Source organism: Trachurus trachurus (genome assembly GCF_905171665.1).
Source record: "Trachurus trachurus genome assembly, chromosome: 17".
Taxonomy (NCBI): domain Eukaryota; kingdom Metazoa; phylum Chordata; class Actinopteri; order Carangiformes; family Carangidae; genus Trachurus; species Trachurus trachurus.
Window position 1 is genome coordinate 10,248,041 of NC_139900.1, and position 109,179 is coordinate 10,357,219.

General features: G+C 41.3%; 8 protein-coding genes and 1 pseudogene across 9 annotated transcripts in view; 4 read left to right on the top strand and 5 right to left on the bottom strand.

Moving 5' to 3' along the window:
- Positions 1-4,107, bottom strand: part of nfatc4 (nuclear factor of activated T cells 4) — a gene marked incomplete at both ends in the record, with an annotated part of 25,951 nt that extends 21,844 nt beyond the window's left edge. Inside the window, one exon of the mRNA XM_083992162.1 lies at positions 3,861-4,107. Coding sequence (XP_083848288.1) covers positions 3,861-4,107 — 247 coding nt within the window. The remainder of the gene's footprint in view (positions 1-3,860) is intronic.
- Positions 4,108-13,769: 9,662 nt separating this feature from the next.
- Positions 13,770-16,492, top strand: LOC311000025 (leukotriene B4 receptor 1-like; annotated as a pseudogene). The gene is made up of 4 exons: positions 13,770-14,367; positions 15,343-15,544; positions 15,662-15,705; positions 16,255-16,492. The product of its transcript is annotated as a leukotriene B4 receptor 1-like (transcript).
- Positions 16,493-27,606: 11,114 nt separating this feature from the next.
- On the top strand, positions 27,607-33,514 carry LOC311000026 (leukotriene B4 receptor 1-like; the record flags this gene model as incomplete). Its single annotated transcript, XM_083990663.1, has 5 exons — positions 27,607-27,698; positions 29,929-30,526; positions 32,558-32,758; positions 32,877-32,920; positions 33,259-33,514. Exons 2-5 carry the CDS (start codon positions 29,930-29,932, stop codon positions 33,512-33,514), a joined length of 1,098 nt encoding a protein of 365 aa, XP_083846789.1. The 5' UTR covers positions 27,607-27,698; position 29,929.
- Positions 33,515-36,915: 3,401 nt separating this feature from the next.
- On the top strand, positions 36,916-40,884 carry sdr39u1 (short chain dehydrogenase/reductase family 39U, member 1). Its single transcript, XM_083992164.1, has 6 exons — positions 36,916-37,035; positions 37,908-38,014; positions 38,141-38,223; positions 38,672-38,793; positions 38,907-39,059; positions 40,293-40,884. Exons 1-6 carry the CDS (start codon positions 37,020-37,022, stop codon positions 40,730-40,732), a joined length of 921 nt encoding a protein of 306 aa, XP_083848290.1. The 5' UTR covers positions 36,916-37,019; the 3' UTR covers positions 40,733-40,884.
- A 477-nt stretch (positions 40,885-41,361) lies between these two features.
- mettl17 (methyltransferase like 17) lies at positions 41,362-49,092 on the bottom strand. Its single transcript, XM_083991161.1, has 14 exons — positions 48,928-49,092; positions 48,342-48,483; positions 48,081-48,230; positions 47,882-47,969; positions 46,890-46,971; positions 46,664-46,737; positions 45,771-45,865; positions 45,586-45,656; positions 45,149-45,256; positions 44,992-45,060; positions 44,828-44,878; positions 44,630-44,722; positions 43,266-43,462; positions 41,362-42,217 (listed from the first exon to the last, which is right to left on the bottom strand). The coding sequence occupies exons 1-14, from the start codon at positions 48,994-48,996 to the stop codon at positions 42,109-42,111; spliced, it is 1,398 nt and encodes a 465-aa protein (XP_083847287.1). The 5' UTR covers positions 48,997-49,092; the 3' UTR covers positions 41,362-42,108.
- Positions 49,093-49,486: 394 nt separating this feature from the next.
- parp2 (poly (ADP-ribose) polymerase 2) lies at positions 49,487-61,666 on the top strand (the record flags this gene model as incomplete). Its single annotated transcript, XM_083992163.1, has 17 exons — positions 49,487-49,680; positions 50,511-50,720; positions 53,670-53,843; positions 54,138-54,208; positions 54,640-54,690; positions 55,504-55,600; positions 55,703-55,778; positions 55,862-55,964; positions 56,057-56,210; positions 57,304-57,445; positions 57,565-57,628; positions 58,350-58,484; positions 58,632-58,759; positions 58,940-59,039; positions 59,301-59,399; positions 59,970-60,088; positions 61,507-61,666. The coding sequence occupies exons 1-17, from the start codon at positions 49,608-49,610 to the stop codon at positions 61,664-61,666; spliced, it is 1,956 nt and encodes a 651-aa protein (XP_083848289.1). The 5' UTR covers positions 49,487-49,607.
- Positions 61,667-62,462: 796 nt separating this feature from the next.
- On the bottom strand, positions 62,463-74,692 carry LOC311000455 (protein lifeguard 1-like). Its single transcript, XM_083991176.1, has 7 exons — positions 74,558-74,692; positions 69,795-69,851; positions 69,056-69,339; positions 67,441-67,641; positions 65,880-66,008; positions 65,056-65,199; positions 62,463-64,551 (listed from the first exon to the last, which is right to left on the bottom strand). Exons 2-7 carry the CDS (start codon positions 69,838-69,840, stop codon positions 64,402-64,404), a joined length of 954 nt encoding a protein of 317 aa, XP_083847302.1. The 5' UTR covers positions 69,841-69,851; positions 74,558-74,692; the 3' UTR covers positions 62,463-64,401.
- A 1,278-nt stretch (positions 74,693-75,970) lies between these two features.
- LOC311000132 (protein lifeguard 1-like) lies at positions 75,971-81,204 on the bottom strand (the record flags this gene model as incomplete). The annotated part of the gene is made up of 5 exons (XM_083990766.1): positions 75,971-76,151; positions 77,636-77,779; positions 78,549-78,677; positions 79,211-79,411; positions 80,887-81,204. The coding sequence occupies 5 exons, from the start codon at positions 81,202-81,204 to the stop codon at positions 76,029-76,031; spliced, it is 915 nt and encodes a 304-aa protein (XP_083846892.1). The 3' UTR covers positions 75,971-76,028.
- A 4,062-nt stretch (positions 81,205-85,266) lies between these two features.
- On the bottom strand, positions 85,267-93,417 carry LOC311000257 (uncharacterized protein). The gene is made up of 5 exons (XM_083990921.1): positions 92,646-93,417; positions 90,890-90,985; positions 90,658-90,763; positions 88,630-88,731; positions 85,267-87,756 (listed from the first exon to the last, which is right to left on the bottom strand). The coding sequence occupies exons 1-4, from the start codon at positions 93,190-93,192 to the stop codon at positions 88,674-88,676; spliced, it is 807 nt and encodes a 268-aa protein (XP_083847047.1). The 5' UTR covers positions 93,193-93,417; the 3' UTR covers positions 85,267-87,756; positions 88,630-88,673.
- Positions 93,418-109,179: the final 15,762 nt, after the last annotated feature.

The following is a 109,179-nucleotide window of genomic DNA, read 5'->3' on the forward strand; positions in this document are numbered from 1 at the left end:
TCTCAGAAAACATGCTCAACAGAACCTCTTGGACTAAAACAACCATCCTCATGAGGACACGACCCCCAAAACCACGGCCCTCGCCACAACATTTCCCCAGCGTGGTGCGGTCGGCCTCCACACGGAGCCAAACGGTAGTTACTCTGTAATTAGCGAGGGCTCCAATTGATCATTGGTGCACTGCAGTGGCGGGCGGCGGGCCATACCGGCAATTTTTGGGCAATGGGGACGCACAACAGCAACTGCCAACAAATTAAGACTCGGGGTGAAAAATCTCCTCAAATGTTTCCTGGCAACAAAAATATTTCCAAGTGATTAAAGCTGCAGTGCTGAGGCAAGTCTTCTGCTGGAGGGGTTGGGTTTTTTTTTCACATGAAATAAAGATTTAGATGTTTGTGTATGGACCAGCAGAGGAGGTTTTTTACGAGCCAAGAAAACTTACCCAACACTTATTGAACACAATAAAGCTAATCTAAATCTAACAGCTCAAGTATATGGTCATATTTTATTATGTGTCCTGAGCTGAACCTCAAAAAACGTGATCATGGGCAGAATCGGATCATATGCTCCCTTGCCAAACCAGTATAATGAAATTAAGGAGTGTATATACATTTTCCCAACACTGGTGGTGGCTGAGGGCTGCTGAGTATTAAGTCTGACTAACTCACCAGTTTCATCTAAAGAAGAGCTTTAAAGGGATAGTTCAACATTTTGGCAAAATCAGCCGGTGTTCTGCCAACATCTTTGTCGGTGCAAGCTACTTTTAGAACGGCGGAGCAGAGCCGTGTGCTGCTCAGAGCTACACTAATGGGAATCCTTGGTTTCCCTCATCAAACTCATCAAATACACAATCCAACAACTCCACAACGCTCTGGTGGACAAGTTGTGACCTGCACATTCACCACGCTATGAGATAATAACACAACGTTACCAGACAGAGTTGTTTTAGAGGTAAATTCATGCAAAACCGCTGATGCGCATTCCCGTCGGGGGCAGTTTTTCAGCAGCAGTCTCTGCATTTACCTCTAAAACAACTCTGTGTGGTAACGTTCAGTTATTATCTCATAGCGTGGTGAATGTGCAGGTCACAACTTGTCCACCAGAGCGTTTTGGAGTTGTCGGATTGTGTATTTGATGAGGGAAACCAAGAAATCCCATGAGCCTCCGTAGTATAGCTCTGAGAAACTCGTGGCTCTGCTCCGCCGTTCTAAAAATATCTTGCACCGACAACTAAAGGTAACAAACCTACTGCTATGACTATAGGGATTTGCCAAAAATGTTGAACTATCCCTTTAAAAGGTAAACACAACTTGTGTGCACAACCAGTTGGGAAAGCCTAACCTAAGCTAAGCTGTTTTGAATCAATGTTTATACTTCATCCCCAAATATTAGATCTTATCAAAGACAAACAGGTTAGGAAATCAGGATCTACGGACTCCTGCTACACAAAATGTTGCTTATTTTTCAGACTAATTATGTTTTTCTTATGAATTCTTAAATAAGTGTACCTCTTCATCTCGTCTTAAATCTTTCCTATTATAACAGTTACTGAAATGTTGGTTTAAACCATCGAGTGCAGACCGGCAGGAGTCGGCGACGGTTTCTGAAAACACAGCACATCACTTCCTCTGAGGTTATTTCTTTGTAATTACTGTTGTTGTGAAATGAGTTTGCCACCAGAAAACATGAAGCCTTTTACCAAACACTTGAAAAATATCTCTTTAAAGGTGGATTTTGAACCGATTTTTAAAAAAAAACTGCAATTAATCGTGATTAAATATTGGAACAAACTGATATTCCTAATATTTTTTGTTTCTCTAGTTTTCATATTCTGTGTTTCTACTATAAATTACATTCATTAAGTGGTTGCACACAAACACCTCAGGCCTCATGTTGAGAATTATGACTACGATGTCCATGCAGGAGTTGTTGTACAAAGTTTAGTTTAGGGAAGGTTTGGCTCATTGCTTTGTATTGGCAAATACTCTGATTTCAGATTGCAGTATTAAGAAATAAAAAAGTAGGAGTGGTACAATACAAACAGCACTAACATCCACCGCTACCTCATCTAAAAGTTATTCAAATATGCAACAATTAAATCACAGTTTAGTTTAACAGCTCGCAACTGGTAGACAAGACACATGATGCAGCCAGTGGTTGCTTTGTTTCATGTGTCACCACCACCACCAGCCACAAATTTCGTGTCCCACCAGTTTGTGTATCTGTATCACTAGTGGGAACGCACAATCTGAACTGAACATCAGGAGAGGAAGGGAAGGGAAGGAGGGAGGGGTGACAGGAGGGTTAAAAAAAGGCATGAAGTAACTTCTGCGAAGGTTTATACTCTGAAAAATAAAAACGTAATCACCTAAGAGTGAAGAATTGCCCTCTTGTTTCTCCTGCAGTTCACTTTCATGCCTTGGGTGTGGTAATACAACTGTATGCCAGTGTGGGCGGGAAACAAACGAGAGAGTGGATGTGAGGATATGAGGTGTGTGTGTGTGTGTGTGTGTGTGTGTGTGTGTGTGTGTGTGTGTGTGTGTGTGTGTGTGTGTGTGTGTGTGTGTAGTGAAGAATGGGGGGGAGAAGGAGGGAGGTGTGTATGTGGTGCACGTTCAGTACATAGAGATTGAGGTTCCTTCCCAGATGGCAGCTGTTAACTCTACTCACACGCACAGCTGATTAGAAACACATTGAGTCTGGGGCTGCTGCACGCACACAAACACACAAATACACACACACAATTGCACTAAGCAGGAATACAGAATATGCACACACACAAACACACACTCTACTCAGATGCATACCGCACACAAAAAAACAAACACACAATAAAAATATACCCGCGCTCGCATGCATGCTTACAGGAGCAGGCACGCACACATCACACGCAACAAGCTCAAAACACACACACAACACACACAACACAGGCTGCAGATGAAGGCCCAAGTTACAACACATGCAACTGTAACAGGGTTAGAAATAACCTCCATTATGAATTCCTGCAAAATTGATGTGGTCTGTGTTGCTGTGTTATCTTTATATCAGGTGGGCTCCATTAAATGTTAAGTTTTATACTATATTGTTTGAATGTGAAAGAAAATAGCTCTCATACAAGTGTTATATAGATAATTGTTTCTACTAACTATACGATCAACTATACTACATGTTGTCTTTGTTTTGTATTGAAATGTAAAAAAAAAAAGAAAGAAACTTCTGAGCTGGAGACCTGAATGCTTGCAGTTGCACTTTGATGACATCTCTGTGTTGCTGTGTTATCTTTATACCAGAATAAAAGAAAAAGGAAGCCATTGGGAGCCATTCTTCCTGCACCATAGACACACACATCCACATCCACAGACAGACACGATCGGTCACACAACACACACACACACACATACAGAAGTTCCCATGCATTGGCAGCCTGTCTATCCAGTGTGCCACCTTTTTTTTAACCCTCCTGTTGTCCTTCTGGGTCAAATTGACCCAATATGTTCCCTACCTTCATCCTTCCTTTTTCCTTCCCGTCGCCCTTACTTCTTCTTCCTTCCTCTTTTGATCCAATTGACCCAATTTGTTCCCTCCCTCCATCTTTCTTTCCTTCCTTCCCTTTTCCCTTCCTTCTTTCCTTCTTGTTCCTTCCTTGAATGAATCTGTTCCCTCCTTCCATCGTTCTTTCCTTCCTTCTTTCCACAATGCTATTTTCCTCCCTTCCTTCGTCCTTACTTTTTGACCCAATTGACCCAATCTGTTCCCTCCCTCCATCTATCTTTCCTTCCTTCATTGACCCAGGAGGACAGGAGGGTTAATTTAATAAAATAAACGTTTACACCATCAACTATCCAATAAATGACTCTGACCCTGGTTGTTGTTGTTGTTGTTGCTGCTGCTGCTGTTGTTGTTATTGTTGTTGTTGGTAGTGTAAGTGGTGGTGTTGCAGGGCTCCAGGTGCAGCAGCGTGCCCTCGCCGCTCTCCTCCCCGGGGCCGGAGCTCTCCTCCCCGGGGCCGGCTGCAGAGCGCGGCGCCGGGGCCGCTGGTTCCTCCTCAAACACCAACTTGAACTCGAACTCGCCCTCCTCCCAGCCCGAGCCCGGCGCGGCCCCCATCGCCCTGCGGCAGCAAGGACACGACAGGACAGGATACGAGGATACGAGATACAGTGATACAGTCTTATCCCCCCCTCCTCCTCCTCCTCACCACCACCTCCTCCTCCTCCCAACTCCCAGTGCGTCAAGTCCTACAGCGACTTTCACGTCTTTGGTGCGCCTCTTTAAAATAAATAAATAAAAAGAGCAGAAAAGAAAAAGGATATTCCCAAAAAGTTTCCTCTATGTCATTGCGTGGATGGACCCAAAAAAGTTTTTCATTTCATGGGACTGGAGCAACTTTTCCTTTTCCACGCCGGTTCTTCTTCTTCTTGAGCTCGGTTCGCCGCTGCAGCTCCAAACTCACAATCTGATCCGGAACATGTTTCCTCCTCCAGATAGTGAAGTCGGACTCGACTCTTTCATTCTTTGCTCCATTAGTTTTATCGCCATCCATCCAGCTTCTCCACGCTTCTTCTTTCCCCAGTTCAAGACAGAGAGAGAGAGAGAGAAAGAAGAAGAAGGAGAAGAGGAGGAGGTTGGATGAGGGAAGAGGAGGGGGAGAAAAGTTTATCAAATATTTTTGTCGTCCTTTACCCTTAATTGCCTTTGGGTGGGTTTCCCAGCTCCAGTTGGTCCGTTACTCATTCCCCATAGGATCTCATGCCTGTCAGTCATGAATCCCCCTCTCTGCTCTGCTCTGCTCTGCTCAACCTCCTCCCTCCTCCTTCCCTCCTTCTCCTCCTCTCTCCCCCTCCTCACTCACTCACTCACTCACTCTGGAGGTTTCTCTTTTAGTCAAACTCACTTAACATTTACACCACTTGTCCTGCAAACACAGCTCTTACAACTAAACCGTCTCTACATCTACATCCAAACACCATTTAAGATGCAGGTTTGTCTTCACTTTATTAACTGTGTCACACTTTTTTCTTTTTCTTTTTTAACTCCCATATGATGATTATTATTCCACTCATGAGCAAAGCAGCTCACTTGTCCCCCAAAAAAAAAGAAAAAAGAAAGAAACTTTGGAGCTGCCATTGTGGTCCGGCTGCTCGGCCACCGGGGCTGTGATGTTAACTGTCAGTTACTCCACATAACAGGGCCTGTTTCCTGTGGCGCTGAACACGACCGCCCCCCTCCCCACTCTCTGGCTGTCACTCGTCCCTCTCCTCCCCTTTTGCTTCTTCTTCTTTCTTTTTTTTCTTCTTTTTTCCTTTGCCCCACTCCTTGTTCCTCTCTTTTCCCCCACACCAACTCCTCCTTGTCCCTCCTTCTCTTGCGTCTCCCCTCCCTCCCTTTCTCTCCCTCCTTCCTCTCCACCACCACAGATCTGTTTCTCATTATCCTCTGTAGTCTGCTCTCTGTCTGAGTCAGGAGACGAAAAACTTAAATAAACACACTCTCTCAGGCTCCCTCCGCCTCAGTCCAGCTCCTTATTCCTCCTCCTCCTCCTCCTCCTCCTCCTCCCCTCCTCTGTCCTCTTTCCTCGCCCTCCTCTGGTTCTCACAATCATCAGGCGCATGTTATACTGGAGTGTAACTGGGGGTTTGTTTCACTCTTCCCTGTCATCCTCTTGGGGTTGTGTGGGCAGGCCTTGGATCCTGGACTGATCTCAAGATGTTACAGTCTAGTTGGGGGAGAGAGAGAAGGGGGAGAGGGGGGAGAGGGGGGAACTGCTACCAGCAGCAGGGCTGACGCAAGACTTTCTTTCTGAGGCCCCTTAAACGAGACATGACAAACCCTTCACCGCCACCATCACCAAATCCCAAAATGGCACCGAGCCACTAGGACATAATCACGGAGTGTATGTTTGAATTATTAGTGGTATTAAAAAAAAATAAAAAAAGAGCTTTCAGTTTGTTTGATGGACGGGGGGGTGGAAAGGGACGGCCTCTCCTGATTGCTAATATTCCTTGGCAGCCTGTTATCAGCCATTATTGTTACCCTGGAAATCTACACTCGTCCAAACTTGAGCTAAAAGCAAAACTGTGAAATTCAACTGAAAAAACAATCCGACACCAGGTGTGGAGAGATAAGAACATGTGCAGGGTTTGACCTTCACAAACAACCTTTGGCAAGTTTGTTATGTTTTAAGGCATTAAAACGAGGTAGTGTATACGACCATGACACCTTACGATCCCTGGAAGTTTTTGCTTTTTAAAATTTTCAACTTGAAGGGAAACTATACAGGTGCAAAATTGACATAAACACTGACATCATGTAATCAATCAGCAATGTGTTCTTGAGTTACCTCACCGTGCTCCGCGGCAAAAGCTGAAAGAAGTTCATGCTTTTTTTTTTCCTGGAGCCTAAGTTGTCACCAAAACAAATGAGAAGCCTTTAACACGGCCTTTAAACAAACACTGTCTATGTGTAAAAAATGACTCTACAGTCTCCAGGTAAGTTTGTGGAGCAAAACAGTCAAACTCAAATCACATCATGAGAAAATGGCAAATTTTTATTGACTGGCAAACAACAAAAAAGTACATTTGTTTGTCCCCTTTTGCTCTTTATCACATTGGCTGAGTTCAATAACTATAAATTTTAGCAATAACCAAATAAATGTTTGGGGTTTTTTTATGCAAAAGTTGTATTATGCTATAGGTTAAAACGATTAAAACAATAAGTTGGCTTTTGGAGACCTCATGAGCAAACAGATGCTGTTGTTTTCATGTTTCCTCATTCACACTTGACTGTGGCTGGATGGGGATGGAAAGACAAAATGCATTTTCAGATTCATCTGGTTGATTTCACTTTGTTTGGCAAAAGCACAAAATGAATTGTATTGTTTGAAAGTTTTTAAATGGGACTGAACACCAAGACTTCCAGTGATTCCTCGTGTAGCTAGTTCAACATGAAGGACATGCTGGTGCTGTATGAACATCGTCAGCGGTTGTTCAGACGTAGAGCATTTTCAGGAATGGAAAGTTTTTGGTTGGGGTGAGGGCGGTGGGAGGTGGGGGGGGAACTTCAGCATTGAATGGCTAGTAAATTGTTTAAAGGACTGCTACAATGTGATGGATGAGTGCAACACATAGGAGGAACTGCTGAGTGTCAAGTTTATGAGAGGAGGAGAAGCGAAGGGTAATTGACTCATGGACGTGTTGCCCTCATGTGGTGAATGAGAGAAGAAGTTTTACTGTACAGTAACTTTCCTCTAAAGTTCAGTTCTGCTTTTACAGCCCGAGGACACAGATCACCGTTTTAAGTGAGAAATCTTTCGCAACTTGATGTCCTGACCGACTGATGATGACAGTCAGAGAGAAAGAAAGTGAAAAGTTTCCCTCTGTGGTAGATGTGGTGAAATGATACACATATATAACTTGTGCTGTTAAACATTACTTTAAGTGACAATTACATGTGACTGAATATGTGAATATTTTGGTTGTGTTGTTCTTTGTTTAAACATAAATTACACATAATATGATAAGTTAAAGGGATACGCCAAAAAAAAAATTTTTTAACGTGCCTCACTCCCGAGTCCATGACAAGCAGATAGACACCATCCTTTCGACTGTGCGTGCAGTAACGAGGGAGAGCCGGTATTGCACGTAATTAGCTTAGCTCAAACGCTGGAAGTGTATCGGTAGTGTTAGCCTGCCTCCACCTGAAGTCATCAGAGAAACTCTTCAGCAGCTCTAAATGGATCAATCTTCGTCTCAGAGCTGACAAAACTCTCCGGTAAGGCATCTTGAGCAGTCAAATGCCGGTGACGGGACAAGATCGGTCAAAACGGAGGGTTCAAGCAAAGACGCTTTATTTTGGTTCAAGCTAGCTACTGTACATCGAGGGTAGGTTAGCTTCCTATTTCAAAGTAAAAGCACAAATTCTATCGTCATGGTTTTCTCTATGTAAAGGGAAAAGGTGTTTTATTTTGTGAAAGTAACCGGAAGTGCGTTGGTCACAACGGCTAGCTTGAGTAGCGCCGAATTCGTCCGAATAAAATTGTAAACAGCTGGTATTTAGACAAATTAACGACACACTGCTGATCTAAACGGCTACTTTCTCGCCTAAAAATGTTTGAAATAGGGTTGCACGGTATACCGGTACTAGATTGGTACCGGGGTACTAACGCATTTAAAACGGTACCATACTGCGCTTAGATGGGACCGGTACTTTCATTCTGCGCCGCCAGCAGCGGTGACGTCGCCGCGTGAAGTCGCCGCATTGTAATTTGAGCCGCGAGGAGCGAGAGAGCGAGTCACAAACGAAGCAAGGTGCTTTTTATCATTACCGTTACAGCGCCACCTGTCCATGTGTCTGTGTTTGTGTGTGTGTGCGCAGCGCGCGAGAGAGAGACGGCCGCCACAGCCTCGTTAATAAGTTTTGTTTTTACCGCGGATCACCACTGGCTGCATGCTCTCTCTGTCTCTCTCTCTCTCTCTCTGTCTCTCTCTCTCTCTCTCTGTGAGTGAGTGAGCACGGCGAAGCAGCGCTACGCAGAGATGAATTAACGGAACGATATTGCGTTGATGGGGGTGGGGGGAACAGAATCAATTTGGTCTACATATGGGAAACAATAGGTGTATGTTTGAGTAACATGAACATTTGTGTTTCATTCTATAAACTACTGATAACAATTTCTCCCAAAAATTACAACTGGTCAAAATAACAAAAAAAGATGCAGTGTTTTCAGACCTCAAATAATGCAAAGAAAACAAGTTGATGTTCATTTTTAAACAGACATTTTTTAATTTAGGAAGAGTTCAGATTAATATAGATGGAATGTTAATCCTGCAGCAGCAGTAACTGTTTACTGATTTCCTGTTTTATGGTCCAAAATTTTTCTATTAAAATAAAGCCAATAATGACATTTTTTGTGTTCTCTTTTTATGTGGAAAAGTACCGAAAAGTATCGAAAAACATGTTGGTACCGATACCGGTACCAAAATGTTGGTATCGTGACAACACTAGTTTGAAATGTTGATAAAGTGATATATTTACAGAGTTTAGAGCGAAAATGAAATCAGTTTCTGACTGCTGATTTCAGCTCGGGTAGGAGGCAGGCTAACACTACCTATACACTTCCAGCGTTTGAGCTAAGCCAATTACGGGCGATACGGCTCTAACTCCCTTGTTACTGCACACAGTCGAAAGGATGGTGTGTATCTGTCATGGACTCGGGAGTGAGGCAAGACACGAAAAAAAAATATTGGCGTATCACTTTAAACAAAGTACTTAGTATAATGGACACATACAAAATTCATATTCAGTTGTACACCAAAACATAATGCATAATACAATGACAATAAAGACTCTATTTTATTCTTAGAAACATAGTAGTATCCGATCGAGTGATGCACATTTTCACATAGTAATACTTATATTTACATAATAAAGAGATTGTAATCTGTATAATCTGCATCTGTATTTGGAGATTATGTGTTCAGGTATTTCAACCTTGAGCCTAAAAACAAGTTGGTCAATTATATAAAGGGGAACACTTGAGTTTGTTCATTGTCTAAACCTGTACATACAGTATATATATACTATATAATTGGAGCCAGGTCTTGTCAGAGATCTTATCACAGCAGTAAAACATAAGGTGAGGATTTCTATAGAGCCATAAAGGCCAACGGGTCACAGCTGTCAGACATGATCATAGGAATGATGTTAGGAAAGTGGACCACACCTTTCCTAAGAGACCATGTGGCAATAAGTGATTCACAAATGCAACGATAAAGTATCTTAGAAAAGGAAAGAGTATTTTCTATAGGCTATTGCAAAAATAAGTTTTGAGCCTGAAAACAGGTTGTAAAAACAAGTTTTAGTTTAAGTTTTGAAGTAATGCAACAGAAGAAATACAAGAAATATCACCAGTTTTATTAATTCAATGCATTCTTCTTCTTTTTTTTTGGCAATATCTGGTACCTACACTACCCACAATGCAATGCTAGTGTAGCCTCAAGCTGTGAGCCTCAGGCAGAGATGAGGAGCAGTAAGCTCACTTTCTTTAAACTCCACGGCCACAGAGTTTTTATTTAAAGCAGAAGTAAGCGGAATATTTGTGTTAATATAAGTCTTAAATAGTTTTATCTTCCGACAGCAATCACTTATATAGAGTGTTTGGTCTGAAACACGGGTCTGTCAGTCACTCTGCTCTGAGCCGAGGAGAACACTTTCCTTGTATCCTACAACCTTTATCCAATGAGGAGAGAGAACGGCATAAAGGGGCGGTCCTCTCTGTGTGTGCAGCCAAGGGATGTGCGTGAATGTGGTGACGTAGGGACGAGGGCGGGGACTGCTAACTCCATCAGCTGACAGGAAGTTAGCCAAAACCACCGGATCGCTTACTACTGCTTTAATTTTCTAACTTGTCGTCTTCAGATCTTTTTATAAACAGTCTATGCTTCAGAGGCCGACTCGTATGGGGGCAACATATCATATCAGACTATTATCATGCAGACTTCGATGTTGGTGGCTTCTTCTCAACCCGTTACCGTCATCACATCAAATAAACTATGTATTTCATTGCATCAGGTGTGTTTGTTAGGCGTGTCGTGTGAAAACTTAATGTATTCTGGCTTCAGCTTCTCCTTTTCAACAGACAGTTTACAAATTATGATCAGCTAAACTTGTTTGTCCATTTTCAGGGTGTAAAAAAGCGAAGCTGCATCAAGAGGGATGATGATGATGACGTCCCTGAACAAGCGCGTGCATGTTTGACAGACTTCACTTGCAAATATGAAAGTGAAGCTTCTGCTTCACGGAAACAAACATTTCTCTCAGTGTCAGAGACTTGTATGAACTGGTAAGTGTGAGGTTTTGGTGTGCGCGCATGCCTTTTTGTGTATGTGTGTTTTGCATGCGTGACACAACTTTGAAATCACCTATCTGTTCACACATATTATGCAAGATTTATTGGCTCACAGAGAATATAACAACTGCCTCGGGATACAGAAATATGGATTTTGATATGGCACTGATAGGACACGTTTTTCAAGAAAGACGCTCATTTGTTTACAAAAAGCCCATCATGATGTGTATATAGTGTCATAGCACTGTAGGTACTTTAGATACATATGCCACAAGCAGTGTTGTGCTAGTTACTGAAAAATAGTAACTAGTTACAGTTACTAGTTACTTCATAAAAAAGTAACTCAGTTAGTAACTCAGTTACTTAAACCAAAAAGTAATGCGTTACTGAGAAAGTAACTTTTTCGTTACTTTAAAAGTTTTTTTTTTCCAATGCTCCCATTAAATAAAGGTTGATTGAATTCCCCTCTAACCTCATTTCAGTTCTGTAGCCTACTGATGCTGATGAAGAAACACGTGTTTTTATCTGTACAATTTTACCATCATCATCATGCTGCATGATGTCAGCAGCAGCTTGACCTAACTGCAAAAAAAAAATCTCGAGTTACGTTTAAGACTGTTTTCAGTGACGGAAGTAAATTCACTCCAGCGGTATTTTTTTTATCGATCGATCAGCTGTGTTTACCCAGAGCGATCAGCTGTGTTTACCGTTTCAGGTGTCATAATTCGAGTCCGTCTGTCGGACTCCAACCGCTGCTGCTCGGGTGGAGTGGGTGCTTGTGTGTGCGCGCTGTGACTCGAGCTGTGTCCCAGTTCAGGGGCTGCAGCCTGAACCGAGACACAGCTTCGGTCTCGGATGCTGTGTTAGCAAAGTTACCTTAGCTCGCCGTCATGCCGTGCCTAGAGAATCACTCTGACCTGTCCAGTCCTCTTCATGTAGCCAGCGTGTTTGATTACGTGTGGGACGCTAGAGGGCGGCCACCAACTAGTGCTTAGTGTCTGTGCTCTGTCTTTCTTTCAATTCAATGAAACTTTATTGATCGCTATAGGAATGTTGTGTGCCGCTGTAAAACCTCACCAAAAGGAACGGAAAGGAACGGGGTAACGCAGCGTTTGGTAACGGGAACGGAGTTACTGATTTAAAAAAAACAATGCGTTACGTTATTAGTTACTGAAAAAAGTAACGGCGTTACGTAACGGCGTTACTAATAACGCGTTACTACCCAACACTGGCCACAAGACAGTGGCGCCGCCAGCCGGAATCCTGTACGCACTGTGCGTACAATTTTTTTCATAGGTGAAATAAAAAGAAGCAATTTTGTTTATTTTGAGGGGGTGTGATAAAGACGCTTGTTGTTTGTAACAGGCTAAACGTGCTGAGTTCATTGATTGTTAAACCAATCACTGGAAGAAGCCAGTAAAAGCCAGTGATTGTCGTTTACGTCATGTCATCTGTCTCTTTTTGATTTCTGGCGCCTAATACACTACTGCTAGTGATGATTACGCACGGTATAGAAATGTCAAAAAGACAGTTGAGCCTTTTCCAGGCATTTGAAAAAAAAGAGAGATCCAAACCCACGATCACAAACACGCAGCAGAGCAGCGATAATGAAGGTCTCTCCTCTCTAGCTCCAAACTCACTCGTCTGCACCGCGATTATGGACTCATAGGCGCCGATTCCAGGTTGAGCACCCACTGGGGGCACGCCACCAGTTGCGCATTTCTCCGTGCCGCGCCTCGGCCCATCAGCTGTGTGTCTGTGGGTATTTGTAGCCCGTATGTGTGTGTAGCCTGTGTGAATGTTAATCTCTCACGCGCTCTGTTAAGATGAATAAACACAAACAGCTGCAGAGCGTGAGCCTGGCACAGAGGTGCGCGCTCTGGCGCATCTGGCACCGAAAGGAAACTTTCGCGGCTATTTCGCGTCCGACGTCAATGTTAAGCACACGTTGTTATTGATATTGTAGCGTCCGAGCCGACGTAACTACAACAACATAACACAAACTTATCTGACAGCCCTCACTTCTTCCTCTGCTCCTCCACACACACACACACACACACACACACACACACACACACACACACACACACACACACACACACACACACACACACACACACACACACACACACACACACACACACACAGGTCTTCCTCACACTCACCCCGGCCCCTCAGTTTCTCATCCAACCATATGCTACCTGCCCGTACACATTCATAGTCAGTCAGAAATCACACAACTTAAACATCATAACAACAACATTACTGCGGGATCGCAACAATATTTTAAATTTAGCCTATTTGCCGTTTCTGTGCGTACATTGAAATTGAGTCCTGGCGGCACCACTGCCACAAGATGCTCATATAAAATGTGCTTTATAAATAAATTGATTTGATTTGATTTGATATATAGCGAAGAATAGTGGGGATGCAGGGTTTTTAAGGAAGGACACACCTCTGTGCCTCCCTCTCTCTAAGCTCAGCATGTCGCAGCCTGTGGGGGAGGACGTGATTCAGTTTATAATGGGCTGAGACAAGAGGAGAGACGCTGGAGGAGCTGGACCGAGCAGAGAGCAGCAAGTGGGATATTTGAATCTGACACAACACAGAGGAAACGCCGTTCTAAAAACAGCTTGCACCGACAATTAAAGGTAACAAACCTTCTCCTAAAACTATAGGGATTATGGCAATAGGCCAATTTGCCAAAATGTTGAACTATCCCTTTAAATCCCATTCAAAAAACATTTGTTCTTGTTGAGTATCAAAATCCTAAAAGGATACTCCAACAACATGAGAATAGTTTAAAACCTTCTGAAAACTAAATTATCAAGATTATAAAAATCACTAGCTAATTGCTGAGTTTTACAGGTGCTGGTGGTTTTATTTATTTTGCAAACACACAACTTTGTCTCTCATCCTCAGGATGAAAACCACCCCCGCCACAATACTCCCCAGGCTTCTCAACCTGACTTCCTCTACCGTCGACCTGAACCTTGAGGATGACAGTGTGGTTAGCAACGACTTCTCCACGGGCATGGGCGCCCTCATTCTCGGCCTGGTCTTCCTCCTTGGCGTCCCTGGGAACTTTTTCATCGTATGGAGCATCGTGGCACGCATTCGACGACGCTCAGTCACCAGCATCCTCATCCTCAATCTGGCTCTAGCTGACGGCTTCCTCATGATCCTCACCATCTTCTTCATCATCTACCTGGCCAAGCAGACGTGGATCTTTGGTAACGCCATGTGTAAATGCATGTTCTACCTGTGCAACACCAACATGTACGCGTTCAATCTTTCTGATCACACTGATGAGTGTGCAGAGACTGGTGGCTGTGGTGTTTCCAAGGAAACTGCCCTACATAGCCAGCAAGAAGATCGTGAGGAGGGTGATTATAGGCATGTGGATACTGGTCGGGCTCTTTGCCATCCCGTCGCTCGTGTTTCGGGACGTAAGAGAGGACACCAATGAGAGGAACAGAACAAGATTTGTGTGTGCACCCAATCACACCCTTCCTCGACATGTAAGTACACAAGAGCAAGCAGTTAAAGGGTTTGCTGCCTTTTTTGAAAATGTTGTTTTACACAACTGTACCATAATAATAATATCATAAAGGGATATTGTAGTGGAAGATTGGGGTTTTTTTTAATCAAAAAAGCCTGTTCCCTTACATCTGCAGAATAGGATTTGTATGGCAGGGAATCTACCACAATGTTTTTCTAATCATAGGCACTATACTGCAATACATTTTAACCTACAGAAAATACATTTACATATGCAAGAGTTATTTTTTTTGTCTTTCTGACATTATGTCTTCAAAAAGTTTTCGGTCAAAAAAGAAAAAAAAAATCTATTAAACTGACTTGGTTCTGTAAGTTAAATGACCAGTTGGTGTTGCATTAACTTAGACTATAAACAAAAGTTTTGTTAGCTTGGCTACAACTTTGCCTCCACTCCCTCACCTTTCTACAAAGTGCTACAAAGACCAGAAAAAGTGGCAGCAAGACACAGAGCTAAGTAAAATACTTACAGTAGCTTACTGAAAAAAGTAGTGCCGTATTTTATAACGCCGTCATTCCCATCACTTCTAATGCATTAATGCTAAATTACGCTAATGCTAAACAGCGAGTCGGCTAACGCTCCCATGGCTACCGTGACCGCCAGACACTAAAAGCAAACGGAAAACCTTGATGTGGCCATCAAGTTACTTACGTTGAAGCAAAGATACGGTTGAAGAGAAGAAAGGTCAGCTCTGGGTTAAACTGGAGAGTTTTGCCAGCTTGTGGGGATCTCATCAATAAAGCCAGGCCGACGGATATTTTAACAGTTGACCAACCATCAGGTGCACGTCCTTTCTGGTCAGCCTGCGCGTGCTTGTTGAAAATTCGAACAGGTAACTTTCATCTTTGCCGCTGCTGGACGTCGTCCCTCTTTTGGCAGATCCATTCAAGTCTCCATATGATCATGACTGTGAGCACATCTGTTTTCCTGTGTGCAGGTACGTTTTCAGTACGCCTTTGAGACAGTGTCGGGCTTCATCCTTCCTTACGCAATCATCATAACCAGCTACATGCTCATCCAGAGACGCCTGAGGCAGACCCAGTTCCGGCGACAGGCGCACAGCGAGAAACTCATGCTGGCTATCGTGGTGATGTTTGGAGCTTTTTGGCTGCCGTACCCACGTTATCAACATGATACAGGTGTGTGAGGGCATGTCAAAGGTGTTTTGTTATCGCATTAAATCTTCTCACATTTCTGCTTTAGAGATCAACACCATGAACTCCTGAATACACAACTGTGTTTTTGTTTTGTTTTAGGTTGCAGCCGAGTGGTACCCAGATGATTCGCCCACAAGAGAAATGTGAGTAAAAGATTTTTACCATTTTAAGTCAGTAAAGGCTCATCTTGTTGTGTGGTTATGTATTTATTAAACTAAATACCCTTTGTAAGTGTTTAACTTAGGGAATTGCATGACTTTAATCAAACACAAGTTTAGTGGTCAAATTTAATCTCAGAGGCCAATTGCAACAGACTCTATTGTAATTTAGTGTAACAGAGGTGCACTCACTCACCCATAAAGGACGTGCTAACCCATTTGCCAAGCGGTTGTCGACCTCTTGGCGAAACAGTTAGTATCGTCGCCTGCCGTGCAGGAGACCAGGGTTCGAACCCCACCTAGGGCAGGCCGTGAGAAAACACAACGCAGAGGGCCAGATATGACATCGGCTACATTAGCATCTCTGTGATTTTCTGGGCCTTTCCCCAAATGAACCTGTTCAGTGATTAATCCATGGATATACAGTTTTAGACATAATTTATGTATAATTTGATATGTTTAAGTTTACTTATATAGTTTATTCGTTTTTACTTGTGGCTGTTGTCTGAAATGTCTGTATCTGTTTATCTGCAGTTTGGACCATATCTCTAAGTCCAGTCGTGCCGTGACTTCAGCTTTGGCCTTCATCAACAGCTGTGCCAAACCTATCCTCTACACCTTCGCTGGGAAGTCCTACATGAAGCAAAATGGCTTCGCCTTCATGGCCAAGCTCTTTGAGGGCATATCAGAACCATCAGGAACCAAAAAGAGTCAGGCCACTGTAGGGACTGTAGGAACCAGTGATTCCAGCACAGAGAATGGGAATGGCTAGTGGCTACGTCATCACATTCTAAAACATCACTTCCGTGTCCAATCGCAGGATATTCAGCATAGAAACAATAGGCAGAGCTGGGTCAAAAACTCCACGGGAGCTTTCATTTATGAATAAATAAACATATTCATGTATATGAATTCAATGCACAATATAGCTTTTTTTTTTTACCGTAAAAAAGAAGAAAAAGAGAGAGAGAGAGAGAGAGAGAGAGAGAGAGAGAGAGAGAGAGAGAGAGAAGATGAGTGTAACGTGGGACTAAAGTAACAAAGCGATTTTCTCTGAGCACATATGTCTAACTGTGTCAGCATGTACATCATGTATAACATAACAGACAGAAAAAAATCTTGAGGTTATGTCTGACTTTGAGTTACATTCAAGAACCAGCTGTTTTCAATGACTGAAAGTGAATTCACTCGGTGATTTACTTCGATCGATCAGCTGTGTTTACCGTTTCAGGTGTCATAGATGGTTAGACAGATTAATTAATTAATTAATTAATCCTCTAACACATCCTAAAGTTTGACTTGTCAGAGTTTTTCAGTATAGAAGCAGCTCAGGTTTAAGTGTCGGGAGTCACTGTGGGGACGAAGGAAACAGCTGTAAAGTTAACCTCGTCCCTCTCTTTTATACAGTCTATGGTCCCTCTGCACATTAGTGAGTCTGTCACCGTGCCGTACCGCGGTCACCATGATGTGTTAACGTTACAGGATTAATTAAAACACACAACATAAACAATGCGACCGTATAGGCTACATGTGTAATACTACCGGAGGAGGCCAGTGAACCAGTGGATCGCGGTATGTCGCGGTGGTCCAGTCACGGAGGTAAACGTTAGTTAGCTAGTAGCTAGCTCTAAACGTTAGCTCATATAACGTCTCTATGTAACTTATAAATGATTGTGTGTGTGTGTTTTTTGGGAGGGCAGCAAAGAAGAACATGCATTGCTGTATACGTTAGCAGCAGGAGTTGGACATGGAAGTGACTCGTGACGTCACACTAGCCATTCCCATAAATCTGTAGCGAATGGGATATGAGGTTTAAATGAAATGAGGTTTAAATGAAACATGTCAAACCACATGAGAGTGTGAAGATTCTGGTTTAAGCAACTTGTGAACATGACTTTGTCGTGCTTAAAAAATACAAACCCAAAGCACCAGCTTAAACCTGAATTTGTTGTTTTCCAGATAGTTTTAAGTCAGCGATCCAGCCATAATGGATGGATGGATACATTTTGTTTATACCTGAATTGTTTTCTACATTTGTATTTTATCCAGTTTTGTGGTAATCACAGAGAATAACACTTGAAAATGGAAACCATTTATAACTACAAAATATATACACGAACAGAACCTTGGAGTGATTGCAATAGGATAAATACACACTTTAAAGGTATACTTACTAGTGTAAGAATGCAATTAAAGGTATAATTGCATTTTAGGTATTCATGATATAGGCCCACAACTGTAATTTGCACTGAGATATTTCAATTGCAGTCTCTCTGATCCTGAGTTAGTTGACCACTGCATTCGGAAATGGTTATTTCTTCTTTCAACTGCATTGTATTTTACTGCTTGTATATTACATATTTTTACTCAGGCCAAAGAGATTAAACCACTATTGTCAATAAGTACTAGTAATTTATTTGTCATCGAAAAATCTACTATTTAAGCATCATAAATTAGATCTTGAGACACAAACCCTATGTAAATTGCATCAATTAGTAATTAATTAATCTCCTAAAAAGAGTTTAACCAGTCAGCGGTAAACCTCTAAAAACCTGTGGATAAAGTTACTTGGATGTAGGCTACGAGCATATGCCTATATATATATATATATATATATATATATATATATATATATATATATATATATATTAGGGCTGTCAGGCGATTAAAAAAAGTAATCTAATTAATTATAAAATTTGTAATTAATTAATCTAATTCATCGCATTTTAATCTTATATCTGCTAAAGGTACCCAAATAATGAAGTCAAATTCTAGGACGTTACAAAATTGTATTGCATGACTAATCAATTGGATACACTTAGAAGAGAAGATTTGAAATCCACATTTTTATTGGTGAAGTGCGTGTCATAAATGAAATTTAAAAGAAAATGGTCAAGCACATCCCAGCAAACCAATTAGGCCAGGTGAGGAACCAAAGCGCAGCGCCCTGGAGCGGAGGCAGTTTCAGATCGGCGCCCATGTTGACTGGTCTGCCTGGTCGCACATCTCGGGTTGCGGGGCGCCGCTGCAGCGCTTCAGTTCTACAGTATTTTTCACACGAGCGCCATTGTCAAGCTGGATAGACCAGAACGTACCAGACAGGAAGTCGGGCTCAGAAAAGACGAGATAATCCGGTCAATTTTCAAAATAAAATAATTAAATGATGATTAAATTGTTGCTTGTCCGTCTATTTGTCAGTTGCGTCTGCACGCGAGACACACACATCCATTCATACAGAGCTTGAGACAGACCTGTGTGTGTGGAAAACCGAATACAGACGGGTATAGATGCGAGTGGAGTCGATGTTTGACCAGGCGCGGAGAGAGCAGGAGAAGCAGCTCCCTGTGCAGCCAGCCAAGCGCCTGTGAGGACGCTAGGGGTGTCAGCGTTTACAATTTTTCCCACACATGTAACCGGGGCTTCTAACCGACGTGTGCGGTTACACGGGAGATAATGATCTCTTTCTATCGCGGGGGGGGCTCAAATTGTCTGCCGCCGCGCTGGAATCTTGATTGAAAATCAATCAATGTAGAAGCTCAGTGGCGCTGTTTTCAACTCGGTTCAAGGGGTGCGTTGACGCGCTGCTTGTGTGCCTGCGGGGCTCATCGGAGCTCCGCTCCGTTCAGACGTTGTGCTGAGCGTGAACACACCTCACCGGCGCAGAGCGTGAAGGGAGAGAGGAGACGGAGGGGTGAAGCGAGTTTAGTGGGTTAGACGTATGTTGAGTCTAAAGCCAGGCTCTCCTGTACTACAAAGGTGGCTCTCTTTTAACCCGACTAGATCACCACGATAACTTATGCTTAGCTCATAACCGTTCAGAGTTTAATAATAAAATTGGCTATAAAAGCGCTGCTGTTAACTATTTAACTCATTTACAGCTGGCGTCACCTTTACTTTGACAGTGGATCTGGATCAGAACAGAGCGTTTGTACGGAGGGAGAGATCACACTGATCAGCTGCTGTTTACTTTCTCTCTGAGCATCTCTGCCTGCAGATGTTCAGCTGAGGGAATACGCTGCTCAGTTGTTGAGCCGAGCGTCAGGAGCAAGTTGATAACCAGCTTCGTAGTAGCCTACCATGTTAACTCCGGGGGGACCGCGGGGCTAGAGGTTTTGTGGAGCAAGAACATGAACACAAAGCTTGGCTATGTTGAGCCTCCTTCGCAGTACAGGCCGGAGAAGTCGGTGTTTTTTTTTTTTCCTCTGCCTTTATTTTGAAAGGAAAGCTGGAGAGAGACGGGTAGGCTACGCGGAGATAAAGTGAGGGGGGATTGACATGCAGTTCCATTATTATCTGAAGCTTTCAGGCAACATTATCACCCCTAAAAATACTATATTGGTGAGAAATGAAGGAGGAGGAGGGAAAAAAGGCGTGTAAACGATGATTGATTTTTCTAAACGGTTATGATTTGTTATCCATGTATCTGTTTACACGTGTAGATGTTGACACCCCTAGAGGACGCACTGCTCCCGCTCCGCTTCCGCGGGCAGTGCATCCGGGCTGTGAGTCGCGTCCATGTCGGTCAGTCTGTTGTCATCCTGCTTTGACTAGCGACGCAGGTGGGAAGTGAACAACACGTCCGGACAAGTTCCTCGGTGCTATGCTACCGTGACGTGCCACTGCCAAGTAGCCAGGGTCATTCAATGGACCAAATTTCGCGCATTGAATTGCCACTCAGAATTAATTGCGTTAATTTTTCTAACACGCTAATTTGCCGTGTAATTAATTAATCTAATTAACGCGTTAAACTGACAGCCCTAATATATATATATGAGTTGAGCATAGGAGTGGGGTAAATTGATCAACCCCCCTTCTTCAAACGCTCTGTTCTGATCTGTGCTTGAGCTATGGTGCACCAGCATTACCAGCACATCTGCGTCTTCTGCCTGCACCTGAAAATACAACAAGTTATGCAAGTATGTTAAATTATGCAAAAACAGATCACCATTGTCAAGTTATTATACAATGTGAATACTCTTCTTTTCAAAGTAATCATAGCTGATGAAAGTAAATATGTACACAAATGTTACTGACCTCAACAGAGCCATCTCTAGCAGCAGACAATGCCTCTCTCATAATCGGCATCATTGTCACACTGCTCGACAGTGATGTGAAGTTTTCGTTACGTTGAAGAGAGGAGGTGGATCAGCTCACTTTTGTTATGAGTGTTGTCCAAGAACTTTGCTCTTGGTGTCCAATGTATCATATCTGGTCGAATCTGGAGATCACAGCATGACTTCTTGGTACGTCTGATGTGGTCATGATCTTTTGGCGATCTGCTATAGCCATCAAAGACCACAATGATCTTCTGAGAGTGATGGCCGAGACACTGCAAGTATTTCAGGTAACTGTTGGCAATCTCCTGCCAACTCTGACCTTATTCCCACTTCACCATGTAGAGAAGCCATCCAGTCAACTCATACTGTAAGCTTGTCTCAACTGTCATATCCCGTTGGGCCAAAATGATCAGTCAGTTGAACAGTTTGAGTGAGTCAAGGTGAATCTTCTTTTCGTTGACCTTGGGAATCTTTCTGAGTGATGACAGGGCTTATACCTTCAACTTCACCTCCATGGTTGATGTGGCTGACTGTCCATCCAGCTTTATCTGCATCTCCCTCCCTACTTCAGCTGCTCTCTCTGCATTAACTGAGTCATCTCTTGTGCTTGTGAATCCTGTTGAGAAAGACACAAGCAACTCTTTGTCTCAATCTTGGTCAAATGGCTTGATCTCCTCAAACAATTTGAGGGCAAGTTCAATCGCTTCAGCATCTCGTTTCATTTGTGTTTTGGCAACTTCTCTGTGGAGTGGACCATGTTCCTTGACACCTTCCTACATGCGCTGATTAGGGCTGGGTACCGAGAGCCGGTTCCAATTTTGGAACCGGAACCGAAATCCCAAGATCCGACAACCGTTTAAAAATGCGCATTTCGATTCTTTATTTCGGTTCCTGGCAGTCACTCACACACACACACCACACGCGAGCACAGGACGGGAGGGTGGGGGTCATCCCCCAGTCGGTAATTTCTCCCGCTAATCACGGAAGGAAGACGGTGGGGGTGGGGGGTCTGCGGCGTGCAGCGGTGCAGGTCTCTGACTGCAGCGCCGCGGGGACTATCATGTCTCTGCTCCGTGACACTGTGAGACTGACCGCCGGTGCGCGCTGTGGGACGGGACCGGGGAACGGCAGCACCCGGTAATCGCTAATAACCCGAAAACACAACGACAACGTCGGCAAAATCGCTTTTGAAAAAAAAGAAAAAGAGAGAGACCTGCCGTGCCGTGTAACCACAACAGCAACAACAACAAAAAACTGACAGCGAGTGAGTGTCACGACTTCCTGTATCTGGCCCTTCAAATTAAAAGCCCTATAGCCTTTATACTGTTCAGTCATATTGATTTTGACTTAATTTTGACAAGACACTGCTCCAAATGTTGTTGTTGTTTTCCTGCGACCAATTAAATTTTGGTCAGTCAGTGATTTTTGCTTGGTCGACTATTTGGAGGCAGCCCTAGTAACGTTATACAAAAACATACTATATTTATTTACTTTTTAATTAATATTGGTATCGGAATCGGTAATCGAAAAGAATCGGAATCGAAATGAGGAATCGAAATAGGAATCGGAATCGATGAAAATGCAAACGATACCCAGCCCTAGCGCTGATTGACATTGGAGAAGTGGTTGAGGGTGAGCACCCAGCACCTGTGACCAGAATCACTATTTCTCATCCTCCCTCTGCTCAGTCCACTTTCTGACTTGGCTGCCTTCGTTAATGTCTGCTCAATACAGATGTCACACAGGTGCCAGACCAATCATGGCTAGAGTAACGGACAACATGGCTCCCATGGGCTGTGAAATGTTTTAAAGGTTTCCTTGTAAGCCCTGCAGGCAAAGTTTCGAGTTGCTTCATGAGTTGACAGTACAGACGTGCCTCCTTGGCATATTGATGATACCCCGCAGCTGCAAATAATGTGAGGTCCTGTTATACCAGCAATTTTCCACCTGTTAAGAAAGGCACAGGAAAAGTTGAAAGTTGTTTTACTTGTTTTGAATTAAAATGTCTGTTTAAAAATTGCGGTAAAACAACTGTTTTAAAATGCCATTAAAACAGTCCAGTCTTTGAATAACAACGGGAGAGTGGCTACTCAAGTCCAGGGCCAGGGCCTTAGGATGGGGGAAGGGGCACCTGGCACCTTCCCTTATTGTCTACCCCTGGAATGCATACATCCTTGTACAGAAGCTGAATTGGCTGATAACCTGTAGAATTGCATGCAGTAGATGCAAGTGCGTCTTCTCTTCATCTTTGCTGACTCTATCTCCCCCTTTGATGCATGAGCTGACTTTGTGGTGACCTCAACAAACTTGTTGTACAAATCATTTTTGCACTTTATGTGGTACCTGAGTCTTCCTACATTTTGAGCCCTCATACACTCCAAAATCTTAACATTTCCAACTGCTTCTGCATGTTCCATAAAAGTAGAGTATTCTTTAGGAGTTGCCTGTGTGAGCCTCCGAGCTGGCGTCTCCGGGCCTTCACAGATGAAGCAATTGAGCATACTGTAGGTGGAAGAGTAACATCTTCATCCATACTGCTGGACTGTAATGTCCTACAAAGTAAAAATGGTAAAATATAAATTATATTATTATAAGTAGTAAAGTATTTTTTGTGATAATAAAGACAAGCTCTGTCATATATGCAGGAATAAAATCTCCCTAATATATTCTATTGAGGGGGAAAACAGGAGATCAGCTTTACAGTAACATTAACTGCAAAAATCCTCTGTAGGAAAATACACCACTGTAACCTAGATAGTTAGATAGCTAATGGGGCAGTCAGCTAGCATTTAAGAAAATAAAATGGTCATCAGATGCAGTTTGGAGTATCTAATACAGAGTTGGCTAACTAAGCATGTTGAGTAACCATTTACGGTTACCCAGCTAACAAGGCAAAGCCAAGTGGGAGTTAATGTTATTTACTGTCAGCCAACTAACAAGTGACCTGTAGGTTCCTAGACCTACCAACTTTTGTTACTTGTATCAATGTAGTGACATGAAATATTTCAAGTTGTTAAAAAAGGATGTACAATACTTACATATCAGACAGAAAAAGTAGCGTCTTTCAGTGACACGCATTGAAGAAGGTTGCAAATGGTTTCAGCATGTCTTTTGTCGTCCGAATTTGCCGCACATCAAAAAATAAATTCGACCTCATGTTGTGTCGATCATGTTTACACACCGAGTCCGAAACTTTCGTCCGTCATAAAAGTTTTCGGAACAGGTTCGATTTAATGCGTTTTTCGCATCCGTGAAAAGCCTTTTGACCAATCACATCAGAGTTTCGAGGCTGGACAGAGAGAAAGAAGGGAGGGTGGGGATGGGGGATCACCGCTGAGTGTGTGTCTGTGTGTGTGCGTGCGCCAGCCGCTGTTCACCGCTGAGTGTGTGTGTGTGTGTCTGTGTGTGTGCCAACCGCTGTTCAGGATCATGGAAATTGTCCGTCTTCTGTTTAATGTTTAATGAGCTAATAATCAATAGGCTATCTATCAAACTGGACCACTGACATCCTAAAATAAACTGTTGAAGTGATGATGATAGTTCCGCTGCTCATTTACAAGCAGCAGATCCCCTCGCTACTGGCTCCTCTCAGGATGGACACAATATTTACATTTTTCTCTTTCATTTCTCAACAAGTGAGAGAACCACAAAGTGCATCAATGCGTGACGATTTTGTCTCCCTCTCCGAAATTTGGAACACAAAATAAAAACGCATGCGAATAAAACGCAACGGACTCAGTGTGCAAGGAGCCTGCGCGTAACGTTTTTTGTCGGATGACGGATACGAAAAACGCATGCGAAAAAAACGGACTCAGTGTGCAAAGACCTTTACAGTTGTTACCTTTCCATTGGGCTACTGCTTTAGAAAAATAGAAAAAAGATTACATTTTCATGGTGTTAACTGGGTTCATTTTATTATTATTTATTTTTTTATTATTGTTTTGGGGGAGGCGGGGGGATTTGGAACCCTTTATTTGTGTAAAATGGCTGTAAATGCAGTGAGTGGGAAAAGTGGGGGTGTCTGGTTTTTGCACTAAGGAGTAGTTTTGGTGAAAAACTAATGCTTGCAATCAACTCAGAATCATGAAAACCCCCTAGTTGACCCCTCACAAGGTTATAGCTACAACTTTTTCAGCAAAAGGATACATTTTTCAAAAATAATGCATCCACAGAATGTTTAGAGGGGTGCAGAATTTAATTTTACTGATTTTCTTTTTAATAGTATGTAATTTTGACGGGTCCGATATAAATATTTACATCTGGTTACGTTGGCAACGTCAGCATGGAATGATCTCTGTGGCAACAGCATTAGAACGTTGACACGTGTACTGCTGTAACTGACTGTCCAACCAGTACAACGTAAGGTTGGAGCGAGAGCAGGCAGTGTGAGTGCGACACCTACTGGCCAGGAGGAATTAAACTTGTAGCTATCACCTTTAAAGCCAAATTTAACATTTCGGAATGTTCAAAAATCCAGTTACAGATACCCCAACTTTGAGCAAATTTTTAGGAGGTTTCCCACGGGAGTTGAATTTCAACATTTAAAGGAGCATTATCGCAAATACAGCAGTAATAGCATAAAATAAGCTGAAATATGCAAAAGATAGGTCGGGGGGAGCCATAACGAAATTTACAAAAAAAATCGCCAACAGTATAGTGTCCATGGGGCAAATGCAGCATTTGTCTTTGTTATGATCCAAGCCGGCCCGGCGCTTGCTGCGTTCAATTGCACTCGGAACTCGCAAATCCGACCTCCGAACCGGAAAAATGCAACAGTAAATAGTAATGTAGCAGTGTTAGGCTGCTTACAGTCACTGAATCGCTCCGTAGAACACTGTAGCTGTGTCTCAATTCAGGGGCTGCAGCCTTCGGAGGACCCAGCCTACGCGGTCTCCGGAGGCAACGGCTTCGGAGACTCCTCCGGGGGCCGCATCAACGGTCGGTAAATGAGACGGTCTAGCCTTCAGAGCATTTCCTGATCCGAACGTAAACAACGGCCGGACGTTAAACATTTAAAAGTGGCGCTTGCAACGGCTCTACCGCTCCTCCGCTCCTCCTCCTCCTTTTTTTTTTTTTTTTTTTTTTTTTCAAGAAGTAGAATCAATACAAGGGCAGTTATCATTAATATACTAATAAACAAACCATTGAACAGCAGCCAGGGGGGAGGCTTCAGGCTATTAAGTGAATAGAGAATAAAGAGCACAAGTAATGTGTTTTCATAGCTTTCTTATTAAAAGTTGTCACACACACCTCCGCTCCTCACCTGTGCAGCCAGAGCAGAGCAGAGCAGAGCTCAGCAGCGGGCGGCCACACCTCCAAGCCGGCGTAGAGCCGGGATACCGTGGCTACAACACAGAGCTGCTACCGTTCGATAGCTAGCGGCTAGGTTGCTAATAACAACAACGGTGCAGCAAAGCATCTTGGGATACGGGAGGCCGCGAAGGATACAAGCGGTGCATCCTCCGAATGCAGGGGAAAGGAGGACGCATTTGGAGGCTGCATTTGGAGGACCCTTCGAATTTGGACGAATTGGGACAGCCTTCGCGCAGCGCTGTGACGTAATCGGCCTTCAAATGCACCCTCCGAAGGATGCAGACCCTGAATTGGGACACAGCTTTTGTCTCCACGTCCCTGTGTCTTTCTTCAGCTGTCCTCTCAGCGTTATTAAGGAGGAGGAAGTGGCTGTTGCTGTTGTTGTCGTTGTTGTGGTTGTGCGCGACGTAGAGCTGCCGCTTCCACTAGCGAGTTTTCTTTTTCCCGCGATTGCACGTTCATTCAGCCTGGTGAGGGAGGAGGAGGAGGAGGGGGGGGGGGACTAAACGAGGCTGCTCTCTCTCTCTCTGACAGCTGCCCACTTGTTTATATCTGATAAGCTCCGCCTGGCTCCATCTATTAGATTGTTCCATTCATCTCCGCATAGGCATTCACTCACACACACACACAGAGAAGCACGCATGCATAACAGCAGTGCATGGTAAAAGCGAACCCCCCCCCCCCCCCCGGACAATCCGCTACCGCCACAGTCTCCTTGTAAACCTGTGGGAAAGACTGTAACAACTTTTTTAGTCCTCCAAATTTGACAGAGTGGTTAATAATATTTTTCCTGTGGTATTATAAACGTAAAACACATATTTATTCTTGGTTTACCCGGTCTTTAATGTATTCTGGCTTCAGCTTCTCCTTTTCAACAGACAGTTTGCAAATTATGATCAGCTAAACTTGTTTGTCCATTTTCAGGGTGTAAAAAAGCAAAGCTGCATCAAGAGGGATGATGATGATGATGATGACGTCCCTGAACAAGCGCGTGCATGTTTGACAGACTTCACTTGCAAGGATGAAGAGAGAGTGAACAAACATTCCTCTCAGTGTCAGAGACTTGTATGAACTGGTAAGTGTGAGGTTTTGGTGTGCGCGCGTGCCTTTTTGTGTATGTGTGTTTGCATGCGTGACACAACTTTGAATCACCTATCTGTCCGCACATATTATGCAAGATTTATTGACTCACAGAGAATTGAAAAACTGCCTCGGGAGACAGAAATATGGATTTTGATATGGCACTGATAGGACACGTTTTTCAAGAAAGACGCACATTTGTTTACAAAAAGCCCATCATGATGTGTATATAGTGTCACAGCACTGTAGGTACTTTAGATACATATGCCACAAGATGCTCATATCAGCGAAGAATAGCGGGCAAGCAGGGTTTTTAAGGAAGGACACACCTCTGTGCCTCCCTCTCTCTAAGCTCAGCATGTCGCAGCCTGTGGGGGAAGGACGTGATTCAGTTTATAATGGGCTGAGCTAACAGAGACGAGAGGAGAGACGCTGGAGGAGCTGGACGGAGCAGAGAGCAGCAAGTGGGATATTTGAATCTGACACAACACAGAGACAAAACAGAAAGAGGCATCAGGTCCTGGAAAGGTTAGTAGTCACTCTTGAACTTGGACTGAGGAAACTCCTCCCAGCACTTATTTATGATTTTTAAACTTCTTATTGACATTTTACGTCAGTTTACTAACAATTCCCTCTTTCTCATTCCAATTTTCCATTTTAGAAATAATAATTTACTTTCCTTGACTTGATTATTTACACGTAGCAGATTAATTACAAACCTATGACGCATTATTTTAATTCTCGTGGGCCAAAGGCTAATTAATCACTCTTACTTTACTGGCAAACAGAGTTTATGTTTGAGTGTTCTGCAGAATCATGGTGATTTAAAAAAAAAAGTGTCTTTGTACTTGTTTGGGGGATTTTTTTGAGCTCTAAAATAAGAAATACGTTGATTTTATTCTCATTTAACAGGTAGCACAGCTGTTTCTTGAGTGGATTGGCTTTCTGACACCTGATTTTGTGAAAAACTTCACTTTTCTCATCAATGTATATCATTTTTCTGAGAAACATAACTTCTACCTGACAGCATCCGTGTGTTGCTTTGACTGCAGGCACTGTTGCATTTCTCACTAGTGATGTAAGCCTGGCATTGGCTCACTGTGTTTATCCACTTAACTCTCGTATAAAGCTATAAGGGAAACAATAAACAGTTGGCTTTAGTGGGACCAGAGCACAGAAATTATGAGTTAAACAGGAAATAAGGGCTTCATGTTCTTGTTCTCACATCGGTTAAATGTGTTTGTTTTTTTTAACGTTCATCGTGTTATGATATGACCAGAATCTCTCAGAATCAATCGTGTCTAAATATTACGAATATGATTGGCATTTACGAGTCATGGATACATACAGGGACGTGTTTTTCATTAAAGGTCGACCAACTGTGACCCCTGCACTCTGTGGGACAAGTTTCCATGTGAAAGGACAGTGAGAAAGACTCCAAACAAGAGAGACAAATGAGGACGAAAAAAAAGAGAGAGAAAGAGAGAGAGAAACACAACACTGAACAAGCTGAGTGAATCAAAGACTGTGTTGAAACAATTCTCTGGTTGGACGCAGCACTGCTAACGTTTGGCATGTTTTAGCACGCTGCCTCTACATTTGAGCCACACTGTTGGCTGCAGGGTTTGATGTGAATATTTTTGAGGCTGCGTCAGGGTTACTGCCATCCTCCACTCCTGTAGAATTAGCGAGCAAACATCTTTTCATCTTCAGTTATTGTGGCACTATTTTCCCTCAAAACGCAGCCATCTTTGACCGGTCAGCATGCTCGGACATCGGACAAACAAGATTAGATTTGATTAGATTAGAAAGTCTTTATTGTCCCAGACTAGAGGCATCATTTGGTAACAGTAGTCAGTTTTTTTTAAATCACTTTTACGACATCTTTTCATCATTCACCGTTAGAAATCATTTCCTTCAAGAGGAAACTGTTTTTGTACTGAATGTTCCTGTTAATTTTTAGGAAGAGTGACGCAATGGCACCCACAACGTGCACATCTGTACATATATTTCTATATAGTATATGTGAGGACAATGAGAGCAAAGGAGATAACTAATATCAGTTAGTCTCAACCCGGACTTGTACAAAACTGAAAACATCTGCTTGGTTACTCTTAATGATAGGTTGTGCGGAGTTTACCTACTTCAACACATATATGATCAGTGTTGAAAGCAAATCTGTACATCTGTTTGCAGCAAAGTCAACAGTGATGGTGGGTTTAGATAAATTTGAGACAAGAAAGGGAGTTATCTGTCTGAATCTGTCAGTGACACAGCAATATAGTAAACTGTTGTTGTACACAAAGGGAAGTAAAACTGGTTTCATGCAGAAGCCCATTTCTTCCACTTGTAAAATCCCCCATGTCTGTGCTTTTTTTTTTTTTTACCTAGGCTATTGTATAGAAAAGTTTGTAATTTTGAGACACAAAGTGTAAGATAATTAGAACAAAACAATAACATGTGGTAAGATTAATATTCTTTAATAAAGTTTCATTTTCTATCCTCTTAATTTATATCACTCTTAAACTTGCTCACTCACCCAACTATACTAATTTACTAGCATATCAAATCCTATTCAAGATTGTTCTTGTTGAGTATCAAAAACCTAAAAGGATACTCCAACAACATGAGAATAGTTTAAAACCTTCTGAAAACTAAATTATCAAGATTATAAAAATCACTAGCTAATTGCTGAGTTTTACAGGTGCTGGTGGTTTTATTTATTTTGCAAACACACAACTTTGTCTCTCATCCTCAGGATGAAAACCACCCCCGCCACAATACTCCCCAGGCTTCTCAACCTGACTTCCTCTACCGTCGACCCGAACCTTGAGGATGACAGTGTGGTTAGCAACGACTTCTCCACGGGCATGGGCGCCCTCATTCTCGGCCTGGTCTTCCTCCTGGGCGTCCCTGGGAACTTTTTCATCGTATGGAGCATCGTGGCACGCATTCGACGACGCTCAGTCACCAGCATCCTCATCCTCAATCTGGCTCTAGCTGACGGCTTCCTCATGATCCTCACCATCTTCTTCATCATCTACCTGGCCAAGCAGACGTGGATCTTTGGTAACGCCATGTGTAAATGCATGTTCTACCTGTGCAACACCAACATGTACGCGTCCATCTTTCTGATCACACTGATGAGTGTGCAGAGACTGGTGGCTGTGGTGTTTCCAAGGAAACTGCCCTACATAGCCAGCAAGAAGATCGTGAGGAGGGTGATTATAGGCATGTGGATACTGGTCGGGCTCATTGCCATCCCGTCGCTCGTGTTTCGGGACGTAAGAGAGGACACCAATGAGAGGAACAGAACAAGATTTGTGTGTGCACCCAATCACACCCTTCCTCGACATGTAAGTACACAAGAGCAAGCAGTTAAAGGGTTTGCTGCCTTTTTTGAAAATGTTGTTGTACCATAATAACAATATCATAAAGGGATATTGTAGTGGAAGATTTAAAATAATGGTTTTGTATCAAAAAAGCCTGTTCCCTCAATAGGATTTGTATGGCAGGGCATCTCTGTCACACCACAATGTTTTTCTAATCATAGGCACTATACTGCAATAGGATTTTACCCTACAGAAAATATATTTACATATGCAAGAGTTAGTTTTTTGTCTTTCTGACATTATGTCTTCAAAGGTTTTCAGTCAAAAAAGAAAAAAAAATCTATTAAACTGACTTGGTTCCGTAAGTTAAATGACCAGTAGGTGTCGCAATAGACCATAAACAAGAGTTTTGTCAGTTTAGCTACAACTTTGCCTCCCCTCCTTCACCTTTCAACAAAGTGCTACGAAGACAGAAGAAAGTGGCAGCTAGACACAGAGCTAAGTAAGTAAAATACTTACAGTAGCTTACTGAAAAAAGTAGCGCCGTATTTTATAACGCCGCCATTCCCATCACTTCTAATGCATTAATGCTAATTTCGCTAATGCTAAACGAGTCGGCTAACGCTAACGCTACCATGGATACCGTGGCCGCTAGACACTAAATGTGAACGGAAAACCTTGATGTGGCCCTTAAAGTTACTTACGTCGTTGAAGAGAAGAAAGGTCGGCTCTGGGTTAAACTGGTGCACTTTGCCAGCTTGTGGTGATCTGATTTCATCGGTAAAACCAGACCGACGGATATTATAACAGTTGACCAACCATCAGGAGCGTCTGGTGGTCAGCCTTCGCGTACCTTCGAACAGGTAACGTTCATCTTTGCCGCTGCTGACGTCGTCCCTTGCGTCATTACGCTAGTGGGCGGTGCCTGCGTGATGTGTGAATCGCCAGTCACATGCTTCCTAGCAACAAAGAATTTCTCTCCTTTAGCCAAAGATATTCAATAAATAAACCGTCTTTGCTTTAGCTGCCATTTATCTGCTGTATGATACTTAAGCAATATATCACGACAGGCCGTGGTTTATGCTCATTATACCACGGCTAGGGGCGTTGTTCGGCCCGACGCGAAGCCAACCAATCAGATCGCCAGATTTCACCTTTCCGTTTTATAACATTGCATAGTAAATAGTTGTTTGCCATCTTATTAGTTTACCGGTAGTTTAGTTTAGCTAACAAGTAGAAATTTGACTTTAACCACATGAAATCACAGAGAACCCATACAAGTGGACAAGAAATAACAAACAAATAGCAGCAGCAATAGGTAAAAAAACAACAACCTAAATCAGGTGCAGTTAATGTGCAAGATATCAATTAGAGCTTCTCCTAATATATCAGATGGATACATCTCTAAAAGGAATGGAAGAATTCCTCATCTGCTGGCAAACAAGTAAAGTTTGTTGGCATATTCACAAGAAACGGATACAGTCTGTGATCTGTGCATTTTGCTCTGCTGCTGTCAGTGTGGAAAAAAGTACTTGTAACTCTACTTTTTTTATGTACTGTGAACAAAAACCTTAAGAACAATTGGGAAAAAAATACTATTACCATAAATAACAATAAAACATATTGACCTTCTTTGATAATTTGATTTTCTATTGTAGGATTAATCTTTGTTTCGTGAATCAACGCATACAGATAAAGAGTGTTTTTTATTGCCTTTATATGGTTGAAACAAACAAATGTTTTCATGAGATAACCAAACATGGTGAAAAAATGTAAATCACTAGCAGCAGTTACTGTTTAGATGGAAATCTTGTTTTTTCTTGTTTGATGTGCAAAACTCATTAGTTTGTGGTTTTCCATGGTAAATGATAAAAAGAAGAAGCCAGTTCTCCCAGTTGAGCAACTGGAAATGGACAAAGTTTAATTTCAAACTAACTACATTACTCATTTTTTTAGCTCTACTCTCATCTTGTTCTGCCTTGTTTTGGCAGATCCATTCATGTCTCCATGTGAATGTGATCATTACTGTGAGCACATCTGTTTTCCTGTGTGCAGGTACGTTTTCAGTACGCCTTTGAGACAGTGTCGGGCTTCATCCTTCCTTACGCAATCATCATAACCAGCTACGTGCTCATCCTGAGGCGCCTGAGGCAGACCCAGTTCCGGCGAAAGGTGCGCAGCGAGAAACTCATCCTGGCTATCGTGGTGATGTTTGGAGCTTTTTGGCTGCCGTACCACGTTATCAACATGATACAGGTGTGTGAGGGCATGTCAAAGGTGTTTTGTTATCGCATTAAATCTTCTCACATTTCTGCTTTTTGAGATCAACACCATGAACTCTTGAATAAACAGCTGTATTTTTGTTTTGTTTTAGGTTGCAGCCGAGTGGTACCCAGATGATTCGCCCACAAGAGAAATGTGAGTAAAAGATTTTCACCATTTTAAGTCAGTAAAGGCTCATCTTGTTGTGTGGTTATGTATTTACTAAACTAAATAGCCTTTGTAAGTGTTTAACTTAGGGAATTGTATGATTTTAATCAAACACCAATACCATTTATAGTGGTCAAATTTAATCTCAGAGGCCAATTGTAACAGACTCTATTGTAATTTAGCATCTTCATTACCCAAATGAACCTGTTCCGTGATTAATCCATGGATATGTTTTAGACATAGCAGAAGATGTTTAAGTTTAGTTATAGTTTATTCGTTTTTAGTTGTGGCTGTGGTCTGAAATGTCTGTATCTGTTTATCTGCAGTTTGGACCATATCTCTAAGTCCAGTCGTGCCGTGACTTCAGCTTTGGCCTTCATCAGCAGCTGTGCCAACCCCGTCCTCTACACCTTCGCTGGGAAGTCCTACATAAAGCAAAATGGCTTCGCCTTCATGGCCAAGCTCTTTGAGGGCATATCAGATCAATCAGGAACCAAAAAGAGTCGGGCCACTGTAGGGACTGTAGGAACCAGTAATGCTGATTCCAGCACAGAGTTTAAATCTGTAGCGAATGGGATATGAGGTTTGAATGAAACATGTCAAACCACATGTGAGTGAGTGTGAAGATTCTGGTTTAAGCAACTTTTAACATGACTTTGCTGTGCTTAAAAAATACAAACCCAAAGCACCAGCTTAAACCTGAACTTCATGTATGTTGTACTTGTTTTCCAGATAGTTTTATGTCAGTGATCCAGCCATAAGAACTTATTTTGTTTATACCTGAACTGTATATTAGAACTGTAAATAGTCTTTTTCTACATTTGTATTTTATCCAGTTTTGTGGTAATTACAGAGAACACTTGAAAATGGAAACAATTTATAACTACAAAATATGTACTATATATATATATATATATATATATGAATAGAACCTTGATTGCAATAGGATAAACACACTTTAAGGGATACTTCACCCAAAATCGAAGAGTCCCATTTCATAAATGGTTGATAACACACTAGTGTAAGAATGCATTAAAGGTATAATTGCATTTTAGGTATTCCACAACTGTAATTTGCACTGAGATATTTCAATTGTTTAATATATTGTTAACAAAAAAAAAAAATTTGCAGATCCGATCCCGAGTTAGTCGTTGACCACTGCATTTGAAAATGGTTATTTCCTCTTTCAACTACATTGTATATTACATGTTTTTTTTACTCAGGCCAAAGAGATTAAACCACTTATTGTCAATAAGTACTAGTAATTTCTTTGTCATGGAAAAATCTACTCTTTTAAGCATCATAGAAGACTGAGAACATAAATGAGTTCGAGACACATACTCTACGTACATTGCATCAATTGCTTTGATTTCATTTATTTTTCTGTGACGTGGAATTTTTTTTATGATGCAACAATGTCAATTCCTGATGCTGCAATAATGTAAATCTCAGCCCTGTTCAGTTTTGTCATGCACTGATGTATGGATTAAGTCTTAAGCACTGTACAATGCATTTTATGCTTTTAGAAAAAAGTCAACATGTGAATTTATTGTTCACGTTGCATGCAATCGCATGTGTGATTTAGATTTTTCTATTCCACACAAAGACTTTATATGCCAATATTCAACACGGTTAACTTTGCCTCATACCAAGAACACAATACACAGTTCAACATGTTAACCTTTATTTACACCATGAAAGGGAACAGTACAGTACGATCAAGACTAAAAACTACTTTCTAACAGTTGTGTATGATAGTTGTGTTTTTACCAAAATATTTATGGGTTTTAAAAATCACCTTATTAAAAACCCATCCCAAACTGGTGCAGTCCAGCAATGGTTACGCCAAGAGATGTCATTACCTGGAGATAGACAAGGTACACTGATTAATTGTCAAATAAAATTTAAAAAAAAAGCACTGATGAGCCACTTGGAGGCTGCATCTGTCTAATTTGATAGAATAGGGAGCCACAATTTAATAGCAACACAACTTGTAACCTCCAAAAAGCTTAAAACACCAAGAACAGTCGAACCCAAAATGTTAAAGTGTAAAACATGTCCTCACCTTGTTAAGATCCATCCAAGAACCAGCTCCGAAGTCCTAAAAGAAAAACACAACAGGTTAGTCTCAAGTCGTCAGAGGCTGCAGGAGGCACTTCACCGTCTGATGTCAAACCCATCAGTGCAGATAAAGAATAATCATGAGGTTCAGGTGAAACACGGACTGCAAAATCATCATTAAGGTTTGACGTTGTATATAAAACAAGCTGTTTGAAGCCAGTAGAAATTCAGCTTCTCTGCACCTAGTTTGAGATGCAGATCAAGAAACAAGTACCCATAATGCCCTGCTGCAGCTGGTGCAAATCAGACCTGATAATTAGCCACATTTGAATAACTGAAAACTTGAAATTCATAATGAGCAACATCTCCCTGAATCAGGTTATAGTCCTTTTCATTTGGCTTCATTCATTACAGCCATAGTCACTTTTTATTCTGCAGAAATACTTTGCATTGTTGTTACAGATTAACCCAGTGGTTCACATCCTGTTTGCCTTGCACCCCCCCTCAACTCCCCCTTTGAAAGACAATATGGAGCTGGGGCTTTGCCTCATGCTTCAGATTTGAGTTTCCAGTTCCGCCATCGAGGGGGATTTCCTTCAACTACTCGAGTTTCAACTACTAAGTTTAAACTGAATTATTGTTAAAAAATAAATAAATAAATAAAATACCCAAAGAACAGGATCTTTCCCCCTTATTCTTATTTTTCATTAATCACATTACAAATACTGCTTTCTTTTTACTCCTATTGCCATTTATGATCTGTGCTATACATTTCTTTGCCGTTGTCTGCTGCTGCAACGTTGTAAATGTCCCCACTGTGGGACGAATAAAGGATTCTTATCTAAATATACCTTGAAATAGTACAAAACGTGACCAAGTGTTCTCCTTTTTCCCTTCACCAGTTAAAGTAAAACATCGAATAGGCTTTTTAACCAGCACACCTGAGGGTTACTTAAGATTATTTCATCCCAGATGCACCAGTCTTTTTATTTTTTAAATCTCCAACTGTAATTTGCGGCTCCACAACCCTTTTCTCTCTATGCTTCATAGTAAAGCACCATGAGGCGAAGTCTCTGCAGCAGCAGCAGCGAGCTAACAATGGTGATCCGTCTGCGCGGCAACAACCACAACCAAGAAACAGCTACTATCTCAAACACATGAATGCACCAGCTGCGATATAATATAATCAACTAATAAAGATATAAACGGTGAACATGTACCGTGGGTGAACACGTGCTGCTGGGTCCCGTCGCGCCTGCAGCCAGAAACACGACCGACCTCCATCACCGCAACAAGGAAGAGAGGCTGTTAATGAAGCTGAGGCGCAATTTATCTGCTGATAAACCACGTGTTTTCTGTCCGTCACCACAAAACAGCCTCCAGAAAACTTCCGGGTCTGCTGCAGTATAAAAAAGCGAAATACATTTAAATATTTGTAACAATAACTTGCACCGTAAACTGTATTCAAGTCTCATAGCAGAGCAATATTTAATGAACCTGTCAGTATTAGCGATTTATAAATAATTATATGAACAAATACATACATTTTGCAGCTTATGCACATAATTTATATATAAAACATAAAGTAAACAAATAATTACGCGATTATTCTGTGGATATACCTAACTTTTTTTTTGTTGTTGTTGCTTTGAACCAATTCGCAAATCTATCATTTAAAATGATTTACAATAAATTATATTTCCAAAAGAGACACAAAAGAAAACAAAACGACTCAGATGTCATAAATTAACGCACACGGCTTTAATAAATCAATATTAACTGATAACTGCATTGATAAGCGACTAAATAAACCTGTTATTTTGAAACTCCCACACGCAGAGCTGCTTTTAAAAACTACAAAATGACGTCACCGCTGGCTGTAGTTACGGAACTCCTGTTGGTCCAAAAAGGCTCAAAGCAACAAGCGGTCACATCACAGAGCGGCGCAGCAGCAGCCAGAAAGAAACAGTTCAACCTGCAGCGACGTCCAGTTATTTGACTAACACTGAACTGTGAGACGACGACCATGAGAGTTTTAATAGGTACGTATGTTTTATATAGATTATATCCTTTTTTTTTAAACGAGAGCGCGTCAGAAAGGTCAATGTGACATAACGCTGCCTGCTAGTTGGTAAGTTAGCATTGCATTCACCCTTGTGCCTGTAAAGTACGTGTGAACGTTTATTTATCCACGAAGCCACAGTGAAAAACTACAGATCAGGTGTGTGATTAAACATAAAGAACTGTCAATGCTGTGGAGAAATGCATCCTAAAGCTAAAGTTGCTAAAGTTTTGCACCATTGTCCTGTTTTGTAAGCATGTATATTGCGCATGCGTACTGCTCTGGCTGTCCATGTGAAAAAGTGTACATTAAAATAACAGTTGATTATGGCTCTACATATACAATGAAGGTAAGTATACATAGTAGGAGTGTTGCAATAGGCAGCATTGGTTTTAGTTAGCAGGACCTTATAGCTAATGGATGTGTACTTTTGCTGATATTTGTGAGATCATTATAAATATAACAACATTTTCTTTATAATTTATTGTAGCTGATAACTAATAGATCAGAGCAGGGTTTCAGACTGCTCCTATATAGAGGTGTTTTTCCCCTAAATTCTGAGACAGTGCAAGTAATTTTTTTCATCTTCTTGCGCATGTGCAACCAGTAAATTTGCTGTTGGTGAAATGTCAAAGAGGCAACTCAAAGGATGTGGTATCTGTCATTACATGTGGCAGGCCAATGTGAATATTTGCTTTGCCAGTCGATTTACGGTGTACATCCCCAAATGTTATGCTTGCGCTCCTAAAATTTTAAAAGAGTTAATCTGGAGCCCTGTATCACCAAATTTTTTTTCTGATTTATTGCAGCTGATAACTAATAGATCGTGTGTGTGTCTTGTCGTCCTTGTAGGAGGAGGATCTGGCTTTGTGGGCCGTGAGCTGACCCGTCTGCTCAGGGATAAAGGTCACGAGGTCACAGTGATATCTCGCCAGCCTGGTCCAGGGAAAATAACATGGGTGTGTGAGCTAATTTCATTCAAATTCAGAAAAATAGTAAAATATAAGGGAATGGAGCTCCTGACTCACCTCAGCTGCCAACATGAGATTAACCTTTAACTGTGCTGATCATCTGTGCTCCTGCAGGGCGAGCTGGAGTCCAGCGGCCTCCCGCCATGTGAAGGCGCCGTCAACTTGGCTGGAGAGAATCTGATGAACCCACTGCGATGGTGAGCAGCCATGAACTGATTGGAAAAACCGAGCAGCAAAGTAAACCAAGGCCACAACTGACAATGTTTTCATTATTTTCAATTCTTTCTCCTTGGCAAACACCAAACTGACTTCACTGATTAGAAACTCAGACATATGGAAAGTATTCAGACCCCCTTCAGTTTTTTTTTCAATTTGTTTGCAGCTTTTTGTTACAATTAAAATAAAAAAGTGTTTTTTTTCCCTCATCAATCTATACTCACCACCCCATCGTGGGAACTTTGGAGATTTTTGCAGATTAATTAAACTGAAATATCACCTGAACATAAGCAAAGTCTCTGTTATAAATGTACATGATGAGAAAAATGAAAAATTCCTGAAATTTTAAAAGCTGACCAACTTTGTTGATGCACAATAATAAACTAATAAATAATGATGTTAATAAATCTGTTTATTTTGTGGTTCCAGGTGGAATGAAAGCTATAAAAAAGATTTATTCTCCAGTCGCATTGATACGACTAAAACTCTGGCTCAAGCCATCGCTGCCTCCTCCAGTCCTCCTCGCTCCTGGGTGCTGGTGTCGGGTGTAGGTGAGTCTCTGCCTAGCGACTAAACTTTAAACAAAAAAATCTCATATGACGCATCAAGTAAAGTCGGTGACTGTGTGTTTCCTTCTTTGTTTTTGTTTTTTCTATGTCCACAGCTTGTTACAAACCCAGTCTGACAGCTACATACACAGAAGAAAGTGAATGGACGCCATTTGACCTCCTCTCCAAACTCGTCAAGGAGTGGGAGGCCTCAGCTCTTCTGCCCGAGGCGGTGGCGAAAAACACCAAACAAGTCGTCATCAGGCCGGGTCAGTAAACGCAACATTTTCCACTTTGGAGTCACTGACTGCTCTGTTTTGTAGTTTAACTTTCAGATCGAAGCTGGATTGAAATTATATAATAACACAACAACATTATATATTATCTGATACCGTGATTAACAGAATTAGTTAAGACAATACAGTATAACTTTCAATCAAAGTAATAAAAGTCCATTGAGAGCAAAGGAAGAAAAAAGATGGGAAAAAAAGTATCTGGATCCAAAAACTGATGTTAATCACTCACACAGACATCACAAATATCTGTAACCTTTTTTTTTTCCTTCCAACTTTATTTATTAAACTTTCACAAGTGAAATGATACAGGTTCATAGGCTGAAGTGCTCTGTGGTTTTTAGGAATAATACAAATTATTAATAAAAAAAAACCCCAAAAACAACAACAATACAAAGTATTGTCATTATGCAGTCAGTATGTCGAAATTGGATAAACACAAATCCCAACAACGAGCAAAAATGGAGAAAAAAAAGACAGACATTCGGTGAAGGGGGGAAGTTCTGCTTATTTAATCACTATTCAAATTAATAAAATTATTTGATATTAGATGCAAAGTGAATCAATCTGGTCTATAAGAGGTTGCCAAGTTTTGCTAAAAGCTGTTAAAGAACCCCAAGAGGAGAATCTAATCCTCTGAAGTTTAACGCAATATAGGATTTCATGTATCCACCTATTATAAGTAGTGAAAGATATACGTGTCCATTTAAGAGGGACGGACGTCCTGGCATATTAAATGTAAAAGCTATAACTCGTTTTGAAGCGATAGGCATGTCAGTTTTTCGAGGGAGAAGGGCAATGGGGGGATCGGGATCATCGTCGGACTTCTAAATATCAGTGACTTCATTGTGTCTTTTTAATCTGTTAAAGGGATAATTCAACATTTTGGCAAATTGGCCCATTGCCATAATCCCTATAGTCATAGCAGTAGGTTCGTTACCTTTAATTGTCGGTGCAAGCTATTTTTAGAACGGTGGAGCAGAGCCGTGAGCTGCTCAGAGCTACGCTACGGAGGCTCATGGGATTTCTTGGTTTCCCTCATCAAACTCATCAAATACACAATCCAACAACTCCACAACGCTCTGGTGGACAAGTTGTGACCTGCACATTCACCACGCTATGAGATAATAAAGGAACAATGGGGCAATTTGCCTAAATGTTGAACTATCCCTTTAATGTTGTTCCTCCCTCCCTCCCTCCCTCCACCAGGGGCGGTGCTGGGTCGCGACGGTGGAGCCATGAAGCAGATGCTGCTGCCCTTCTGGCTCGGCCTGGGCGGCACGCTGGGCTCCGGGAGGCAGCCGTTCCCATGGATACACGTCTCCGACCTGGCGGGCATCATCGCCGACGCTCTGGAGCCGCCGGCGACCGCCGACGCTCCCTCCCCGTCCCCGTCGCCACAGGTGCTGAACGGAGTGGCGCCCGCTCTGAACACCAACTACGAGTTCACTAAAGAACTGGGCCGAACTCTGAGGCGGCCGACGGTTTTCCCCGTGCCGGGCTTCGTGATGAACGCGCTGATGGGCGCCGAGAGGGCGGTCGTCCTCACGCAGGGACAGAAGGTCGTACCGAAGAGGACTCTGGAGACCGGGTTTCAGTACAAGTACCCGGACCTGAGCTCAGCCCTGAAGGAGATTGTTGGGAGTTAACAGATAGTGGAGAAATGTGTGTGCTGGCGTTGAAGGAATAGTTCACCAAAAAAATGAAATTCATTCAATTTGGTCATTAGTGACTCACCCTCATGCTGATGAATACTCCAGAGTAGTTTTATATTCCTCAAAGTGCATCTGGAGACCCGGGAGGCCGGTTAGTCCAACCAAAACTTTATATGAGAGTCAATAGTATAATAATAATAGGGCCCGACACAAAAAGGTCCATAAAACTACACAAAAACCTTGTAATATTCCTCCACACTGCTCGTCCACTGCAATCCAAGTGTCCTGAAGGGAGATAGTCCAGGGTTTACTGGAAACAACCTCATTTAGGATTTTTTACAGCCTAACAGTCCTGTATTGATTGATTATTATGATCTATTATTATCTAATTCTATTTAACCACTGCGCCACGCACCGCCCCGATTGATTAATACAGGACTGTTTAGGCTGTAAAAATATCCTGAATGATGTCGTTTAGACTCTGGACTATCTCCCTTCAGGACACTTGGATTGCAGTGGACGAGCAGTGTGGAGGAATATTAAATGGTTTTTGTGTAATTTTATGGATGTTTTTGTCTCGGGCCCTATTACTCTCATATAAAGTTTTGGTTTGACTACGAACCGGCCTCCCGGGTCTCCAGATGCACTTTGAGGAATAAAAAAAAACTACTCCGGAATATTCATCAGCATGAGGGTGAGTCAATAATGACTGAATTTCATTTTTTGGTGAACTATTCCTTTAAAAGAAAATCTGTAATGATGGCTTCATATTTACTGTATCATATATAAACAAAAAATGAAATGAACTGAGAAGAACTGAGGATCAGATGTTTCTGTGAATCTCACATTCTTCAGGTTCAGATATTTATGAGTCGGGTTTCACAAAGTTTATTTTACTGAGGGTCGGTTCATACTTTGCATTTAAATAAATCTGAGCACCTGCGACGAAAGAGACAGGTGTGACAGTTTTCTTACACACACATGGGATCTAATTGTTCAAGCTATAATCTGTCAGACAGAGCAGGACATCGCCACTGAAACACTCTCTGTGATGAGTCCACTCACCTCAGTGTGACACTTCCTTCATAAACAAAGGACCAATAGAAAGTAAAGAGGAAGGTGATTCATATTAGAAATCAACGTGTTTGTTAAAAGTGAAGCTGGGCAAGACAGAACTATACATGATTATTGAAAGTTATCTTGATAACTACACAATGGCTGTTGAGTGAGTCAGGATTTCACCCGTTTCCCGTACGGAAATAAATACAGATGTTCTGCTTCACTAACAGCTGGAGGTCAGTCTTATCTCAGTCTCGCGGTTTTATTCCATTATTTAGAATTTCAAAATAATGTGTCACTTCCTCCGTGAATCATCGCTCTGAATCATCGTCATCATCGCCCTGGACGTCTTCCTGGACTCGCTGAATGACGGGCAGCTGATCTCCCCAGTCGCTGCTCCGGGCGCAGCGGTACACATCTCTGGTCAAAGACGACGAAAACACACAGTTTTGTCAGGGAAATCTAGACATCCCATAATCGGAGCAGACAAAGCTACAACACGAATGAGCAAATGGTTTTATGCAGGCACGTCTCAACTAGAATATTATGGAAAAGTCAGTTTCCAGTCATTCAAGTCAAACAGCTCCAACCAAGTGGAAAAACAAAGAAAAACTACAAGGCCTAAAAAATGACCTTTCTTTATTCTTTCTTTATTCAGCCTTGTTACCTGTGGTCAGGGCCGGCCGCTGGCATAAACACTCTATGCAGTTGTTTAGGGCCACAGCCGTTAGCTGGGGGGCCACATGATCAGAAAGGTACCGGGGTTCATTCAAGTCATTTAAACAACCTGAGGTCTGCACGCACGCTATGAGCTTTATATGTCATTTGAAGTCAATATTCAGCTTCTTTATCTCACATTTGGTGAAAATAGAATGGCAGAATGACAACATTTGTGCTCAAAAAGCAATCTTACAAAATTTCATTTTAGACTTGTTTTCTACACTTATATATTACCAAAAAACAGTTCATTCTCATGACTGAAGGTGTGTTTTCACAAGGGATTTGAAATTTTTCAAAAAGCAGACCTCAAATTTCCAGCATTTGGCCTAAATAATTTCTTTATACAGTGTTCTAGGACAAATTGGCCTCAGTGTGCTTACAGCGGAGGTTCTAATATTTAGACATAAAACACTTGAGTATTGTTACATCTGCAAGTATCTTAAAAAGATAAATTTAAGAAAATATGTAAAAGTCGAGAAAATGGCCTCAAACCTCAGAGGGCATAAACATGTCTGTATTCAGTTTTAACCAGTGATTTGGTGTTTGCGCTTAGAGTGCAGGGCCACAAACAAAAATCTTGTTTAGGGGGCCACCAAAATCCTAGGGCCGGCCCTGGTGAAGTGTTTATCATCACAGCTCTGGAATCAAACCAAATCCAATCTCTTAATTTAAAAAAAACCCAAAGCTGCTTTAACTGTGTGTGTGTGTGTGTGTGTGTGTCTCTCTGTGTGTGTTGCTGGACCGTCACCTGCTGTGTTTCCGAGCCGTCACCACCGCGTGCTGTAACTGTCCGTCGGGGCTGCACGTGTGACAGTGGACGTGTTTGGATCTGCGCAGCACCGGAGCGATGAGCCGAGCCCAGTCCACACCCTCTGTCTCCGTCTCCGCTGCTCCACCGCGACGCAGGATCACGTAGCTGAACTTCTCTATCTGACGCTCATTGTGCTGGGAACAGGAAATGACAATAATTCACAAGAGCTACAGAATAAGTTATTTGTATTTTGTATTTGAAGAGTTCATTTGCAAAAGCAGATAAGTGCCATTTTGAAAAAAATTAGCTGAGGCTTTGTAATTATTCTTTTCAATAAAACTTTATTTTTTGAGTAATGTCTGTTTTGTTACATCTCAAAGTCACTCAACTTTGGTTTGACTGATATCACCTTATGTAAATTACAAATTAAAAATTAAGATTCTGGAATTTTTAAAAAACGGAGTTATCTGCTTTTGCAAATGAACTCTTCATTTGTATTTTCTAATGTGCCAACATGTCCGGCATTGTTGCGCAAGCTGATGTACAATTTCATGTGTAATTTGGACCCATCTGTTAACTGTATTATCAAGGCCTTAACCTGCCCCATGATGGGATATCGTTTCTTTTAAACTAACAGTGACAAATTACTGTATTTTATATTATTTGTTTGGCTGTTTGTCTACTTGGTTTTGTCTTGTATGTTAAGTGTGTATGTGTATGAGAGTGGACCATTTTTTCGAGTCCATAATAAAGATTATTATTATAAATACACACCCTGAAGAAAATCTAACGCAACAGGTGAATTTTGGAAAACAAATTGGTTAATAAAGAAAGAAAAGGAGGAAGAAAATACATTTTAAAAATGAAGTAACTTCTTCCCCATATCTATGACATACCGTTATTTATTTATAATTCTATTCCTGCCTTTTGTGATTAACTAATTGTGATTTAGTTAAATCCTCTCGCACACATAGTGAATAATTTGGGTTTTACAGAGACAAAAGCACAAGACTGAGCAAAAGGTAAATAGCGCCACCTACAGATGATTACACTTACTGACAAATAATCACAAGTATGTGGAAAGTTGTTGTACTATATTCTTAAATCAAGTTTTTAAAAATTACACAAATTAAAAAAAAAAATCTGATGTTCTTGTTTTCCAAAATATAAACATAAATATAAACCTCATGCTAATAAATTAACTAACTAAATGAATAATAATGACTTTTATTTCACTACTGATGAGCAGCTGGGCACCTGAACTCGAAGATATATAAAGCATAAATAAATAAGCAAAATATAAATAAACTAATAAAACAAATAAAGCATCTCTCTGTCTATCTGTTGCAAAGCAGTCTCACCCCGGGCAGAGGCAGAGGTTGGTACAGCTGATGGAAGTTGCAGGGGACGTTCAGCTTCCCGGACAGTTTAGGACACGTCAGCGCATGAGGACACTAGAAACACAACGGACAGAGAGAGAAGGTTTAACAAAGCTGTGACACTTCTGACCCACAGTGAGGCCTGATATTTTAAAAAAGCAGCCGGGACTTGAGCCGTACCGGAGCGAACATGGTCGCTGGTCTGGAGTCGTGCACCGTATTCTCTTGTTTCTGAAAGTCAAGAGAACCGGAGGTAACGAGTTAAATCATCTCCACAACAGCTCAGACCAAACTCTCCTCATGAGGCTTTTAAAAGTATCATCTCATCTGCAGCGTTTCATTACGTTTAATAAAGTGTCTCTGGCCTCCATGAGAATCTGATGGCCGTCTTTGGTCCCATTCTCCACCAACACCTGGAAATAACAAGGTCATCAGTTATCATTAAATAAGACACGAGGCACCAGAGGTTGACAGTGAAGTACTCATCGTCTGAACACCAACTAGATAAGAGCTGGTCTTTCTCCACAGAGTGAACGCCGCCTCTTCTCGCTCCTTCACGCTGCGAAGCTCTGACAGAGTGAACGCAGCGACCACGAGATCGAACTGCACCTGGAAGAAGAAAGACACAGTCAGGGCTTCACAGAGAAGTATCGAATAAATACAGCTGTATTAATGGGGTAATGATGAGACGAGATAAAAGAAAAACAAATATAAGGTTGAATTAATAAAAGGTAAGAGCATAAAAATGGGTTGTGTGGATCTAAAGGGGAAACTTTTCTTATTTGTGAAAGTAATCTGTCCCCAACCATTGGAAAAGTCGTTTTTTCAGGAAGACAATAACAAAGTGTCGGCTTTTTTTTTTTTTTTTTTTCATATATAAAGCAACAACCGGAGTAGAAGAAACTTGACTGAATACAGAATCTGTTCTTTTTTTTTACCTTTGGTGAGACGGGGAGGAACTGTCTGAAATAGACGTGTTTGAGGAGCGGCTCAGCTCGTTCATCATCACCTGCTCAGAGAAACACACACAAAACAAACAATGCAGCGATTGTCAGATGAACCACTGGACAAAAATGTTACAAATAAACAACGTATCTGTGTGTGTGTGTGTGTGTGTGTGCACCTTTGAGAAGTCGTTCTGCCAGAGTGTTCATTGTCCCCGAGCTGTCCACACACACCATCTCCTTCAAAGAGTCGGACCAGCACGAGTGTGAAGCCCTGCAGGAGAAAAGGAAAGAAAGAAAGAAAGAAAGAAAGAAAGAAAGAAAGAAAGAAAGAAAGAAAGAAAGAATGAAATAAAGAAAGAATGAAATAAAGAAAGAATGAAAGAATGAAATAAAGAAAGAAAGATAGAAAGAAAGAATGAAAGAAAGAAAGAATGAAAGAAAGAAAGAATGAATGAATGAAAGAAAGAAAGAATGGAAGAAAGATAGAAAGAAAGAATGAAAGAAAGAAAGAATGAAAGAAAGAATGAAAGAAAGATAGAAAGAAAGATTGAAAGAATGAAAGAAAGATAGAAAGAAAGAATGAAAGAAAGAATGAAAGAAAGAAAGAAAGAATGAAAGATAGAAAGAAAGAAAGATAGAAAGAATGAAAGAAAGAATGAAAGAAAGAATGAAAGAAAGAGTGAAAGAAAGAAAGAAAGAAAGAAAGAATGAAAGAAAGAATGAAAGAAAGAATGAAAGAAAGATTGAAAGAATGAAAGAAAGATAGAAAGAAAGATAGAAAGAAAGAAAGAAAGAAAGAAAGAATGAAAGAAAGATAGAAAGATAGAAAGAATGAAAGAAAGAAAGAAAGAATGAAAGAAAGAAAGACAGATAGAAAGAAAGATAGATAGAAAGAATGAAAGAAAGAATGAAAGAAAGAAAGATAGAAAGAATGAAAGAAAGAAAGAAAGAAAGAAAGAAAGAAAGAAAGAAAGAAAGAAAGAAAGAAAGAAAGAAAGAAAGAAAGAGTTAATTTATGATGTAGGACAGAAAGTCACATGTAAACTCTGTATCTGTGTTGAACACCGACCAGACGACTGAGCCGAGCCCTGAACCAAAGTCCAGGAGAGACTGAGGGGCGAAAGAAGGATCCCTCTTCTTTATCTGGGGAGAGACATGAACAGTCAGTGGTGACATGGAATGAAAGACATTTTTAATCTGTATTTTTTTCTAAGCTTTGCCACTGTAACTGTAAAAATATGTAGGCATCATCATCACCACCTCCTATGATCCCCACAACCTGCTCGTACTCGTACCTCGTTCAGAGCTCTCCTCACCGCCGCGTAGCCTCCGGCCAGACGAGCCGCCATGTACACCACACCTGACTCCTCGTCGTACCTGAGACACGGACAGTGAGCTGCAGGTTATATTGGTGAAATGAACGAGTTTCGCGGCAGATAATGTGTTATTTAGAGGCTGCATTGCGTGCCCCGTGTACTCGCATATTATACAGATATACGCAGCTCAACGGCTGGAGCTAATTTCGTCGGAACGACTTGTAATGACACCAAAGTTATCTGGGGGAGGAAATGATCGGATTTGATGCTAGAAATAAGATCCAGAATGTAAAAAACGGTAATTATCCTTTAACTCTCTGAGTTTGTTCAGAGCCTGAATCACTGATCTTACCTGATTATGCATCAAAATTCAGTTTCTAAACTTATAGCAGAAGTAAGCGGAATATTTGTGTTAATATGAGTCTTAAATAGTTCTATCTTCCGACGGCAATCACTTCTATAGAGTGTTTGGTCTGAAACACGGGTCTGTCAGTCACTCTGCTCTGCTGTAAGCCGAGGAGAAAACTTTCCTTGTATCCTACAACCTTTATCCAATGAGGAGAGAGAACGGCATAAAGGGGCGGTCCTCTCTGTGCGTGCAGCCAAGGGATGCGCCTGAATGTGGTGACGTAGGGACGAGGACCAATAGATCCATGACGAGGGCGGGGACTGCTAACTCCATCGGCTGACAAGAAGTCAGAAAAACGACCGGATCGCTTACTTCTGCTTTAATGGTCAATATAATAACTTGAAAAAAAAAAAAAACTGTTTCAGATGTCTGTCAAGATGATAAAAGGTTTAAATGTTTAAGTATTTTTCAGAACTTGCACATGTAGATAAGCTGCTCTGATATTAGTAGATTTAACAGGGAGTATTTTGGGACTCATTCATACTTATATTATGTCAAGATATATAGAAATAAAGTAATTGATGAAAGTGTGTAACTATGTGTAGATAAAAGCAGGTGTTACTTCATGGGCGTCCAGTGATACGTTGTTCTTCTGAGCTCTGAAAACACTTTCCTCCTGATGCGGTCTTCCAGCGCTTCCTCGTCTATATCTGTAAAATAAACATAAACCATGTTTCCTTTTTCTCCAGCTGCTGCATCACATAGTGTTGTTTGCTCTTTATGAATGTGTTCCTCCTCTCTCAGTTTTTGTATTTACCCACCTCCTCCCTTCTCCAACGCTTTCGCCCACAGCTCTCTCTCCATGTCGACAGCTTTCCGTCGCAGAGTCCCGTCCTCCACGGCTCGTTTCCTGCTCCACAGCAGGTTTGTGAGTTTCTGGGTGCGTTCGGTCAGCCGAGTCACCTGAGCCGCTGCAGGCGGAGGGATTCAAGAGTCACACACACACACAGCATAAATCATTGCATGACCAGTGACGATGCATAAGTATTTACCTCACATCTACCATCACAACTTGAACCTACTGTGAATGATGGACCGTGCAGCCGCCTGGAGTTCGTCAGGAAGGCGCAGAGTCTTCAGGTTGGTCACACCTGGATGCTTCCTGTGTGGTTCTCCTTTTAGGAAATCTACCTGAGACTGTGGTTGGACAGCTGTGCTCATTCCCTGAGGATAATAAGAACAGAAAAAAACACACTCCTTCAACTAAATGAAGCAAACAACATCCAACCAATGTTCTTCTGATCCCAGGATTAAAGCAAAGTAATAAACAAGACACACTATTAGCACCAGAGTCTAAATATTGTCTTTGATTTAAAATCTGTAGTGAATCTAAGCTAATTTTACTTCTGATTTCTAACTTCTGATGGCTATTTTATCAACACACAATTTACAACAGGATCCTGACAGTTACATCATCCAATCACAAACACTATGAGAGCGCTAGTTCGCAGACAGAAGGCAGAAAACAAATGATTACATGGGAATGTTTTGAATGAAATGATGAATTAATACCCTGAACATGACCAAACGTATGTTTAATCCATCCTGTTTTTCAGGGTTTACCTGTTTGACCTACATGCCTGAGATGCTGCGTTCACTGACACTCACCCGGCTCATCAGCTTCACGACCCCGGCTCTCCGGCAGAGGACCAGGGCCCCGTAGCTCCGTGATGCCATGTTCTCGGTGTGTGTCCTGTGGTTTTAAAAAACTGTGTTTTTATAATTTGAATTTCCATCCACACCGCGAGGAGCGGCACGGGAGCACCACATTAACCTCTCGCTGATCCTTCAACAAAATAACTCCGGTCACCAGTTGAAGCGGAACCTTTGGCAGCGACGTTTTGTTCCCTGTTTAGGAGGACAGGAGCGCTCACTCCGCGCTTATTTACGGGTACGGTTGACTCCTTCCGGCGTGTGGCTCACAAATGCAGTCCACATGACGATTATACAGACGAAAATACGTGAAATCCAAATTTAAATTAAGTTTTTGTTTGTGATTAATGATAAAAAATGTACTTCTCAAACGTGCATCAGCTTCTTGGTAAATCTGTTGCCTTGGTAATGCGGCCGTTTCTTGGTGACGGTGTAGAGCGCATGCGTGGTAAAACCGTTTTTCTCGGTTGGAGTGATTCATCTTCACACACAACGATCTTTAGCGGCGCCGGCCAGGAAGCCGCGGAGGGGAAAGTTTGAAGTTTGCCACTGTTGTGTCTGTCTGTCTGTTGTTGTTACCACCACCAAGTTCCCTTTAATACTGTAACTAGCCAGTTCTTCCCACATAAACTACCATGAGGCGAACAAGAGCGTCGAGAAATAAAAGTCAGAGCGCGGCAGAAAATGAAGGAGTCCCGACTAAAACAGGTTTGTTGGTTGCTAGGAGAATGGAATGGAATTAGCTGTTGTTGCTATGCTACTTCTGCTGCTCGCGCGACATGTCTGTACTGAACACAACAGGGAAATTATATTATGTAATGATGTTTAGCGTTCACACAAACACACACACACACAGGCCTCAGTGTGTTTCAAAACTTATAGGAAATAATCTGCTTTCTCCTCAGGGTTATGTGTTGGACTCGTCTCAAGCAGACGATGTTTATAAAACACGACATGACCAAGTATTTCCATTTTATGTTAATTAAAATCCGCCATATTTATTCAACAGCTCTTCACTCTTCAGATTATTAGATCATCAAATATCTCTAACTAAACCACAGTTGTTGTTGTTGTTGTTTTTTTACCGCTTTCACTAGAGAATTGAGTTAAATAACTTTATCAAGCCTAATGATGTCAAATTGTACAGTAATTATTTGTTTTGTCTTCTTTGCTCATCCATAATGACAGTGATCATATATATAGCATACAGCACCTTTCAAAGCTTTTTTGTTGCATTGTTTGCAGCAGGATCATTGCATTGAGACTTAGAAATTAGCAAGTAAAATTATGTAAATAAAGTAAAATGAGTCGAATAGCCCGCCTATAAGAGAAAACAGAAAAAATCAGACAGTGAAACAACACAATCCTGTCACTGATTAATAAACATATAAACATAAATGCATCAATCATTTACTTAATTACAAAATACAAAATAAAGACAAATGGGAGATACAGTCTTGAAATGTAAGTGTTCATATTGTTAGAGCACAAGGTTTTACTGTACATCACCCTCCCCTCTCTTTCTCCGTGTATCTCAGTGTGGCAGTGGAAGGGGGACGAAGGACAGTGGGAACCGTACTCGCCGTCAGACTGCGCCTTGTTGGACTCGGCTGTCTCTTCAGGGGAAACCTCCGTCACTCTGTCTCTGGGCTCTGGGACGTCCTACGAAGTCGACCTGAAGAAGATGGTCCAAGTTAATCCTGTCACAAAATACAAGAGGAAGATTCGCTCTCAGGCAGTCAAAGCAGGTGTGTGTCTGTGTTGTGTTACAGGATATGATTTGATTTGATTTGATTTGATTGATTTATTTAGCACAATTTTAAAACAGTGCAAGGAGGGAACGAAGCCTAGGAGGCTTGTACAAAGTTCCACTCCCAACATCATAGAATTACATTAACTCAAGATAAACAATGAGAAATACAGGAAAATAAAATTAGAAATGAAACAACAAAATGTACAGTGCAACATAGAAAGACTATGAAACACAAACAAACAAAAGAAAAGAAGAAGGATGCATAATTAACATTAACAGAAAAATAACACTGAAGGTTATGACATAAGGTGTTTTTTCAGTAACTTTGTTACTGAAAGGATGTATAAGATGTATAAGATGTTGTTGGCCTCAGAACCACCTCCAAACCATTCCAGAGTTTTGGACCTCTAAAAGTAATATTAGATTGATGCCCAGATGTTCGACAGAAGGGTAAATGAAGATTGCCACTATGCCTAGTTGAATATGAATGGAGGTCAGATGAAAAAGTAAAAAAATGTTGAAAAGTGTCAGGAAGATTTTGTTTAGCGTTGATAAACTTATGCACAAAAAAGCATGAATGGAAGACATTAAGTTTATGAATGGGCAATATTGAATATTTCATAAATAGGGGTGCAGATGGTTCTAGTCTACTGGACCGAGAGATCGTTCTTAGAAATCTTTTCTGAATTAAAGGGATGGTTCAACATTTTTGAAAATTGGCCCATCGCCATGATCCCCCTAGTAATAGCAGTAGGTTCGTTACCTTTAATTGTTGGTCCAAGCTGCTTTTAGATCGGGGGAGAAGAATACCGAGCGGCGCAGCTACACTACGGAGGCTAATGGAATTTCTTGGTTTTGCTCATCAAACTCAGCAAATACACAACCAAAAAACTCGAAAACGCTGTGGTGGACAAGTTGTGACCTGCACATTCACCACGCTATGAGATAATAGCGGAAAGTTGCGAGATGGAGTTGTTTTAGAGGCAAAGTCGGACTTTACACTCTAGACGGCTGCTCGGCGGAGTGATTTCAAAAGCGCCTGTTTACTGCAGATACGTCCGTATACTACGGCACTGGCTGAGGTGCGCACACTGTGTCCCTCCGACCAGTGGTTCACTGAAGAAAGTAGTTCCGAGTATTTGCTTCACTTCTCTTAACTTTCCGCTATTATCTCATAGCGTGGTAAATGTGCAGGTCACAACTTGTCCACCACAGCGTTTTTGAGTTTTTTGGTTGTGTATTTGCTGAGTTTGATGAGCAAAACCAAGAAATTCCATTACCCTCCGTAGTGTAGCTGCGCCGCTCGGTATTCTTCTCCCCCGATCTAAAAGCAGCTTGGACCAACAATTAAAGGTAACGAACCTACTGCTATTACTAGGGGGATCATGGCGATGGGCCAATTTTCAAAAATGTTGAACTATCCCTTTAACAGTAATTTGTTCAGGTAAGTTGGATAAGTTGCAGACCAGACAATATTACAGTAATTCAAATATGGAAATAAAAAACTATAATATAAAGTCACATGAGCAGACGAATTGATCAGAGGAGAAACCTTTTTCAGTATACCAAGCATTTTCATTGATCTTTTGCAAACTTGATTGATATGATTATTCCAGTTTAGACCTTCATCCAAGGTGACACCCAGAAAAGTGGTGTAAGGTATATCTCACTATAACCTAACCCACCATGTATTTTATAATTTTATTTTAGGTAGTTGTCACATTTTTTGGATTTGTGTTTTTTTGCATTCAGTCAGTAACCTCTATTTTTAAAGCATGATGCAATGAAGAAATCATTAGCGAAGAGGTTAGTCGTTGCATCCCATGAATCCCGTTAATAATGACAAGCTGATTTTTCATTAAAATCCAGCTTTAAAAAAAAAAAGTCCCTGTTTTCTCAACTGTTTTAATCGGATTTCCTCTCCTTTGTTACTATTTCTGCAGAGGTTTTATGTAGTCACAGTTGTGGTAGTATAAATAAAGTGTACCCTTTCAGTTCTGTTTTCACTAGGGGTGGGAGAAAAAATCGATTCACATAAACATCGTGATATCTTTTTGGACGATTTTTGAATCGATTTTTTTTTTTTCAAAAATCGATTTTTTTTTAAATTATTATTTTTTTTTAATATTGTGCAATGTGCATTTGTTAGCCTTGTTAACCTTTTACAGAGAGTACAGGTTTTGAAAGGGGTTTAAGTTCACTTTATAATGGAGTATGTTAATTTATAGGCTCCTACAGTATTTGTGTGCAGATAAATGTTAAAAATGCAGACTAAAAATCGAGAGAATCAGCAATATTGTACAGGGTATCCGCGGGGTCTTGAAAAGTATTAAAAGGTGATAAATCAATTTGGGGAAAATTAAGACCCTTAAAAAGTATTAAAAAGTATTTTCACGACTTTATAAAGTCTTAAATTTTGAAGGTATTTTTTCTGAATTAGCCTAGCTGTCCAAGAGTCCAAAAAAACATTGTAAAAGTGTGTGAATTTATTAATTTTATTAAAAAACAAAGATGAACCGGTACATAAAAAAGAAAAGAAGATTCTTGTTTTTGTTTTTTGAGAGTGGAGCAATGTTTGTTTTTGTTTTTTTTGATAAACTTTGCTTTATCCCAGCCTATTTTGAATTCTGTAGCATCACATTGGTCTATAGTCTTTATCACAAACTAAAACTGTTACATTAAAAGTGTCACTGATGTAAATGTTTACAGCTTGAAGTGGCGGTGAGGTATTGAAAAATGTTGAGAAGGTCTTGAAAAAGTCTTAAAAAGGTATTGAAATTAACTTCAAAATTCCTGTATAAACCCTGTCGTAGAATCGCAATTTAAATCGAATCGCCATCCAAAAAATTGTAGAAGAATCGAATCGGGAGAAAAGCATGTCGTCCCAGCCCTAGTTTTCACATGATATATTTAAATGTTTCTTCTGCTCTCTGTTTTTGTCCAGAAAGTGTGAATGAAGCTGGTGACCCGTCTGCTGTCAATGGGACGTCGGCTCAAGTGAAAGAGGAAGAGGAGGAGACGAAGGAGGAGGAGCAGCCTGCAGCGAAGAGGAAGAGAGGGCAAAGCAAGAGTCAGACAAAAACCAAACACATGCCCAAAGAAGAAATAAAAAGTGAAGGTAACATTCATGATATTATGTCATATTATAACGTTCATCTCATTTTATCATATTATGTCATATTATATTAGTATATGTTGTGTTTGTCATACAATAGGAGTGTGAGATTGTTGAGTGACTGGTAACAGATTTAGTGTCGTTACTGAGCAGCAGCATCTCGTGGTTTCTGTGTTTGCTGTTTCTAAACACATGAGTTTATGAAGGTCAAACAGGACGCGGTGCTGCCTGTGTTTAATGAGAGACCTGAGTCGACCTCATTAGTGTTTTCTTCTCTGATCTCTCGCTGCTGCACAGAGGTTGTGAGGACGGTGGTGATGAAGGGCAAAGCTCCAGTCGACCTTGAATGCAAAGCCAAACTGGGAAAGGTACAGAGACATGAAACTCATGGTTGGAAATGTTTCTTGTTTTTAGTTAAACACCTGTTACAGAGTTATTTTTTCATTATTGCTCCAATTACACTTCCCCCTGTCGGCATGGCACTGTTTGTGGTTTATTATACGTGTATGTGTGTGTTACTATTCTTTTTTAATGTTGGGTATTAAACCAAAAACTGAGCACATTTGCCATTTACATCTATCGAATTATTGTTTTATTGAGAACAAGGTTTTGTAGCTTCTCATATATCCTGCTACTTTCCTGTGTCACATTTAAATATGTTTTGTTTTGGACGGTTCATCCAACAACAAACTTTCATGATGTCACAACTTTGTGTTGATGATGTGTAATTTTCCACATAACCGTAAAACAACATGTGTGTTATGAAGCATGGATATAACTGATCCTCTCTCTCTTTCAGGCTCATGTTTACAATGAAGGAAATGATGTTTATGACGTGATGTTAAACCAGGTAAATGTTAATACAAGTACCGACTTCAGTGGATCTGCAAAATCAATTCAGAAACATGATCCAAAATGTTTTGTTATGCTCAGAGCTGGAAGTTTGTTTTCATTATATTATATATTTAAGCTAATAACACTGCTCCTGTACTGGTTTTAAATTGTTACTGGAAAACATGAATGACATTAAAACCCTTAAAGCAGAAGTAAGCGATATTTTTGTGTTAATATAAGTCTTAAATAGTTATATCTTCCGACAGCAATCACTTACATAGAGTGTTTGGACCGAAACACGGGTCTGTCAGTCACTCTGCTCTGCTCTGAGCCGAGGAGAAAACTTTTCTCGTATCCTACAGTTTTTATCCAATGAGGAGAGAGAACGGCATAAAGGGGCGGTCCTCTCTGTGTGTGCAGCCAAGGGATGCGCGTGAATGTGGTGACGTAGGGACGAGGGCCAATAGATCCATGACGAGGGCGGGGGCTGCTAACTCCGTCGGCTGACAAGACGTTATGGTGCGTTCAAGGCAACCCGTAACTCGTGTTTTTCCGACCTGTGAAGTCGTACCAGTTCGATCTGGTACGAGTTCACGGGTCGGAAGTTACGAGTGGCCGTTATAGTGACTTTCACAGGTAAAACAGGTCGGAAAAACACGAGTTACGGGTTGCCTGGAACGCTACAAAGTCGTAAGTCGTGACTTGAAGCTGTAACTTACGGTTTCAAAAGCCTGCCTGGAACGCAGCATTAGCCAAAACGACCGGATCGCTTACTTCTGCTTTAAATTCTCAAACACATTTACATTTTACTCTTGTTTTTATTTTGCAGACAAATCTCCAGTTTAACAACAACAAATATTACCTGATCCAGCTGCTGGAGGACGACAGCTCCAAGGTTTACAGTGTGTGGATGAGGTGGGGCAGAGGTGAGTTCAATGATCCTTTGCACATTTTATATTTCCAAGTGATGAAACAAATATGAGTTAAACTGAATTTACTGATCGACTTTGTCTCCTTTGTTTTATCAGTGGGTAAAGTCGGTCAAAACAGCCTCACGGCCTGTGGTGCAGATCTGCTGAAAGCCAAAGATATCTTCAAGAAAAAGTGAGTAGAAAAGTAGAAGTCCTGAATTCTCTCATGGCCGTGGACTCAATGAAATTATTAACTGTGTAACTGTGTTGTGGCAGGTTCTTGGACAAGACCAAGAACGAGTGGGACGGCCGGGCGAGTTTTGAGAAAGTGGCTGGAAAATACGACATGGTGTTCATGGACTACAGCACAAACGAGAAGGTACAGTGTGTTTAAAGATAAAGAACTGATCAGGACTTAACACAGCGTCTGTAGTTAGTTACCTTCACTGGTGTTACTTCTCCCGTACCCAGGAGGAGAGCCAGACCCAAGTGGACAGTGTGTCCAAAAAGAAGACGTCCAAGCTGGATGTGAAGATCCAGTCTCTCCTGGAGCTCATCTGTGACCTCAAAGCCATGGAGGAGTGTGTGCTGGAGATGAAGTTCGACACCCGCAAAGCTCCTCTCGGTGAGTCCGACAGAACCGGTCACAACAGGAACGTCAGATTCATCCACCTCCTCCACTTCTTTTGTTAGATCTATAACATCAATATTTATCAATAAGGAATGGATAACACTCAGATCCCAAAAAACATTTAGTTGGGTGCTGGATCTAAAGAAAGCTATAAGTAAAAAATAACAAAGAGATCTGCACACCATTTAGGATATTTATTAAGCAACATCAATCTAAGCCTTAGATTGTCTAGTTTTTTCTGCAGCTGTATCACTTTACTCTAATTGCAGTGAAGGATATTTAAAGATGGCGCCCCCATCGACAATTGTGAAGTCTGAGGAAGAGCCCGTCGGCTCGAAACATTATAAATGAGAGCTTAATGGTGTGTGTGGATCCCTGACATTTTTTTAAATCAAGATTTATTAAACATATCTTTTCATTAATAAGGTCTTAAATGAGGAAAGCGTTCCTGATCACCTTAAGGACTATTTTAGAATAAACTCTCAGGTTCATACTCATTCAACCCGTCAAGCTTTAGATCTGCGCGCCAGTTTACAGTAGACAGGGGTGTCAAATTATTAACACACATTCCTATTTAGCAAAAAAAAAAAAACATATTAATCTGTAAAAGGTTACAAAGGATGCCTAAAACATTAATTTCTGTTTAGTAACTGTAACTGCTCTTTGCTCTGGTCTAAATCATGGAGTACTGATACCAGACATATACTTAACGTCTTTCTATGAGTGTGTTTTTTTTTTCTTATTGTTCATTAATTTGTATGTTTTGTTTTCTTTCCTTTTGACATTATGATATTTTATGGTTAACCATCGGTGGAGGCATCAAATAAGCCTCTTCCTGCACTGTAAACTATTTAACTGTTTTTTTTAACTGTGCAAAATAAAAATAAGTAAATAAGGACTATATTATATTACTCACTTAATTTCTACTCATAACACTCCCACGTTTATCTTTGAAGCTCACATTCTGCCACGTGACTGCGCGAGTGGTGACCAACAAGTGAACAGCAGGGGGCCGTCACATCAATGATCTGTGCTTAACTTTTCAGTTTGTTCATTTCTTTCTTCTTTTTTTTTCTCCTATCTACAGGCAAACTGACCCCGGAGCAGATTCGTGCCGGCTACACCGCACTGAAGAAGATCGAGGAGTGTCTGAAGAAGAAGAAGGGAAACAATCGTGAGCTGCTGGAGGCTTGTAACCAGTTCTACACCCGCATCCCACATGACTTTGGGTGAGGACTACGTACACGTGGCTGCACAGTCGGAGCGATGCACTGAAGCTGCTGCAGCTTTTTAAACATGTTTCACACTGAAATCTGTGTTGCTGTATTTAAAATATGAAATTCTCCAGGTTGAAAACTCCCCCGATGATCCACACAGAGGAGGAGCTGAAGGAGAAAATTGCACTACTGGAGGTGAAGGCGGCTACTTTTAGAGGGATAGTTCAACATTTTGGCAAATTGGCCCATTGCCATAATCCCTATAGTCATAGCAGTAGGTTCGTTACCTTTAATTGTCGGTGCAAGCTATTTTTAGAATGGCGGAGCAGAGCCATGAGCTGCTCAGAGCTACGCTACGGAGGCTCATGGGATTTCTTGGTTTCCCTCATCAAACTCATCAAATGCACAATCCAACAACTCCAAAACGCTCTGGTGGACAAGCTGTGACCTGCACATTCACCACGCTATGAAATAATAACAGAACGTTACCAAACAGAGTTGTTTTACAGGGAAATTCATGCAGTTTTTCATCAAGCAGTCTCTGAATTTCCCTCTAAAACAACTCTGTCTGGTAACGTTGTGTTATTATCTCATAGCGTGGTGAATGTGCAGGTCACAACTTGTCCACCAGAGCGTTGTGGAGTTGTTGGATTGTGTATTTGATGAGTTTGATGAGGGAAACCAAGAAATCCCATGAGCCTCCGTAGCGTAGCTCTGAGCAGCTCACGGCTCTGCTCCGCCGTTCTAAAAATAGCTTGCACCGATAATTAAAGGTGACGAACCTACTGCTAAAACTATAGGGATTATGGCGATGTTGAACTATCCCTTAAACATCTCAGTTTGGTCCCCACTGATTAAATCTGTGATTCATGTTATGATATCTGTTTATATTTGATCTGTTTTAATCTGTATTCAGGCGCTGAGCGACATCCAGATCGCAGTAAAAATGGTGCAGTCCAGTCAAGGCGGTGACGAGCATCCTCTGGACCGACAGTACCAATCCCTCCACTGCAAACTGCAGCCGCTGGACTCAGGCGCCAACGAGTACCAGGTCGGTCTGTGGGTTGTAAATAAATATAAATATAAATATCTGAGCAGTTCAAACAGTAGAAGAGATCATTATGAGACATGTTCCTCCGCCGGCAGCTGCCTCAACGGTACAAAACAAGTCGTCTTTTTATCATTTTATGTTGTGAAGGTGATAGAAAAGTACCTGCAGTCCACTCACGCCTCCACCCACACCGACTACACCATGACCGTCCTCGACATCTTCTCCGTGGACCGGGACGGAGAGAGCAACAACTTCCTGTCACAGTTACACAACAGGTACAACAACAGGATCGATACCTTTTATTGGTTTATTTATCCACATAAATAATATGTTTCTGTTGAAACACTTTTACTTCTTTAGGTTCCATATTAAAATCTAAAAACAATATGATCCCAGTAAAACCTGAGCTCCTGGTGAAGTATCCTCCTGTGTGTTTGTGTTTGTCCCGGCACCAGGACTCTGCTGTGGCACGGTTCCCGTCTGTCGAACTGGGTCGGTATCCTCAGTCAGGGGCTCAGAGTCGCCCCACCTGAAGCTCCCGTCACTGGCTACATGGTAAAAATACAGGGACTTTTTTTTATGTCTGTCTAAAATCTACTAAAAAAAACAAGTCACAGGTGAACTGACAGTTACATAATGGACAATAACAAGTCATATGTACTATAATTATAAAGCATAATACAGAAAGTTCTTTGTTTTTTGACTGATGGATATTATATAATGACACCCACACTTCACTGTGTCTATAAACTGTATCTATAACAGCCGTATCTTTTATTACAGTGATTATAATTCCCTTGTTTGTCTTTCGTCCAGTTCGGTAAAGGAATCTACTTTGCCGACATGTCGTCTAAAAGCGCCAACTACTGCTTCGCCAACCAGCAAAACCACACTGGACTGTTGCTGCTGTGTGAGGTGAGTCGACTGTTTCCTATTGAAAACGGCTCATAAAGAAAATGTACGTGGTTTTCTGCAGCATAAAAATATAAAAATGATGTAAGGCATTTTTTTTCCTACTCAATCATAGCACATACATAATGATAAATTAATACAGTATAATCAATAATGCAATAATTTTTGGAGCTAAAATCCAATGTGCAGACGTTACACTTCTTTTCTGGCAAAGAAAATCTCTCAAAAAAAAGTAAATACAATTTACACTAGAAGTTTTGCTCATATTATACATTATTCAATACATTGACAAACTGTTCTTTCCTTTTTGGGTGTTTTGAAGAAGAATCTGCCTCTGTAAAACTGTAGAGTTTAATCACTGGTAAAGAAATTTTACCTGATAAACCTTTGAACAAAGTAGCAATAAACAGCGTTTTCTTGTCACAGCGATTTGCTGCTCGTCACCTGTTTCTAGTCTGTTACAGTCACCGGGAACAAACGAGTCAAACACTGGAGCTTAGAAGCTGCTGATATCAGACCCAGTGTGATGTGATGTGGCGCTGCTTCATGTCCGTGCTTCATGTGTCTGTGCAGGTCGCTCTGGGAGACAGCAACGAGCTGCTCGACGCCGACTACAAGGCGGACAACCTTCCTGCTGGAAAACACAGCACCAAGGGCCTGGGTCAGACCGGACCTGCCTCCTCCGTCACACTGTCAGTCTCCATCATCACATTGTTTTATTCTTTATTCATAACAAGGAACTGAGATTTTGATTTTTTTTTTTTTCTACCAATTTTAAAACCCTGAAATCATACTCTGATCTACCTGAATAGCAAATACTACTAGTTATTTGCTTTTATTTTGACTGACACTGCTTTGATTATTTGACCAGTCAATGTACTGTTAAAGCAGATATCAGTGGAATGTTTTTGTTAATATAAGTCCTAAATAGTCCTATTTTCCGTCAGCAATCACTTACATGAAGTATTTCAGCCTAAACACGAGTCTCTCCGTCACTCTGCTCTGCTGTAACCCGAGGAGAAAATTTTCCTTGTGGGATACAAGTGTTATCCAATGAGGAGAGAGAACGGCATGAAGGGCTGTGTGTGCAGCCAAGGGATGCGCGTGAATGTGGTGACGTAGCACGAGGACCAATTGATGCCTGACAAGGGCGGGGGCTGCTAACTCATGGTGCGTTCAAAGAAACTCGTACTTTGTGTTTTTCCTTCCTGTGAAGTCATACCAGTTCGATCTGGTACGAGTTCACGGGTCGGAAGTTACGAGTGGCCGTTATAGGGAACTTTCACAGACAACAGGATGGTAAAAACACGAGCTACGGGTTACCTGGAACGCTACCAAGTCGTAGTTGTGACTTGAAGCTGTAACTTACGGTTTCAAAAGCCTGCCTTGAACGCAGCATTAGCCGAAACGGCCGTGAAGCTGATATCTGCTTTAAGTCTATCAAAACCAAATTTACTTAAAGGGATAGTTCAGCATTTTGGCAAATTGGCCCATTGCCATAATCCCTATAGTCATAGCAGTAGGTTCGTTACCTTTAATTGTCGGTGCAAGCTATTTTTAGAACGGCGGAGTAGAGCCGCGAGCTGCTCAGAGCTACGCTACGGAGGCTCATTTCTTGGTTTCCCTCATCAAACTCATCAAATACACAATCCAACAAATGTTTATCGAGGCAAATGCAGAGACTGCTTGCCGAAAAACTGTCCCTGAAGGCAACGCGCATCAGCGGTTTTGCATGAATTTCCCTCTAAAACAACTCTGTCTGGTAACGTTGTGTTATTATCTCATAGCGTGGTGAATGTGCAGGTCACAACTTGTCCACCAGAGCGTTTTGGAGTTGTTGGATTGTGTATTTGATGAGTTTGATGAGGGAAACCAAGAAATCCCATGAGCCTCCGTAGCGTAGCTCTGAGCAGCTCGCGGCTCTGCTCCGCCGTTCTAAAAATAGCTTGCACCGACAATTAAAGGTAACGAACCTACTGCTAAGACTATAGGGATTATGGCAATGGGCCAATTTGCCAAAATGTTGAACTATCCCTTTAAAATAATGTAAAGACAATGAACTTAGTACTTTTATCCACCTCTCTCTCTTTGTCTCTGTTTCTTCTCTCAGCGATGGCGTCACGGTGCCGATGGGTCCCGGCGTGAAGACGGGGGTGGGGAAGGACCGCGGTTACTCGCTCCTCTACAACGAGTTCATCGTCTACAACCCTGCACAAACTCGCATGAGGTACCTGCTGCGGATCAGGTTCAACTACTCTTCACTGTGGTGAGGCGGCCACATCTGAATCACAAAGGACACAGCGGTGTGTGTGTGTACGGTATATTATCACTCAGTCAGCAACTGTAGAGCTTGTGTTTGTGGGGATACGAGGTTAAAACTGGACCTCACTGATCATTTTGGATGGATTACAAAAACGTTTACTCTCAGTGACGACAAGTCAAGTCATCAAACTCAAAAAAGTGTCTGCCTGTTTTTCCTTATAGAGAAATACACACGTTCACAATTTTCTGAGATTTTCTTGAGAAAATGATTGATGGATAAATGAAGAAAAGAATCCATAAATGAATGAATAATCAATCAATATGGGAAATAACAGTTAGCTGCAACCCTACAGGTGTGTTCAACAACTCAGTATGTAAATAAATAGACACCAACAAAATTGTCTGTACTCTTAAGGTGAAGGTGGATCTATGAGATACGAAGAAAAACTGCACTGCTTCTTTTTCTCTTTATATTGTGAACGTCCTCTGATCAGTTTAAATTGTATTGTGTTGCCGCTGCCTACGGTGACTTTTATTGCATTTTTGTTTTTTTCTGCCTTGGTGCTGCTGGGTGTAACACACACAGATGTAATGGTCCTGATCTTCTTCAGGCAGGTTTGACCTTTCTACTGCCACGTTTTTTTTTAATATGAATGTGTCTTGTTAATGTTAGAAAAGTAGAAGTTAAATGTTATTGTTTGTTTCAGTGACTGCTGGGTAAGATGGGTCAACATGCAGAACAAAATCACAACAAAAAATGTCTCATTGTGTGTTTTATTTATGTAAAAGTGGGAACAACAAGAGTCGACATAAACACTGATGATCATTCATTCGTTGTTTGAACAAGAAACAGGATGCAGTTACATCATATACAGGATGATGATAATAATAATAACAATAATAAAGGACATTTTCATGATGAGTACAGTTTGGTCTGTGTGTGTGTGTCTAGTGACGGGCAATCGAGGCTTTGTTGAGGCTTCAACACCTTTATCAAGTAATGATCCATTACTGGAGGTTTCACTGACATACTGTAGTGCTCCAGTTTGATATCTAGTGTTCAATAAAATGAAGTGCAATTGATGCAATCCTTGGTTTATTGATTGTTTGAGATTTGATTCGCCATGTTCACTCTGTTCAACTAACGTTACAGTACATGGTTGTATGGTAAACTTTCAAGCTGACACAATAAAATATAAAAAAAAACAAAATAAACATGAAGTTACTCTGATTGTGATAGGCTTTCGTTATAGGCTACTTAGCCTGATATATATTTGCCTATCACATTCTCCTCTGAAACAAGTCTAAACAGTCTAGCTTATCTTGGCTTAAACGGTGTGAAATGGTGTAGAGTAGATGATCTCATTTCAAAAGAAAAAGGCAAACTCGGTCTCTGCATTGACAGCCAAATATAATCACAGTGCGCCACTCGTCGAAAGGGACGTGTTAAATATTTCCTGAGCTCATACTGTCGTTGACACTTCTTCAGTCTTTACAAATATGCATTACAACATTACAGCATTACAACAAATAAATAAATGTTTCAAATATCATGGTTTAGTAGCTCATGTTATAGAATTTCTGGTACTGAATCTTCTTTTTGATGTTCGCCTCCCTGGACTCAGCACCTGGTTCTGGGTCTGTGACATAAACTGTAAACTGTTTTCTTGTCTGTAACAACATCTATTGCACGTCTGTCCGTCCTGGGTGAGGGATCCCTCCTCTGTTGCTCACCCTGAGGTTTCTCCTGGTTTTCCCTGTTGAAAGGGTTTTCCATGGAGTTTTTCCTCAGTCGATGTGAGGGTCTAAGGACAGAGGATGTTGTTACGATGCCATGTAAAGCCCTTTGAGACAAACTGTTTGTAAAAACGGGCTATACAAATAAAATTGCCTTGCCTTGCCTGGTTGCACTCTGGATGTGCGTGAGCCTTCTTTGTTCAACTGTTTGTTACACACAAATCTCTGCCGTCTCAGTTTCTATGTGCTTCGAAGGCTCAGCTCAGAGCCGAGACAACCAAAACACTGACGCTGCTTCATGAATGACTGAATCAGTGAAGTGTGGTTCATACGTCACAAACCACGTCTCGGCACAGTGGTTCGAAACAAATGCTTCATGAGCGACGTACCGCGCATGTGTCGGAGCCTCGGGTGTCGGAGGACCATCACTGTGTGTGTCTTCCTGTTAGGGATGTCACGATTATAGATTTTCTTTGTACGATTATTGTCAGAGAAATAATCACGGTATTACAATTATCACGATTATTGTGCATTAATTAATTTCACAACATATGAAAGTGTTAAATCACATACAGTCAAAATATAATTACATTAATAATTATTTACGCTAAATATTTTAAGTAGCTACTATACCAAATGTTTAAGTTTATTTTAATTGTTCGTTTTTTTTTTTTTTTTTTTTATCACAAATGACATACTAACATTTAAATTCCTACCACTTGTATGTTACATTATGGACCAGTATTTCTTACATTTACCTTTACTTTGGTGCACATCTGCCTCTGTGTTTCCAACACAATCTATTTTGGAAAGTGTCGGTATTTAGGAATCTTTACGATTAATTAATTGTGGCATTTAATACCGTGATTAATTGTGAAAACAAGTAATCGTGACATCCTACTTTCTGTGTGTGTGTGTACAGTTTCACCTCCTCCCCATCAGGTTTAGTTTAGTTTAGTTTAGTTTAATAAGTTTATTTGTATCAGGGACAATGTACAAAATAACATTAGTCTCGAGATGAGTCGAGATGCCTTGTACCGGATTTAGCTAGGTAGAAGCAGCAACGGCCAATGTCGAGGTACATCACGAGAGGAGCGCTGACGTATTCCTCAGGATTCAAACGGTCCATGATCATCTGAGAGTCGCTCATCAGAAACTGAGACGGAGAAAGAGAGAGAGAGACAAGGACAGACAGACAGGGTGAGAAGAAGAAAACACTGACGTACCGGTAGTATTTAAAATGACAGGTCTGTTTTTACACAGGACATTTGAACACATCACAGCAGGAAAAGCACAAGTATAAATTATATAATTATTGAATTTCATGTAGCAACTTCAGTTTTATATTCCTATTTTGTAGGATTTTTATTGAAGTGTAAATTCAGTTCCTTTCAAAATAAGCTTTAGGAGTTTGTTCCTCCTTCCTGCTAACCCCTTTTTTCTCAAGAAACATTTGCTCTAAACTAAACTACTGTCAATGACCAAGTGTAAATCGTATCAAAAACCTTGATTAACTTAATTAATTACCGACCTGCACATAGTTTCCTCTGTTATAAAGTATCAAAGCTCCTGTCTAAGTCTAGTTAATGTGTCATGATCCTTTTAAATAGCCACATTATTATCATCGGTGTGTCTGTGTGTTTTTCTGTGTCGTGCCTACCAGTGAAAACAGCAGAGCTCCCAGGCTTCCGCAGAAGACATCGAGGATGTGTGAATAGTGGAAGGTGCAGTAGACGAGGAACATGAACAGGTCCACACCCAGGATGAGCTGCAACAAGTTCCAAAAATTTAACTGAAAGCGAGTCTGCAAGAAAGAACAGAAAGACATCAGTGAGTCATTTAATTGATGCGTTTACTGTCCATTCAGTGTTTTTTATCTCTAAAGTTCCTCAGAAATAAGAAAAAATATACTTTATATTTGGTTTTCTAACAACAGTATACAAGTGTTATATAACAAACACGTTCTTTGGCTCCAGCCTCAGTAGCTTAAAAGAGTTTAGATCGTTTCTTCAATCCAGTTATAGAATAACTTGTTTCCACAGTTCATACTTGTACAGTTATTATGTAATACCAGCTGTAATCGAGTACACGTTCACACAGATCTGCGTATTAATTATTCTGCTGAATATTCTCTCCATCAATTAAAGTGTGTCTAAGCAAATTTCCATCAGTACGATAAATAGTAATGTTGTGACAGTTTGCTTAAATTAAATTCAACCTTTATTCCCACTCTGTACAGCCGACCCATGACACAATACATGAGTTTAGTGATGGGGCCATTCAATAATATTATTCTTCTATAATAAATATATCATGAAATTCTGAAATTTACTTGGACACACTTTATTTCATCCACAAAAAACCCAAAATGTTTTGGTCAATTTGAACCAGAAAAAAATTTGAACTTATCATTGAAGAAGCTGGAACCCTGAGTACCTACTATGGATTTCCTCTCTTAATTAAAAGGTGTGATATTTGACCGACCTGTACTGAGTAAGCGATGATTGCCAGAGAAATGGCCAGCGTGGACGCAATGGCGATGACCACAGCGGTGGTGTCGTGGAAGGAGGCGGCGGTTCCCAACACACAGGACAAACTGAGGGTGAGCACAGCCTGTGGACACAAAATACAGTTATTACTAATTAATAAATGGATTATTAATGGAAACTTTGTATTTTTCACTCTATTTATTTATGTATTTATTTGTACTCCTGACATTTAACTCTATTTTATCTATTTTTATTCTTATCTACCTCAACACGGCCGTGGGAGAAACAAATGCAATGACATTTTGTTCTTTGCGCAGCTGTGTATGTGAATGACAATGAAAAGTATTTCAAGATCAGGTTATTAAAGGGATATGCCAACATTGTTTTGTTTTTTTTATGTCTTGCCTCACTCACGAGTCCATGACAAGCAGATAGACACCATCCTTTCGACTGTGCGTGCAGTAACAAGTGAGATACGCAGGCAGAGCTGCCTGGCGCACCGCTAATTAGCTTAGCTCAAACACTGGAAGTGTATGGGTAGTGTTAGCCTGCCTCCACCTAAAGTCATCAGAGAAACTCTTCAGCAACTCTAAACGGAAACCGGCGGGCCGATCTTCGTCTCAGAGCTGACAAAACTCTCCGCTAAGGCATCTTGAGCCGTCAAATACCGCTAACGGGACGAGATCGGTCAAAACGGAGGGTTCAAGCAGAGACGGTTTATTTTGGTTCAAGCTAGCTACATCGAGGGTAGGTTAGTTTCCTATTTCAAAGTAAAAGCACAAATTCTATCGTCATGGTTTTCTGTATGTAAAGGGAAACACGTGTTTTATTTTGTGAAAGTAACCGGAAGTGCGTTGGTCACAACGGCTAGCTTGAGTATAGCGCCAAATTCGTCCGAACAAAATTGTGAACAGCTGGTATTTAGACAAATTAACGACACACTGCTGATCTAAACAGCTACTTTCTCGCCTAAAAATGTTTGAAATGTTGACAAAGTGATATATTTACAGAGTTTAGAGCTAAAATGAAATCAGCTTCTGACTGCTGATTTCGGCTTGGGTAGGAGGCAGGCTAACACTACCCATACACTTCCAGTGTTTGAGCTAAGCTAATTAGCGGTGCGCCAGCTCTGCCCGTATCTCCCTTGTTACTGCACGCACAGTCGAAAGGATGGTGTCTATCTGCTTGTCATGGACTCGGGAGTGAGGCAAGACACGAAAAAGAAATGTTGGCGTATCCCTTTAAACATCACCATATCATTTAAAAACCTTTGTTCCCTCTCACTGGTTCATTATGATCCAAAGTGTGTAGGATCTGTTGTTCAGTGAACTTAGAAAACAGGTCAGACTTAATTATACCACAATGACATAGTGTGACCTAGTCTAAGGAGGAAACTGAGGTTTTTAGCTTTACTCATCAAAGATGATGTAAATTTAAATACATGTTTTTTTTCCTCTCATCCGTGGAAATTACGTTTTGTGTTTAATGTTAATATCAACAACAAAAAAAGTAAGAATCTCAGTAGATCTCTGTGTGTTGTTGTGTTTTGCTCCCACCAGTCCCACGATGTTCCATGGGTGACGGCGGCTGAAGGACCGGTAGTAGCTGAGCGTGATGAAGACCACAGCGAAGATGACGCAGGAGATGATGTAGGCCCACAGGTTATCCTGCACCGCCTCTTTGACCACGGTGGAGAAGGTGAACACACACACCACGGTGAAGATGAAGAGCAGCTGCACGGTCAGGATGCAGAACACCTGCACAGGCAGAGAGACGGGAGGAAGAGCTTCGTTAGATGAACTGTTTCCGCCTTGTGGCAAAATATTTTTTGTCAAATTTAACTCAGTTTGATTTGGTCGGGCGTGAACATATCTATGTAATGTTTTTAGTTTTATTTGGAAAAAGCATCGATTTAAGAATGACAGACAAGATTTGTGTCTGGTTAGGACACAAAAACACTTTCAATTGACTTCATTTTCAACTTTTTCAGAACGAGTGTATGATTATTAATATGACACTCATGTTTATTCTCCACAAACTCTCCTGCACTGATCTGACATGACACTGATTCTAGTGCCTCGATCTCATATGAAGCTCTGAAACTGAGAATCTGTTTAATCTGCTGCAAATATTGGATTTATGAGATAAGAGATTATTATGGTGCTATAACTAAAAATTCAAAGTTTCTTCACCCATTAGAGGTAATATTTTTTCAAAAAGATGTATATACAAAATTAAAGAAACGATTATCAATACATAAAAATATGTGGGGAAAAAAAACACTTACTTTAAACTTAAAGGGACATTGTGTAACTTCTCCTGTTATCTATTCACGAAGATCGATTATTTCGTTCAAAAGTCTGTTTTTCATTAATCAGTAATCCCCCCATCAACAAACTGTTGATGGGGAGGAATGGAGCGTTACACTGATGCTGCATTCACCTGCAGTCGGGCAGACGGCCGTCGGTAACACACCAAATGTCATTTTAGTCACAGAAGTCCAGAGAAATTGTCACGTGTATTGTTTTGCCTCGTACTGACGGACCACTTGTTTAAACATAGAGGCTTGTTTATGCCGTTACGTGCAGCGGCTGTCGTCCGTCTGCCGTCTGCCCAATTTCATGTGAATGCAGCATGAAAAATACGATTAAGTTGCTTGCGATATACAACTGCAACGCTAGGTGGGAGTAATTCCTACACAATGTACCTTTAAGTTGCTTAAACTTGAACTTTTATTCTTCACAAATAAGTTACTGAATGTGCTTACTTGCCCAATTTAGCATCAAGGTGTCTTTATGCTTAATAACAACAAAGTAATGTGTTAACGGCCTCTTTTCAAGGGTTGTGAATGTCTAATGGGTGACTTTTCCTGCTCCTATTGATTGTTATTGGAGGCCTAAAGAGGAGAAAGTGTCCCTTCTGTTAAAAATAAAAACAAAGACAAGGTCAATCTCTAGAAAAAAATATTTTTGTGTTGCAGGAATATACTAATTCAGCTTCCTTAAGTTCCATTGTCTGGAATTTTTCAATGTCATTGGAGGGTTGGGGAACGCACTGATAGGCCCACTTTTTTTTACCACTTTTCTATCAAACACATTTCCCAAATATTGTCTCAGATCAGACACATAAAACACTGTTTGTGTAAGTTCAGATCTTCTCAAAGACACAAACCTTTCTGACGAACGCTCTTCTCACTGTCTTGTCATCAAACGAATTCGACTCTGCAGCCTCGCCGCCGGTCAGGACCTCCACGTTGCCCAGCAACTCGCACCCAACGCCGGGTTCGGAGACGCAGGTGGCCTCCTCAGCTTGGGGTGGAGGATACATGATGCCCGACACTGCAGCGGAGTACGGCGGCGGTTCCTCCCCCGGGTCGGGGTCGGGGTACGGCGGTGGCGGCTCGTCATGGCCTCGTAATGGGTAGAACACATCGGAGCCGGGAGCTTCTTGGGTCACTAGGGGTGGGCAAAAATATCGATATGGCAATATATCGCGATACGATATCGATATTCAATATTTAAATATCAATCTTTTTTTTTTTCAAATAATAAATCATGTTTCAGACGTAAATCCAGTACGACTTCCGCACCTCTGCTCCGCGAGGTGTCACTGTACTGCTACCTCAGACAGTGTGTTGTACATGCAAATATGTTGTTGTAACTTGCACTTGTATAAAATGGCATGGATAATTTGAATTACATTGTTTTGACTCAGTTTGTCCTATAAATTATCACTATCATCTGATGTACATACAACTCGGATTTTAAGATGCATAATTTTTCAGTGAACTATGTAGAATATCGTAGAATATCGCAATATATCGCAAAATTTGGATATCGCAATATTGTATCGTATCGTGACTCAAGTATCGTGATGCGTATCATATCATGAGGTCCTTGGCAATACCCACCCCTATGGGTCACTGGGGGAAAGTCGGGGTCCGCTGTGTCCGGCATGGTGGAGGAATCTGGAGGCCAAAGATAAAGTTCAGTCACATGAGAAGCAGAAGTGGGCAATGGGCTCTTTGCACAGCTCCACTACTTCCTGAACTTAATGCTGCTCCTTTGTTTCCTGTCCTACATTATTGGACAGACTGATTAATCCTGGTGTGTCTGAGTAGTCACAATGGTCAGACACACCTGGGGAGCTGTGCAAAGTAGTGATGTTCGATACCACAAATTTCCTTTCCGATCCGATACTGAGTAAAATTCAGGTTGGTATCGGCGATACCGATCCGATACCGATACTTTGTGCAAATGCACCTAATGTGCCTGGTACTGTATTTCAAGTCATAGCTTCCTAAGGATGCAAGACTTAAGAGTAACGCATTTATTTTAAACTCTGAACTATATTGAGGTAGTGGCCTCGTTAGGAATATAGCCAAAAATAGTGTTTCAAACACTAAAAAAAGAACATAAGTAAAATAATAAAACCATGAATTAAATAAGAAAATGATAAACAAACATATATTTCTTTTAATTCATGCATTTATAATATTATTCATAATTTTCCCACAGATATTCCAGACTTCATCTTCACTGTTTGTGGCACTGAAATAGTAGCCAGGCTAGCGCCGCCTACTGGTTCCGGCAAATTTAATTTGCCTCAACCATGTAGTCAGGGAACTAGCAATGCGTTTCGGTTTGCTCCGTCCGCCAGAGCGGACGGACCAATCAGCGAACAGACGGGTAAGTGAAGGCGATGACGTTGAACTCAAGCGCTCAAGATTAACCTATGAGCTTAACTGGTGTATAGCACACGTGACCACCAAGCAGCAGCGATTAGTTGAAGCAAATGTAAGCAACCGCCTCCCGGAAGCAAACGAATCCCTATGGCTCGTGTTCATACGCTATATGAAATGTAATGAAATAAGCGGCTGATGCATCAGGCTACTGAAATAGCTCCACACCTGACTCCTTTCCGCTCCGCCATTGACTCTACACAGACTGACTTTGTGAGCAGCAGCATGCCGCTGCGCTTCACGTTACGCACTTACCCAGGCGGAAGAAAAAGTAGTTCCTACCAACCGCGTGTCATTTAGACAAGATCTCAATAGTTTAGTTACTTTCCACCGTGTTCCTGTTAATGATATGCATAACCACAGATGACTGAAGTATCAAAAGTATCAATATTTTCATTTGAGAATTGATTCTAGAGCACACAGACCTGGTATCGGAAGTATCGATATTTCAGTATCGATCTGCACATCACTAGTGCAAAGAGCCCATTCCTAGTTTACATAATGTGACGACCCTCTCGTGGGCTGGAGGCTGACCTGGCAGCCAATTTAGGGTCGTCAGCTGATTCCCTCCACCTGGGCGCCATCCTATAAACTCTCTCTCCCTTCCACTCGCTGACATCCTTTTTGGTTTTGCACCTTCAACACCTCCACCACAGCACACAGACCGCTCATCCATGCACTGCATTCATGATAAATCCTACAGACTTCCACACCTTATTGTACCTTTGGTTTATGTTTTAGTTATAATAAATTATTTGTTCTTAATTAAACTTTATGTGGTCTCCCCTCATTGTCACATCCACTGAGCCAGTTTGTGACAATAATTAAACTGAGGGCAAATACTTCTTGTTTTAAAGAAATAAATCAACAGCATAATACTGAAGAAAATTGGAGAAAAATGGAAAGATGGAAATCCCTGAGGTTGATGTTATCAACAGTGTGCGGCTCTGTGTAGAAACACCGTGTTGTACAATCATTCAGTTGAATGTGGTGCGAGAACAAAACGCCAGGTTCTGTACATTTCCTTATTACATCAGGTCTGAATCTTCTACCACAACTAGACAAGAACATAGGAGATAAGATAAGATAAGATAAGATAAGATAAGATGATCCTTTATTCGTCCCACTATGGGGAAATTTACAATTAACATATTAGGAATTAATACCTGAATTGTGTTGTCCTGTCATTTAATTAAAAAAAATATATATTTAAGACTGAATTTTCTATGTTTGGAAAGTGCATTAATTTATAGTGCAATGGGCTTTTTTGACTTAAGATGTTTAAGAGTGTTTCAGTCTTCAGAATTTCCCTTTGGGGATTAATAAAGTCATTTTTATCTTATCTTATCTTATCTTATCTTATCTGGCACTAGATACTACTTACTACTCAGTACACTACCCGTACTCAGTTTTAAACAAGCAAATTGGTCCAATTAAAAGTTAATAGGTTTGGGTATTTGGATAGATTTTTAAAGGGATAGTTCAACATTTTGGCAAATTGGCCCATTGCCATAATCCCTATAGTCATAGCAGTAGGTTCGTTACCTTTATTTGTCGGTGTAAGCTATTTTTAGAACGGAGGAGCGGAGCGGCAGGCTGTTCAGAGCTACACTATGGAGGCTAATGGAATTTCTTGGTTTCCCTCATCAAACTCATCAAATACAAAATCCCAAAACTCCAAAACGCTTTCGTGGACAAGTTGTGACCTGCACATTCACCACGCTATGAGATAATAACACAACGTTACCAGACAGAGTTGTTTTAGAGGTAAATTCATGCAAAACCGCTGATGCGCGTTGCGTTCAGGGACAGTTTTTCAGCAAGCAGACTCTGTATTTACCTCGAAAACGGCTCCGTTTCGTAACGTTCCATTATTATCTCATATTGTGGTGATTGTGCAGGTCACAACTTGTCCACCAGAGCGTTTTGGAGTTTTGGGATTTTGTATTTGATGAGTTTGATGAGGGAAACCAAGAAATTCCATTAGCCTCCATAGTGTAGCTCTGAACAGCCTGCCGCTCCGCTCCTCCGTTCTAAAAATAGCTTACACCGACAAATAAAGGTAACGAACCTACTGCTATGACTATAGCGATTATGGCAATGGGCCAATTTGCCAAAATGTTGAACTATCCCTTTAAGTCGCTCTGGGGTCCAACAGTGACTCCTTTTCCAGTTGCCCAATTGAAAATCTCAAAGATATTTGAGGCACAAATCCTCCAATAAAGAACAAATGTCAAAGTTATACACTTATACCTGTGTCTCCTTTGATGCACATGGAGTTCATCCCCCCAACATCACACAAAGTAAATCTGACGTAGGGAAGACCGGGGACAGTTGCAACACTTTTTGCATTTGGCTCTCTTACTCAGAGACGGTTTGGATTAAACAAACCAAATTTTTATACAATAAACTTACATTTGTCTGTTAATAGCCAACACAATTAAAAGATGATTACAGAATCCACATTCTTCACAATTTGCATTTGAGTGTAATAAGGAGTCAGATGTTGCAACTGACCAGGGACAGTTGCAACCTTCTTTTTACAGTCTATGGTTGCAACATGTTACAAATACAATTTATTTCATGTCTAGTAAAAGGATTATTATCAAAAATGTAAGTTCTATAGTGTTATTTATTCATCAGCTTTGATCAGATGGCAATTACAGTATAGATTTGTCTAGATTAGGAGGCCTTATTGTATGTGCAGATGTCAAATATTCAAATTGAAAAAAAAAGACTTTCAGTGACATAGGATGAATGGAACAACTTGTGAGGGAATAAAAAAAAATGCATCGCAAAATTTGCAATAAATCCTGGAGCATCTTTTGAATTCAACTGATTTTTCTCTGCAAGGGGGGGAATCCAACTAAGCATGTGCAGTGTGAGTATCATCACTCTAGCTTGTTCATGATGGGAGAAAAATGACATGTTGCAACCATCCCCTGTTGCTACTGTCCCCGGTCTCCCCTACTATAACTTTCGACCTGCTCTAATATAAATAAATAAATAAATAAATAAAACTACTGTATCAAATCATTAAATAATTCATATTTCCGGGCGCTGTGGAGCCCCAGACCAAGATGGCAGCTTTTTAGAGTGGGGGTCTCCTCTCCTCCTCACAGCTCTGCGAAAAATGTTTGCAAAGTCCTAAAGTCATTAACGCGTAAAGACTGTGAGATGAGCAGTTCCAGATCCCAAAAACTACTCCGCTAACGTTAGCCGATGTTGCTATAACGACCATGATTTAGCTGCGGTGCTAAAAGAGCTGCAGTCACTACTACTACTATTACTACTACTGCTATGTCGCCGCGATTAACACCAAGATAAAAGTAAGTATCCTTGATGGCTTCGGGGCAAAACCTCGTGGAGAGAAGACGCATAGCTGTGATGAATAGCTCTGTCGATGCTGTGCAAAAGAGTTTAAGTTAGCGGACCTTCAACAAGATATCACCGCTAATGCTAATGCTAATGCTAATGATAATGCTAACGGCTTGCAGAGTGTGAAAACAGAGATGAGATGACTGAAGATCTAGAAAATCGTGCTCGGAGAAAGAACTTAAAAGGCTGGCAGGGCTCCCCGAAAACGCTGAAAAGTATGGAGGTATTATTGTTACTTTATTATTTGTAACTCAATCTGTGTGTGTGTGTGTGTGTGCCTGGGTGTGTCTGTGTGTGTGATCAGATTCGTAAATGTGTAACGTTACTGACATGTGTGTGTATGTACCTACATGCATCTGCAAATGTGCATTCAGAATCTGTCAGATTTGTAAATGTGTAAAACAAATCCTTGTTGTCTGTATTCAGATTTGCAAGTGAAGACAAATCTGCAAATGTGTGCAAAGATCATAGACTACTATGGCAAAGATCTGTAAGTGTAGCCTACATAAATCTGTAAAAGTGTAAACAGTTCTGTAAATACGTCGTACACAGACCTGTAAGTGTCTGTCATCAGTTACAAGCCGGGTGGGAGCTCTCGATTGGCTGTCTTGTCTTTTTCATGGATTTAAATATAATACATCCATGGTCTTTTTACACACAAATGTTGGTACACTTCTGCCGTGGCTGGGATCCGCAAATGCTACGGCGATTTGTAAACAGATGTGTGTGTGTGTGTGTGTGTGTGTGTGTAACTCTCCCTTTACCCTGCGCTCAGACTTACAGGCTCAAGCCTCGCCCCCTTGGTTACTGTTGCTATGTCTGTCTAGCTTCCACTCCCAGTCATGATGCTCCTAGCAAAAGAAATCTACCGTTTTCAGCAATATTGGCATCGGTTTCAAAAGAAATATGAGCACATTTCTGGTAAAACTGTTCGGCGAAAGGAGAGAAGCAGACACTTAAAGGGATAGTAGCATTTTTTTAAAAGTGGGGTTGTATGATCTACAAATAGCCCCTAAGTACTTTAATTGCAGTAGAAGACTCTCTGCACTCCTCCCGTTAGCAACGCCAGCCCATAGCCCTGCCCAGAGATTTACAACTTACAGTGTTGTGAACAGACCCAAAGAAACGGCCTATTTTCACGGCCTAAAAGGGGTTTTACCTGAAAAAAAAAATACACAGTTCCATTGTTCGCTATAATATAATTTTTTCCAGCCCCTCAAAGTGCAGGAAAAACACAGTTTTTATTTGGACCTAACCAACTCACGTATCCCTCCGCCCAGGGTTAGCGCCCACCGATCAGCAGTTGGTTAGGTCCAAATAAAAACTGCACTTTGAGGGGCTGGAAAAAATTATATTATAGCGAACAATGGAACTGTGTTTTTTTTTATTTTTAGGTAAAGCCTCTTTTAGGCCAAGAAAATAGGCCGTTTCTTTGGGTCTGTTCACAACACTGTATGTTGTAAATCTCTGGGCAGGGCTATGGGCTGGCGTTGCTAACGGGAGGAGTGCAGAGAGTCTTCTACTGCAATTAAAGTACTTAGGGGCTATTTGTAGATCATACAACCCCACTTTAAAAAAAAAATGCTACTATCCCTTTAAAACTATATTGAAGACCTCTGTGCTGCTGCTGGGTGTAACACACACAGATGTAATGATCTTCTTCAGGCAGGTATTTGACCTTTCTACTGCCACGTTTTTTTTTATATGAATGTGTCTTGTTAATGTCAGAAAAAGTAGAAATTATTGTTTGTTTCAGTGACTGCTGGGTTAAATGGATCAACATGCAGAACAAAATCACAACAAAAAATGTCTCATTGTGTGTTTTATTTATGTAAAAATGGGAACAACAAGAGTCGACATAAACACTGATGATCATTCATTCGTTGTTTGAACAAGAAACAGGATGCAGTTACATCATATACGGGATGATGATAATAATAATAAAGGACATTTTCATGATGAGTTTGGTCTGTGTGTGTATCTGTACGTGTGTATCTGTGTGTGTGTGTGTGTGTGTGTACAGTTTCACCTCCTCCCCATCAGGTAGAGGAAGATGAGGACGATGTCGAGGTACATCGTGAGAGCAGCGCTGACGTATTCCTCAGGATTCACACGGGTCATGATCATCTGAGAGTCGATCATCAGGAACTGAGACACAGAGAGCAAGAGAGAGGACAGACGGGGTGAGAACTATAAAACACTGACATCGTTTTTAAATGATGGGTCTGTTTTTACACAGGACATTTGAACACATCACAGCAGGAAAAGCACAAGTATAAATTATATAATTATTGAATTTCATGTAGCAACTTTGGTTTTATGGTCCTGCTATTATAGGTATTTTATTATTATACTATTATGTGATAGTAATACTCCACTAAAACTAATAGTTCTGCTTTTAAAACCAGCAAAATGTACTTATTATTATCAAACATAAAGGTAAGTTCCCTTTAAGAAAGAAGAATCATTCAATATTTTTCTGCACTATTATTACTATTGTATTAACATGTTAAAACAATATTGACAGGTCTTAATTTTAACACTTTAATAGTGTAGGGTATAATTTATAACACAGTCTTTCATTTTATAAGCTGAGTAGATGTTAATGTAAAATCTACCTGGTAACAGCAACTGTGAAATAAATATCATGTAGCTGCAGGTACAGTCAGTTCCTCATGATTGTTCTTTTGTGTCCTTCTTGAGTAAATATACCTTATAGTTATTTATTTCCATCTTTTGTCTGTTCACTGTTTTATGAGCTGTTCATAAAACCTGTGCTTCTCCTCTGATGACTGGAAACTAAATGAACTACCGGTACTGTGTAGTTGCAGTATTTAAGCGGTGAGCGGTTGGTTGATAATGTTTTCTCATGTTGGAGCCTCAGATGATGATTTTATAAAAAATAATTATTTCATCCATCTACAGATTATTTACCTTCAACTATTTTATTTATTAAACGTCCAAATTGTGAATGTGACGTTCATGCTCTACATTGTCGTCGTTAAAGTTCTCACATTGGTTCATTATTTTCTGCAGAGCATCACACTTTGTATCTAATGAGTGCTCACTGTTAAAATACTAAAAACTGGACCATATTATTATATTTTTTATAGCAGATGTGCATAAGTTTATATTAATGCAGCTCCACACACCCGACCCGACAGTGATGATGCAGAAAATTAAGTGAAACTGCACTTTGACGAACAGTGAACCTCATGCTAAGTTTCCTTTTTCCTTACAGAGCAATTGTTGATTACTGTAGCTAGAATTAGAGTTAGATATGTATATTCCTATTTTGTATTGAATGTGTATTGAAGTTTAAATTCAGTTCCTTTCAAAATAAGGCTTTAGGAGTTTGTTCCTCCTTCCTGCTGTTGATCGTAAGTTCGTAACATTAGTTGTGACTTTTTTCTCCTGTAACATTTTGCTCTAAACTAAACTACTGTCAATGACCAAGTGTAAATCGTATCAAAACCCTTGGTTTACTTCATTATTACCAACCTGCACATAGTTTCCTCTGTTATAAAGTATCAAAGCTCCTGTCTAAGTCTAGTTAATGTGTCATGATCCTTTTAAATAGCCACATTATTATCATCGGTGTGTGTGTGCGTGTTTTTCTGTGTCGTGCCTACCAGTGAAAACAGCAGAGCTCCCAGGCTTCCGTAGACGACGTCGAGGATGTGTGAATAGTAGAAGGTGCAGTAGACGAGGAACATGAACAGGTCCACAACCAGGACGAGCAACAACAGGTAACAAATATCGAACTGAAAGCGATTCTGCAAGAAAGAACAGAAAGGCATCAGTGAGTCATTTAATTTATGCGTTCACTGTTTTTTTTTTTTTGTATAAATTAAATTCAACCTTTATTCCCACTCTGTACAGCCGACCCATGACACAATACGTGAGTTTAGTGATGGGGCCATTCAATAATATTATGTATTCTTCTGTGATATAGCTACTGTATATATCATGAAATTCTACTGACTGGCATTTGCTTGGACACACTTTATTTCATCCACAAAATGCCACAATGTTTTGGTCAAATTATTGCAGGAAAAAAAAAAATTAAAGGAATAGTTCACCAAAAAATGAAATCCTCATGCTGATGAATACTCCGGAGTAGTTTTTTATTCCTCAAAGTGCATCTGGAGACCCGGGAGGCCGGTTCGTAGTCCAATGAAAACTTTATATGAGAGCCAATAGCGCCCGACACAAAAACGTCCATAAAACTACACAAAAACCTTGTAAGATTCCTCCTTTGTCCACTGCAATCCCAGTGTCCGCTGCAGTCTCTGATGTTCACGCGCCCCAGGCAAATTCAATACAGGACTGTTTAGGCTGTAAAAATGTCCTAAATGACGTCGTTTTGAGTAAACTCTGGACTATAACCCTTCAGGACACTTGGATTGCAGCAGATGAGCAGTGTGGAGGAAGATGAAAGGGTTACTCCGGAGTATTCATCAGCATGAGGGTGAGTCAATAATGACTGAATTTCATTTTTGGGTGAACTATTCCTTTAAAGGTGTGATAGGCTATTTGACCGACCTGTACTGAGTAAGCGATGATTGCCAGAGAAATGGCCAGCGTGGACGCCATGGTGATGACCACAGCGGTGGTGTCGTGGAAGGAGGCGACGGTTCCCACCACATAGGACAAACTGAGGGTGAGCACAGCCTGTGGGCACAAAATACAGTTATTAGTCATTAATAAATGGATTATTAATGGAAAAAGGCACTGCAGCCTTTGGACCAGAACAGCCAGCACCATTTTCACTCTATTTATTCATATATTCATTTGTACTCCTGCCTTTTAACTCTATTTGATCTATTTTTATTCTTATCTACCTCAACACGGTCGTGGGAGAAACAAATGCGATGACATTTTGTTCTTTGCACAGCTGTGTATGTGAATGACAGTGAAAAGTATTTCAAGTTCAGGTTGTTAAACATCACCATATCATTTAAAAACCTTTGTTTCCTCTCACTGGTTCATTATGATCCAAAGTGTGTAGGATCTGTTGTTCAGTGAACTTAGAAAACAGGAAGTCAGACTTAATTATACCACAGTCATCAAAGATGATGTACATACAATACAATGTACAATACATGTTTCATTTCCTCTCATCTGTGAAAATGACCTTTTGTGTTTAAGGTTAATATCAACAAAAAAAAGTAGATCTCTGTGTGTTGTTGTGTTTCTCTCCTCACCAGTCCCACGATGTTCCAGGGGTGACGGCGGTTGAAGGACGGGCAGCAGCTGAGCGTGACGGCGACCACAGCGAACATGATGAAGGAGCTGATGTAAGCCCACAGGTTATCCTGCACCGCCTTTTTGACCACGGTGGAGAAGGTGAACACACACACCACGGTGAAGGTAAAAAGCAGCTGCACGGTCAGGATGCAGAACACCTGCACAGGCAGAGAGACGGGAGCAAGAGCTTCGTTACTGAGTGATTAGATGAACTGTTTCCGCCTTGTGGCAAAATAAAAACACAGTGTACCAATATTTTTTGTCAAATTTAATTTGATTTGGTCGAGTGTGAACATATCTACGTAATGTCCTCAGCTTTTCATCCATTTGGAAAAAGCATCGATTTAAGAATGACAGACAAGATTTGTGTCCAGTTAAAGGGATAGTAGCATTTTTTAAGTGGGGTTGTATGATCTACAAATAGCCCCTAAGTACTTTAATTGCAATAGCAGACTCTCTGCACTCCTCCCGTTAGCAACGCCAGCCCATAATAGCCCTGCCCAGAGATTTACAACATACATTGTTGTGAATGGACCCAAAGAAACGGCCTATTTTCGTGGCCTAAAAGAGGTTTTACCTGAAAAAAAAATACACAGTTCCATTGTTCGGTATAATATAATTTTTCCAGCCCCTCAAAGTGCAGGAAAAACACAGTTTTTATTTGTAGCTAACCAACTGCTGATCGGCGGGCGCTAACCCTGGGCGGAGGGATACGTGAGTTGGTTAGGTCCAAATAAAAACTGCGTTTTTCCTGCATTTTGAAGGGCTGGAAAAATTATATTGTAGAGTGCAGAGAGTCTTCTACTGCAATTAAAGTACTTAGAGGCTATTTGTAGATCATACAACCCCACTTTAAAAAAAATGCTACTATCCCTTTAAGGACGGGAAAACACTTTCAATTCACTTTTTCAGAACGAGTGTTTGATAATTAATATAGCCTGTTAGTAAGAACAACACTCATGTTTATTCTCCACAAACTCTCCTGCACTGATCTGACATGACACTGATTCTAGTGCCTCGATCTGCAAATATGAAGGCAAGGCATCTTTGTTTATACCTTACACCTTACAACATCAGAAAGATGATCAAAGTGCTTTACAGAAAGAAAGAAAAATTACATTACAAGTGACAAGGAGTAACAGCAGATACAAAAGCAAGAGAACACAAATGATAAAATGCATATCAAAAGGCAAAAGTTACTCAATATTAAAAGCCTGTCTAAATAAATGAGTTTTAAGATGTGATTTAAAAAGTGCCAAGTCATTAATAAAATGTAGTTCAGGGGGTAGGGAGTTCCACAATTTTGGGGCCGCTATCGAAAAGGCACGATCCCCCCACTGTTTAAAATTAGAAAAAGGAACCTCCAACAGGGGCTGTTCTGAGGACCGGAGGGCTCTACAGTGTCGTCTAAGCTTTATACAATCAGACAGATACACTGGAGCAAAACCATGGATAGCTTTAAAAACAAACATTATCAGTTTAAAAATGATCCTGAATTTAACTGGGAGCCAATGTAGTGAAAGAAGAACGGGAGTGATGTGACTGACTATCAAACACATTTCCCAAATATTGCCTCAGATCAGACACATAAAACACTGTTTGTGTAAGTTCAGATCTTCTCAAAGACACAAACCTTTCTGACGAACGCTCTTCTCACTGTCTTGTCATCAAACGGATTCGGCTCTGCAGCCTCGCCGCCGGTCGGGACCTCCACGTTGCCCAGCGACTCGCACCCAACGCCGGGTTCGGAGACGCAGGTGGCCTCCTCAGCTTTGGGTGGAGGGTACATGATGCCCGACACTGAGTACACGGAGTACGGAGGCGGTTCCTGCCCCGGGTCGGGGTCGGGGTACGGCGGTGGCGGCGCCGTCGGTGATGATGGGTAGAACACATCTGAGCCGGGAGCGTCCTGGGTCACTGGGGGTAAGTCGGGGTCCGCTGTGTCCGACATGGTGGAGGGAACTGGAGGCAGAAGAAGCAGAGAAGCATCATCATGAGAAGCAGAAGTTTACAGTTCCTAGTTTACATAATTAAACTGAGGGCAGATACTTCTTGTTTTAAAGAAATCAACAGCACAAGACTCAAGAAAATTCACTTTGTAATGATATATGTGACTGCATATGGGAGTATTATAGATAGATAGATAGATAGATAGATAGATAGATAGATAGATAGATAGATAGATAGATAGATAGATAGATAGATAGATAGATATACTTTATTGATCCCAAGCTGGGAAATTACAGTGCAGCAGCAGCATTACACAGACACACAGTGACGATAACAACATATAGTATAAGAATATAAAGAATAAGAATATAAAGAACAAACTATACATAATAAAATAGCAATAGCAAATAAAATAAAATGTGATGTACAAAAGTATATACAACAACAAATTGGCAGCGTTGACTTTAATATAGATGAATATTGGCTGAATATAGGTCTGTATGGGTGTATGTAGGTTTTGAATAGATTTCTAGATGTGTATACACACATATATGTATATGTATGTATATATTGATAAGTAATATTGACAATAATTATTAGAGGATAATTGATAAAAAGGACAAGGTATAGGATAATATAAGCTTTTTATTTGTTTTCTATCACTATTTGTTTTTTTGTTGTTGTTTTGTTGCTTTGTGTTCTGTCAGTCTCTTTTTATACCACCTTACATGTTTGAAATAAAAGCTTAATAAATAAATAATTAGATAACTAATGCAGCTCATTAACCACTGAGGAAGGTGTTTCTAATGTGAAGATGGAAATCCCTGAGGTTGATGTTATCAACAGTGTGCGGCTCTGTGTAGAAACACCGTGTTGTACAATCATTCAGTTACTCGCCAGGTTCTGTACATTTCAAAACATTTCCTTATTACATCAGGTCTGAATCTTTTACCACAACCAGACAAGAACATAGGAGATAAGATAAGATAAGATAAGATAAGATAAGATGATCCTTTATTTGTCCCACTATGGGGAGATGTATGATTAAACATATTAGGAATCAATACCTGAATTTGAAGTGTTGTCATGTCATTTGATTTTTTTTTTTAAACTATTGTTTTGTTTTTGTTATTCACATTTATTTAAGACTGAATTTTCTATGTTTGGAAACAGTGCATTAAATTATAGTGCAATGGACTTTTTGACTTAAGATGTTTAAGAGTGTTTCAGTCTTCAGAATTTCCCTTTGGGGATTAATAAAGTCATTTTTATCTTATCTTACCTTATCTTACCTGGCACTAGATACTACTTACTACTCAGACTCAGACACAAAATATATCTGACGTACCCACACAGTGTAACTTTTGACCTGCTTTAAATAAATAAAACCAAAACTACTGTATCTTCACAAGTAGATAGTAGTCTTGTGAAATGAGTCAAGATAATTATCATTAAATAATTCATATTTGCTTTAGATATTATTTATTCATGTAGCTGTGTTATTAAGTTTTCATGTTCAGTAGTTTTGTCCTGTGATAAGAGATTAAAAGCGATGATGCTCTTACCTTCTCTGCTGGACTTCACTGGGCTCCAGTAGATGTGTCTGTCTGTCTGTCTGTGGTGGTGGAGTCGTTCTTTTCTTCTTCTCACCTGTGGCGCTGCAGCGTTTCACTTCCTCTGGGTTCAAAGTGATGAAAACTAATTCCTGTAGACAGAGTGTGGAGGCCCCACTGTTTCCTAAGACCATGTCAGAGGTTGGTAAACAGGGTCTGGGGACTTCCAGAAACAAAGTGCTGTGAGCAGAAGTCGGTACATTTTTACCAAAACATAGAATTCATTTTAATGTATATGTAAAAACATCTTGGGCTGTTTAAGACTAATTTGAATTTAATTTGTGTATGTGAATACTTGACTGCAATTTTTTTTTGGGACACTTATTTGTGACAGTTTCAGAGATTCAGAGAATTAATCTGTGACGTCTGATAAACAATGATGGATCTGTATGTTCAGATATCGTGGACGTCTGATTATTGATCATCAGATGAACCCGACAAAGGCAATTATATGGTTTTAAACAGGATTTTGCATCAGAAGTCACCGCAGCATTTAAAACATTTTTCATGTCAAATATCAGAGTTTAGAACTTGAGGAAATGCACATAGTCTTCTCTAAAATGCAATTATTACTCAACTTTGCTTTCATGTTTGTAGTTTTATTTACTTCCTCTTCATCAACTGACTGTTGGGTCGTTGTGACAGAGAAACTTCCCTGTGAGGATCGCTCACGTTTCTCTCTGAGGAGCAAACTGTCGTAAAATGAGACAACGTAATCAGTATCAGCTGTTAAAGCAGAAGTAAGTGGTCCGGTCGTTTTCGCTAATGCTGCGTTCCAGGCAGGCTTTTGAAATCGTAAATTACAGCTTCAAGTCACAACTTACGACTTTGTAGCGTTCCAGGCAACCCACTCGTGTTTTTCCGACCTATTTTACCGGTGAAAGTCACTATAACGGCCACTCGTAACTTCTGACCGGTGAACTCGTACCAGATCGAACTGGTACGACTTCACGGTCGGAAAAATACGAGTTTCCTTGAACGCACCATAACAGTCCTCGTCCCTACGTCACCACATTCACAGCGTCCCTTGGCTGCACACACAGCCCTGCATGCCGTTCTCTCTCCTCATTGGATAAAAACTGTAGGATACAATAAATGTTTTCTCCTCGGCTCAGAGCAGAGCAGAGTGACTGACAGACCCGTGATTCAGACCAAACACTCTATGTAAGTGATTGCTGTTGGAAGATATAACTATTTAAGACTTATATTAACAAAAATATATCACTTACTTCTGCTTTAAGACTTATATGAACACAAATATATCACTCACTTCTGCTTTAAGACTTATATGAACACAAATATATCACTCACTTCTGCTTTAAGTGACACTTGGAATGACCATCAGACCAAACATTCCGTTTTGTTTGATTTGAGGTATAGTGACAATTTCCAGCCATAGCAAGTACATCTTTTGAGATAGAAAGGTCATCCTGGGCACAAATTGAAGCTTACAAACTTGGGAAGTTTTCTATGGTCACAACGGCTAGCTTGAGTAGCGCCGAATTCGTCCGAACAAAATTGTAAACTGAGTATTTACAGAGACGTTCTAATATGAGAAGGACTTTGGTATTTAGACAAATTAACGACACACTGCTGATCTAAACGGCTACTTTCTCGCCTAAAAATGTTTGAAATGTCGATAAAGTGATATATTTACAGAGTTTAGAGCTAAAATGAAATCAGCTTCTGACTGTGGGTAGGAGGCAGGCTAACACTACCTATACACTTCCAGTGTTTGAGCTAAGCTAATTACGGGCGATACGGCTCTATCTCCCTTGTTACTGCACGCACAGTCGAAAGGATGGTGTCTATCTGCTGGTCATGGACTCGGGAGTGAGGCAAGATATGAAAAAAAATGTTGGCGTACATCCCTTTAACAAAACGAACTGAACGGCACAAACAAGCAAATGCATCACTGACACTTAAAAGACACAAAAACAAGACGTCCACAAAACATCTCTCACACATATTTATTGTAAAAAATACATATAAAAACAATTTCTGAGACATACAAAAGATTGGAGCTTAGAAACAGTATATTGAACAGACAAAGACCAAGCCATTTTCTTGAATTGCATTACATATTTACAATTTAATAAATAAAATTCAATTTGTTTTTTTTATACCAGAGTAAAAGGCAGATTGTCCATATCTCGGGGGGGATGTTGCAGATACTGCTGTGGTGGTGACTCTTTGAAAAAGACATTCCCGTCTTCTAACGCGTCGGCGTCGAAGCGCAGGGCGGACAGACAAGAAGACCGGCGGCGCCCTGCGACTCGACACCGAAGGACTTTAGGGACATTTTATACAAAAACACCGTTGTTGGTTGGCGAGGAGCGAGTTTACACACAGAGCGTTTTAGTTAGCATTGGTAAAAATTGAGGTATTGCACCACACAGCTTAGGGGGGGGGGGGGGGGTAAGAGAGTCAAAGAGTCATGTGGGGGGAGGTTGTTTTTTTAGATTGTCTCGTTATTTTCATCGACAACCCAACTGCCACCACCTCCCCTCCCCTTCTCCACCCCCCTCCTCAAAAAACAGAACAAAAACACACACAAACACCCCCCACCCCTCCCAGCCAAAGTATACAACATCATCATCATCATAACTTATCACCACAACAAAATGTAACATCTAATGATCAATGCACGTCTCGTCTTCCACACGCCTCTCTCTCTCACACACACACACACACACACACACAATCCCCCCCCCCCCCCCCCCTCCCCCGATGCACAGCCCAGACTTTTGGCATTTATTTTTCTAGTCTCCAATACAAAAATATGAGAAACATGCACAGGGCGGCCCTCTAGTGGCGGTGACAAGTCGTAGCACCTCAGACTGCAAAAACAAAGTTAGGGGAGGGAAAAAATATATAAAAATTTAAAATAAAAAGGCGGTTGGGGGGGTGAACAAACAAACTGGCCTGTAGCAAACCTGTGCCACTGTAGGAAGAGACTGTAACACACAGCGCACGCTCGCAGGCAGCAACAGCAATCAATCCATGTTTTGCTTTTTGTTTTTTTTGTTCTTGTCCCCATGCAGCTTCCCCCCCCCGGCGGTCTGTGCACAACCTGTGTGTGGGACCAGCATCCAAAAAAACAAAAAAAAAAACATTGTCTTCTACGTCGTCTACTTGCACAAAACCCCGTCACCAGGCAAAGGCAATCAACACACACACACACACACACACAAAACAAGGCAAAAGGAAAAGCCATTTAACACATGTAGCAGTAAATCATCATGACCATAATGTGATGATATATCTGAAGTCCAAAAGAGAAAGAGAAAAGAAAAAGGAGAGGGCCTAACTTATGTAATAATAATTAACCATCAGCTGTCCGTAGCCTCCAGCGTTGGGGGAGAGAGGCAGATGCCACATGGTGTAAAAAAAAAAAAAAAACATGCCCCAAAAATAATACATCCCTCAGTCCCCCTCCCTCCCTCCCTCCCTCCCTTCCTCCCTCCCTCCCTCCCTTTTGTCCCGCACCGATCTGGCGTTAATGTAACCAGATGGCAAAAACTGTCGCTCTGGGTCCGGTCCAAAAGAGAGAGAGAGAAAAAAAATCTGGACCAACACCCCAGAGAGTTTTTGAGAATGAGGAGAGAGGGAGAGAGGGAGGGAGGAGGGGGAGGAGGAGGAGGAGGAGGGGGGAGACAAAACCCTGAACTGCATTCAAAAGTCGAACGGCCGCCATGTTTCGTACCAATGCCACATTTAACACGTTTGTTGAAAAAAAACTGAAAAAAAAGGGTTTGACCAAGCAGAGCAGACCCCTGGGCAACTTACAGTAAACACACACTCACACACACACGCCTCATCCTCAGGACATTTCCTGTCCCTGGTCATCGTCATCTCAACACATATACATACACACTCACACAATCATCCCAGATCTTACATGGGGTTGTAAAAATAAAAAAAGGAGAAGAAGGAGAAAAAAAAAGAAAAAAAAATCAGCCTTGAGGGATAAAAGTGCTCAAATCGGTGCCAAACACCAGCGCTACTGTCGCCCTATGAAAAACCTACAGCCTACCAACACACACACGCCCAACCACCAAGTAGCAGCATGTTGAACTCAGCGCTAACTAACCACCTACAAGAAACTGACCTACCGAGAAATAAAAAAAAACAACAATAAAGCCCCCGAACGTCCCCCTGAAATGTTTACAGGTTATAGAAAACAGAAAACACCTTAGTAACAGCCCCCCTCCCCCACATCAACCTCAACCTCCGGCTAGCTCAACACAAAGCGACAGTTCACGCTCTCAGTGTGAGGTCGGTTCATTCGGGGTGAGCCGAGGAAAGAAAACACATTCATCCCGATGCGATGCGAGACGCGGAGGAACAATACTGTTGTTGTTGTGGTTTCTTTCTTTTTTTTTTTGCAAAATACTTGATAAAATGACCGATTCCCGTTTGTAGGGATGAAAATACACAGGAGAGGATCCAGAGTCACAGTTGAGACACATTTTCTTGTTTTGTTTTTTCTCTATTTCGCATTCCTCCCCCCAAGTTCAAGATCTTTCTGGAGCGAAGTCCGTCATTCAGGGATGAATCATCATCATCATCATCATCATCATCAAATCTATCCGACGTTTATTTTTAGACCTCCGTGGATTCAGGCCAAGTCCGTCAGACGGAGGAGAGCGGGAACTCCACTTCTGTTCCAACGAAGGTCTCGGTCAAAGGTTAAAACCAGAGCAGCTGTTTGTTGTTGGAGTTTGGCTTGAAATGGTCAAGACTAAAAGTTCAAATGGAACGAACCAAACGGAGAGGCGGGGCTTTGGACGCCAGGAACGGCAGCTTCCTGTTAGGACCGCCTGCTTTCCACCACTCAAATATGGGATTTGCGTCTGGGAGGGACAGGGGGCTTCTATTTGTTCAATGACACGTCTTTATTGGGGGTTTTGTTTTTGTTTAGGATTCAGTGTAGTCTCCTGCAGAGGTGGAACAAGAAGAGATACGCCGTTAGACACAGGACTAGATATTGTAAAAAGTCGATCTAGATACAGTTTGTAACAGAGTTTGGCGAACAGTTTAAATCTGTATCACATACATTACATTTTCTTATATAAAAAAATAATCTTCGATATATATTCTGTACTGTTAAAGGGATAGTTCAACATTTTGGCAAATTGGCCCATTGCCATAATCCCTATAGTCATAGCAGTAGGTTCGTTACCTTTAATTGTCGGTGCAAGCTGTTTTTAGAACGGCGGAGCAGAGCCGCGAGCTGCTCAGAGCTACGCTACGGAGGCTCATGGGATTTCTTGGTTTCCCTCATCAAACTCATCAAATACACAATCCAACAACTCCGCAACGCTCTGGTGGACAAGTTGTGACCTGCACATTCACCACGCTATGAGATAATAACACAACGTTACCAGACAGAGTTGTTTTAGAGGCAAATGCAGAGACTGTTTTCTGAAAAACTGCCCCCGATGGCAACACTCATCAGCGGTTTTGCATGAATTTCCCTCTAAAACAACTCTGTCTCGTAACGTTCTGTTATTATCTCATAGCGTGGTGAATGTGCAGGTCACAACTTGTCCACCAGAGCGTTTTGGAGTTGTTGGATTGTGTATTTGATGAGGGAAACCAAGAAATCCCATTAGCCTCCGTAGCGTAGCTCTGAGCAACTCGCGGCTCTGCTCCGCCGTTCTCAAAAGAGCTTGCACCGACAATAAAGGTAACGAACCTACTCCTAAATCTAGGGATTCTGGCAATGGGATTTGCGAAAATGTCGAACTATCCCTTTAATCTATCCCAGTGACGCTGCAGCGCTTCAGTGAGTCTGGCGCTCAACCTACCTGAGTCGGGTTGGTCACCGTGTGGAAAGCTTGTGACCCGTGAGTCAATCGAAGGGATGTTCGGGGCAGCAGGGTTTCACCTTGGACCAGGAGTCGATGCAGCTGCAGGAGGAGAAGGAGCAGCGGAGGTGAGAGTGAGTGGAGAGAGAGACGGCGGCAACACGTTAAAGGGATAGTAGCATTTTTTTAAAGTGGGGTTGTATGATCTACACATAGCCCCTAAGTACTTTAATTGCAGTAGAAGACTCTCTGCACTCCTCCCGTTAGCAACGCCAGCCCATAGCCCTGCCCAGAGATTTACAACATACATTGTTGTGAATGGACCCAAACAAACGGTCTATTTTCACAGCTTAAAAGAGGTTTTACCTGAAAAAAAAAAAACACAGTTCCATTGTTCGCTATAATATAATTTTTTCCAGCCCTTCAAAGTGCAGAAAAAACATAGTTTTTATTTGGACCGAACCAACTCACGTATCCCTCCGGCCCAGGGTTAGCGCCCGCCGATCAGCAATTGGTTCGGTCCAAATAAAAACTATGTTTTTCCTGCACTTTGAGGGGCTGGAAAAAATTATACTATAGCAAACTTTTTTTTTCAGGTAAAACCTATTTTAGGCTGCGAAAATAGGCCGTTTCTTTGGGTCCATTCACAACAATGTATGTTGTAAATCTCTGGGCAGGGCTATGGGCTGGCGTTGCTAACGGGAGGAGTGCAGAGAGTCTTCTACTGCAATTAAAGTACTTAGGGGCTATTTGTAGATCATACAACCCCACTTTAAAAAAATGCTACTATCCCTTTAACACTTCATGATTAACTCACGGTGACGCAACAAAAAACCTCTGTGGCTGGATGTTTGACTGAGGCCTCTCCCACCAGGATTAATCCACTTACTGGGAAAGTCAGACGAGACCAAACGTAATCACTGACGTGGGCTGAGAGCGAGCTTCAGGGCTCACGGGTGATAACACGCCTCGAGTCGGTGATTTACTTTGAGTTGTTGAATTATGAGGATTAAGATTAAGTCAAGGAAATAATTAGCAAATATACCCATTAATGTAGTGGATGATTTACATTTTTTTTATTTAGTCGTAGTTGTAGCTTCTACATTCTGATGATTTGCTGGACAAACAAAATGAACAATTTGTCACAGACACACATTTTTCATCTTTCAACATTTTATGGTAAAGAAATATTTGTTGTGTCAAGTGTGTGAAGTTTGTTGCTCTACTTTGTGGTTAAAAAACAAAAACGACGGCCTGCACCTCTGCGACCGAAGCAAGTGACATGTTTTGTTGTTGTTTGATCGGAAACTCAGTTTGTGTCCTCAATATAGACTTTCTCTCTCGGCCAGTTGTCCTTTACAGTAAAAAAAAAAGTCAGTGTTATGTGGAAGTGTGGATTCGCTAATCTTGGTAAATATCTGGCCTCAGCAGGTCTGTTCAAAATTAGTGGAAAAAAAAAGCTGCTTGAAAGTCGGGGAAAACCACAAGCGTCGAACAACGAGGAGGACTTAACACGTGATTTGTAGTAAATGGGCTGAAACGTGCAGAAACGCTGGTGGGCCTTTAACAGCTTCACGGTCGTTTGTTTTTCCGAGTCAGTTTTTTTTTTTTTTTTAAACTCTTTGTGAATAATAATGCACCTAATTACAGTGTAACAATGATGCAGCTGTTTTCACAACAGGTAAACAGGACGACAAACAAACTGTAAACTGTCAGTCCTTTGTTACGTAAAGTTGAAAATGGTGATTCTCGTTGACAGTTGCGGTTGTCGAGGTAACTTTGAGGAACATCATACGATAGAAAAGGCCACCAGGTTTCTTTTCTGATGTGTACTAGTGTGAATGCTTCCTTATTTTCTAAAACATTATTCCAGTTACTTGAGTTTTTTTTTTTTTTTTACATTTCTGGAAACACCCAGGAACATTTTCCCAGCCTCTTCCTAATCTCACCTCCTGCACTCATTTGCATTCTTCACCCTCCTCTTTTCTGCTTTACACTTATGCAAACATACTTTGAGGGCTTTGTTACCTCTTATGGTAGACGCAGAGGCAAGCCAGCCTGGCGATGGTCTCCCCCTGCACCAGATCCTCCAGACAGATGGAGCACTCTCCGCTGTCTTTACTAAGCACATCCGCTGCAAAACACAAACACACAACTTTCAGTGTTTCCAGCCTTTTCAAAAAAAAAGAAAAAAAAAAGAAACAAAAAACACACAGTCGTCGGTACGCTTCTGTTTCAGTTTCTGTGCCGTGACACTTACTGTTGTAAGGTAGGGGAGGAGACGTGAGGCAGCTCAACAGGTGATCCTCGATGCGACCCCCCGGGAAAGGCTTCGAGCAGAAAGGGCAGCGGATATCTGCACAGAGCAAAGCAGAGACACGGCAGAGCTGAGTATGTTGTTGTCATTTTCATTTTTTCATTTCATTTCTCCTTTATTTATTCAGGGAAGGTCAATTGAGAGCGAGCTCTCTTTTTCAATGACGCCCTGATTACAAAAACACAATTATACAGTATACAAGGTCATGATTCACAATAACATACAAGTTGTAAAACATTCGATATTTAAGTTTTTAAAACTATCTAAGGAAATAAGATGATCCAGTTTCAGACAGTTTTTGTAGGTTATTCCACTTTTGGGGGGCATAAAACTGAAAGGCAGTCTCACACAGCAAGACACACAGCAAGACACAATACAAATAATAGATGGATGGTGTGTGTGTGTGTGTGCACATCACAAGTGAAAACAAGTGCTATGTTTGGACACAGAGATTACACACAGGAACCGCAGAGCAGACTGAAACGCAGTCGGTCCGCGTCGAAGCTGCACTCTCATCGTGTGAATGATGTTACCACAAGTGTTGAGTGACCCAGAAGAGTCAGACTCTGTATTTGACTGTGCATGTGTATGTGTGTGTGTGTGTGTGTGTGTGTGTGTGTGTGTGTGTGTGTGTGTGTGTGTGTGTGTGTGTGTGTGTGTGTGTGTGTGTGTGTGTGTGTGTACATCATGCAAAACAGTGACTCCAGCCTGAGCCATCTGTGGACGGGGCAGAGAGGCAGAAACGGTGCCTTGCTGCCCTACATTTCCCACCCTCCATCTCTGAGCTGCTGCCAACACTGAGCATGTGAAGTTGTGACCCATTTCCCTGCACTTGCTGGAGGGCTCTGCCTGGGAAACCCACCACCACCACCACACACTGTAGTGTTTTGTGTCTCAAAATGTCACTGTCTCTGCGTATATGAATATCTGATGCAGACCCTGGTGAGTGTACGTCGTGCTTTGCTTTCACTTCCCGACAGCCGCCGTCTGTCAACAGGCTGTGAGACATGAAACAGCTCGTATGTCACCACTTCCAGTTTTTACGCCATAGCTCCTGCTGCATACAATAGGGTCTCTGATGATTTTTAGTCAGCATGCGAGCACGGGAAAAGAGATCATCTGCTCAGGAATGTAAATTCCTCTAATAATCCATTTTAATTTCAGACTGGATGAGCTGAGGCGTTGCACTGGGAGATGTTTTAAATTCATTGTGTTGAATACGAGACCAAATGTTTTTGTGTCTGCAAGTATTGACTTTAAAAAGCTGGACTATTTCATTGTTTTAAGGTTGGCAGTGTGTCTACCCATACTTCCTGCTTCAACATGATGTGTGTTACTGTTATTTTCTCTGAACACAAGTCAGTTCAGTGAAGTTTCAGCTGTCTCATGAAGGCATCTGAAGTCAAACCCCAGATTTCGTCACATTTTCACACTGATGGATTGAGCAATATCTCTTTACTCATAATAACAGGGTCCTACACTTCCACGGTATCCATCCATGCAACTTCTGGTAAAAAAAACCCTCCTGTGCCTGTAAATTGGCTTCTCATTAACACCTAACAAAGCACAACTCCTGATGGAAACCAGCCAATAATAAAAACAAATAATAATAATAATAATAATGGCATGTGTTGTTTATGCGACACATATATTGATAGTTTCTTGTATCGACCTGTTGTGTGTTGATGTGCTAACTTACTGCCATGGCGGTTGTTAACGCGGTACAGGCCGATCCAAGCCTCCGACACCGGCCGCTGGTGTGTACCCCGAACCCGGGCGGATCTTGCGCCAACGCTGCGGGAGGAAGAGTGCCGATTCCCGGGCAGCCGCTCGGAGAAAGTGCGGTGGGGCGTGCGGCCTGTCTCCTCTCCGGGCTGATGCTGCTCCGCGTCGCCGACGGGAGCCTCCGGGCTTATATTTCCTCCGTCTTCCTCTTCTTCCTCCTCGGGTTTCCCCTCGCTGTTGTTGTCGTCCGGCTGCTGGCTAACCCTGGCGGGGATGCCGTGGTGGTGGTCGGCGGGGCTGCCGTCGGCGCTCGCTCCCCCGTGCTGCCCCAGGTCCGAGTCGCTGCCCTCCTCGGATCTGCTCCGGTTGGCCTCCGTGTCCTCGAAGCTCCCGGAGAAGTCGACCATGAGGCTGGTGGGTCTGGTGAGGCGGGGCCGCCGGTAGGAATCCCGCTTTGGGCCATCTTTCCCGAAAGCAGCGGGGACCGGGTCTTCCTGTAAGCGGCTGGCTCTCGTCCCCATGATCTCTGAGCCGCGGAGCTGCTGCTGCTGCTGCTGCTGAACCACACGACGACCGCGACGACAGCAACGTAACCTAGAAACGACCGTTAAACTCACCAACGTTCGGTTTGGAACTTTAAAGAACAACCGTCGCCTGGGAAACGGAGCTCTAACGGGGACGATTTCAGGAGCTCGACGGTCCTTCTCCGGCCTCAGTCTGCCCTTATGGTCCACATTTTCTCTTTCCTTTTTTTTTTTTTCTTTTTTGGACGTGCCCGTTGTCGCTGCTGCAGCGGAAATACTGCATTTCATTTCCTCCTTCGAGGCGCACACACACGAACAGTTACGGTAACGTTAGAGCACTGGAAAAGAGAGTAACGACACCATCATTGACTCCCGTGGTAAGGGTTTTGCGCCCATAGTGGCAGGATATGGATATTGCAAAAGCGCCCAGAAAACCCATTCACTCTAATGTATGTGTGTGTTGCCCACTTGCTTGTAAATTGATGAAAACGGCCGTGTTTTTGTTTTTAGGTGTCTTGGTCATATCAAATTGCACTTATAATTTGTTTATTATTATTTATAAATGTAGATTGAAACATTAATGTAGACAACTGTTTTTTTTTTTTACTCGCCTATGTGTTAATGTTTATCTGTAAAGGATCCTCAATGATGCTATTAACGTGGGTGATCTATAAATGTCCTTAAAGGAGCATTATCGCAAATACAGCAGTAATAGCATAAAATAAGCTGAAAAATGCAAAAGATGGGTCGGGGGGAGCCATAACTAAATTTACAAAAAAAATCGCCAACAGTATAGTGTCCATGGGGCAAATGCAGCATTTGTCTTTGTTATGATCCAAGCCGGCCCGGCGCTTGCTGCGTTCAATTGCACTCGGAACTCGCAAATCCGACCTCCGAACCGGAAAAATGCCAGAGTAAATAGTAATGTAGCAGTGTTAGGCTGCTTACAGTCACTGAATCGCTCGGTAGAACACTTTGTCTCCACGTCCCTGTGTCTTTCTTCAGCTGTCCTCTCAGCGTTATTAAGGAGGAGGAAGTTGCAGTTGCTGTTGTTGCCATTGTTGTGGTTGTGCGCGACGTAGAGCTGCCGCTTCCACTAGCGAGTTTTCTTTTTCCTTTCCCGCGATTGCACGTTCATTCAGCCTGGTGAGGGGGGAGGGGGAGGACTAAACGAGGCTGCTCTCTTTCTCTCTGACAGCTGCCCACTTGTTTATATCTGATATGCTCCGCCTGGCTCCATCTAGTGGCCGAATTAAGAATTTGGATTTGCGATAATGCTCCTTTAAATTATTGAAAATACCACACTTGCTCATTCACCAACAATGCAGAGTTGTAGTTCTTGGGCGCTTTTGCAATACCCATATTCCGCCATCAGGAGGCGCTTCCATTGGACCAATGCGTGTCTCTCTTTTCCAGTGCTCTAGGAGGTAACGTCATCGTGCCGCTTAATCACCACACTGTCCCCTCATAGGGATAATAATAATAATAATAATAATAATAATAATAATAATAAACTTTATTTCTATAGCACATTTCAAAACCAAGGTTACAAGGTGCTTCACAAAATACAAATACAATATCATTGAAAAAATAAGGCAATTAGAAAGTAATCATCAAAATCATCAATCAACACAACAAAAAATGTGTATCAGCTATTGAATTTTATTCAAATTGCATTCAGTGAACTTGTCTGCCATTTTAACATGCCCTATATATAATAATAATAATAATAATAATAATAATAATAATAATAATAATAATAATAATAATAATAATAATAATGTATTTATTTTATTAGACCTATTTATTTATTTAATTTATTCACTTATTTATTTTGTCATTTCTATATTTCCTAGCCACTGACTAGCCTATATATAATTTATCTTAATATTTTGATAATGTTTGTCCTTATGTGCCTTTGTCATGTCTTGGAATGTCGCTTTGTTTTTCGTTCCTTTTTCACTTGTTTATACTATTTGATGATAAATAAAGTTAAAAAAAAAAAAAAAGTCCCCTCAATCAACAGTGATAGAGAGAAAAAAATAAAATAAAATAAAATAAATAAAAACATAAAAATAAAATATATTTCATTAGATTTCTGCATTATTATTATTAGCTATTAATGTTTTGGTTTTGGTTTTGTTTATCTCCAAGACTGCATTACCTCGCGCATTCCTGTTATTGCTGTTGACAATTACTTTGTAGCCTACACGGCATTGTGTAAATAAAATTGGGGGGGGGGGGGTCCCCCCAACAGTGTTATTTTGGTCTTGCCGACACACCAGACAACTCTCAAAATGTTCTGTTTGGTTTCACTGAATTTGATAAGAAAGTAAATTCCCAGTTTTACTTGAAAAACAGATAATAGTTGTGTGACCTGGGACCCTTAAGAGGTTACACCTTTAGCAGGAGTTGATGCGTGATGAGTGCCACAGAGGATCAATAAGATTATTGTATGAATTGATAGTTAAAGCAGATATCAGCTTCACGGCCGTTTCGGCTAATGCTGCGTTCAAGGCAGGCTTTTGAAACCGTAAGTTACAGCTTCAAGTCACAACTACGACTTGGTAGCGTTCCAGGTAACCCGTAGCTCGTGTTTTTACCATCCTGTTGTCTGTGAAAGTTCCCTATAACGGCCACTCGTAACTTCCGACCCGTGAACTCGTACCAGATCGAACTGGTACGACTTCACAGGAAGGAAAAACACAAAGTACGAGTTTCTTTGAACGCACCATGAGTTAGCAGCCCCCGCCCTTGTCAGGCATCAATTGGTCCTCGTGCTACGTCACCACATTCACGCGCATCCCTTGGCTGCACACACAGCCCTTCATGCCGTTCTCTCTCCTCATTGGATAACACTTGTATCCCACAAGGAAAATTTTCTCCTCGGGTTACAGCAGAGCAGAGTGACGGAGAGACTCGTGTTTAGGCTGAAATACTTCATGTAAGTGATTGCTGACGAAAAATAGGACTATTTAGGACTTATATTAACAAAAACATTCCACTGATATCTGCTTTAAGTGAAATAATAGGCTAAAGGATGATGCCAGTTTTATCCTGGCATCATAGGGTGGGTTAACAGGGTCATATTTATTTTTTGAGGGTTGGTGCCTATATGCGCATCACTACGGTAACGTGCGCCCAAATACTGGCCAATCAGAGGCCGAGCTGAAGCCGGCGGATCAGCTGCAGAGACAGACCCCGACACTGTGGTTTATAAACCGGGGACACCGGACACAGCTCATTTACAGTAAGACCCGTTTGCTCGAGTCGGATTCATCGCGGAGTCAAGTTTACTGAGTTGTTGTTTTTTTTTGTTGTTTTTTGCGTCCGATCTTGCGGCTCATAAAAGCTGTGACCGCAGCTCTAACCACACCCACGGAAAATCTGTGAGTTCAAGATCAGGGGGTTTCTGGGAAGAAACCACTGACTAATTTCAAAGGAGGTTAAATCGAAAGCAACTGGACTTAGTTATTTGTAACTGACTAATTACCACTGACTAATACAAGATGTTGACATGCTGTCTGATCTCAGATCGGTTAAAGCCACTGTCCGAGTGGACACTGTCACTGTGCATATGACTTTATGAATGGTCATTGTCCCCACCACTTTTCAAAGTAAACTGACGCCCTTGGTCTCGGGTGTGAAAGGGCCTTAAGAGGTGCTGGCTACACCTGTTCTGGAGGATCTGTGGGACCACTTCTTCTCTCCACAGGGATCGGTTTTATTACACTAATGTTAGGAACCACATATTATTTTCTTCTCTGTATACAGCTTAAAAAAATAACACCACAAGACACAAATACCTACAGATGCTTAAAAGATTTATTCTTGAACAAAACATGCGTAACAACAACACTTCAGGCAAAAGAAAAGAAAAAACGATTTAAATAAGATAAAATTCACAAACAAAATATAATAAATAATAAAGGTGCATTTTAACTGCAAAAAAAGCAAGGCAGATACCTATTAAAAATAAGATAACACATAAAGCAAACATACTCGGGACAGTGCACCCCCCTGCATCGCTGTTGCTTTTATTGAGTTCACTGTGGTTAAAAAATGAAACTGTTGCAAACTGTTGAAACCCACGCAATGAACCGCCCCGACTGAAAATGGACTGAAACTGTGTGTGTGTGGTTTCTTTCTATTCTGGTACAACAGAGTCATTTCTGTAAATGAGGACTCGGTGAATACGTGCCACAAAAGCCCCCTGTCCATCATCACATCTTTTATCTTTGATGGATTTCCAGAAACCCAGCGAGCAGCAGCTGAAGCAGTGGGCAAACCTGCCCATATCACATGGATCTATTCTCTCCAAGTTTGTGAGTGAATTTACTTTTCTATTATGTCTGTTGCCAGATGGTGTCTAGATGTGTTTTAAATTGTAAGTTACTAGTATTCAACACATTTAATTTGTAAGTAAGAGCAATATTAAAGCAGAAGTAAGCGATCCGGTCGTTTTGGCTAATGCTGCGTTCCAGGCAGGCTTTTGAAACCGTAAATCACAGCTTCAAGTCACAACTTACGACTTTGTAGCGTTCCAGGCAACCCACTCGTGTTTTTCCGACCTGTTTTACCGGTGAAAGTCACTATAACGGCCACTCGTAACTTCCGACCCGTGAACTCGTACCAGATCGAACTGGTAGGCCTACGACTTCACAGGTCGGAAAAACACGAGTTACGAGTTTCCTTGAACGCACCATAACAGTCCTCGTCCCTACGTCACCACATTCACGGCTGCACACACAGCCCTGCATGCCGTTCTCTCTCCTCATTGGATAAAAACTGTAGGATACGATAAATGTTTTCTCCTCGGCTCAGAGCAGAGCAGAGTGACTGACAGACCCGTGTTTCAGTCCAAACACTCTATGTAAGTGATTGCTGTCGGAAGATATAACTATTTAAGACTTATATTAACACAAATATATCACTTACTTCTGCTTTAACACAAAATAAACACTTTCATGAATGAAATGTCTAACACTCCAAGACACACTACTGAAACATAAGCATTAACACACTCACAAATCACATGCATTATTTTCATGAATTATTTACTCTCTGAATGGCATTAAAAGGGAAATATGTTGTGTTACGTGAAAAATAAAAACAAAATGTATTGTACCAATAAATGCAGTTATTCAACCCTGATTCATGTCTTGTTGCTGGGGAAAAATAAAACAACATGGCAAGATTGTCTTTAATTTTAACATCATGGTGGTCTGTTGTGGATTTCTCTTTTTCTTTTAGAGAGAGGGGGTTTATGTTCTGTTTGTATAAAGGCCTCCAAGAGTAAGTAATAACCTGTTTGAATTGAACAGGCTGTGTGCTGCAAAATGCGCTGCAATTCCTGGTCCGAATTTCCTACGCAGTCCTGCGGACATGACGTCAGATGACGCTGTATGCAGCGTTCTCAGCGGCATTCGACTTGGATACGGAAGAAGACGAGTGCGGTGGGCCCAAATTGTTAGTTAGTTTATTTACTTAGTCGCTTGACATGATGCTGTTTGCAGTTGTAGTTTACCAACTTTATACCGCGGAGGCATACGTGGAGGTCTGCAGTAAACAGTGAACGGCGCGTAAAGAGATGACATCACTTTACGTCATACAGAATGTTTAAAGGATTCCTATGATCACTAAGGTCGACTACAACCTGACCTCAAACTGAGACACATCTCTCGGTGGATACGGACAGAGACGAGACAGAGTTCGACATTCTGTTTAGTTACGACTGATCGATTGCAATTAGTCAATTACAAGAAATAACAAGTAATAAACAATTACAAGTAATAAATTTGAGTAATTAATTAATATCCCACAAATTCTGCTACATCTCCAACCGTGCTACACATTCATTGTCAGACAGACAAGCACTGCTTGAAAATCATGACCAACAACAGGAAGTGCACCTACAGTAGCTGGCTGAGGAAAACACAGCTCTGAGGCAGCAGATGGAGTCCTTGGAGTCAACACTCACTAAAACCAGGAACAGTTTGGAAAACCTGGGAATGGAAATTGAACCTGCCAAGGCCAGGGAGGCTTGGTATCAAGGCAAGCAATGGGAAATGGAACAATTTATCCATGCAAAGATGTATGAACTCCACTGATGCATGGCTGATCTCAATGCCTGCCATATGAACAGAGACTGGCTCAACAACTTGGTGATTGAGAGGGACAGACAGATTCAATTGATGGAGGACTCCTACAGTATGTCCAGTCATCGGCTCAGCTCAATTCAACATGGCAGAATCATATGACTGCCAAGGAGGAGGCATGAAACGCGATCTTTTAAATAGGTTAATGTCATATTTTTCTCATGACACAATTCAATCGGATCACAAAATAAAATTTTGACTCCCATTCACTTACATGGATATTTTTCCTGAATTGAGGTCCCATGGCAAGCTTCTCTTCCTCTTCTGGCTCCCTGAGACGTAGGCTAATACGTAATCTGTACATTGATGTAGTCTCCGAAAGTTGTTTTTCATTTGACCAGCAGTGAGTTCATAGTCCACTATAGTGAGTGAGTAGGGAGTAGGGAATGAGTGAGTGATTTCGGAGACAACGTTGTGTTTTCTCAACTGAACAATGGCATAATAAACGGTCAATCTTGACATGAAAAAATATAATTTAAGCCTATAAACAACATTTGTGTAAGGCATAACGACTGGGGGATCAGAAAATAATTATTTTCTGTCCGGTGAACACCATTCATTTTTTAGCTCCGAAAGTCGGGGGTCCAGCGGAAGGGGCGGGACTTCGCCACTCTCTTGCCCCACTAATTGACTCCCTAACGCCGAGGCTGTGGAATGTTTGCGTTAATATATAGTTATATTTTCCGACAGCAATCACTTCTATAGAGTGTTTGGTCTGAAACATGTCAAACAGTCACTCTGCTCTGCTGTAAGCCGAGGAGAAAACTTTCCTTGTATCCTACAACCTTTATCCAATGAGGAGAGAGAACGGCATAAAGGGGCGGTCCTCTCTGTGTGTGCAGCCAAGGGATGCGCGTGAATGTGGTGACGTAGGGACGAGGGCGGGGACTGCTAACTCCATCCAAAACCACCGGATCGCTTACTTCTGCTTTAACTTTACGTCCCTAGGAGTGAAAACAACCGAAGGCACCGATACGGGGGGATCAAGGACCTAAACTCTCAGCCGAGAACAGAAACACTTGGGCTCAATATTCACCCACTAACGTCGGTTAAGAACAGTTAACGAGGACAGACGACAGAGAAAAATGGTGAAAAGTTCAACGGTCGACACAAACTGTATCATAACGGCTGAAAATGAACCGTTAATGAGACGTTCAAGTGTTACCATTTGACAGGAGCGGTATGACGGCGACCTGGACGGATGGAGGAGGCTAACACAAGGTACGGCTCATGAATATGAGGGCAGTGACTCGTTTTTGTGCCAATAAACAATGACTGTAACGATGAAGTGCTGAATTTCTGTCAAAATTTAGATGTCACGGACGTATGGGGGCGTTAAGCGTTGGAGAAGAGGATTTCCTGGGTCCGTGTACGAAGTATAATTCAATTACGTTGTTCACTTCGAACCATGAGAAATGTCATTTTTAGGGGTATTTCCTATTTCATTGACGTAAGACGTACAACGCAATTCAGCGCACCGAAGTGCCCGCTTGTTCCTTTCTCCAACTTGTACAATGAAAATTGAAAAAGGAAGTCGAGAGCCGGAACCAGCCTTCAAAATAAAAGCTCCGCGTTTTGAACCATGTTGGCTACAGCGCCGGACAATTTAAAAGAAAAAAAAAAACCCCGAAACGAATTAAATACAAACTCACAACAAATCGCCTAAACGATTATCATTTCATAAATGATATAAAGTGATATTTCGGCTACTTTCCCCACAACTGTCAGGATCCCTGGGGATTTTCACAATAAGGACACTGGATCGCACTGAGATGCTGTCAACGACGTGAGGTGAGTGAGTCAAACTTTGTTGTGGTTGACAACTTCATCACTGCTTCACTCATGAAGTAGGTCACACGTTATGTTGTTTTTCATTTTTTCGACCTAACTTCTCCAACCAGTGTTTAAATTGTTGACCTGTAGCTAACGGTTAGCTCCAGAAGATAATCAACGCTAGCAATGCTAATTGTTTACAGGTAAACTAGCTAGCGGTTGTAGCTAAGTAACAGCTGTTGGATGCTAACGTAACGTTACGTCTTTTGTTATTATCAGCTCTTTAACTCCACCTCATTTGAATATTTTCTTCTCTAAGTCTGTGAGAAATGTCCTCATTTATGGTAGAAGTGAATACATACGCGTTTTTGATTTATTAAATGCTAATTGTGTTCACAACTGTGTAACATAACTTATTACCAGCATCATGTTTGTCCACGCAGACTACAGAGCAGTCTAAACTAAGTCTAAATGAAATATGAAATGTCATGTGTGTCTCTATTTGGCAGATGTGGGTCCACCGTGAGCTGATGCATGAACTCATCCTATGACAGCACCAGGATCAGCTTGAAAACAGCTGGTAAGTTGAGAGTAACCAGTGAGTAGAGTCCATCATTTAGACACATTTTTAGGGCATTTTGATCATCACATTTCCACGGACATGACTCCCTGTCATCATTTCATCAATTTATAATGTTTAAAGTTTGAATTCAGTGGGGAAGCTTTTAGTCTTCTTCTTTGATGTGGTGCATTTGTGTGGCAGCGTTATAGCGCCACGCCAGCTCCACACAGGCCTGGCACAATACTACAGTGTTTTTAGTCGTGTATACACAGTCTGAAAGACCTCATCATTCCTTACTGTCCTACCAGAGCACTCTGCTCCCAGAATGCAGGTCTGTTAGTGACTTCCAGTATCTCTAAAACAGACTGGGAGGTAGAGCCTTCAGTTACCGGGCTCCTTTACTGTGGAACCAGCTCTCTCCATGGGTCAAAGAGGCAGTCAGACACTCTAGCTACATTTAAGTCTAGGCTTAAGACCCTCCTCTATGACAGAGCTTGTAGTTAGAGCTGGTTCAGGTAGCTCTGAACCATTTTATAGCTACACAGCTACAGTATAGGCTTAGACTGCTGGGGGACACATCACGTTACAGGAAGCCCTCTCCTCTCCTCTCTTTTTGTGTTGTCATTTGGCCATGGTCTTACACCCTCTCTGTGTTTTCCACAGATTTCTCTAGAGCTCCACCTGCAGCGCCTGCTTTCCTCTGCCCCTACACCAACCAGCCTGCCCATCAGTACTCCTGCTCTCCTGTGGATGGAGTGTCACTCACCTCAGATGCTTTTGAAGGAGCTTCAACATGTCTGCTTTCTGAGTCCCAAACTGTACCTACTCAGAATGGCTTTCACAGCAAAACACAGCCTGCTTTCTAGTGCAAAGGATACTACTAAGACACAGACATGCTGGGTGCTAGGATTTTACAAATGTTGAACAATTAATAAATTAACTTGGAATTTATATTACCTCCAGAACTTCCATTGGCTCACAACTCCTTATCACATTCAGTTCAAAGTCCTTCTCCTCACCTTCAAAGCCCTCCAGAACCAGGCCCCATCCTACCTCACTGACCTTGTTGGACCATCACACCCCTCCCACTGCCACGCTCCTCCTCCCAGTACCAAGCACAAAACCTGGGGTTACAAAGGCTTCTCCATCGCTGCCCCCTCCCTTTTGAACTCTCTCCCCAACACATCCGTGACTGTACAGACTGAAATGCTCTCAAATATTTGCTCAAAACCCACCTTTTCAAACTTGCTTTTTATTTTTAAGTGTAATAAGCTTCTGTGTTTCATTGTTCATGTATTGATCATCTTCTTTGTTGTATTTATGTCATGTATTCTTTTATCTTGTTTGTTTTACTATGTAAAGGTGACTTTGAGTAAATAAATAAATAGAATGTTTTTATTATTTTTATTAATCAGTGATTGACACAGTGCTTCAGACAAGAGGCTCATGAGGTCAGCAGAAACAATCATAGGGTCACACTACCCATCTACTTCAGAGTTGGCACAACAATGCTGTTTGTCAAGTGCAGAAGCATCATTGGAGACTCCTCTGACCTTTTGAACAGCCTCTCCCAACTCCTTCCAACAGGTCAGAGATATTGCAGTTGGAGACGCAGTACTGTAAGACTCAAGTCACAGTATGTAAAGTGTCTGATGACAATAAAGAGAACCTTCACTTTAACCATAACACATCATAACTTAATTCTTCTGTAGCAAAAGAGTTCGAGACAGGCACCACACAGTTTAAAGCATGACAAGATATCTCATGTGTGAACAATTGTAAAAAAAAAAAAAAAAAGTAAGAAATCCAATGCATTTTGAGTGTACAGCAATATGAACAAAGGCTCCCGCACACTGTCTTTACTTGCATAGGTTTATTAAACAACGTTTCGGTCCCGAGACCTTTGTCAGGTTCACAAGGACGGTCTCAGGACCAAATGTTGTTTAATGAACCTATGCAAGTTAAGACAGTGTGCGGGAGCCTTTGTTCATGTTTCTCAACCACACAGGTCTTCTCCGACGCACCTGTCCGTCTGTGCCGGTGTGCATGAGTTTCAGCTCAGCTTTGAGTGTACAGCAATAGAAGTTCTAGTTGTAGTAGGGTACATTGATTCATTTTCATATGTAAACACTGCCTTTTAATTTACTGGATGATGATAAGAGAAGATATGGTTATTCTTTGTCCAGTGCCCAGATGAAACATGCACAGTAGCTCATACTGTGTACTGTGTACACAACATGGCCTAATTCTGTCAGTAAAGCAATGCAACAGTTCTTGAAGATGAGATCATTTTACTTGCATTTTACTTGCAAAGGGGACAATTGCACTTACGTGCAATTGTCCCCTTTCTTGCCACACTCAAAAGCCTATCATAATGCTAAATGTCTCCAATAATTGGAGGGTGCTATAAAATATCCACTAACCTAAAGAAATGGTGTGTTGTAGGATGGGTACATACTGTTATGAATCATGGGTGGTAATTAAATGAAATACATTTACAGTAAATTGATGTATAAATGTATTACAATAAGTGACAAGATGCTAAGAAATCTGAATAATAAGTCTGTTATACAGCCTCTCCAGTGCAGGTCAGTGAGGTTAGGACTGAGCAAAGTTTCATGCTTCATACTGTAGTTGTAAAAAATAAAATGTCAGTACAATGCAGTTAACAAACACATCAGAGTCAGGTTGTGAGTTCCAACTTACAACATTTAATTCATGAACACAATGCATCAAAACAATAGAAAGTAACTCATTTCCAAAAACAAGAAGAAGAAGAAGAAAAAAAAAAGATTCAGTAAGTTCCCCTGATGACTTGCATGCTTCTGACTAGATGGGGCCTGGTTCTGGAGGGCTTTGAAGGTGAGGAGAAGGACTTTGAACTGAATGTGATAAGGAATTGTGAGCCAATGGAAGTTCTGGAGGTAATATAAATTCCAAATGAATTTATTAATTGTTCAACATTTGTAAAATCCTAGCACCCAGCATGTCTGTGTCTTAGTACTATCCTTTGCACTAGAAAGCAGGCTGTGTTTCGCTGTGAAAGCCATTCTTAGTAGGTACAGTTTGGGACTCAGAAAGCAGACATGTTGAAGCTCCTTCAAAAGCATCTGAGGTGAGTGACACTCCATCCACAGGAGAGCAGGAGTACTGATGGGCAGGCTGGTTGGTGTAGGGCAGAGGAAAGCAGGCGCTGCAGGTGGAGCTCTAGAGAAATCTGTGGAAAACACAGAGAGGGTGTAAGACCAAGGCCAAAGTACAACAGATAATGACAACACAAAAAGAGAGGAGAGGAGAGGGCTTCCTGTAACGTGATGTGTCCCCCAGCAGTCTAAGCCTATACTGTAGCTGTGTAGCTATAAAATGGTTCAGAGCTACCTGAACCAGCTCTAACTACAAGCTCTGTCATAGAGGAGGGTCTTAAGTCTAGACTTAAATGTAGTTAGAGTGTCTGACTGCCTCTCTGACCCATGGAGAGAGCTGGTTCCACAGTAAAGGAGCCCGGTAACTGAAGGCTCTACCTCCCAGTCTGTTTTTAGAGATACTGGGAGTAACTAACAGACCTGCATTCTGGGAGCAGAGTGCTCTGGTAGGACAGTAAGGAATGATGAGGTCTTTCAGACTGTGTATACACGACTCAAAATACTGTAGTATTGTGCCAGGCCTGTGTGGAGCTGGCGTGGCGCTATAACGCTGCACCACATCAAAGAAGAAGACTAAAAGCTTCCCCACTGAATTCAAACTTTAAACATTATAAATTGATGAAATGATGACAGGGAGTCATGTCCGTGGAAATGTGATGATCAAAATGCCCTAAAAATGTGTCTAAATGATGCACTCTACTCACTGGTTACTCTCAACTTACCAGCTGTTTTCAAGCTGATCCTGGTGCTGTCATAGGATGAGTTCATGCATCAGCTCACGGTGGACCCACATCTGCCAAATAGAGACACACATGACATTTCATATTTCATTTAGACTTAGTTTAGACTGCTTTGTAGTCTGCGTGGACAAACATGATGCTGGTAATAAGTTATGTTACACAGTTGTGAACACAACTAGCATTTAATAAATCAAAAACGCGTATTTATTCACTTCTACCATAAATGAGGACATTTCTCACAGACTTAGAGAAGAAAATATTCAAATGAGGTGGCGTTAAAGAGCTGATAATAACAAAAGACGTAACGTTAGCATCCAACAGCTGTTAATTAGCTACAACCGCTAGCTAGTTTACCTGTAAACAATTAGCATTGCTAGCGTTGATTATCTTCTGGAGCTAACCGTTAGCTACAGGTCAACAACTTAAACACTGGTTGGAGAAGTTAGGTCGAAAAAATTAAAAACAACATAACGTGTGACCTACTTCATGAGTGCAGCAGTGATGAAGTCATCAACCACAACAAAGTTTGACTCACTCACCTCACGTCGTTGACAGCATCTCAGTGCGATCCAGTGCCCTTATTGTGAAAATCCCCAGGCATCCTGACAGTTGTGGGGAAAGTAGCCGAAATATCACTTTATATCATTTATGAAATGATAATCGTTTAGGCGATTTGTTGTGAGTTTGTATTTAATTCGTTTCGGGTTTTTTTTTTTTTTCTTTTAAATTGTCCGGCGCTGTAGCCAACATGCTTCAAAACGCGGAGCTTTTATTTTGAAGGCTGGTTCCGGCTCTCGACTTCCTTTTTCAATTTTCATTGTACAAGTTGGAGAAAGGAACAAGCGGCCACTTCGGTGCGCTGAATTGCGTTGTACGTCTTACGTCAATGAAATAGGAAATACCCCTAAAAATGACATTTCTCATGGTTCGAAGTGAACAACGCAATTGAATTATACTTCGTACACGGACCGTACACGGACCTTCCTGCATCACCGTCGTCTTCAGGTTGGTTGAGGACTGGAGTCCGGTGTCGTGCCAAGGTGCTTATCCCCGATAGGAAGTGTTTCCCCTGCCGCGGGAGCGCGCATGCATGCAGCGAAGGTGAAACTAAGATACTGCGCTTGATTTCATCTAAATAAAAGGAAACTACGTACATTTGAGTTGTTTGATTCATCGTTTTAGTGTTCTAGTTTTATCAGCGAGGTTTTGCAAAGTGGCTCGGCTATCAAAATAAATGATTTAATCGCTAGGATACGTGTTAATCAACGCACTATTCACTACGCTGAATTGAGAACGTAGCCTATAAAACCGAGGCAATATACTATAACGTGACAATGCGCTATGATGCACAATTTGTTAAATAAAATAAACTCCCCTTTTCAAAATCAAGATCGCTGTAATTATTTGCTGGCCTCAATTGGATTTGTTTCCTCTTTTCCATTCAAAGATACAGGGTTCTGACCATCAAATCATTTATTCTGTGTAGGCTATTACTCAGACCATTTTAATGAGCAAGTTTCCTCAATTCAGTGTAGTGAATAGGCCTAATGTGTTGAATAACAACCCCCCCCCCTGTGTTGGACTGCTGAAGTCTGACCACCAAATAATTTATTCTGTGTATTAGTCAGACCATAATAAGTAACCTTGGTGAATATGAGGATTTTTCCTCTTTCACAGCCAAAGTTACAGGGGGAAACAAATTATATCAGACTGTCTTTTCTGCCTGCCATGAAAAGTATCCCCCCCCTGTGTTGGACTGCTGAAGTCTGACCACCAAATCATTTATTCTGTGTATTAGTCAGACCATAATAAGTAACCTTGGTGAATATGAGGATTTTTCCTCTTTCACAGCCAAAGTTACAGGGGGAAACAAATTATATCAGACTGTCTTTTCTGCCTGCCATGAAAAGTATCCCCCCCCTGTGTTGGACTGCTGAAGTCTGACCACCAAATCATTTATTCTGTGTATTAGTCAGACCATAATAAGTAACCTTGGTGAATATGAGGATTTTTCCTCTTTCACAGCCAAAGTTACAGGGGGAAACAAATTATATCAGACTGTCTTTTCTGCCTGCCATGAAAAGTATCCCCCCCCTGTGTTGGACTGCTGAAGTCTGACCACCAAATCATTTATTCTGTGTATTAGTCAGACCATAATAAGTAACCTTGGTGAATATGAGGATTTTTCCTCTTTCACAGCCAAAGTTACAGGGGGAAACAAATTATATCAGACTGTCTTTTCTGCCTGCCATGAAAAGTATCCCCCCCCTGTGTTGGACTGCTGAAGTCTGACCACCAAATCATTTATTCTGTGTATTAGTCAGACCATAATAAGTAACCTTGGTGAATATGAACCAGTTTCCTCTTTCACAGCCAAAGTTACAGGGGGAAACAAATTATATCAGACTGTCTTTTCTGCCTGCTATTAACGTACCCCCCCCCCTGTGTTGGACTGGTGAAGTCTGACCACCAAATCATTTATTCTGTGTATTACTCAGACCATTTTAAGTAAATCTGTAGCCTATCTGTTATTCAACACATTAGGCCTATTCACTACACTGAATTGAGGAAACTTGCTCATTAAAATGGTCTGAGTAATAGCCTACACAGAATAAATGATTTGATGGTCAGTATCTTTGAATGGAAAAGAGGAAACAAATCCAATTGAGGCCAGCAAATAATTACAGCGATCTTGATTTTGAAAAGGGGAGTTTATTTTATTTAACAAATTGTGCATCATAGCGCATTGTCACGTTATAGTATATTGCCTCGGTTTTATAGGCTACGTTCTCAATTCAGCGTAGTGAATAGTGCGTTGATTAACACGTATCCTAGCGATTAAATCATTTATTTTGATAGCCGAGCCACTTTGCAAAACCTCGCTGATAAAACTAGAACACTAAAACGATGAATCAAACAACTCAAATGTACGTAGTTTCCTTTTATTTAGATGAAATCAAGCGCAGTATCTTAGTTTCACCTTCGCTGCATGCATGCGCGCTCCCGCGGCAGGGGAAACACTTCCTATCGGGGATAAGCACCTTGGCACGACACCGGTAATTAGGTGATGGTAGTTCGCGTCTAAATTGGTGTGCCAACAAATGGTTTATAAAACAAACACATATTGTGTCTTCCCTAAGTTATCTGGAGTAATGTTTGGTGGCATAAAACTAGTGTCTAGTTATGTAGCATGTCAGTGCTGCCATTGGATAATTGCATGAACGAACAGGTGAATGTCAGCAGTACTGACGGTTGGTGCTTATGGTGCCTTCATGTGCTATGGTAATTATGGTAAATACCAAAAGACGATGTGAAAAGTGCACATGAACACCCTCTCATGTGGTATTTTCCACTGGGCAACTCGTAGAATTTTTTGATGCCCGAGCTGCCGAGATGAGAATAACCTTTGACCTTTTCAACATGGCGGCGAGCAACGCAAGATTCGTTAATGGTAAGCAAGGCAAGCCTTTAGAAAACAGTTGTTAAAGCAGAAGTAAGCGGAATGTTTGTGTTAATATAAGTCTTAAATAGTTGTATCTGCCGACAGCAATCACTTATATAGAGTGTTTGGTCTGAAACACGGTCTGTCAGTCACTCTGCTCTGCTGT

Coding starts and splice junctions, on each gene's coding strand:
- sdr39u1 (XM_083992164.1), top strand. Junction 38,224..38,671: donor CTGATGAACCCACTGCGATG/GTGAGCAGCCAT, acceptor TTGTGGTTCCAG/GTGGAATGAAAGCTATAAAA. Junction 39,060..40,292: donor ACAAGTCGTCATCAGGCCGG/GTCAGTAAACGC, acceptor TCCCTCCACCAG/GGGCGGTGCTGGGTCGCGAC.
- mettl17 (XM_083991161.1), bottom strand. CDS start 48,996: ATGGCATCACGGAGCTACGGGGCCCTGGTCCTCTGCCGGAGAGCCGGG. Junction 45,657..45,770: donor GGCAGAACGACTTCTCAAAG/GTGCACACACAC, acceptor TTCTCTGAGCAG/GTGATGATGAACGAGCTGAG. Junction 42,218..43,265: donor ACGGCTCGGAAACACAGCAG/GTGACGGTCCAG, acceptor GTCTTTGACCAG/AGATGTGTACCGCTGCGCCC.
- LOC311000455 (XM_083991176.1), bottom strand. CDS start 69,840: ATGCCGGACACAGCGGACCCCGACTTTCCCCCAGTGACCCATAGGG. Junction 69,340..69,794: donor TCCCCCAGTGACCCATAGGG/GTGGGTATTGCC, acceptor GCCCACCCCTAG/TGACCCAAGAAGCTCCCGGC. Junction 64,552..65,055: donor GAGCTCTGCTGTTTTCACTG/GTAGGCACGACA, acceptor TCTCCGTCTCAG/TTTCTGATGAGCGACTCTCA.
- LOC311000257 (XM_083990921.1), bottom strand. CDS start 93,192: ATGGGGACGAGAGCCAGCCGCTTACAGGAAGACCCGGTCCCCGCTGCT. Junction 90,986..92,645: donor CGTTAACAACCGCCATGGCA/GTAAGTTAGCAC, acceptor TGCTCTGTGCAG/ATATCCGCTGCCCTTTCTGC. Junction 90,764..90,889: donor TCCTCCCCTACCTTACAACA/GTAAGTGTCACG, acceptor TGTGTTTTGCAG/CGGATGTGCTTAGTAAAGAC.